The sequence below is a fragment of the Myotis myotis genome, unplaced genomic scaffold, assembly GCF_014108235.1.
Source record: "Myotis myotis isolate mMyoMyo1 unplaced genomic scaffold, mMyoMyo1.p scaffold_m19_p_1, whole genome shotgun sequence".
In the NCBI taxonomy this organism is placed as follows: Eukaryota; Metazoa; Chordata; class Mammalia; order Chiroptera; family Vespertilionidae; genus Myotis; species Myotis myotis.
The window spans coordinates 718,966-841,682 of record NW_023416313.1 but is presented as its reverse complement, the minus strand read 5'-3'; the positions used below and the strand labels follow the sequence as shown (position 1 = coordinate 841,682).

At 62.8% G+C, this 122,717-nt stretch overlaps 5 protein-coding genes, 1 long non-coding RNA gene, 1 other non-coding gene and 1 pseudogene across 24 annotated transcripts in view; 3 read left to right on the top strand and 5 right to left on the bottom strand.

Moving 5' to 3' along the window:
- Window positions 1–1,814: 1,814 nt before the first annotated feature.
- CUNH4orf48 (chromosome unknown C4orf48 homolog) lies at window positions 1,815–4,553 on the bottom strand. 3 transcript variants are annotated; one of them, XM_036326933.1, is made up of 4 exons: window positions 4,047–4,553; window positions 3,523–3,665; window positions 2,796–2,884; window positions 1,815–1,922 (listed from the first exon to the last, which is right to left on the bottom strand). In XM_036326933.1, exons 1-4 carry the CDS (start codon window positions 4,136–4,138, stop codon window positions 1,857–1,859), a joined length of 390 nt encoding a protein of 129 aa, XP_036182826.1. In that variant the 5' UTR covers window positions 4,139–4,553; the 3' UTR covers window positions 1,815–1,856. The 3 variants fall into 3 exon arrangements, with proteins under 3 accessions (XP_036182826.1, XP_036182832.1, XP_036182838.1); XM_036326939.1 differs by lacking the exon at window positions 4,047–4,553 and adding an exon at window positions 3,863–4,021; XM_036326945.1 differs by lacking the exon at window positions 4,047–4,553 and adding an exon at window positions 3,782–3,827.
- Window positions 4,554–13,898: 9,345 nt separating this feature from the next.
- On the bottom strand, window positions 13,899–17,267 carry LOC118665507. The gene is made up of 2 exons (XR_004970636.1): window positions 17,177–17,267; window positions 13,899–14,748 (listed from the first exon to the last, which is right to left on the bottom strand). It is a non-coding gene; the product is annotated as an uncharacterized LOC118665507 (long non-coding RNA).
- NELFA (negative elongation factor complex member A) lies at window positions 15,830–25,734 on the top strand. 4 transcript variants are annotated; one of them, XM_036326897.1, is made up of 11 exons: window positions 15,830–16,585; window positions 19,998–20,169; window positions 20,843–21,004; window positions 21,840–21,929; window positions 22,493–22,623; window positions 22,708–22,777; window positions 23,023–23,111; window positions 23,706–23,817; window positions 24,458–24,750; window positions 24,862–24,961; window positions 25,066–25,734. In XM_036326897.1, exons 1-11 carry the CDS (start codon window positions 16,376–16,378, stop codon window positions 25,248–25,250), a joined length of 1,614 nt encoding a protein of 537 aa, XP_036182790.1. In that variant the 5' UTR covers window positions 15,830–16,375; the 3' UTR covers window positions 25,251–25,734. The 4 variants fall into 4 exon arrangements, with proteins under 4 accessions (XP_036182790.1, XP_036182793.1, XP_036182806.1 ...); XM_036326900.1 differs by having other exon boundaries at window positions 16,376–16,585; window positions 24,479–24,750; window positions 25,066–25,250; XM_036326913.1 differs by lacking the exon at window positions 15,830–16,585 and adding an exon at window positions 17,307–17,436.
- A 2,142-nt stretch (window positions 25,735–27,876) lies between these two features.
- NSD2 (nuclear receptor binding SET domain protein 2) lies at window positions 27,877–60,208 on the bottom strand. Of its 2 annotated transcripts, none has more exons than XM_036326792.1 (21): window positions 59,599–60,208; window positions 58,029–58,224; window positions 54,956–55,122; window positions 53,995–54,477; window positions 50,808–50,952; window positions 49,161–49,279; window positions 47,571–47,652; window positions 46,529–46,653; window positions 37,887–38,018; window positions 37,368–37,491; window positions 36,440–36,640; window positions 35,692–35,871; window positions 34,765–34,921; window positions 34,445–34,650; window positions 33,946–34,049; window positions 32,867–33,136; window positions 32,523–32,639; window positions 30,505–30,646; window positions 30,216–30,322; window positions 29,174–29,378; window positions 27,877–28,832 (listed from the first exon to the last, which is right to left on the bottom strand). In XM_036326792.1, the coding sequence occupies exons 1-21, from the start codon at window positions 60,175–60,177 to the stop codon at window positions 28,582–28,584; spliced, it is 4,092 nt and encodes a 1,363-aa protein (XP_036182685.1). In that variant the 5' UTR covers window positions 60,178–60,208; the 3' UTR covers window positions 27,877–28,581. The 2 variants fall into 2 exon arrangements, with proteins under 2 accessions (XP_036182685.1, XP_036182694.1); XM_036326801.1 differs by having other exon boundaries at window positions 58,029–58,203.
- LOC118661982 lies at window positions 30,733–30,854 on the bottom strand. The gene has a single exon (XR_004969558.1).
- A 17,853-nt stretch (window positions 60,209–78,061) lies between the features above and the next one.
- LOC118665472 lies at window positions 78,062–79,582 on the top strand (annotated as a pseudogene).
- Window positions 79,583–90,907: 11,325 nt separating this feature from the next.
- On the top strand, window positions 90,908–116,128 carry LETM1 (leucine zipper and EF-hand containing transmembrane protein 1). Of its 2 annotated transcripts, none has more exons than XM_036326891.1 (14): window positions 90,908–91,325; window positions 95,289–95,349; window positions 100,470–100,911; window positions 102,717–102,860; window positions 103,209–103,346; window positions 104,061–104,264; window positions 108,858–108,977; window positions 110,152–110,283; window positions 110,584–110,724; window positions 111,185–111,313; window positions 111,429–111,563; window positions 112,384–112,574; window positions 113,065–113,203; window positions 113,766–116,128. In XM_036326891.1, the coding sequence occupies exons 1-14, from the start codon at window positions 91,247–91,249 to the stop codon at window positions 113,913–113,915; spliced, it is 2,205 nt and encodes a 734-aa protein (XP_036182784.1). In that variant the 5' UTR covers window positions 90,908–91,246; the 3' UTR covers window positions 113,916–116,128. The 2 variants fall into 2 exon arrangements, with proteins under 2 accessions (XP_036182784.1, XP_036182779.1); XM_036326886.1 differs by having other exon boundaries at window positions 90,960–91,325; window positions 111,182–111,313.
- A 2,215-nt stretch (window positions 116,129–118,343) lies between these two features.
- The window catches only part of FGFR3 (fibroblast growth factor receptor 3), a 16,041-nt gene continuing 11,667 nt past the window's right edge, over window positions 118,344–122,717 (bottom strand). For 4 of the 11 annotated variants that reach the window (XM_036326859.1, XM_036326875.1, XM_036326868.1 and 1 more), the window contains exons 9-18: window positions 122,433–122,620; window positions 122,115–122,260; window positions 121,688–121,809; window positions 121,505–121,615; window positions 121,045–121,235; window positions 120,831–120,953; window positions 120,671–120,741; window positions 120,318–120,455; window positions 120,097–120,202; window positions 118,344–120,001 (exon numbers count right to left, since the gene is read on the bottom strand). In XM_036326859.1, the coding sequence (XP_036182752.1) occupies window positions 119,855–120,001; window positions 120,097–120,202; window positions 120,318–120,455; window positions 120,671–120,741; window positions 120,831–120,953; window positions 121,045–121,235; window positions 121,505–121,615; window positions 121,688–121,809; window positions 122,115–122,260; window positions 122,433–122,620 (1,343 nt within the window). In that variant the 3' untranslated portion in view covers window positions 118,344–119,854. Of the gene's footprint in view, window positions 120,002–120,096; window positions 120,203–120,317; window positions 120,456–120,670; window positions 120,742–120,830; window positions 120,954–121,044; window positions 121,236–121,504; window positions 121,616–121,687; window positions 121,810–121,994; window positions 122,264–122,432; window positions 122,621–122,717 lie in introns of all 11 variants that reach the window. The other 7 variants (XM_036326842.1, XM_036326834.1, XM_036326814.1 and 4 more) reach the window with 3 other exon arrangements.

Genomic DNA, 122,717 nt, shown 5'->3' with positions numbered 1-122,717 from the left:
CGCCACTCCCAGCTCTGCCCGGAGCTGAGGGACAGCCCAGGAGATCCCGGCTCAGGGCAGACCCGGGCGCCCTGGCCTTGGCCACATGGCGGGCCAAGCTCCTTGCTGACGCTGCACTTCTCCTACAACACCTCCACCCCACCCCCATCAGGGCTGGTGGTGACCCGTGGCCCAGTGTGGGCCCTGCCAGGCCTCGCCCCGCCTCCTGGCTGCCTGGCTCTCTGGGGTCCCTTCTCCTCTGTCCACTCAGGGCTCTCGGCCAGTGCCGTCCACCCGTCTCCCTCCTGCCCCTTCCCAGCTCAGCCGCATACCCATCCCCCTCCCCTCCTCCTCCCAAACCCACCGCGTGGCCAAGCCCCATGGCTCCTTTTTTAAAAAATATGTTTTTATTGATTTTAGAGAGAAAGGAGGGGGGAGGGGAGAGATAGAAACATCAGTGATGAGAACCATGGACCAGCTGCCTCCTGCACACCCCACACTGGGGATGGAGCCCGCAACCCGGGCCTGTGCCCTGACCGGAATCGAACTGTGACCTCCGGGTTCATAAGTCAACGCTCAACCCCTGAGGCCAGCCGGGCCGATGACTCCGTTCCAGCGCAACTGCTTCTCCTGCGAACACCCAGGGCGGCCTGCTCTTCGGCATCACCTCGCGGCGAGTCCATCCTGGCCACCCCAGGTCCATCCTCCCCCTGAGTCCTGTTCAGATGTCCCATCACAGGGCGCCCCTGCCGGCTCCAACCCCCCAAGGCTCCCCCCACCCCCTCCTGCCCTGCAGCTGTGGCGGAACAGACCGCCCAGCAGCCTCCTGGGGCCACTGCTGCTCCCCACGCCTGACTGCAGCCCCTACCGCCTCCCAAAGGCCACCTGCCGGCTCCGTGACTCACTCCCATCTCCCGTCGACAGCAGCCCCATCACGCGCGAGGGCTCGTGGCTGCACCAGCACAGGATGCCCAGCTCAATTCAACTGTCGGATAAAAACAGTTTTGTAAGGGACACCCTCCTGCTAAACGCACTGTCCTAGAAGCACTGGGTCCTGGCTGGCCTTTGCCAAACCTGCCGCCGAGCCCAGATCACAGGCCGCGTCCCTCGCCCCTGCCCAGGAACGGCCCGTGATGACGCCAGCCAGTCGGACGTGAGCACCTGCACCCTGCCCCTCGGCTCCTCTCAGGGGCCCAAGACAGTGGCACCCGGTCCCTACACCACCCCACTCGTGCCCAGGCCTGAGGGCCGGCCGCGCAGGGTCACCCCCATCAGCACCCTACTGTGCACCCGGGTGTCCTAAAGCATCGCTTTCATAATAAAAACTTTAAAATAAAGGGGGCGGGGTCACTGGCTGCCCCTGGAGACCTCCTGCCTGGCACTAAGTACACGTGTGGGGGCATGGTGCCCGCCTCAGGCCCTGGTGCCCGGGGGAGGCTGTGGGGAAGGTCCCAGGGCTCCTTGGCCACAGGCTCTGCCACGCAGGGGCCACGGTCTGGGCCTCCAGGAAGCCTCGGGCGGGGGACGCTGTGAGGGGCAGCTGCTCCCAGGGCCACGCCCGCTCCTGCGCTCCCAGGAACACAAGGGCAGGCGGGCAGGCGGGCAGGAAGCAGGAGCCGGAGGCGGACTTGCTGAGCGGGTGCAGGTCCACCCCAGTGGCCGGACTGCGTGTCCCTGCTCAGCGCTGGCACTGTCGTGGGGCAGTGCCCAGGGGGCCTCAACCCACGTGGACAGCTGGGAAACCGAAGCCCAGAGAGGGGCCCACGCAGGGCGGCTGGGGACGCGCGGGCGGGCTCGGGGCCAGAGCAGGGAGACAGCACACAGCAAGCACAGGGCAGCTGGGTTGGGTGTTTATTGACGAGGGCAGACTGGCGGTCCTAGCGCCCCGCGGGCCAGCAGGCACACAGGGCCCGGCGCTCCGCCTGCAGCAGGAGGGTCTCTGTCTGCAAAGGAACAGGGACCATCAGGGTGAGAGTCACCCGCCCCCAGCCCAGGGGTGCTCCACCTCCTGGCTTCTTCCAAGCCCAGTGACCGTTCCTCTGGGGGGGGGGGCTGACGGTCTGCACCCCACTTCCTGCAGGGACCCTCTGCTGCTGCCCCACTCCCTCGAGTCCCTCCCGCCCCTCCTCGCTCCCCCTGCACCGTCTGCCTGGGGGCTCTTCACACCCACACCCCTCCAGGGAGGGAGAGAGAAACATCGATGGTGAGAGAATCCCTGATGGGCTGCCTGCTGTGCCCCACGGGGGTGGGGGGGTGGGGGGGGTGCTGCCTGAACCCCAGCATATCCTGACCTCGCGGTTCATAGGTCGACCCTCAACCCCTGAGCCACACTGGCTGGCTGGGACGGAGGGCACTTCTTCCTGCTTCTCCAACTCTTCCAGCCCCTGCCGGGCCCTCCCCATCCTCTAAAGGCCCCTCAGGCCCCTCACCTGGGGGCTGGGCCTCCCCTCCTTCCTGCTTCTGGGAACCCCTCTGCCCCAGGACGGGTGGGTCCGTCACACGGGCTCTCTGGGGCGGGAAGGCTGGGGGCTCCCTGCTCATTCCACACTTGGGGGTCGCCCTGCCTCCTGGACCCAGGCAGCCTGTGCACCACCCTCCCTCCCAGGCCACCCACCCTCCCGGCACTCCGCCCCCAAGGGGCCCCTCCACACACACACACACACACACACACACACACACACACACACCCCGCCGCAGTCTCCTCTCCACCGCCAGGGGAAGGCTGGGCTGGGAGGGGTGGGGAGGGGTGGGGTGGGGTGGGGTGGGGGTGCTGGACCGGTGCGCCCCGGTGGCTGGAGCTGAACGGGGACCCTCACCCGCGCGTCTAGGCTGTAGGCCGTCTTCCGCAGGTCCTGCAGGGCGCGCTGCATGAACTCGAACGCGTGGCAGTCCACGCACGGGCGGCCTGCGGGGCGCGGGTGAGCTGGGGGCCCTGCTCCATCCCCGCGGCCTCCCACCCCCACCCCCTACCCCCCACCCCCACCGAGGGGCGGCCAGGGAGGCGGGGCGCGGGGACGCCGGGAACAAAGAGAGGCGGCCTCCCGCACGCAGGACCGGGACAGGGATGGGGACAGGGACCCGGGCGGGGACGGGGACCGGGGCGGGGACCGGGACCGGGGCGGGGACGGGGACTGGGACGGGGACCGGGACGGGGACGGGGACCGGGGCGGGGACGGGGACCGGGGCGGGGACCGGGACTGGGGCGGGGACCGGGACGGGGACGGGGACCGGGGCGGGGACGGGGACTGGGACGGGGACCGGGACGGGGACGGGGACCGGGGCGGGGACGGGGACTGGGACCAGGACGGGGACGGGGACCGGGGCGGGTCGGGGACCGGGGCGGGGACGGGGACCGGGACAGGGACCGGGACGGGGACGGGGGCGGGGACCGGGACCGGGACAGGGACCGGGGCGGGGACGGGGACTGGGACGGGGACCGGGACCGGGGCGGGGACCGGGACGGGGACGGGGACCGGGGCGGGGGCGGGGACCGGGGCGGGGACCGGGGCGGGTCGGGGACCGGGGCGGGCCCGCGGCACGTACTCTGCGCGGGGACGGCGCTCCCGGCGGGCTCGGCGCGGGCCTGGGCGCCCAGCAGCGCCGCGCCCAGCAGCAGCAGCAGCAGCAGCGGCCTCGGGGGGCTGCACGGCGACGGGGGCGCCATGGCCGAGCGGAGGGAGCGGGGCCTGCAGCGCAGGAGGGTCCTCGCGCCCGCCTCGCCCCTCCCCCCGCCCCGCCGCGCCCCCCACTCCTCCCGGGACCCTCGAGCCCCCGCCCCGCGCCCCCCGCCGCGCCCCCTCACCCCGACCTCAGCCTGCGCACACCAGCCCGAACCCCCTCCCTCGGACACCCCGCCCCGCGGCCCCCGAGCCACCGCCCTCACCGCGGTCGGGACCCGCGAACGCAGCGCCGGCGACAGGGGGAGACGCAGTGCGTTCGGCGCATGCGCTCCCCGACCTCGCCCGGGGTCCCCCCCCCAGTCCCAACCCGTCGTCATGGAAACCGGAGGCCTCGGAACCCGCAGATTTAAAGGGACCAGAGAGGCTCAGGGATTCTGGGAGCCCCACCCCGGGCTGAGCCTGGAGCACCGTCTGGTCCAGGGTGAAGTCAGGAGGGCTGCCTGGAGGAGGCGGCGTCTGAGAGGGACCAGCAGAGCCATCGCCCGAGGGAGCGAAGCGGAGGAGCCGGGCCGTCCGGGGGCCTGGTGTCCCTGGGCCGATCCCCGGCTGGTGGCGGCCAATCGGGGGCTGTCCCGGGAGACCCGGTCCAGAAACGACCCGGGCCCGCGCAGCCACCTCTCGGCCCCGACTCCGCCGGCCCGGCCCGACCCGTCTGGCCCGCCTTCCCCCCTCCCGGTGCCGACACCTCTTGGCCGCCCCCCAACAGTGTGCCCTCGGAGGGCGGGGTCCGGGGGTCTCTGTTCCCCTCGCTCCCCTTGAACACGAAGTCGTTGCCTTAAAGAGAAAGCCGATGAGCGTGTCTGGCCTGGGAGTTCGGGGGACCCACTGGGCGTCCACGGGTCGCCACTGAGCCCAGCAGGGCGCCCAGGCCGCCACCGAAGCCGCTACCCCGGGAGGCGCCCCAGCCCCGTCCTGCTGCGCCGGGGAGTGGGGGGGCGCCGGGTGGGGGGGCAGCGCCGGGTGGGGGGGGCGCCGGGTGGGGGGGCAGCGCCCGGCCCCGCCGCCGCCCTGGCTCTCGGATCAGCGGTCCCGCGGGCACGGGGGGAGGGGGAGGGTGCGGACTCGCGGCCCGTGACCTCCACGCCGCTCCTGCTGCAGCCGGGCCGGGCGGGGGCGCCCAGAACGCGGGAGCAGGGCGGTGGCTGGGGTCCCTGACGCGCTTCTAGGTCCCGAGCCCGCACCGGGCGGCGGGGGATGTGCGCCGGGACCCCAGCTGGCGGCCGCTCCGGTCGCCCCCGCCCCCCACACGCGCCCCCGCCCCGTGAGCGCGGGGACAGCCTCCCCCACCCCATCCCCTCCCAGGCCTGGCCTGACCCTCCCGCCGCCGCGCACAACCTCGGACCCCCCAACCTGCGCTCCCCGCAACCGCGCGCCCCTGCGGAGGGGACCAGGCCGCCAGTCGGCGAATCTCGGGGCCCTGAGAACGGGGTCCCCTCTCCCCGCCCGCATCCCCTCCAAACAACACAGACCTGTGAGCCCCTCTCCCCTCCCTCTGCTGTCCCTTTCCCTCATCTCCCCAGCCCCCAGGGGCCAGCCCTCCCCACGGGGTGGCAGCAGCGGCCTCCAGCCGCGGGCTCCAGGCCCCCAGGTCCCGCCATCGCCATCGAGCTCCGCTTGGGGAAGGGACTTCCCACTCAGCGAGTCCAAACCTGACGTCAACCTCCGTCTGCCGCCCCCCCAAACCTCAGTGGCTCTGTCTGCAGCTGTCCCATCGGGGGCGGCCAGACCCACCAGCCCTAGAGATCCTCTCCATCCCAGAGCCAAGGGGGCCACAGAACCCACCACTCCCGCCCACCGTCCCATGTCCCACGCTGCCCACGGCCCTAGTCCACACTGCCCACGGCCCTAGCCCACACTGCCCACAGCCCTAGTCCACACTGCCCACGGCCCTAGCCCACACAGCCCGCTAGTCCACACTGCCCACGGCCCTAGCCCACACAGCCCGCTAGTCCACACTGCCCACGGCCCTAGCCCACACAGCCCGCTAGTCTACACTGCCCACGGCCCTAGTCCACACAGCCCGCTAGTCCACTCTGCCCACGGCCCTAGTCCACACAGCCCGCTAGTCCACACTGCCCACGGACCTAGTCCACACTGCCCGCTAGTCCACACTGCCCACTAGTCCACACTGCCCACGGCCCTAGTCCACACAGCCCACTAGTCCACACTGCCCAGAGCCCTAGTCCACACTGCCCGCTAGTCCACACTGCCCACGGCCCTAGTCCACACAGCCCGCTAGTCCACACTGCCCAGAGCCCTAGTCCACACTGCCCGCTAGTCCACACTGCCCACTGCCCTAGTCCACACTGCCCGCTAGTCCACACTGCCCGCTAGTCCACACTGCCCACGGCCCTAGTCCACACAGCCCACTAGTCCACACTGCCCACAGCCCTAGTCCACACTGCCCACTAGTCCACGCTGCCCACGGCCCTAGTCCACACTGCCCACGGCCCTAGTCCACACTGCCCACGGCCCTAGTCCACACTGCCCGCTAGTCCACACTGCCCACGGCCCTAGTCCACACTGCCCGCTAGTCCACACTGCCCACGGCCCTAGTCCACACAGCCCGCTAGTCCACACTGCCCACGGCCCTAGTCCACACTGCCCACTAGTCCACACTGCCCGCTAGTCCACACTGCCCACTAGTCCACACTGCCCGCTAGTCCACACTGCCCACTAGTCCACACAGCCCGCTAGTCCACACTGCCCACGGCCCTAGTCCACACTGCCCGCTAGTCCACACTGCCCGCTAGTCCACACTGCCCGCTAGTCCACACTGCCCACGGCCCTAGCCCACACTGCCCACTAGTCCACACTGCCCACTAGTCCACACTGCCCAGAGCCCTAGTCCACACTGCCCGCTAGTCCACACTGCCCACGGCCCTAGTCCACACAGCCCGCTAGTCCACACTGCCCAGAGCCCTAGTCCACACTGCCCGCTAGTCCACACTGCCCACGGCCCTAGTCCACACTGCCCGCTAGTCCACACTGCCCGCTAGTCCACACTGCCCGCTAGTCCACACTGCCCACGGCCCTAGCCCACACTGCCCACTAGTCCACACAGCCCACTAGTCCACACTGCCCAGAGCCCTAGTCCACACTGCCCGCTAGTCCACACTGCCCACGGCCCTAGTCCACACAGCCCGCTAGTCCACACTGCCCAGAGCCCTAGTCCACACTGCCCGCTAGTCCACACTGCCCACGGCCCTAGTCCACACTGCCCGCTAGTCCACACTGCCCGCTAGTCCACACTGCCCACGGCCCTAGTCCACACAGCCCACTAGTCCACACTGCCCACAGCCCTAGTCCACACTGCCCACTAGTCCACGCTGCCCACGGCCCTAGTCCACACTGCCCACGGCCCTAGTCCACACTGCCCACGGCCCTAGTCCACACTGCCCGCTAGTCCACACTGCCCACGGCCCTAGTCCACACTGCCCACTAGTCCAAACTGCCCACGGCCCTAGTCCACACAGCCCGCTAGTCCACTCTGCCCACGGCCCTAGTCCACACTGCCCACTAGTCCACACTGCCCGCTAGTCCACACTGCCCACTAGTCCACACTGCCCGCTAGTCCACACTGCCCACTAGTCCACACAGCCCGCTAGTCCACACTGCCCACGGCCCTAGTCCACACTGCCCGCTAGTCCACACTGCCCGCTAGTCCACACTGCCCGCTAGTCCACACTGCCCACGGCCCTAGCCCACACTGCCCACTAGTCCACACTGCCCACGGCCCTAGTCCACACTGCCAACTAGTCCATGCTGCCCACGGCCCTAGTCCATGCTGCCCACTAGTCCACGCTGCCCACCGCTCCTGGTCCACAGTCCCACCGCCCCTGGCCCATGCTGCCCAGGCCTTGGCTCTCAGTTACCTCACTGCCCTCCACTTGCTGCCCCCCAGGGTCCAGGCTCCATGACCCATTAAACCCCCTGCCCCCTCCGCCTCCCCCAGCCCTGCACCCACCAGCTGCTTCCTGTCTCTGGATCTGACTCTTTTTTTTTTTTTTTTAATATATTTTATTGATTTTTTTACAGAGAGGAAGGGAGAGAGATAGAGAGCCAGAAACATTGATGAGAGAGAAACATCGATCAGCTGCCTCCTACACATCTCCCACAGGGGATGTGCCCGCAACCCAGGTACATGCCCTTGACCGGAATCGAACCCGGGACCCTTCAGTCCGCAGGCCGACGCTCTATCCACTGAGCCAAACCGGTTTTGGCTGGATCTGACTCTTATGCTACTTCGTGGGAGTGGGGCTGCACAGTGTTCGTCTCTGCGTCTGACTTATTTCACTTCACAGGGTCCTCACGGTTCATCCACGGCCAAGCATGTCAAACTCGTGGCCCGCGGGCCAAGTGTGGCCCACAATGAGTATTATTGCAGCCCAGCCAATATAATGGTATGGAAGAAACACTTTAATAAAAATTTCAGCCAAAACCGGTTTGGCTCAGTGGATAGAGCATCGGCCTGCGGACTGAAGGGTCCCGGGTTCGATTCCGGTCAAGGGCATGTACCTGGGTTGCGGCCACATCCCCAGTAGGAGATGTGCAGGAGGCAGCTAACCGATGTTTCTCTCTCATCAGTATTTCTAACTCTCTCTCTCTCTCCCTTCCTCTCTGTAAAAAATCAATAAAATATATTTTTAAAAATTTCATAATTTTTACAATATCCTGTTACACATAATCCTGTAACATTAAAGCCTAATATGCAAATCATCCCCTTGCTATGACGTGTGCTGACCACCAGGGGCCAACGCAGAACACGGCAGGTGTCAGTGACACGTGCTGGCAGCAGGCGGCAGTGGAAGTGCTGCCGCCCTGATGGGCTGGAGGAGAGTGGGATCACGGCCCCCCCGACCACCCCCCCAGTCCTCCCCGCAACCGCGCACCCCTGCGGAGGGGACCATGCCTCCAGTCGGCCCAATCTCAGAGCCCAAGTACGTATGTGGAGCAGGTGAGCTGGCGGCTCAAAGTGGGTGTGACGTGGGGGTGGAGGGGCGATTGCCCCGCCAATCGCCTGCAGACAGTGACCAGCGGAGGAGGTGGGGGGCGGGGCTGCTGTCAGGCTCTCAGGCACTGAGTGGGGGGTGCCCGATAGATCCTCAGGGAGGAACAGGTGAGGGGGCGGTGCCAGACCCAGGCAGGGTGCCAGGCGGGGCTAGGAGGCTGGGGACAGGCCACTCTGAGGGACCCAACCTGTGCATGAATTTGTGCACCAGGCCTCTAGTTATTAACAAACTACACCAGCGGTTCTCAACCTGTGGGTCGCGACCCTTTGGAGGTCCAACGACCCTTTCACAGGGGTCGCCTAAGACCATCGGAAAACACACATATAATTACATATTGTTTTGTGATTAATCACTATTATTTAATGATGTTCAATTTGTAACAATGAAAATACATCCTGCATATCCGATATTTACATTATGATTCATAGCAGTAGCAACATGACAGTGATGAAGTAGCAACGAAAATAATTTTATGGTTGGGGGTCACCACAGCATGAGGAACTGTATTAAAGGGTCGCAGCGTGAGGAAGGTTGAGAACCACTGAACTGCACCATTCGCTAATGACTGGTTACTATGATCGTGTTGCATTCATTTCCCTTACGCGCCTTACACGCAGGCGCACCATTTCTCTCCACTAATACCAGCAGCAAATATTCTAGCAGCGATGGCCACGTCATTAGTCTTGGACGGACTTGTTTGGTGTGCGCAACAGGAAATATTTCGCTTTCAGAGAACAAGGAAAATAGGTTTATTTGCATGACACTTATTAATTTGTGCAGTTATACAATGTCTGCTAAGTTCATCTTCAAGAAAAAGTAATAATTTTATCAAGGTGTTCTATTAATGTATGCGAACGATGACTCCTTTATCTCAGCCCTTTGCATTCAGCACGTCTCTATCGAAATAAACCCGTTTCTATGAAAATTGCAGCTTTGTTTTTTTGTGGCCACATCCATGTACACCTTATTTGGCCCGCGTTAGCCTTTGAGTTTGACATGCTTGGAGCCTATGGCAGGATTTCCTTCCTTTTTCTCCCCCTTAAATATATTTTTATCGATTTCAGAGAGGACACAGAAACATTGATGATGGGAGAGGATCACTGATCTGCAGCCTCCTGCACGCCCCCCACTGGGGATCGAGCCCGAAAACCTGATAGGGAGTCGAACCATGACCTCCCAGTTCATAGGTCGACGCTCAACCCCTGAGCCACACCGGCCGGGCGCATCCCCTTCCCTTTTAAGGCTGAGTAACACTGGGCTGCGTGGATGGACCGCGTCTGCTTATCCATCCGCCTGTAGACGGACACCTGGGCTGTGTCCGCGGTCAGTGCCGGGGGCCAGGGCTTCATATGTGGCCATGGGGGGCGTGTTTGGTCCCGGCACCGCGCCCCCAGCGCCTCCCTGACTGCGTTTTCACTCTCACTTCCCACCTGACTGCTGTTGCACCCAGAGCTCTTGGGGGGGTGGGGGGTGCCCTCAGGGACATTTGACAAAGTCTGGAGACATTTCCTGTGGTCATGATGGGGGGGGGGCGGTGTCACCGAACCCACTGGCAACCTGCCCGATTGTGGCTTGCCGCTGGTGGTGCAGTGAGAGCCTTGGTCTGCGTTGTGTCCCTGGGATGCCGCCCCGGAGGCGGGAGCCAGTATCTGCTCGGTCAGATGCCAGGACGCTGCGTGCAGGGACCCAGGGGAGCGGGGTGCTGGGGTCCAACCCCAGCAGGTCCAGGGGTCCCCAAAGGTGGGGACGGAGTCGGTGAAGAAGGAATGACACGGAGACAGCGTTCAGTTGATCAGCAGCCTAGCCAGGATCTCTAGCCAGGATCTCCAGCCAAGTTCTGGTCTGGATCTCCAGCGAAGTTCTGGTGTTTATTGTCTTGTTACATCCGTATTTATACCAGTTGATTTTAATCCTGTCAATTTCTATTGCAAAGGTTAGGGCGTTTCTTATCTCCATTCCAGGGAGTAAAGATTATGTAGCTTAAGCATGATTGTTTGTAGTGATTAACTACCCGCCTGGCACTTAATTAAGGAGTTTTATCCCCTCCCTGACTTCAGGGAAAAATCCCTACCTGGGGAAACAACCTTTCTCAGAGAGGTGACCTTGGTTAAAACACAGCGCTAAGGGGAGCAAACATATTAAGAACAGTATGCTATATACGCCAGGTCCCTTGAAACATATGCTGTGCAGATGTTTCTTTCCTGCAGCGACTGTGTCAAGCAGCAAGGATGGACCGGCTTCCGGCAGCGGGGAACCAGCCTGCATGGGCAGAGGTGCCAGCCTCAGGGGCTGCCAGGCCGGGATAAGATGGCACAAAGGGCAAGAAAAGGAGAGCCGCTGGTGGGGCAGGGCCTCCAGGGAGGAGGGGTGAGCGTGGCGCAGGGTGGGTCTGGGGGGGCGGGGGGGGGGGGAATTCGGTCAGAAACGGTGCATTGGCGGTGCGGGCCCTGCAGGCTCAGTTCAGAGCCGTGGGGCCCGGAGGTTGGAGTGGGGGAGCTGGCGGGGCCACTCAGTGGCTCCAGGAAGCGCAGGTCATGAACCCCCCTGGCGCCCCCACCCCAGCACCTAGAGCCCTCCACCCCTCCACATGCTCAAGCCCTCAGGGACCAGGTGGGTCGGGGCACCTGACCCCTGAAGAGGCTGGTTGGCGGCTGCCCGCTGGCTTGGGCTTTGCCCAGACCCCTTCCCAGAGCAGGTGCGCCCCAGGCCCACCGCCCCGCACTCAGCGTCAGGGCCCCCACTACCCCTCTGCTCCCCCTGCATCCGCCTCCGGGAAGGGGGGCTGGGATGGGCGGGTGGAGCCCACGTGACGCCGATGGACCCGGGATGGGGGAGAGGAGCAGTGAAGGTGACCTCGGGCCGGGGAGACGGGGTGTGGGTCCCAGACGCCAAGCGCAGGGAGAAGTGGCAGCAGCTCTGTGGCCCCGAAGGTGAAGGTCAGGGGCGCAGCCTGAGGGCCACCAGCCGGGAGCAGGGAGGCCAGTGGGTGCCGGCCAGAGCTGGACGAACCACCCCCCACTGCGGTCCTACCTGCTGCTGCTCTGCATTGCCGTCACTTTTTTCTAATTCTCACCCGAGGATGTTTTCCCATTGATTTTAGAGAGAGTGGGAGGGAGGGAAAGAGAGCGAAACATCCACCTGAGAGAAACACATCCATGGGTTGCCTCCTGCAGGTGCCCGACCAGGGCCCAGGCCGGGGAGGAGCCTGCAACGGAGGTCCGTGCCCTTGGCCGGAGTCGAGCCCGGGACCCTTCCGTCTGCAGGCCGATGCTCTAACCTCTGAGCCACACGGCCAGGCTGCATTTGTGGCACCTTTTATTGGACGTCAGCGTCTGGGGGATTTTCACTCCACTGTGAATTGTGAGCTGTGCCCTGGAGTGCAGTGCGCTCCTGGGTCTTTAGGTTCTGCTCTGTGAGCTCTGAGTCTTCAGGCCACAGACCCCACGGCCGAGGCAAGAGCCTTCGAGGCCTCCTCTCGGTGCCCCGCGCTGGCGTGGCGCCCGCCCAGCCCTGTGCCCCAGGGGTGCCTGCCTGGCCCTGTGCCTTTCCCAGCCTCAGGCAGTCTGCACACGCAGGTGCTGACCAGGGCTCCACTGAAAATGTCAGGGGACATGCTGAGCCCCCACCTACTGCTTTTTTTATGCATCTCTCCTCTGGTACTCGGCCCTGAAATGCCAGTCACCATGGTCGCCCCAAGTTCTACGCTCTGTCTCTTCTCGTCGGGGTGCTGCCCACGGCGTCCCCCCTTGCCAGAAGCCGGTCCATCCTTGCTGCTTGACACAGTCGCTGCAGGGAAGAAACATCTGCACAGCATATGTTTCAAGGGACCTGGCGTATATGGCATACTGTTCTTAATGTTTGCTCCCCTTCTTAGCGCTGTGTGTTTTAACCAAGGTCACCTCTCCGAGAAAGGTTGTCTCTCCAGGTGGAGATATTTCCCTGGAGTTAAGGATTAACAGGACTAAGGAAGGGAATAAATTAGTAAAACCCCTTAACTAAGTACCAGGTGGGTAGTTAATCACTTTAACTAGGAACAATCACGATTAAGCTACATAATCTTTACTTAGGATAATCTCCTTCAGTTACTTCCTTGTAGCTTAACAGAACAGCAGAGTAGTGACCTTGGAATGGAAATAACTAGCCCTAACCTTTGGAATAGAATGGATAGGATTAAAATCTACAGAACTAGATGGAAACAGGATTTTTGGCAAAGGTTAGATAAGAAACTATGGACATGAAACAAGGAACTGTAGAAGTTTAAGGGAGGACCCAAAACATACCATGATGTAACTACAGAGGCATGCTTATAGGATCAGATGGTATAAATACAGATGTAACAGGAGAATAAAGAGAACCTGGCTATGCTGATCATCTGAACACTGTCTCCGTGTCCTTCATTCTTCGACCATGCCGTCCTCACCTTTGGGGACCCCTGGACCGCAGGGGCTGGACCCCGGCACCCACCCCAGTCTTCCCAGGGTGGCCTGGGCTCACGGAACTCACCTGTCGCCTTCCATTCAGGGACCCCGCTGGGCACGGCGTGGCCTGCGGCCTGGGAAGCACCACGTGTCGTGCGTTCGGTCCAGTGTTTCGATGCTGAGTGGTCGCCCACGGCCACAGTGGAGGCTGCTGCTCCTCACTGTCCCCGGCAAGAAGCTCCACAGACCCCGAGGGAGCGCCTGGCTGCTCCCCACCTCGGCCGGCCGGCGGGGCCCAACGCTCACATGGGGCCACTCCGGGCGGCTTCATGCGGGGACAGCAGCCAACAACTGCTGTCCAGTTCCAGTCCGAGGGCCTGTCGGGTGGGGAAGGAGGGACCAGAGCCCGGTGTGCGGTCGGGGTGGGCGGCAGGGCTGTGAGTGGAGAAGTGGGACTTGATGGGAGAACAGGTCTGACTGATGGCGGAGTGTGAAGGGCTGGATGGAGGGGGTCTCTGACCCTTCGCATCGCGGTGACAGACATGTCCACGCCCTGGAGAACGTTAAGTCTGAACGGACCGTCATCGGCCGGTGTGAGGCACGGTCGGGTTCACACTGTGGGTGGGGCGCTTTGGCCGGACGCTGAGGAAGGAGACACCCAGAGGAGTGCTTTTGGGGAGACAGGAAGAGTCTTGGGGTGTAAATGAGGAGGAGGAGGTCAGCGACAAAGGGAGACCTGGGAGCAAGACTAGAGGGAGGGAGGACAGTTTGATCTGCGGGGCGAGTGGTGGGCACCCCACAACTGGGCCTGGTCCTGGCCGGCCTGGAGAGGGTTTCTGGCCCAGCGCTAGGTCTTTGTCTACCCTAAGCACTGCCTCCTGGGGCCAGGTGTGTGTGTGTGCGCAGAGCAGATGGAAAACGGGGCCCCACAGGTGGAGGGCTTGGGGGAGACTGTCTGGTACAGGGACACGGGCCCAGCCGGGGCAGGAACCGAGGCCACTCTGCCCCCCGCTCCCCATGCCCCCGTGCGCAGCCCTGTCCTCCCCTCACCCCGTGGCATCCCAGGCCCCCTCCTGGGCCCTCCTGCTCCACTGCCGCACAGGAGGTGCTTTTTGGTTTTTCATTTTTTATTGATTTCAGAGAGGGAGAGGGAGAGAGAGACACTTCAGTGATGAGAGAACCATTGATCGGCTGCCTCCTGCACGCCCCCTACTGGGGATCGAGCCCGCAACCCAGGCTTGTGTCCTGACCGGGATTGAACCCGGGACCCTTCAGTCCTCAGGCCGATGCTCTATCCACTGAGCCCAACCAGCTAGGGCCAGACGAGATTTTTAACAAAGGTTCGAAGGCAATTCATTTCAAAAAATGGTGCTGGGGCATGAGCTATCCATATTTAAAGCCAGAAACGTTGACTTTCTCGTATTGCCGTCTGATGGGTGTACGGGGAACCAGGTGATTTTGATGCTCAGGTGGCTGATCCGTTCAAGCATCTATTTGCTTCTCAGGTTGGGGTTCCCTTCCGTTCGCCCTCTTCCCTCCTGCCCGCTGGTTTACCGGCCGTCTCTCTCTCTGACGTACAGGCATTCCCTCTCACTCCCGCTGTTGATTCTCGGCTGCTTTTACTCCTGGCTGGTGTGGCTCAGTGGAGAGAGCGTCGGCCTGCAGACAGAAGGGTCCTGGGTTCGAGTCCAGCCAAGGGCATGTGCCTGGGTTGCAGGCTCTTCCCTGGCCCAGGCCCTGGCAGCAGCGAATGCATGTCTCTCACATCCATGTTTCTCTCGCTCTGTCTGACCCTCTCTCTTCCACTCTAAGAACCAATGGAACATATCCCCAGGGGAGGATCAAAAAAACAAAAAATCCTCCGTCGCTTTGAAATCTGGCAACACCTCGTCCTCGTGGTCCGCCTCCTCTTCCGGCGCGGAGCCCGAGGCGCGTTTCCCTGATGACCCGGAACCGCGCCCCAGGACTCAAAGAGCCGCGCCCCGCGCAGGCCGGCGGCCCACATCACCGGGCCCTTCCTGGCCCGCACCCCGTGGGCTCGCCGGGCGGCTCCTGCCCGGCCCTGGAGCCGCAGCCCCGCGCGGCCCGCGCCCTCAGGAAGCCTGCTCCGCAGCCGCGTGTAAAGCTGCTTCTCACGCTCACGATCCGTTATTTCTCTTCTTTTCTATGGAACTTACTGGGGTGACGTCGGGTGACCAAACGGAGCCGCTCCCAGGGGTGCAGCCGCGGCACCGCCCGGCCGGTCTCCTTCCGCCCCCCCCCCCCCCGCCCCGGTCGTCACCACACTGCGGTCTGTCTGTGAACAATTCCAGTTATTATTAAATACACTTTTACTGGTTTCAGAGAGGGAGAGAGAGAGGGAGAGACCCACGAGTCGGCTGCCTCCTGCGCGCCCCCCACCGGGGACCGGGGACGAGCCCACAACCAGGCGCGCGCCCCGACCCGGAATGGAACCGGGACCCTCCGGCCCGCAGGTGGACGCTGTCCGGAGCCACACCGGCCGGGCCGGGGCGCGTCTCCCAGTAACAAACCCATCACGCCGTCCGCCGCCGGGAGGAGCGTCTCACCGGCCTGCTGCCCGCCTCCGGCGGCGGGGCTCCGCTGCGGCCCACGCCGCGGGTGGGGTGGGGGCAGGGCTGCCAGGAGAACCCGCCTCCGGAACGTGGGCGTCCCCCCGGTCCGCGCGCCTCTCCCACCCCCACGACTCCCCGCGGCCGTCGTCCTCTCCCCGGACTCCGAGTGCAGCTGCCCCTCCCGGGGGCGTCTCCACCGCCGAGGCGCGCCCGCAGGTTCGGCTCAACTCAAGTATGACATGCCCCGCGGGCTGGGCTTTCGCGGGCGCGGCCTGGCGCGGGCACACGCGGCGGGCGAACGAGAGCCGGACCGGGCCGGCCTTCCTCCCTCCCTGCGGCCCCCGGGCCTCGGCGCCCCACAGGCGCAGTGTAAGGCCTCGGCCGGCGGCGCGCGCTCTCTCTCGGGGACCCGCGGCGCACCAGCTTCCAATCGCCGCCGCCCGCGCGCAGGCGCACTCGCCGACGGCGCCACGCCCCTCCTCTGACGTCACGCTGCCCCCGGAACGGACAGTGGGCGGCGCCCTGTCACGTGACGGCGGACGGCGCGCCTCAGCCGGCGTCGCCACGCAGCGTCTCGCCGAGGCCCCGCCCCGACGACACGTCACCGCAGACGCCAGGCGGGCGCCGCCATGTCGGGGGGCCTCGCCGCGGGCGCGCAGGTGTCTTCATAAGATGCCGGCTCGGCGGCGGCGCCCGGCGTCCCCCCCCCCAAGATGGCGTCCATGCGGGAGAGCGACACGGGCCTGTGGCTGCACAACAAGCTGGGCGCCACGGACGAGCTGTGGGCGCCGCCCAGCATCGCGTCGCTGCTCACGGCCGCGGTCATCGACAACATCCGCCTCTGTTTCCACGGCCTCTCGTCGGCCGTGAAGCTCAAGCTGCTGCTCGGGACGCTGCACCTCCCGCGCCGCGCGGTGGACGAGGTGAGGCGGCGCGCGCGGCGGCCTCCGGAGCCGGACCCCCGCTCCCGGCGCGGACACGCGGGGCCCTGTGCGCGGCGGCGGAGGAGCGCGGCCCCGGGCCCGGGCGGGGAGCCTCTCGGAGGGCGGCCTGGAGGCTGCGCCCCACGAAGCGGCCGCCGCGCGGGGCCGCGCACGCCGGGGCCCGTCCCCGCCCGTGTCTGCGTCACGCGAGTTGGGGGCTCGGGTTGGTTTCCCCGGGACGCGCGTCGGGTGGTTCCGCGCGGAGGGGCCGAGCGCCAACCGCCGTCCCGCCCCCGCGGGCGTGTCCGCGGCGCTGCCTCCTCGGGGCGGCGCGCGTGGGCCGGTCCGCCCGCCGGGCCCGGGGCCGTGGGGGCCTCGGCCGCGCTCTCCCCTGAAATGTCCTCTCCATCGCCTCGAGCGAGGAAGGCGGAGGGGGACCCCGCGGGGATGGAGCCGGTCCCCCCGCGTTTCCCTCCGGGAGGCGCCGCCGACAGCCCCGCTCGGTCGGGGGGCGCGGCCGTGACGGCGGGTGTTGGTCTCGTCGTTCGGGACAGTGTTCCCGAGGCTGCTTCCCTCTCTTTATTTACTTACTTGTTCACGGTCTGAAGTTTCCCGTGTCTCCTCCCCCACTGGGCCCCCGGCGCGCCCACCGCGAGCCCCGCCCTCCCCGCCGTGGCGGCGCCGTCCCTGCATCCCGGTGCGTGACGCTGAGCCCCGCACCCGGACCACGGCTCTCCCACGGGCTCGGGGCTCGGGCCGCTCCGCGGGGGGAGCGCCGGGCGGCAGCGGGAGGCGGGGCGCCCGTCCACCGAGGAGACAGAAGGGAGCGCCGGGCAGCGGTTGGTGATCATGTGAGTGACGTGGGGACCGGCCGAGCTTACAGCGCCACCCAGACCGAGCGGGCATGTGCCCGTGTTCACCAGCGCCGGCCGGTGGGTGCGGGGCGGGCCGGTGGGTGCGGGGCGGGCGGGGGGCGGGGCCTGGAGAGACCCGCTGAGCTGGCGCTGAGCATGGGCCCCAGGCTTCCCAGGGAGCGCGGCCTCGGCAGGAAACAGGAACCACCGGAAGCCTCTGCGGCGCCCCACCCCCCTCGGGCCAGGCGGACCCACAGCTGGTGTCGCCGCGCGCACATGAGACACGGCCGGCACGCGCCTGGTCTGTCGGTCAAACCGTGGGACACTGGTTCCCCTTCTTCTCTCTGGGCCATTGGGAGACGCGGGCCCCAGCAGCAGCCGGAATGGAGGCCTCAGACAACTGGGCCGCCGCCTCCACGGACCAGAACACACGGCTGTAGAGTCTTAATTCTCCCCTAAAACATGCCCAGCTGCTCCTCTTCAGCCGGATGGACTGAACTAAGGAACCAAAGACAAGTTTCCTCTGGGGCGGGATCCACGGGGAGCCGGCTGGTGGCGAGGCCCCCCACAGGCGGCTGCTGCCCCCCACGCTCGGGGAGCTCTGGGCTGGGGGTGCCGGGTCCCGGGCGGCTGGTCCACAGGGTTTCTCTCCGCCGCCTTCCTGGCCTCCCGAGCCGTCCCCTCTGCCCCACGCACCAGGCTCTGTCGCTAGAGCCGGGACTCGGAGCGAAGGAGCCGCACCCCCACCCGCTTCTCATGCCGCGGTGTGAGGTCGATTTCTAGACATCCCGTGTTTTTTCATGTCATAAGCATGTTACAGACGTGTTTTAGGTGAGTTTGTGATGGCGGCTCTGCTGAAGCCTTCCTGGCTGCCGTACCCTCCCTGTACAGCCTTACCTTGCTGTGTCCTTTCTGTGATGGTCGCTGCCCAGTTACTTCTTTTTCTCCCCGTCCCCCTGCCAGTCACCAGGACCCTCCGGTATATTGTCTCCTGATCACAGGGAGGCTCTCTCTTGCCACTAGCGAGACAGTGTTTCCTGTTGCTGTTTGTAGGTACCTTTTATCTGGTTATGAAAATTCCATCCCTAGAATTTAAAAACTTTATTTTAATCATGAATGAGTTTTAACAACTCTGTTGAGATATAGCTCAGGTACCATACCACGCACCCCTGTGGTAGGGACAGTTGAGTTGGTGGTTGGTGTGTATCATCCTAATCAACTTCAGAACATTTCCGTCAGCCCCAGATCAGCCCGGTGCCAACCAGCAGGCCCCCCCCCCCAGCCCTCGGCGCCCGCTCATCTGTTCTCTGTGCCTGTGGATTCCCCGGGTCTGGACGTTTGCTGCGTGGACTCGTGATCTGTGGCCTGGATGACTGGCTTCTGCCTCGGCGCGGTGTTCCCACGGCTTACCCTGTGGTCCTGCCTCATCCTCTATGACGGGGGATGTCCCGCTGGTTGACCCACCGCTGTCGTCACCAGCCACTCGTCAGCTGGGGAGCACGGGGTGTCTCCACCTTGTGTCTGTTGTGAGAGATGCTGTGTGGAGACTCATGGCAAGTCCTGGTGGACGCGGCTCTTGGTTTGCACTGAGGACGGATGTTTTCAGTCCTCAGGTTGCCCGGGGGGGACTGTGGGTCATAACGTCACTGCTCACCCTGCGAGGCCCTGTGGCCCACGTGCTGACGCTTTGGTGGGGAGGGGCGCCGGGTGGGCAGAGAGGCGCTGGGGGGAGAACTCGGCCTCCGGGCATGGAGGGGCCAGGGCCCAGCCCGTGTTACCCTGGGGCTCTGGCGTGCTGGCCTCCAGGGTCTCCTGTGCTGTCCCAGGGGAGTGCCGGGCCTGGCTGCTCCTGAGGCTCCTGCTAGCGTGGGCGCCTTCTGTCCCGAATCCCAGCACCTGCTGACTCCAGGCCCAGTGACCTCTGTGCCCTGGGGAGGCCTCCCCAGATGCGGGGCGTGTGGGTCACAGAACCAGTGAGCACGCCACACGCCTTCCCTGCCCTCCCAGGAGTCACCCGGGCCTGGGGAGTGTGCCAGGGCCGCCCGCCCGGCCGCCGCTCCCGTCCTCACCACCTGGGCCCAGCTCTCCGCACCCAGCAGCCTCATCAGCAGGCTCCCTACACGGGGTGGCGCCTGGTGTGATTCTCAGCAACACGCACTCACAGGCCGCAGACAGACGTGCGCGCTCCTTGCAGATGCCGTCAGCTTGCAGGGGCCTGGTGCTGCTGTGGGAGGCTGGGCGCTGGGGCTGCCCCGCAGGAGAGCGGCCACCAGCCGGTGGGAGCACTAGATCTGAGGGCACTGCAGCCTGGTGGAGGCTGGGGGGCAGGAGGAAGGGGCTGTGGTTCCTGTGAGGGTGGGCCTGGCAGGGGGCAGGTGCGGAGAGGCTGGGCGCTGCCCTGTGGCCCCCAGAAGCTACAGGGAGTTTGAGGGGCCCTCTGTGTTTAGAAACAAAGGATGGTGGCTGTGCCTGGTGCTCTGCGCCTCCTGCCGCACTGCTCCAGGCAGCGGGGCGGCTCCCCGAGGGCGGGGCCCCTGAGGACGCCCTCCCCCCCGCAGATGAAAGGCGCCCTGGCGGAGATCATCCAGCTGGCCGCCCTGGACTCGGACCCCTGGGTGCTCATGGTCGCCGACATTCTCAAGTCCTTTCCCGACTCGGGCTCGCTTAACCTTGATCTTGAAGAGCAGAACCCCAACGTTCAGGATATTCTGGGAGAACTTCGAGAGAAGGGTATGTCGCCTGTTTGGTTTGTGCTGGGAGGAGGGCAGCAGGCTTCCCGAGGGGAAACGTCTTTGTAAAAACGCATCTGGGCTCTGAGGGCTTCGTGGGCCGTGCCCTGTGCAGGAGGGCGCTGTGTGCACGCACCGCCCTCACGCTGCCTCCGGTCCTCACGACCACGAGACGGGCCTCTAACCCGTAGCCTCCCCGCCCGCGCTTGCTTGTGCTGAAACTTATTCTCTTCCTGTTCACACGCCCCCCCCCCCCCCCCCCCCCCCCCGCCTCGCAGCCCATGAGGCGCGTGCACTGCCTGTGCAGGGGTGTCGCCAGTGCCTAGAACAGTGCCTGGCACAGAGCAGATGCGCAGAAGTGGTGTTGGGAGCAGCAGCAGTTCAGTTGTTCAGATCATGAGCCAGGAACTGTTAGAAATGACCGTGTCTGAAAGGACACGTGAAGGAGAGCTGGCGGCCCCTTAACGAGGGAGCCGTGTCTGCTCCGTGGGCCACGGCCTGACTGCGGCGGCTCCCAGCCCCTGCGCACTAACTCGGGGACAGACAGGCCTCGGAGTCAGGCGGAGGCCAGGTGGCCGCGCTGAGGCCCGCGCTGGCCTGGCGGGTACCTGCTCCAGGACTCCAGGAGGCGGGTGGGGAGCCCCCTCCTCACTGTGCTGCTTCTGGACGGACAGTGACCGAGTGCGAGGCGTCCGCCATGCTGCCTCTCGAGTGCCGGTACTTGAATAAAAGCGCCCTGACGACCCTCGCCGGCCCCCTCACCCCCCCGGTGAAGCACTTCCAGCTCAAGAGGAAACCGAAGAGCGCCACGCTCCGCGCCGAGCTCCTGCAGAAATGTGAGTGCCGCCCCCGGGCCGCGCTGGGTGGGGAGCGGCCGCGCTGGTCTGTCTGTGGCTTTATTCTTAGCTTCCTTTTAGATTTCACGCTCTAAACGGTCTTTTCGGAGTCCTGCATGTTGCTACACTGAACTATGTTCTAAAATCTATTTTGGAAACTTCAGGATTTTCAGGTTTAAGTATTTGTACTCTTAGTTGCAAAAATGAAATTTGTCCCGAGTCCCACGGGCGACGAGACAGGCGGCTTCGCACAGGATGTTCCTGCTCCCGTGACTCCGCCTCGTTCTCGGTGCAGGTCTGGGTTTGGCTGGAAAGGTGTTCCCCAGCTCGCGGCTGAGGGCGTGTGTGTGGCAGGTCCCGGCCGGGAAGCAGGGAGTTCCATTCCTTCAGCCAAATAGCAAAACACGGACTTCAGGGGTTTTGAGTGGCTGTGGGATGGATAGTAACACGCTAAGCGCCACGTCAGTCACCGGTGCAGCCAGCATATCAGTGAAATCGGGTGTCGCAGGCTAAACGGGAAGGAAGATAAAGCAGGCTTGGCGCTTAACGTGTCAATAACATACATACGTGCCCTGTCCCAGAGAAGCCAAATAAACCCAGCAGCTGCTGTGACCCTTGGTTCAGATGGACAGTGCCCCAGGCGAGCACAGCCCCACGGCACTGCTGTCCACGTGTGGACCCCCGTGTGTGGGCGCGCTGCTCAGAGTTGCAGGCTGCGTGTCTACGGGAGAACTCGCCGTGCACCTCCTGGTGCGGCAGGTGGTAGGGGCACAGTTCCCAGCAGGGGCGGGGCACTCCCTGTGGGGCCCGCTGACATGCACCCTTCCCCTCGCAGCCACAGAGACCGCCCAGCAGCTGAAGAGGAGCGCGGGGGTGCCCTTCCACGCCAAGGGCCGGGGGCTGCTCCGGAAGATGGACACCACCAGTAAGGCCGCCCCCGGACTGCCCTGGGCTGCCTCTTGCTCAGGCCCTGTTCAGAGGGAACTGTCCCTGGTGTGTGCAGTGACAACCCTTTGACAGATGCCGGCCAGCGTGGGGGAGGGAGCCATGGAGCCGGTGCCAGCCGCTCACCAGGCAGGCAGGAAGGCGGGAGAGGTGCTGCCTGCAGGGAAGGCCATTGCTGGTGCAGGCTGCCCACGTGGCATTCTTGTTCGGTGTTTTTGGCAGAAATGTCATAGGTTGGCTGTGATGTGGTTGTTGGCTGAGGCCCTCTCTGCTGAGCAGGTGACCTGGCACCGAGTGCTTGTTCACTGGCGAGAGCAGGCCCCCCCCATCCCCACCCCACCCCCGTCTCGGACGCAGCAGGGCCGTGCGCTCAGGGCTATGGGTCAGGCTCCTGCTGCCCAGCACCAGCAGGCTCCTAGGACCAGGGCCTCGCGGGTGAGCGTTGTCCTCTCGGGCACGGCAGCGGCCTCTGGTCCAGAGAGCGCGGCTTGCACGGGCGGCAGAGACGGGCCACGGCCACTGACGGCCCTGTCCTCCCCACAGCCCCGCTCAAAGGTATCCCGAAGCAGGCGCCCTTCCGCAGCCCCACGGCCCCCAGTGTCTTCAGCCCGGCTGGGAACCGGACCCCCATGCCCCCCTCGAGGACGCCTCTGCGGAAGGAGAGGGGCGTGAAGGTGGGCGCGCCCCGTCGGTGTCTGCCCTCGTGGCTGGCCTTGGCGCGCTCCACACCGTAGCTAAGGCGGCCTCTATCTTGGCAGCTGCTGCACATTTCTGAGCTGGATACGGTCGGTGCCGGCCGAGAGGCAAAGAGGAGAAGGAAGACGCTGGGTGCGTACCTGGGCCCCCGGGGTCGGCGGAGGGAGCGCTGCCACCGGCAGGGGCTCGGCCCGGGCTCACCCCTGGTGCTTGGTCCCAGTGGGGCTGCCTCTCGGAGAAGGTGGCCGCAGGGGCAGCCCTTTCCTGAGAGCGCGTTTCCTTCTCTGCTTGGAGACGGGCTTGGGCAGCGTTTCGGGGCTACTTGCTGAGCTGCTTGAGGGGGGCTACTGGGGGCACTGATGAGGCTCTGTCCGCAGACACGGAAGTGGTGGAAAAGCCGGCCAAGGAGGAGACGGTCATCGAGAACGCCACCCCCGACTACGCAGCCGGCCTGGTGTCCACACAGGTAGGCTTCCAGCCAGTGCCTCACGTGGCCACTGTGCTCCCTCGTCCCGATCCTTAGCCACTAAAGTGTGTTGTCGGAGAATATATATATATGTATATACATGTGTGCATACATACGTGTGCGGTGTGTATGCATATGGACATGCATATGAGAGGCAGCGCTGGCCAGGGGGCCCCCCGGCCTGTGCATGTCACGTGACACATGCTGGCGAACTGAGATCACCAGATGTGGCGCCTTGCCAGGCCCCTTTCTTGCGCGGGAGACCGGTGCCCGCCTCTCCGAGTCCCCTGCGCAGACTGTGTGAGCAGCTGTGGCCTGGAGAAGCTTCCCATTGCGCAGCTGTCCTCGCCTTTTCCTACTGTGTGCACGTCTTCCTTCTGTCGTGTTTTCATAAGAAAACCGTTGTTGGACTTTTTTCTTTCCTCAAAGAGGGCTGGCTTGGGGCTCCTTAACCAAACAGGAGCCCAGCCCTCCCTGCTGGGGCCCAGAGCAGCCCTTCCAGCCGGGGCGGCACGTGCCCTGCTCCAGGGCGAGGCTCCTGGGGGGCACGGAGACCCAGGCCTCTCCTGGGGGGGACCATGCACTGTCTTCCAGAAACTCGGGGCTCTGAACAGCGAGCCGTCGCTGCCCTCCACCAGCTACCTGCCTGCCACCCCCAGCGTGGTCCCCGCCTCCTCCTACATCCCCAGCTCCGAGACGCCGCCAGGTAGGCTGTGGCAGCAGCGGGGGCCGCCCTCACGAGGCCCCAGGCGCCCACCTGCCAGGGCCCCCCGCCCGCTGTGCTGCTGGCACGTGCCTGGCCCTCCTGGGGTGACAGGCGGTGCCTCAGCTGCAGCTTGACCGGGAAGTGGCCAAGGGGGCAGAGCGCAGGGCCCGCGGGTCCCCTCCCTGTCCTGGAACTTGCATCTCAGAGGCCTGTGGTCTTACCTGGTCGGGCTCCCCTTTGCTGCCAGGAACAAGGTCCCAGGGAGAGGGCGGCCAGAGACGCCTTGGGGTCTGCCAGCCAGGCGGGCTCCAGAGCTGCCTTCCTGCCTCGCCAGTGACCAGGACGAGAACTGGCCCAGGCCAGGCACTGAGCAGAGCCCGGGTGTTGTCTGAAAAGGCCTGAGGCCTCTGGTCCAGGGCAGGGCTCTCTGCAGCCTGTTCCCACCCCAGGCGGGGGTGCTGCTTGTGGCGCTTGCCCTGCTGCGGCCAGAGGCCACCTGAGGGCCCGGGAGCCTGGGGACCCCAGGTCTCAGGGCCGAGCATTGCCCGGGCCAGGCAGGGTGGGCAGGATAGTCACCACCAGGAGGGGCTGGGCCGGCACAGGGCTTGGGGGAGGGGTCCCCAACCTCCTGGCCCCTCAGCAGGCCTCACTGTGCTTACAGCCCCACCTTCCCGGGAAGCCAGCCGGCCCCCCGAGGAGCCCAGCACCCCGAGCCCTGCCCTGCCAGCACAGTTCAAGCAGAGGGCACCCATGTACAACAGCGGCCTGAGCCCAGCCACACCCACACCCACGCCTGCGGCGCCTGCCTCACCTCTGACGCCCACCACACCCCCAGCTGTCACCACTGCTGCCCAGGCACCTCCAGTGGCCATGGTGGCCCCACAGACTCAGCCCCCTGCCCAGCAGCAGCCCAAGAAGAATCTGTCCCTCACGGTAGGTGTGCCGGGCAGTGGGGGTGCCAGTGGTGCCTGGCAGGGCCTGCGGGTGGAGGGTAGCAGGACCTGGGCCGCGGCCCAGACACTTACCCCCCCGCCTGCACTGCAGAGAGAGCAGATGTTTGCCGCGCAGGAGATGTTCAAGACGGCCAACAAGGTCACGCGGCCTGAGAAGGCCCTCATCCTGGGCTTCATGGCCGGCTCCCGAGGTGGGTTCGTGTGGCCGGCCCAGGCGTGGGGGGGCCCTGGGCCCTGCAGGGGGGGGGTGGGCTCCTTGGCCCTAGGACCCGCCCAGCAGCCTGCGCCTCCACAGAGAACCCGTGCCAGGAGCAGGGGGACGTGATCCAGATCAAGCTCAGCGAGCACACGGAGGACCTGCCCAAGTCGGACGGCCAGGGCAGCACCACCATGCTGGTGGACACCGTCTTCGAGATGAACTACGCCACAGGCCAGTGGACGCGCTTCAAGAAGTACAAGCCCATGGCCAACGTGTCCTAGGGCCGCCCGCCCTGCCCCCGCGGCACAGGCCCCGAGGGCGAGGCCCTGGCTTCCGAGGGGCAGGCCTCCGCCGTGCTGCCGAGCCCCGCCTCGCTCTCGGGGTGTTTTAGACTGATTTTTTAAGTTTTAAGATGGGTTACTTTTTGTGTGATCTAAGTCACTTTTTTGGATTCAATATTACATTTTTGAATGTTAAAGTTAACCAAAAAAGTTCTAACTTCCTAATTTTAGTGACAGCTCTGCCTGTTATAGACTTTTACTTTTTTATTTTTCTTAAATTCCATTGCCCTCGAGGTTGAGGGGACCAAAGGGGGGCCAGGCGGGCTGAGAACAGGGTGGGGACAGGCTGCTGAGGCCGAGCCACACTCCCGCCCAAGGTTTTCTAGTCTTTTGTACAGTCGTGAGCATTTGAGACCAGCCTCCGGGCACCTGTGTTCATTGTACAAACTACCTGAGTGATTAAAGTTTAGCTTTTCTACAGGAAGCCCAGGGCCATGTTTTGGGGGCAGCGCCCCCTCGGGGTGGGGTGGGGCCGTGGGAGGCTCTTTAGAGGCGGGAAGAGCCAGCAGCTCGTCCCCACTGACCACATCACCTTTAATGGGGACATGCAACAACTTATTTTTAAAATTAAAACACACACAGTCGTTTTAGTCAGCTCTGCACTTGCTGTTCTGATGTCTGTTAGACTCCCTGAGACCAGCCTCTCGCCCTCGTCTGAGGCTGGGGCGTTGGAGGGCGTGCTGGGCGCCTTGCAGTGACAATTCAGACCAGAACTTCATGTTGCCTCCCATATAAAACACGTTTAAGAAAAAAGCCTTTCAAACTTTTTAATACAAAAATATTCATACACAATTTGCCGAATACAAGTTTCCATTTTAAATGCTATTGGCAGTTCCCACGTCTACATTTCAGTATATCCCCCCTAGAGGTGAACTTCAAGTTTCGGAGTCTGTCAGAACCGATAGCACCCATGTTCCTAAGAGAAGCCGGCCTCGTCAGTCAAGTCCAGACGCCGGGAGGCAGAGGCTGAGGTTTAAGTTCTGATAGTTTCACATCCCGACGGCACGTGGGCACCGCCCCCCTAGGACTGAGGACGTGGCACTGACTCCATGGGACAGGCTTGCCTTCCGCTTCTGACAAGATCGTCCTGGAAGACGTGACGGTTCTCCGCCAAGATCAATACTTCAAAGGCGTCAGAGCACAGACCTGAGTGTGGGGCCCGGGAGGGAGGACCAGCGGACAGACCTCTCCAGGTGCTGGGGGCCAGACTGGCCTCCCCAGTGGTCACTGCTGAGGCGGACACGCTCCTGGGCCTTGCGGCTGGTGAGGTGCCCACCTTCCCGGGCCAGTGCCAGCCGGGCAGCCATGACCACGCTGGGCATAGGCTCCTGACACCGAGGAATCCTGAGGTTGAGCCGTTTTCATTTTGTTTCTGCTTCACATTAATGACAAAAGGGCTGGACCGTGTTTGGAAAAAAAAACCACACCTTTGAGGCGAGCGCCCCCGTGGAGACAGCCCGCGGCCCCAGTGGGAAGGTCCTCCAACGGCTGCAGCCCTGACCCCGCAATGGTTTTCTCGCGTTCAAAGGTAGTGTTATCTGCTCACTTGCTTAACAGTTTTGGGGAAAAGGGCAGCCGTATTGAAAATGTTTCTAGTATTTCCTTCAAGATAGTTTAAAACTTGGAAATATCAGTGACTCAATCACAAGATTTTACTGTCAAATGTGGAAATAAGTTAATCTCCCCAAAGTGCACTGCAAACCCAAGTCTGGGCCCTGACGTAGACGCCCAGCAGGAGGCAAGGATGGCGGCCTCTGCCTGCGCCGGCCCTGGCTAAGAGCGCGCCACGCCCACGGCAGCTGCAGCCACTGCCCAGACCCGAACACTGCCAGGACGTAGGAGGGAAATCTGAATCAAGCCAGGGTTTTCTCAAGACAATTGAAAAGTTAAGCATAAAAACGCTCCGCAGCCCCACGTCAGGCAGGTGGTTTCCGTAACGAAACCCCACGTGCAGACGTGTTCGGGGGCAGAGCTCTCGGCTTCCCGTTTGGTTCTGTGTGGTGACTGCCCGGGGTCACGAGAGAAGGCTGGGCGACCAGCCAGGAAAACCACCGCCAGCCTGGACCCCACAGCCCCCAGGAGCCACATGGTCTCAGCCTGACAGACCCACCCCAGCTCTAGTCACAAACCCGGGGGGTGGAGAGGGTCCCCCCGCCACGTGGGACCAGCTGCGAACCCTGCAGAGCACGGACCTTCATCAGAAACGTGCCCGCTGCGTGTTCCTGCCCCGCCACGCCTGGGGCAGCAGGCTCCAGCGCACACGTGTGCCTGGCGGATGCTCCCTCTTCTTGGGGGGTTCTGAGCCCCAGGGTGGAGAGGGACTCCAGGAAGAATCGCATCTTGCACAGACTGCAGTACTTTCCAGAAGTTTCTCCGGGGTCGGCAGGTGGTGCCCTGGCCGAGCACATCTGACCAGCAACAGCTCAGTTCTGCGAACAGACCCACAGAGCGAGTAAGCGGCCACGACCACACGTGGCCAGCTCCAGCCTTGCCTCTCCTCGGGCCCCGGAGCGCGGCCGCACCCGCCAAAGCCACACCTTGGCGGGAGGACTCAGGGTCGCGTCAGTAAATACACGATTCAGTCGGTGTTTAGCAAAAATATATTGAGAATAAAATCAGGAACGTAAAGAAACGCCAAATGAAAAGAATGTACAAAGTCTCCCCAGGTGTTGGTAAGAGCCAGGGCGGTGGAGACGCCAGCGAGCTGGGCTCGGAGGAGGGAGCTGCTCTCTGAAGGCTGACAGGGCAGGGACCCCTCAGTTCAAGTCCGCAGAGAGCAGACGGCCGGGAAGCTAGCGCAGTCCCATTGCCACCCTGGGCCAGCCGTGTGCTCCGGTGAGAAGGGCACTTGGAGGAAAACCTCACGTCAGTACAGTACAGCTCGTCCATCCAAATCATGGGCTCCGAGGACTCCGGGGTCTGAGCCCCAGCAATTCAGAAAAAACTATGCTACAGGTTTTGGGGGAGATAAAAACATTTCATGTCACGTCAATCACAACTTTCACCTAAAACCAGGGGGAGGGAAGTCGACATTCTTGGCGATTCAAGTAGCTGTAATGCTGTCATCCTGGGCGTTTGTCCCAGGCGCTCCGAGCCCCGCGGCTCAGGCGGTCAGTGCAGATGCAGCGGGGCTGCCGATGGCTCAGTGGTGGAGGCGCTCCCTCCCGAGAGGCCTGCGCTCCTGTTGCGGCTTTGCCCCGGCCCCGAGCCCACCAGCTCGGCCCACCCTGGGCAGGCCGGCCTGGCAGCCCTGGCCTGGCCACACCAGGTGCTATTTGCCCTCCGTGACCCTCCGCCAGCACCTCCGCCGCCTCCTGCCCTGGGGCCTTCTGGGCTCGGGGAAGGGGCTCTTCGCCTCGGCCCCCGAGTCGTGCTCGCAGCAGTAGGAGCGCCCGTCTGCGGTGGAGCGCCAGGCGGTCCCGTCTTGGTGCTCCTTGCAGAACGAATTGGGGCACAAGTGGCAAAAGGAGGCTGAAGGTTTGCCACACACGTCACAGTGATGCCAAGGGCACACCCACTTCCCTGTAAGGAGATGGCATGTTACCAGCCGGGCAGCCAGTGGCAAGTCCCACACCCATCAGCTGCTTCCCTCCCTTCCTCCTACCTGAGAGCGCAAAGGCCAGCTGCCCAGGGCCTGCCCCCGCCTGCCTGTGCCTACTGCTGCCCCGCTCTCCCTCTCTTAAGGGCCTGGCGCCAGGCCTCTCTCCTGACACCTGTCTGCCAACTTGCTTTGTCATTTCCCATCTAAACATTTGTTTTTTACAGACGTCTGACTTTCACAGCGCTGGGGGCTCCTGATTTCCTGCCGGGGTCACAGCTCTGCTCCCCCTACTGCGGGCCCTGAGCTACAGGGTGGGACGCACCGAAGGGCCGCTTGCCCAGGCCCAGGCAGGACAGGTGGTAGGCCTTGGTGCAGGACTTGCGGTCACACAGCACCAGCTGCCCGCCGTCGCCACAGCGGAAGCACTCGTCCTCCGACTCCTTCTTCCCTTCGCCTTTGGTCCGGCGCCTCCGGCTTTTCTTCTTGGTCTTTTTGCCCTTTTCCTCTGAAGACAGCACAGTGGAGGTCTAGGGGGAGAGTGAGCACGGTCCATGGAAAGGAGCAGCAGGCTGAAGCTGCTGCTTCAGGGGCTTAGAAAACCCTGGGGCTACCCCAGCATCGAAAGAACGGGGTTCAACACGGCAAGTGGCTCCCCACGCCTGTGCTGACGCCCGTGCGGAGCGAGAAAGTTGCACACGAAGCAGCACAGGCACGAGCCCTTAGCGGCTGAGGCCCAGGTGGCCAGACCTGCTGACGGGCAGAACCAAAGACACGGGGCTCTGCCCGACCCGGTGTTGTGGTGAACATGAGAAAACTAGAGGCCCGGTGCATGAAAGTTGTGCACAGGTAAGGTCCCTAGGCCTGGCTGGCAATCAGGGCCCATCTGTGGGGCGACTGGCGGGGCCCCCACTGGCACCCGCCTTGGTTGGCCTGGGGCCTGTGGGCAATTCCTGTATTGAGTGTCTGCCCCCCTGGTGGTCAGTGTGCATCATAGCAACCAGTAGTTCCACCCACCATTCTGTAGTTCAGTCAATTTGCATATTAGGCTTTTGTTATATAGAATGAGGACAGCAGGGATCCCCGCAGCAGGCGCCTGTGTCGCCCCAGGTCGTGTCCTTCGGCCACCTCAGGGGGGAGATGGGGGGGCTGTGTGTGCAGAGGGTCGTAGCGGATGTGCGAGGGGAGGGAGGGGAGGTCACATGGGGCAGGGGCCCTATTCCAGCCTGACCCGTGTCCTTAGCAGAGGAGGGACACCGACATGGAGGCCATGTGACGAGGGGCTGGGACTGGGAGAGGCCGCCCCCCGCCCAGGACGGCCAGTGGCTCTGCCGTGGAGTCCCAGGCTGGGCGCACGCGGCCTTTACCTTCGGTCTGTCCCCGAGGAACCCGCTGCAGTTGGGGGCGCCACATCGGCACACGGTCTTCTCGTTGCCCAGACAGTCGAGGTTGTAGTTAAACGTCAGCTCTGTCCCTGGTGACGGCAGATGAGCCACATGGAAACACCGTCTGTTTACCATCTGAGCCTCCGGCCACCGGTATCCCCACCCCCACGCTACTCGTCCCCACAGCTGCGAACACCGCCTCGCACCAGACACCACCTCCAAGCGACCAGCGCCCCCCAGGGCCCTCCGACGCGCGGGGCTCAGGCCGTACCTGCAGGAATGTCACACACGGCAAACAGGCCCACACGCGTGTCCCCGTTCACCGTCCACTTGAGGGTCTCGCAGTTGGGCTGGCAGCTGTGGTTCATAAACCTGGAGTAGTTGCCTTTGGGGCCGGCGTCGATGATGCGGTCCTGGAGGCACAACGTAGGGTTCAAGTGCGGCCAAGGGCACCCGCCGGCCGTCTCACAGGCCCCGCACGAGACTCGCGGACAGCCGGTGTTGTACTGGCAACCGTGGTCTCCTGCGTCCACTCGGGCAGGAGCCCCCAATCCAGTCCCGTTGCTGTCGCTCCCGGAGGGCGGGTCAGGACCACGTGGATGGGACCAGCCCTGGGAGCCGAGGCCTGGTGCCCCTTCGCTGGCGGGCACCGAAGGTTGGCACCGACAGCCCCAGACGCACAGAGCGCAGCCAACAACTACGAACGGGCCCAGGACGCAAACGGCTCCCAGCAGGAGGGAGGACGCCCGCACTCTGAGCAGCCGACAGTGCCGTGGTCAGAGCCCAGCTGGCGGCCAGCAGCTGGGGCAGCCCTGCTGCCCCAGGCCTGGGCTCCAGACTCCGTATCCCTGAGGCAGAGCCCAGAGGTGAGGGAAGGGCGGGCAGGCCCGCTGTGTCGGGCCACATCCAGGACCAGGCCCAGCGAGGGACACGGACACGCCAGCCCCTCTGTCACGCTCTGTCCGCACGCACCCCCTTCTCCACGCCCGCACGGCAGACGTGCCTCACACCACGTGCCTCACTCGCGGGGTCGTGATGGACGTCCCTGACACGGTGCAGGGTGCACACCGTCCTGGACACCACGTGCCCCGCAGGCCTGGCCTGTCCCCACCGCCCTCTCGTGTTCAGGTGGTCTCTCTGTGCCTGAGTAAGTGCCCGGCTTCCTCACAGACCGCTGCTCTCAGAGCGTCCTGGTCTTGCGCAGCGACCACCCCTCCCGGCTGCAGCGCGTGCCCGCATCTGCCCAGGTCTCCACCGCCAGCCCGGCCCGGCCCCTGCAGGGGCCTCACTGCTGAGACAGCCACGGGTGCGGTCCTGCAGGCAGCCTGGGGGCAGGGACTGCCGCAGGTCGCGGGACCCTGGTCAGGTGGTAACAAACTCCCGTGGCCTGATTTGGGGGAAATGTGCACTTTTCCAGGCTCCATCTCTCGCGTGCCTGCACCTCCGACCCCTGACCTCTCCCCCGCGCTTGCCCTCACCCAGCTAACAGCTGTCTGACGCCCTTAACCCGCTGGGCGCGTCCCAGCCGGTCCCCAGGATGGCTGCTCGGGGGCCTGGTCCCCGGTCCTGTCTGGGTCTCCCCATTTCTAACATGTGCTCTGTTTCCCTCAGCGTGGTCGCCTTGTCTCGGGCTCTCACCCACCTTAGCCTTCTACTGAGGGTCTGCTCATGTCCCCCGTCCCCCCAAACGCTGGGGCAGGGCTGGTCTGTTTCTATAAGAAACACTGAGGAGTGACTGTTTATTCTGCCCCCGTGTTGGGCAGAGCCTGCACCCCAGCCGCTGCCCGGGCGGCACCAGGCAGGAACCAGTCTGTGTTACAGGAGTGACTGGCACTTATACATCACAAGATTAAGTTTAGGCTCTAAAAACGGGCCAGGCCCCGGCCCCGCTTCCCCCCGACCCAGGAGGAGGGCCTGGCCCCGGAATATGTAAGCTCGCTTGCTGCCTTTGGAGCGGCTGTGGTCACCAAAGAAGTCACCCCAGAAAGGGCCGCGACTGCACCCCAGACACACCTGCCTCCCCTCCCCCTCCCCCCGCACTGACCACCGCAGGCCTTCCTTCCAAACCAACCAAGGCAGCTCCCTATGACGGGGTGTCACCCCCACCCGGGCCTCCCGCTTCTCTCTGACGCCCAGGAAGAGGTCAGCGCCCCTCACACCAGTGAGCACACGAGGCCCCAGACACCTCGCACTGAGGGATAGTGCCGGGGCAGTCGCCCCTACAGCTGCACAGGTTGAACCCGGCCGCCGCCAGGCAACGTGTCCCCCCCTCCCCCCGCCGGCGGCTACCTTGTCGATGGTGAGCATGTAGAAATGTGTGATGTCGTTCTCCTGCGCGTGCTTGATGCGGGCCATGCACTCCTCCTCGTCGATCAGCTCACCCACGTACTCGTTCACGAACTCCCCCTGTGGGCGGAGCACAGGCTGGAGGCCGCCTGGGGTCTGGCAGCCCTGTCCATGGCCCCGCCCACGGCCCCGCCCGCACAGCCCCACCTTCCCAGCACGCCGCCGCTGACGGGAATTTCTGGGCTGCACTTGGACAGGTAACTGTGGTGACAACCCCCCACCTGGACGCCCCCTATGCGTGCCCCGTGCAGCTCGGAGCCGCGGCCCAGGCGGAGGGGAGGGCAGACCTTGCGGATGTCCCGCGTGGCGACCAGGCCCCAGCCCTTGCCGTCGGTGCGCACGATCTTGGTCTCCGGGTACTGGCGCTTGCTGAAGCTCTGGTTCTGGCAGGCCTCCCCGGCGGGGCACACCTGCGGGTGGCACTCGAACATGAGCATCCGGTTCAGACACTCCGAGTCCAGGCCGCAGGGGCTGTCGTCCGTGGGCTTACAGTTGCACTTGGGGATCTCGGAAATGTCGGCCGTGTAGATCTGCACTTTCCCGTACGGCTTATTCACCTGCAGGGACAGGTACACTGCCTCAGCCCGGTGCCCTGACGCGACGGCACCATGACCCGGCACCCCTGCCCCACCCACCAGCCTCCTGCAGGCCGTCAGTTGCGAGGCCCAGGGAGGAGCCTGGCCAGAGGTGCACAGCCCCCACCGGTCACAGGGCCCTCGCCAGGCGCAGGGAGCGGCCGACCTGCCCTGGAGCTTCAGAAGATGCCCGCCCCCGTGTGCTCTGTGGTAGTGCGAGTCCCCGTCTACTGGACAGCTGGCACACAGGCTGCCCGGGACAAGGAGGTGCCCGCACCCCTCACGGCCCACGTCCGTGGGCACTTCCCTCTGCAAGGAGCACCCACGGCGCCACCTGGACGGGCGGGCTCACTGTTCATGGAGAAGAGCCCCACCAGGGAAGCAGCACGAGTGGGAAGGAAAGTGCAGCGAGGAGCGGCCGGGGAGGGAGCCTGCGCCTGGCACAGCGGCCTCCAGCCCCGGGCAGGCCCTCCGACAGGCGCCCCCGGGACTGGCCAGGGAAGACTCGGCACCTGCTGAGGACTACGGGGCTGCCTTCGCCAGGACTCGCTGCGACTGGACGCAGAGAGGAGCCTGGACCCGGGGCCCGATGACCGCTGCCGGGCTCCGGCACCCGGAGCAGATGCAGGGCCACATTCAGCTCCGGCCCTGCTGGCCACGCCCTCGGAGCGGGCACAGTCTTTGGTCCCCGGGATGCTGGCTCAGCCCTGCCCGCCCCTCCGTCCTGGGCACAAGGACCGGCCGAGGCCTCACGTCTGCTCTCCCTGCTGTGACTGTGCGCCCGCGCTCACCTTGATGTGCTTGTAGGGCGGGGGCTTCCGCTCGCTCTCCTGCGTCTCTCTGGCTTCCCGCTGCAGTTTGATTTCACGGAAACGAGCTTCCGCTTCTTGCAGTGCTGAAAGGTCAATGTGGTGGGAGGACAGCGCTTGGTCAGCGAGCCCACCTGCCCTTCAAGCTCACGGTCCCCTCCCACGGCCCCGGACCGGCGACACCCCACACTCCGCGTGGAAGCGGGTGGGCGTCAGTCCCCTGTGCTCGAGGCCACAGCAGGCAAGCTCCCCCCACACCTCCCTCTTAGTAACAGCGGCGAGAAACTCCTGCAAACCAGCACGTGCACTTTCCCGAAGACAGCGCAACGCGTGCGAGTGAAACGAACCGCACCCCCAGGCCACAGGAGTCCAACCCACTCTGGGCCCCCACGGGCCCGGGTCTCCACGGAAACCACTTTCACAAGCAGAAACCAGGGCTGGCCCCGCGCCCCCGGCCTCACGGCCCCGGCAACGTCCGTACCGTTTTTGAAGACTCTGCCGATCCCGCTGACCCCCTGGTAGCGGCTGCCCCGGTCCCCCTCCATGTACGGGAACACTCGAGCCTGATGCGTCCAGTAATAATCTTTAGACCCAAAGAAAAACACAGGGAATTCTCCAATCTCGTGCTTCATTTTCTGAATATTTGGGGGGACATTTTTGGGATGGCAAACTTCTGCCGGCCACCATCTATTATAAATATTAAAAAGAGGGTTCACAGACTCTTCAGAGAGCGCGGCGACCGCTCCGCACTGCAGCTCTGCAAAGCAAACACACGTGAGGGCGGGGGGCTCCGGTCCCAACCTGTAGTTCCCGAGTTTGACCCACACGATGTCCTGGTGGTGCAGCCTCTTCCCCGCCCGGCAGTCGTTGCAGAACCAGCTGCCGTCGGGCATGTCGATGCTGAGGCAGTCGGGGTGGAAGGCCGCCGGGCAGGACTCGCAGCACAGCAGGCTCCCTCCTGCAAAGGGGGGCGGCTCAGCCTGGCGCGGCCGCGGCCCCCGCTCGCACCCCCTCCCGGACAGCGCACCCCCTCCCGGACAGCGCACCCCTCTCCCGGACAGCACGCCCCCTCCCGGACAGCGCACCCCTCTCCCAGACAGCGCACCCCCTCCCGGACAGCACACCCCCCACTCGCACCCCCTCCCGGACAGCACACCCCCCACTCGCACCCCCTCCCGGACAGCACGCCCCCCTCCCGGACAGCGCGCCCCCGCTCGCCCCCCTCCCGGACAGCGCGCCCCCCACTCGCACCCCCTCCTGGACAGCGTGCCCCCCACTCGCACCCCCCTCCCGGACAGCGCGCCCCCCTCTCGCTCCCCCTCCTGGACAGCGCGCCCCCCACTCGCACCCCCCTCCCCGACAGCGCGCCCCCCACTCGCACCCCCTCCTGGACAGCGCGCCCCCCACTCGCACACCCCTCCCGGACAGCACGCCCCCCACTCGCACCCTCTCCCGGACAGCGCGCCCCCCACTCGCACCCCCTCCCGGACAGCACGGCCCCACTCGCACCCCACTCCCGGACAGCACGCCTCCCCCCCCCCCCCCCCACCCCCCGCATCCCCTCCCGGACAGCGCGTAGCACCGGCAGCTGCACCGGGCATGAGCACGGGGGCCCTCACCACAGCCAGCACTCGCGACTGTGAGATGCTCCCGCTAACTCAGGTCACGGTGCCCGCCATGCAGAGCGTGGGAAACCCCGTGGTGCCCTCCCGCGGCCGCCAGCCTCACCTTTGGAGCACACGAAGCACCAGCTCACGTTGACGTGGGCGTGGTGCCGCTTGCCCTTCCGGGCGGTGAAGTGGGCCGTGCAGACGATGCTGTGGGACGAGACAACCAGGCAGCCGGCCGCCAGGCAGGCGTCCCCGCCATGGTAGGCGACGGGGCAGCGCAGGCACCGCATCATTTTCCCTGGGGGCAGACGGGAGGGCCTGCGTGAGCAGCCGTGAGACCGCCCTGCCTCCACCCACGGACACACACGGCCACGACGGACGAGACACAACCAGCACGGGAGGGGGACTACGTAACAGAAAAACGTCCTGAAAGACGCCCGAGGAAAGGGCCCGGCATTTAAAACGCTGCACTCTAGCCCTGGCCGGTGGGTCAGTGGTTAGAACGTTGGCCCAGGGACTGAAGGGTCACAAGTTCGATTCCCGGCCAAGGGCATCTACCTGCCCCACGTGTGGAAGGCAACCACTCGATGTGTCTCTCACACTGACGCTCTCTCCTCTCTCTTCGGAAACCACCCGAGTGAGAATTAACACACCTATCAGCACGGTTCCAAGGGCCCCTCTAGAACGAAGGGTCTGTAAGGTGACAGCTGGGGCGAGAAGGGGGAGCGAAGGGGGCTGGGCAGCAAGTCCTTTGCTAAGAAAAACCCTAACCCAACCTGTGTTGGTCAGTAACAGGGAAAGCGACTCCAAGCAACGCGGCCACCAGCCCACCCTCCACGTGCCCGCGGGGCTGACGCAGAGCCCACCTTTCGTGGCACGGGAGCTGGAGGGGTGGGAGGCGTGGCAGCTCACGCAGCCGTGCAGGGGGCACCGGAAGCCGCGGCCCTCGAACACCGTCAGGGGGAACCTCCGCACGCAGGCCTCGTGGTAGAACTTCCCGCACTGCGGCACGGAGCAGCGCTTGGCGTCCGCTGTGCTCTCCTTGCACACGAAGCACGAGTGGATCCCTAACGCGAGAAAGGGGCGGGCGGGACAAGCACAGGGATGAGCGGGAGTCCCTGAGCCGCTGCAGCCACAGCGCTGGGAGCCGCCAGGCTGCTTCCCGCCACGGGGGCGGTCACACCAGCTTCAGCAAGTCCCGCCTCACCTGCAGGACCGGGATGTGCAGCAGCCAGGTGGGCGCCACTCAAGTGAGCGAGAGGGGAAGGCGTCCCTCCCCCGCGGAGAGGGGCTGAGCAACCACGTGAAGAGCCACGCAAAGGGAGCCCAAAGGGAGGCGCCCAGGGGAGGCCACAGCCTGAGGGTCTCCCCAGGAGACTCAGGTTCCCAGGAGTCGGGCCGACGAGGACAGGAGGGGAACAGCGACCCCTGTGCTGCCCCGTCCCACCCGCCTCAGACTGTGCTGGTGAAGCCCAGTGAGAGCAGGAGCCGTGCGGGGGGAGCCGCACTGCGGCCGGCAGGACTCCAGGCTCCTGTGTCCTTGAGGGGCTGTCGCCTGCACCCGCCGTGGCAGCCACCACGGCCACCTCCACAGAGCCGGGCCCATACCGCCCACGGGACGCCACTGCCAGTCCCCAGACCAGACGAGTGACACCGTCTTGATAGCAGTCACACCGAGCTCCAAGGGAGGCGCCAAGGGAGCGACAGGCCCTCTGGGTGCAGGGCGGGGGCTGGGGGCATCGCAGGACCGCGGCCTGGGCACTGCCCGGGGTTTGGGGCCGGGACGGCACTTGCCTGAGACACACTCGCTGCAGACGAAGCCCCCTTCGGGCGGCCGGGGCAGCCCGAGGCAGGAGAGGTGGAAGGCCCCGCAGCAGGCGCCCTCGCAGAGCAGGAGGCGGCCGGGCTTCTCGCACAGCTGGGGGCGGAGAGCGGGTGAGCCCTGCAGCCCAGCTCCTCCCAGGAGCACCCGCCCCCGAGCACCAGCCCCCGTGTCCGCTGACCCACAGGAGCACGAGCCTGCGGGACGTCCCGGGAGACGCCCACACCCTCCCCAGAAGTCAAGCTCGCCCCCAGGCAGCTGCGAGGGCCGAGCTGACCACACGGTGGCCAACGCGCTCAGGGTGCTGGGCACACAGCCCTTGGTGACCCGCTGCCCGTGTGTACCAAGGGGGCGTCCCGGCAGCTCCCGCCTCCTCCCACGTTCCCCACCCCCAAAGCACTCGTGTCCGCGTGCGCCTCACTCCCACCCTGGCCCAGGGCCGGCAGGCGGCTGGCGCCCGGCGGGTCGTGAGAAGGCGGCAGCGCCCTCACCTGGCACACATGCTCCTTCCTGGCAGTCAGGCCTCGCTCCGACTTTTTTGAGGAGACGGACACTTCGGTCTGAGTCTCGTCGGCACTCTCGTCCGGGGACTCCGAGGGCTCGTCGCCCACGCCGTCCGAGACCTGCAGGTGGAGGAGGTGACGACAGCTCACTAGTCGCAGGAGCTCCAGGGACAGGCCCGCCGGGCTCGGTCCACGTGCACACACGTGGGACACACGTGGGACACGCATGGCGCGCACGCGCACTGGCCTCTCCGCTCGCCTGCGCGGCCAGCTCTTCTCAGCAGACGTGGTCACCAGCGGGGTCTCTGATAACAACGTGGAGAGAAGCTGGACAGAAAGTCAGAAACGGGCCTCCTCCCAGCGGACGTGCAGGGCGTGTGCACGCATGTGCGCGAGGGAGACGGACACGCCCTGACAGCCTCAGACAGGCAATGTGCTGGCACAGGTGGCCGCGGGCGGGCTCTGGGACGGAGGGTCCTGTCCTGTCGTACCCGGTGGGTAACGGTCCGGCTATTTTAAGTAAAAGGAACATCAGTGCCAGTGAGTTTCTGAAAGAGCCAACGTGCCGGCAGAATGCGAGCCTTCCCTCCGCAAGCCGCTTGGCTACACCGAGCGAGGCTCCGTGTCAGTCCCTGCGTGTCCTCCTCCCTCGCGAGGCCGGGAGCTGCCTGTCAGCCGTGGGGCCGGGTGACGGCCTGGAGGCGGGGCAGCTCCAGCCGTCTCCTCCTCGGGGCTTCCCTCCCCTGCCTCTGACTCAGCATCCCCTCCCTGACCAGCAAGACTGTGTCTTTAAATAGAAACAGTAAAACTCTCATTAGGAAACTCTCCCATTAGCAACTGGAGACTTTCTTAAATTCAGTTCTCAACTGAACATCAGATAAATACATCTCACGTCCAATAAATGTTGAGAAGTGAATTTTCAACTGAGCAAACCTATGAACTGCACTTCCTGCCCCCAGGAGCCACGGGCACGGATGTGTCCCCGGTTGCTGTCCACCTGTGGACAGAGTGAGGAAGGGGAAGAGGCCACATTGAAAAACTCGCAGAAACGAGTGCACAGCCCACAGACAACGCCCTGCTCTGCAGCCTCATCGACGACCTTTGTCTAGAGCAGCCGTGGGCAAACTACGGCCCGTTTGAAATGAATAAAACTAAAAAAAAAAAAGACCGTACCCTTTTATGTAATGATGTTTACTTTGAATTTATATTAGTTCACACAAACACTCCATCCATGCTTTTGTTCCGGCCCTCCGGTCCAGGTTAAGAACCCATTGTGGCCCTCGAGTCAAAAAGTTTGCCCACCCCTGGGCTAGAGTCTAGGGCAGTGATGGCGAACCTTTTGAGCTCGGCGTGTCAGCATCTTGAAAAACCCTAACTTAACTCTGGTGCCATGTCACACACAGACATTTTTCGGTATTTGCAACCATAGTAAAACAAAGACTTATATTTTTGATATTTATTTTATATATTTAAATGCCATGTAACAAAGAAAAATCAACCAAAAGAATGAGTTCGCGGGTCACCTCTGACAGCGTGTCACAGGTTCGCCATCGCTGTCTAGACGGACGTTCCTGTGAGCACACCCATTTGGCGTGAGGGCCGGCTCTCAGGGGGACCCAGCAGGTGGCGTGGGCGGGTGAAGGGTGTGTGGCCACTGTCCAGCCTCAACACGCTCGTGTCTGACACCCCATCACTCGGTCCTAAGAGGAAGGGACCTTTTAACCGGTTTCCTCGTGTTTTCCAGGAGGACGGAAGCAGCAGCAGGCGAATGACACGTAATTCCGGTCGGTCCTATGGCTGCCTGGAGGGAGGCGGGGCTCGCAGCCCTCCTGACCGCGCCCTCCTTCTCTAGCACCGACACCCCAAGAAGGCAGCCTGCGGGGTGCTCTGAGCCACGCTCCACGCCACACGCCCTTCAGATACCGGTCCCCGCCGGGCTGGGCGCTGGAGACCGAAGCGCAGGGCTGGCGGCCGGGGCAGCGCCACACGGGAGGGGGCTGCCCGACAGCCACTAGGCCCAGCGGGGCCTTCGGGGGCCTCCCCGCCCCCCGCGTCCCCCTCAGCGTGGCTGGAAGGAAAAGGCAAGGAGAGAAAGACAGAAGACACAGACCAGTCCTGGCAGAAGAAGAGCAGCACCGTTTATTTCTGGTTACAGAGAAGGGAGCCGTTTCCACGTGGAGGCTCCCAGGGACAGCGTGTGGAGGAGGAACACGGGATGCACATTCAGGGGGGAGTGTCGGACACACAGAGGCTGTGTCCGGGGGGGCTAAGGTGCACACAGAACACAGGCCCGGCATCACAGTCCATGCAGCCCACCGCCCGCCCCTCCGGCACGCAGCCCGGCACAGCTCCGTCGGGGCCCAGCCCAGCGGCCCCTCACTCCAGCCGGGGCAGGGGCCATGTTTGTGACAGCGACATGCCCTGTCTGGGCCCAACAGTCCTAGCCCCAGCCCGCACACCTGCCTCTACCCCACACCCAGGAGGACGCATGCGGAACGGACCTGGCGGGGCTGACCAGACGGCCAGCCCGACCCCCGCACTCGCCGGAGCAGCCCCTCTGCTCGCCTGCGGGCCTGAGAAATGCGCTCCTGCACGTGGACGCAGCCTCCACGCAGACAGGTCTCAGGTGACACCTCGCCCACGCTGTGACCTGGCGACCGTGTGCGAACCCGCTCCCGGGAGCCGTGCAGTGTGTGGGGGACGCTCAGACCAGGCAGGTCCCCCGCCGGTCCGGCCTGGAGAGCAGCTCCCGGCCCCGCACAGGGCGTCACGCAGGGTGAGCCGTGACTGACAGCAAACGCCTTCACGGCTGGTACCACGGCGCTTCGGAAGCACCAGTGCCGGCTCCACACGGACTTTTCGTGAGCCTGTTCCGCTGTCACTCGGCGCGGGGCCGACAGGTGACAGGACCTGGCTCAGCAGGTTTGGTCCATGTCAAGGCAGAGACCGGTCTCACGGCCACAGCGAGGCCAGTGAACACAGCGACCTTCAGCAAACCCTTCGTCACCCTGGGCCACCGTGCCCGCCGTTCCCATCCGAGCAGCCTTGAGGCCTCGCAGACGGGAACCCTCTCGGCTGCTGGCCGCCAGGGCGGGGTCGAGTCACACCCTGTGCCGTGGTCCCGGCAGAGGCTATGTGGCCCCAGCCCCGGGGCGTGGCGAGAGCCACGGGGAGGCCTGGCCACAGAGCCAGGGCCAGCCCTTGTCACAGACAACACAAGTCTCTAGAGTTTCCTACCAGCCCCACGTGCCCTCAGCAGGCGTGGGCCAGCGAGGGGCCCGGAGAACAGGAACAGAGCCCGCCTCCGGCCCGTCAGCACGTGCAGGGAGCCAGCCCCGCGGCAGGGCAGGGCGGGCCACCCCCATCTCAGCCTCGATAGTCAGCTCGCCTCACAACACATGCTGGCAACGGACACGCAGTCACCCAACAACTAGACACGGGCCAGAGAGCCCACGTGTGCGGGCCCAACACGGCACCACCGAGGGGCAAGGTGCCCCAGAGGCCGGCCGCCAGCTCTCAGCCTGCCCCCGAGCTCCCAGGAGGCCGGACCCTGCGCACCAGGGACAAGCCCACGTCCCACCCAGGCGAGCGCTAGGGTTCTAGCTACAGCAGCAACACTGCGCATCAGAACCAGCTTCACTGGCCCAAACCCCACACGGAGCGGACCTGGCACTTTAAAAACACAACTGAGAGCCGGCGGCGGGGTCCGGAGCCGGGGAGAAACCTCCCGGTCAGAGTGACGTCTCCACCCCGGCTGCTTTTCCCGGCACCGCGTGCTGACTGCACGGCCAGAGGCGCCCGGTGCCGGTGGGAAGGCTCACCTGCCAGAACCACCTGGAGAACGAGGGGCCGTGCCTCAGACGCGCGTGAAGTCAGGAACCACACGAGTAAGAAGGCCGCCAACTTGCCAGAGCTCCCGCCTTCCCGTTTCCCACTGCCCTGTCAGACGGGCGATCGAGGGACGTCACCCAGGACGCGGCTCCACCTTCACCCGACGGGGCCGTGAGTGGGGCCGTCCCTCACGTACACACGCTGACGCTACCACTGACCACCGCAGCACAGCCGAGCGCCGGCCACGGGGCCCAGCACCTGCCTCACACAGGCCGTCTTGGGTTGGAGCTATGCGCTAACCTGGTCTTCTCTTCTCAGGCCGTTTCCACGACAGACGCAGTAGGTGTGAGCTGCCCCATGAGGACCTGTTGGCTCTGCCTTGCCCTCAAGCCTGGCCGTTCTCACTGCTTTTGGTCACCGATCTTGGGGAGCGGGCCAGGGCCAGAGGCCGAGGTGCATCCCGCCTGGTCCTGCTGCCTGCAGGGCTTTCTCCCCCTTCTCTGCGCTCAGCTGCTGCTTCAGCCTCTGGAACCCGACACCTGAGCACCCTTGGCTTCTGGAAGCATCCTCTCAACCCTGGCTCTTTCCCGTTGGGAGGAGTGGCCGTGACAGACAGGACGCCCCCCACAGAGCACAGAGCACCCGGCGCCTGCACCTCAATCCAGCTGCAGACTGGCCGCCCGCTGTCACCTCGGAGCAAGGCCCTCGGGACACAGGCACGTGGGCACCACCACCACCAACCGCTGCCCCCGCACTCGGTGCCGTCAGAGCCGACCTCCGTGCCAGGACGGGGTGCTGCCCGCAGGGGCGGGGCGATGCGAGGGGCGGGGCACTGCATGCAGGGGTGGGGATGGTGCGCCCAGGGGCAGGGCCTGTGCCCTCAGAGCGGCTGCCTCAGACCCTGGCTGAGGCCTCCGGCCTGAATCCACCCACTCAGCACACAGGTGGCATAGCTAGATGACCCTGTGCGGACGCTGTGGTGCATCCTGACAGCAGGCAGCTCAGCCGCTGGGGTGATGGCCACCAGGGGAGCCCGTGCCCCTAAGCTCAGGGCAGAGCCCCGCTCCCCCCACTGGAGCCACCAGGCCTCACAGGGCGTCCCTCAGCGAGGCCACCCTCGCGCTGGCTGGGACAGCTCTGCCCGGGGAGGTGACTCCGCCTGCCCACTCACCTCCCAGGTCCCAGGGGACACCCCATCCGCGTCCCCACGCGCCCACGTCCTCGGCTGAGGCTGGCAGTGCTGGTCCCTTCTCCAGGACACGCAGAGAGCACGGTCACTGGCTGGCCGCTGGCTCGCCCATCGGAATCCACCAGGCCACGATTCGAGTCTTGTATCTCCGTGATGGTTTCCGAACTAGGGCCATCTGAACACCACCAGTTTCTGACACTGTGAACTCAGTGGCTAACTTCCTGGGGAGCACACGTAACTGCTGGGCTCTTCATGGCCTTGAGGAGGCACAGCTCAGGTCACCTGGAGGCCGTGGCCCTGCGTCCAAGCAGAGCCGCCGCCGCCCTTGCTGCCGCCGCCCCGGACTCTGACGTGGCCCCAGGAGCCCGGCTCGCCGGGTCTCGGTTCAGTCTGTCCCGCGTGCAGGATGCAGCCCAGAGAGCGCTCTCCACGCCCACACAGCGTTTACACGCGGGGCGGGGTAAGGACGGGATGGTGGGAACTGTGTCATTTTATTGTTATAACCACATTGTCACAGCGAACCACTGCGTCCTTGCGAGGAGCCAGGCACCCAAGGGCTCTGCATGCATGACAATAAATCATGGCTCAGTGCATATAAGCACAACCAATGGACACAAGCCACTGGGGGGTAGGGGAGGCCAGGGGAATGTCAAGGGGGAGGGGAAGGAGACATATGTAATACTCTCTGTAATACTTTCAGCAATAAAATAAAATAAAAGAAGATTTTGAAGCTATGCCCCCCCCCCCCCCCCACCAAAAATAACAATGGCTCAGGACACACACGTGGTCAGAAAACTCCACGAGGCCTAACAGGCTACGGAGGCGTCTACGGCAAACAGCGCGTGCTGCTGGACCGTGAGAACACGGAGGTCCTGCCCTCGCCATGTGGGCATGTGACCCTGGGGAGAGCTGTTCAATGCTGCAAACTTCCTTCCTGTAAACTTACTCTGTGTAGTGTCATCGTAAAGCTATTCAGTAAAAAGAATCAAAACCTTCCCGCCGTGTACGCTGGAAACGCTGTGTCCACAGCAGCGACTGCACGTGGCTGGCGAGGGTGCGGCTGGCGAGGGCGCCGCTCAGCGTGCTGTCTGCGGTTCCCGGAGGCTCCGGTGTCAGTGTTGGTCAGTAAAAACCCAGGAAGTATGAGCTGCAGGACATGACCGAACCTGTGTGTCCCTGTCACAGGCCCCGGACACCTGGCTGAGGGCAGCCTTCCAGCCTGGCCCTGCAGTGACCGCTGGGCTGCAGATGTGCTTGTCGTGGGGTAAATGTGACTGGGTCAATGCCTCGAACAGTATCTTCCTCGGTCTTAAAACGTGCTGTCTCCTTCCTTGTATGTGTTTATTAACATCAGCATAAGCAGCCTGCCTTCACCCTCCACCCCGCCCCGCCGGCGCCCTGGACACGGCGCCGGGTCAGGGGCAGCACAGGGCAGCGGAGTCAGTCCAACTTGACGGGTGTGGGCTCCCACAGAAGCTGTCACCAGTGAAGGCGGAAACAGTAAGAATTTGCTCTACTGAGGGAACAAGAAACGCAGTTACAGCACGGGACTCCCACCCACTCTGAGGCTGCCATGCAAGGGTCCCCTCCGTCCGGTCTCGCTGGGCGTCGGGGGCTGTGTGGGAACCACGCTTGTGTACACTTTTGTGGCCGCACACGCCCTTCTGAGGGACTGAAATGTAACATGACCTGGAACGTCTCGAAACACCAACCCTCTTTGGTCCCTTACTTGGTCGAGGGTGAGGGAAAGGGCCGGGGGCCCGAAGAGGGCCGGCCTGCAGCCCAGCACGGGGCCCGGTTCGGCTCCCACCAGGGCGCCCGGCGGTCTGCGGGGGACGCCGCTGCCTCACATGCTGCAGGCACTCAGCGTGGCACATGCTGGGGTGGGGCTGTGTGAGCTTCAGTGACAGGACGAACAGCCAGGCTCCTGTCCGCCTGCAGCGGTTCGGGGACACTATTGTTCTGTGACAGGAACTCTGAGGGAAGATCGGTGTCAGTCACACTGACCGATGGGAGGCCTATGATTTCCTTGTTCTACATGCGGAACAGAGGCAGACCTGGACCTCACCTCCAAAAGGCAGGGCGGGTGGGCGTCCCGCGACACAGGTGTATCTGACAGTCTATCCATTTCCGAAGTAAAAGAACTGATAGTCAACTACGTCCAACGATGAGAACGTGCTTCCCCAGTTCCTACGGACATCTAAGCCACCGGGCTGCAGCCCAGCCTGGGAGAATGAGCCTCGGACCGCCGGCTGGTCTAACGGCGCGTCCTCTGCACCCACCACGCCAGCCCCCCTCGTCCAGGCCAGGCCCAGGGCAGGGACACAGGCAAGGAAAGAGCCTCCGTGTCTGCCTCGCCTGTGCCCGACAGGAGCGCGAGGATGAGGTGCCAGGGAGAGCCCTGAAGCCCTTACCCAGGAGAGGCAAGCACAGGCCTGGGCCCTGGGCCTTGTTCGACTTCAGGCCCCTCTCCGTAACTCTAGGGCACAGAGTCGAACGTGGACAGGAAAGGGGAAAACTCTTGTACAGGACGAGCCTTCTCTCATCTCAACAGGCTCCTGGGGTTCGTGAGGAACTCTGCTGCCTCTTGGGGGTGCCAGGTGTAAGAAGGCCCAGCTTCCTGCACACAGCGCTGGCGACGAAGCCTGGTCCCGCCCACGGGGCAGCCAGTCACCACTCCGAGCAGTGGGAGCCAGAGGACCGGGCAGCGAGCTCAGGCCCCCTGCACCTCGGCAGCTGGAGGACGCCCCACACGTGGAAGGCCTGGCCTCGTCTATGGGAGGAAGCAACTGAGGCTGGCGGAGAGCCGAATGCCCGCCCGCCGGGGCCATGCCAGAGACAGCGCCGCCTTCCAACACAACAGGCTGAGGGTCTGCCCGCCCGGCCGCACTGCCCTGTCCGAAGGCTCGGGGCTCTCTCCTCACAACTCTGGGAACGGGCTCCTGTCTACCCCGAGAAAAGGAGAGCGACGGGGAACGAACGACGACGTGAAACCTGAACTGAGCTCCTTGGGCTTCTGTGAGTCCTGAATCCCAAACGTGCCCTGGACGAGCGCGTGGCGTTATCTGCCTGAGGCTGGCTCTGTTTTCCTCACGATGGCAAGACCAGTCTGCGATGCCGTCTACGCGCCACACGACAGCGATGGTCACGCCTCACATACTCTGCAAGCCCAGAGAACAGGCGCCACTCCACCTCGATGCTCAACTATTGACGAATATGCCACCATCGAAAGGACCAGAGAGCCACAGACACTGAGCCACGGCCCCGAGCCTGGGTCCAGAAGCCACGGGAGTCGGAAGAGGTGTCCCAGCCTTGTCGGGACGCGTGCCCAGTGACCACATCAGCTCAGCTGACGTCATGTCAGGACAAAGCAGCCTCCTTTCACACAAGCACAGAGATTTCGGGAATTCAATGCATCGGCCCTACCGCACGACCACATGCGTTCATACAGACGCCGCGTGCGCTCAAGCAGGCAAAGAGCGGCTTCTTCCCACTCCGTGGCTCCGACGCGTCCAGAGCGCCTCCGCCTCACCCACAGCGTGGAGGCACCACCGGAGCCGATCGAGCCTGGCCCGGCTCAGGAAAGGGCCTTCGTGGGAATGTGTTTTACCTCGTTCTCAGTTAAGGAGGCAGAGGGAGATGAGCTCTTGCTAAAGGCGAGTGCAGAGGGCGTGGCTGCCGATGTCCGGTTCCGCTTCTTCAGCGGTTTGCACGCATCAGACAGGTGTTTTGTTGCTGCAAAGTAATTTGAGCCCATGAAGTAAAGCCTGAACGTTAACCCCAGTCCTTCCGACTGAGAATTGGAGCTGGAAGCTGCCTGTTGTAAATGGCCAGACAAGCTCTGGCCGGTGTGGCTCAAAGGTTAGAGCGTCGGCCTGTGGACTAACGGGTCTCGGGCTCAATTCTGGTCAAGGGCGCGTACCGGGGTGGCAGGCTCCTCCCCAGTGCCAGGCCAGGGCGTGTACCAGAGGCAACCAATCTATGTCTCTCTCTCCCCACCTCCCTGCCACTCTCTCTAAAAACCAATGGAAAAATATCCAAATAAAAAATAAACGAACAGACAAGCCTGGCCGTGTAGCTCAGTTGGCTGCAGACTCCATCCCGTCAGGGCACGGGCAAGAATCACCCAGTGAACGCATGAACAGGTGGAACAACAAATCGCTCTCTTTCTTCCTCAAATCAATCAATCAATCAAAAATTTATTTAAATAAACAAACCACCAGACAGACCACCCAGAGAAGCCGTCAGGAGGCCTAATGTGTCTGCCCGGCACTGTCCTGACAGTTACTTTTCACAAACGTTTCAGTTCGTTTCGAGGCCCGATGCCGGGCACACGCTGGAGTGGGGAGCTGACAGCGGCCAGCACGGAGGGAGCCCGCTGGCCTGGTGGGGCCCCTTCTCCAGCAGCTTTATTCTGAGAACAACACAGCCGCGCAGAGGCCACAGGAGTGGCTTCCAGAGACCTGAGTCGCTGAACACTGACCACTAAGAGGGTCTGCTCTTCGCGTGCATGAGCCGTCCTGGCACCGGTCCAGCCTGACTGTGGCTCTGACCCCTGAAGGCTCCGGTCCCTCCCCAGCCCAGCCCCACGCCACCCACCAGGACAGAGGCAGGCCTGTCTCCACCCACCCCCGTCTCCCAGGCCCACTTACCTGCCTGGCTCTTCAGGGAGGACAGGGCCTCTGCGGCCTTGCAGGATGCTGTGCGGGGTGTTTTGTCTGCAATGGTCTCTCTCTGTTATTAAAAACAAAAACAAAAAGGAATAAAGGAAAAGAAGGAAAAGGAAAGAATCTCCTACGTGAACCAGCGGAGGTTGCTGCAAGATGGTGAGACCCAACTTCCTCCTGGGAAGCGCCCGGCAGGTCACCAGCAGCCCAGCTCCACGTTCGCACACACGGGGGGCTCCGCCGGGCGCCAGGGCGTGGGGAGTGGACAGGACCCTCTCCAGGCTGCCCAGCCCCTCAAGTGGCACCAGGCTGTCAGTGCCAAGCTCCCCCCAGCTCGTCCTCTGGAGGATGTCACTCGCAGACAAACCTCACGCTCACATACAAGCACATCTCATAGCGGAGCATGTGGCGCAAACCCAGCAGGCACCGCGAGCCTTCTGTCCAGCCCTCAGGAGGAGGCACGGCACTGAACCACCGTGCGGGGCGCTGTGGCCGAGGCCTCCGGGCCACCCGCACTGCACCGCGCCCCCCGCCCAGCAGGGCAGACGCGCCCCGCCCGTCACACGCGGTTTCCTGGGCGGCGCGCTCTAAGACGAGTCTACCCAGCCACTCAGTGCGAGTTCTGGGACTTCCATGTCAGGGCCGCTTCCTGGCAAGTCACGTATACGAATAGCTCAAAGCACCGTGTCAGGCTGCTGGCAGTGCCAGGGCACGGAGCGAGCCTCTGCCTCTCGCTGCAGGAACCGCCCGGGGGCCCGAGCACGGCAGGGCCACCCCCCAGAGCTGCCAAGACGGCTTCATAGAAACGACGTGCAGCGGTGCCAACTGTGCACACGTCAGCCACGTGTGTGACCGTGACTTTCTGTCTGTGGACAGAGCAGAAGGAACAGAGCGACTTCCTGATGCCACCCACGGGCTGCTGCTCGCCGTCCCGCAATGAGCACCGCAGGCGGCACTGGCCACGCTTCCTGGGCCACGCGGACAGGCCGGCGCCCCCCTCCACAGGCAGCTGGCCTGGGCGGGAGCGTGAGGTGCGGGCCTGCCCCCCTCCACAGGCAGCTGGCCTGGGCGGGAGCGTGAGGTGCGGGCCTGCCCCCCTCCACAGGCAGCTGGCCTGGGCGGGAGCGTGAGGTGCGGGCCTCGGCCTCTGCACCCGGCGGCGCAGCACCGCGGGGCCCGCACAGACACCCCAGCTCTTGACGCTCAGTGAGCTCACCAGCCGCTCAGGGACTGTGCGGCCGCCCACCTGTCGCTGAAGCAGACCCCGCGTCTCCGGAGGCTGAGCTGTGACATCGCCGTCAGCTAGCCCCAGAGACGGGGTCACGTTTCCGTGGACCCATGGGCGCCACACCAAGTGCCGCTCAGAGGGTCGCGGGCTTTTCTCTGGCAGCTGGTATCGGGCTGGTGCTCCGGCCCCTGGCAGGTCAGAGCTGCTCTAGGCAGCGGCCTCCGCCCAGGTGCCAGGAGAGAAGCTCGCCGACTCCCCCACAGCAGCCCACGGGGTGGGGAGGACAAGGTGCCAGGGGTCGGGGGCACACAGCACGGGGTCCAGTGCCAGGCAAACCTGGAAATTACCTTCCGAAGACCCTGCTTGTCCGTCCTGAGTCTTTTCCTGGGCGCCTCTTCAAGCTCAGCATCCCCTGTAGGGTCCCGAGTCCTCTTCGGGGGGGTTCTTTTTCTCCCATAGAGGTTACCTAGGAATGGGGACGGGAACTTACATGAAAAAGGCGGCACAGCCTGGCCAGCGTGGCTCAGTAATTGAGCACTGACCTATGAACCGGGAGGTCATAGTTCAATTCCCGGTCAGGGCACAGGCCCGGGTTACGGGCTTGATCCCCAGCAGGGGGCGTGCAGGAGGTGGCCAATCCACGATTCTCTCTCCCTCTCCCTTCCTCTCTGAAATCAGTAAAAAGGTACCGAAACCCAAATAAAAGAAAAAACCGCTGCACAGCGGCACTGAGCTCCACCGGGCACGGGGGTGCAAACCCAGCCGTCCTGCCCCAGGGCCGCAGGTCCAGATCCAACCTCTGCGCTTGGTGGCCTGCCAGGGACTGTTTCCGGTAACACCAACTTCTGAAGACCCTCATCTAACCCAGGATTATTAGATTGGCATTCGCTACAATTACATTTTAACGAACGACAGCATTAAATTGAAGTGTACGTGTGCGTGCACAGAAGCCTAACCACTGGGCACAGACGCCAGGGGGTGAGGGCACGAGGGGGGTGAGGGGGGGCAATGGGAGCATAAGGACACATGTAACACCTTAATCAATAAGGAACTAAATGAAAACTTAAACATAATCCAGTATTCTTAACCCTTCACTTACTAACAGTGAGACAGTGGAATTTAAGTTGAACTTTAAAACCCTACAACTTGCTACGTTTTATCTATTTCCGTAAAGAGGCAGCTCCGTGTGCACCTGCAAGTTCAGGGCTGCCTGCGCTCCACACCGAGGTCCACAGGGGCTCCCAGGGCTCCCTCCCACCCAGACCTCGGGGCCCAGAGGAGAGGCCGGCTCTGGAGGGACACTAGTGTGGACCACAAACCCGGCCTTCCCCTTCGCACGGCCACTTCAGACGTTCAGGGTTCATGCCTGGACTCGTCTGACGCCCCCTGGGAGCACAGTGTCACCCTCGAACCTGACTCCCGGTGGCACAGAGCACTGTGCCAGGGCCGAGACGAGCCCGGCCTCACGCCGGTCAGGCCCAGCCTGCCGAGCCGCCTCGTGGAGCCCACTCCAGGCCACAGCCCCCAGCTGCTCACGGCCACCCCAGGAAGAGCCTGCGGAGCAGTGGGCGGGGCATCTGCTCAGCCCCGCAGGCGAGACCAGCTCCGTTCAAGCTGCCCGTCAGCAGGTGTTCGCGAGGCCACAGACACCTGCCTTGGCAGCCAACTGGACACCTCTCCTCTCCTCTCCTGCTGCCGAAAGCAAAGGAGCAGCTGTCTGTTTTCTAGCCTGAGGCTGAGGAGGAACCAGGACCCCCCAGGCCAGGTCAGCCACGTCACCGTCCTGGCCTGTGAGCTCTCCACTCGGGCAGAAGCACGAGGGCCCGCAGGCTGCTCTCAGGACACGGAGGGAGGCCACACGGACGGCAGCGGTGCCTGAGTGACCACACACCCTGGTGGCCAGGCCAGCACAGCACGTGGGTCAGAGCTGAGGAGGGGGCCGCCCTGCAGTCCCCAGAGTGGCCACACTGCACACACCACATCTAAGCGCTTACCAGAGTCTTCCTCGGAGGGGGACGCTGCCCGGACGGCAAACTTGGTGTTGTAGCGGGCCTTCTGCTTCTCGCTCAGCATGTTCCACTGTGACCCCAGCAGCTCTTCGATCTCCTCCCTGGAGGCGTCGGGGTGCTCAGCCCTCACCTGTGAGCAGAGGGAGGGTGTGGTGAGGAGGCCGTGCCCCGAACACCCACTGGGCTGTGCTCTGGGCCCCAGAGAAGGAGCAGGCGCCTGCATGCCCTGCGGAAGCCTGCTCACCGCGGCCGCCGCTGGCACTCACACCTGAAAGCGAGGCTGGAGCAGAGGTTCGACTGTGAGGCAAACAGGGCGATACATGGTAAGAGAAAATGTACTTTTCCAGTGTCATTAAGTTGTTAGGAAGCTACAGTTTTCTAGGTACGTTCAAAGATCAGTTATAGGAAAAGCTCCATGGATACGCGACCCTGGAGCAGGGAGTGAGGTCTGGGCCCGGAGCACCCAGGGCACCTTCAGGGACCCGCTCTGGACAGACGGCGTGAGGGTGGGTGCTGAGGGCGCCCCTCAGCCCCGTCCACCCCAGCGCAGGCAGCACCGATGTCCCGCCCGGCCGGCACCCCACCACTCGGGCGGCACCCAGACGCAGCCCTCAGCCCCAGGCCTGCCAGCCAGGCCCTGGTTTCTCGAGGTCCCGAGGACTCCCGGCGACCTCCACCCAGCACCCGGGGGCTGGCCTTGGCTGCTCGCTGATAACCGAGTCTCACCATCTAGAAGGCGCAAGTCCCCTCAAGACCAGTTCAGCCTGGGGCCTGCACCAGCTGGTAGAAGGTTCCCCTGGGTTTCTCGTGGGCATTGAGCTTGAGAGCCAGCGACAGCAGGGGAGCAGAGGTCAACAAATTCTGACCCTCAGGCCAAACTGGCCAACAGCTGTTGCCGGTGCCTATGGACTAAGAACGCGTTTCACTGCCTTGGATGGTACAGGAAACACTGCAGGGAATTCGAGGGCACAGCTGGCGACCGCCTCAGAGACGGCGCTGCCCGAGGCCCTTTCGACCAGCGCAGAGCACGGGCGACTCCCAGGAACCAGCCTGGCTGGAGGGGCTGCTCGGGCAGTTCTGTGAACAGGCAAGTGGAGGGGTGTCCCCACCCCCGTGACAGGGGGCAGTGACCAGGCACCACCGTTAATGCCGGCCGCTCACTAGCACTGCCGAGACCTATCACCCCCCACACCTCACACCTGCCAGCCCACACTGGGAGCTCCGCCCCGATGCAAACCCCTCCTCCGCACACGGTCACCTCAGACAGCGTGTCCCCGCCCTGTGTGTCCTTCCTGGCCCTGGGGCACCCTGTGTGCTGGCGTCACGGGCCTCCTTCTGCAGCGTGGAGTGCACCCGCCTCCAGCGTCCTCATGTCCCTCTCGGCGGCGTCACCCTCACCCTGTGCTCCCAGCAGCCCTCAGCCAGCAGCACTGTGCCCTGCCTGCCGCCCACCCTGCGTGAGGGGTGAGTCAGCCGCCCTCCACACGTCAGCCTCCAGGGTCTCAGACCCTCACCAGCCAGAGTCCTCACGTGTGGTGCGCTCACCCACGGACCTGCAGCCCAAAATGGTCACCAAGCCTGACGGCAATGCCCTCGAATGAAATGACCAGAGCAGGGTTCCCAGCTGCTGAGCCAGACAAGACGCCCCAACCCCAGCCCTGCTCCCGAGTCAGCCAGGCGGGCCAGCTCCATGCGAGCACCCTCGTGTCCACCCGCTGCCTCTGCCAGGGGTCAGCAACCGGTCTCCTGGCTCCTCCTGGCCCTCAGCTGGGGACACGCCAGGGAAAGATCCTGCCTCAGCTCCGCCGCCCACGGTCCCTGACCTGGCAACACCTGCCTCCCCGTCCGTCCCTCCCAGCCCTCTGCACCCGCTACACGACGGTCCCGGCAGGCAGGGGCATAGCGCTGCCTCCCTCCTCCACCAGCGCCTGCACTCCCTTCTGGGGCTCACCTGTCACCTGCCCACGTCTCACTCCTCAGAGTCCGCGGGGGACAGAGCACTCGCCTCCTCCTCACCTGGCCGAGGCCACGCCTCCCACTGGAGTCTACATTCCACAATAGGGCGGTGCCACGGTGACCTTTCTGCCCACACACAGTGAGGGTCGGGTCCCAGCTCTACTCCCTGTCTGTGCCGTGTGTCCGGCGCAGGAGCGACCTCACGCAGGCCCCTGGCCTGCGGCCGCGGCTGCAGGACGGAGGACTCACGCAACCTCCAGGCCGCTGTGAGAATGCGCACCGCCATGCACCGGCCACCCCGCAGCCTCGTTAGTGGCTGCCTCTATCTTCGTCATAAAGCACCTCAGGCACACGGGCAGCACGGAACCCACACTCGCCATCCCGGCTGAGGACGCCGGGACCAGCAGGGACACGGCAGAGGCACCCGCCTGACCCCAGAGCCGTGCCTCCCACGGAGCAGCCCGAGGTGCAGGGAGAAGTCGCCAGCTGCAGGGCACAGGCCTCCCTCAGGCCCTGCGGGCAGCACCTGGTCAGGCCCAAGGGGACACAGCCCCGGCCAGCAGCCTGACTGTGACCTCACGGAAGCCTGACGCGCGGCACCGAGAGACACGCAGGGTGTGCAGCTGCTGCTGCTACGTGACAACAGGCAGAGGGCACAGCCCCGCCACTCAGGCCGGGAGCACCAGGGCCAGGAGGAGAAAGGACCTTCCAAGTGCAAGCACTGAGTGAGCACTCCCCCTGACCCTGCAGCTCCGGGCACCTCCCTCCCAGGCCCGTCCCATGGTCCCTGCGACCAGCCCTGCACCGGCCCCGGCCCCGCCGCTGGGCTCCAGGGACACCACCAGGCCCTGAGCCCGGCGGTGGCTCCGGCGGTGGGTGCGTCCCACACACCGAGAGGTTGCGGGTTTGATTCTCTCACAGAAACAGGAGCTCAGCAGACGCGGAGGTCGGGAGCACACGGGGTCTGTGACGCAGACCCCACCGGCGCAGCACAGCCCTGGAGATATGCCCCAGGGCCACGCTGAGCGTGAGGCCAAGTTCTAGCACAGGGCAGCCCACGAGAGCCACAGCCACTGCCCTGCACCTGCTCGCCCGCAGGACACGTTCCTATCAAGGGGTTGCCTGTCAGTCTGAACCTGCACAGGGCTGGGGGCCCTGGAAACGCTGAGAAGCAGGTGCTCCCGCACACGCACACGCACATGCACACGGCACCCACCTCGTCCCGGTGCCTCTGGCAGAAAACCAGGAACTGGGATGCGGCGTCACCCTTCCTGCTGCGCAGCGCGGAGGCCGCGGCCTTCCTCCTCCTGGGCGGAGACCCCGGGCCTCTCGGGGAGCCGGGCTCAGCCACCTTCGGAGGAGCCACCGTCCCCGTCCCAGGGCCACCGTCCTGGCTCTCGGGAGCGCGCCCCAGCCGGGCTCTCCGCCCTCTCTTGCCAGGGCCGCCCTCTTCTCTCCGGGACCCGGGGTCCCCAGCGGCTCCTCCGGGGACCCCTGCGGGCGCCAGCGCAGCCCCGGGCACCTCCACAGCCAGGCCTGCCTCCCGGGCCGCGTGCGGGTTCAGGTGCAGCTGGCCGTCCACGTACAGGAAGGTGAACTTGGCTCTCCGCTCCTCGACCGGCATGGCGGCTGCGGCGGCTGCTTGCAGGAGGCCCGTCTCCCACTGTGCCCTCAATTTCCCTGAAATGGGTTTCAGCAGCTGAAAAGAAAAACACAAGACACTCTAAGTTTCACTATAAAAACATAAAAATAGCCCACTTTAGAGGATGCTTTCACAATTTCAGATAAATTTAGAAATAAAAATTATAAAAACCAATTAACTTGAAGGGTTTACAGAGTTCAGCTCCATATAACAACTGCTTCTTTACGTTAGAAATGAATTTTAATCACATTTCACTAATGTGAACACACACAGATGCACACGTTATATATGATATTACGTATTTACAGATCCATAAAGGAAAATACAAATTACAGAAGAAATGATCTCTGGGAGTCACCAATGAGTAAAAGGAACATGTGATGCTTGGAAACATCCAAGCATTCTCGGGCAACAGTGAGCAGCGACAGACACAGGAGCCGTCACACCCTCTCAAGCCACTGCAAGTGCAACACCAGACCCAGGCGAAGTGCGGGCACCCAGCTCGGGTCTGCGCCGGCCCTGGGGGCACCGTCACCTTGACTTTCTCCGCCTTCGTGGGCGCCTGCCTGGCACTCTCCTGGCACAGCTCCTCAAACTGCCCTTCTCCTTCGAAAGCCGCCAGGCTCTTCTCGAATATCCACGCCCTCTCGGGGGCATCGCCGAAGAACTGGACGTGATACTGGCGCGCGCTCTTTCTCTGACCTGGGTTTTAAATGAAAGGTTGGGGCCCGAGGGCCGACAGTGGGACGTTAGGAAACCAGCCTGTTCCTGGCACTGGCCCAGAGCTGGCGTTGCCTGCAGGGCCCCTCACCCCCACTCCGCCAGGGAGGGACCCCGGGGAGGGTCCGAGGGGCCTGGTGAAAGAGCTGACTGTGACATCACCTTCACCTCCTCCCTTCTCAGATCCACTTTAAAAGATACCAAACGAACAAGAGAGCACATCCCAAAGGCCCTTCGACAGAGGGGACCAGACAGCCGGGAAGGGGAGCGGCTGGTGTCAGGCGGCCTGGGCACAAGGCCCAGCCCCACCACCTCCTACCAGCTGGCAGCCTTGCCAGCCACTCAGTCCAGAGCTCAGAGTGGGGAAAGGGCAGCCAGGAGGCCAGAGTGACCCCACGATATCCCAGGGGTGGCTCTCGGCAGACAGGAATGAGCCACATCCGACAGCACAGCCAGAGGGACCTGGGTGAGGAAGAGGCACCTGGTCCCACAACCCGAGAGAGGGGATGCCAGGCCTGTGCCCTGACTGGGAATTGAACTGTGACCTCCTGGCTCAGAATGGACCCTCAGCCACTGGCCACAGCAGCCCAGCCACGTGGACATGTGTATGCGTGTGCTTTCACTTTAAATCGGCTCAGACTCAAAACAGGCCAGTGACGTGTGTCTTCCTCCGTCACACTGTTTTGCTTTGTCAATCCTCACCCAGGATATTTTTCCATTGATGAGAGACACATCGATTGGTTACCCCCACGTGCACCCTCTCAGGGCCAGGGATTGAGCCGGCAACTGAGGTGCCCAGGATGCTTCAGTCCTCGGGCTGGTGCTCTACCCACTGAGCCAAACCGGCGCGGGCACACTTTGTTTTTGTAAATACTCACCGAGGACATGTTTTTATTGATTTGAGAGAAAGATCGGCATGAGAAACATCCATCAGTTGCCTCCCCACGCACCCTGACCAGGGATTGAACCCTCAACCTTTGGGTGCACGGACGCCACTCCTACCAACCGAGCCACCTGGCCAGGCTCCTCCCTGACCCTTCAGCGTTTGGAAGAACTTCCCGTGGCCGTGACGATGGGCACAGGTGTATGTCGGCACCGGCACAACGAGGAAACGCTGCTGCAATGTGTGCGAGGAAGTCGCATGAACTGACACGTTTTTAATCAACAGCTCCCGACACAGACTACGCTCCCCACGCCAGGCAGGAAAGCGGAGAGAAGTCCGTATGGGATCTTAAATTTGTAAAATAAATGTAACATTTTTTAAGTCCTTGTCTGCCTAGAAATTTGGTAACAATGTCACCCAATTATCTCCTATTTAAACGGGTCTCTCTCACCCACATGAAACCTACTTGAGCCCAAGCTGAGAGGTCAAGTCTGGTTTCATTTCACCACATGATTCACCAGGTGTCCTGCCACTGATCATGAGGCACCTTCCTTTCTGGGCCAGTTTCTGAAAGTCACCAACCATGGCTGTTGGTCAACACCTGTCACTGCCTCCCCAACCCACACCTGCGAAGAGAGCCGGGACCCCCTGGGCCCAGGTACCTACTGGCACTTGGTGCCTTTCCTCCATCACGGCCTGACCCCCTGGGCTGGCCTGAGCCCATCTTCCTCCAGCACCGGGAGCCTCCAAATTGACAGCAGCCATTCACGTGCACAAGCCGCCTCGAGCGGAGGGGCGGGGAGGGAGGGAAGCCCCCGCAGGCAGACAGCCAGGCGCCCGCAGAAGCAAGGCCAGCGCCCAGGACGGGCAGCCAGACGCCCATGGAGAACCCGGGTCTCCCAGCCAGGCTCCGAGGGCACCAGCCCGGGCAGGTCAGGCAGAAACTGACCAAACTGCGGGTAGAAAAGCACCCCACTGTCCGTGTCAGTGACAGCGCCACACATCTCAGCAGCTGGTAACAGGCAAAGATAAAGCCAGGACGGAAAGCTCGCACCAAACAGCCCAAGACTGCTGAGCTCAGGAGTCAGACAGCGAAGGTCTCACTCCATAAAGCAGAAAAAGTGGTGACAGAATCTCCACCACAGGAAACACCCGATTCCAGACGCTTTCTAAGAGAAGATGGTGAGGACGCGGCCGTGCCAGGGAGACGTGACCCACCGACGTGGCAGAACCCTCCGGCCGCAGCGCACGGCCTAGAGCACGCTGGGCTGCTCTCTTTCCAACGCAGAAGCGCGGTCCATCGGACGCCCGCCCCGGGAGGCCGCGGCCAGGACAGGGCTGCCGCTCCACATCACAGAAACGCTAGACTTCCCCTGCCTGATCCCCAAAGGAAATGCACTCATGGCTAAAAGCACATGAAAAAATTTTCAACATCACTGATCACCAGGAAAATGCAAGTCAAAACCATGGGCAGCAGCCCTGGCTGGTGTGGCTCAGTGGAGAGAGTGCTGCCCTGCGGACTGACGGGTCCGGGTTCAATTCCGGTCAGAGGCTCATACCTCGGTTGCAGGCTCCTCGCCAGCCTGGACCCTGGTCGGGGGTCATGCAGGAGGCAACCAATCAATGTGTTTCTCTGACATCGATGTTTCTGTCTGTCTTTCCTCTCTCTAAAATCAATGGAAAAATATCCTCAGGCGAGGATTAAAAAAAAATAAGTATGTGATTCCAGAATGAAAGAAATTATTAAAAACAAAAGCCATAGGAAGCAGAGCAGAGGCTGGTGCCCGGGACTGGGGCAGGAGGATTTCCTGAGACAGTGGTGCCAGCTGCATAGCACGAATGGGCCTAATATCGCCCACTGTGCACATGACAGCAGTTAAGATGGCACATGTCACGTCATGTGCACCTGAACACAGGAAGCAGCAGCAGCAAAGTGAGATTTAAAGGGCTCTTCATGGAAGAGGGAGAGGTTACGGGCAGGAGAGAGAACCCCGCGAAGGCGCACCTTTGAGCTTGGTGTAGCTGTGCAGGAGCGGGTCGGCGGACACCATGCAGGGCCACCAGGGGTAGCCCGACACCTTGGCCCACACCAGGTCGCCCACGCTGTATCTCAGCAGCTGGTCCCGGTCTCTGCCGGGGCCGGGGCCGGGGCTGGGGCCGGGCTCTTTCTTAGCTGGAATCTGAAAATGAACAAAAGACATCTACCCCTCAGTCCAGCCTTCCGGCCACAGAACACGGAGGGTAACCAGCTGGAGGCTCCACACCGCCCCCCTCCTCCCCCTCAACACCATCTTCAAATCACAGCTCTGGCATCACCCTCGGAATCGTGCATCTCGTGTCCTCAGCTGAGGGGCTGCCCGCACTGCGCGGCCACGGGGGGCGGCCGACTCCTTCCCGCCTGACGGTGCTTCTTCTCACAGAACCCACCCCCGGCACATGTGGCAGCACCATGGCAGCAAGCCTCACCTCCACCCTCGTGGCCTGTTTCCGTCATGGAGCCCAGGGTTCAGGGGGCCACCTCCTCCCAGCACCCTCACTCTGGCCTCCAGGGGACCAGCAGCCGGCGGCCTGACCTCCTTCTGAGTGTGGGCTCCTGGGCCCCGGAGGCCATGGCCTTGGGCAGAGGGCTGGGCGTGCTCAGAGCGGGTGCGGGTGCTGGGGGCTGGCACAGGGCTGCCATGTCACACTTTGAGGAAGGGGCTCTACTAGTCCTCAGCACCCAGCCTTACAACAGCCACGAGGACGACGTCGGAGGTCAGCAATCAGGGCTCTACTCGTCCTAACAAAACCCAGAGATGGGCCGGGAGGCACCACCAGAACCACGCACGCCCAGCCTCTGAGAATCCCGCCGCTACCATCACATTAGCGAGACCCGGACAGCCCCTGAGCACTCAAACATGTTTCAACCCTCAAACTTCATTATTTTAATAATTTCAAGGAATTTGGCCACTTCCTCCTCTTTCTGTGGAAACTGTAAACAGAATTCCTTGAGTATAAACTAAATATTCCTGGTCTCCCTCCCCGCCTTCACTCCTGCAAGGGGGCCCCCTCAAGACCACCAGCTCCTGTGACGGAGCGGGGGGCTGCGGCACCCTCCCCATTCCTCCGGCCTCAGAGAGGCTCCTGGCTGCTGTATGGGCTTACCCTCATTTAAGTGGGGGCGACCTGGAGAGTCACTTTAAGACGCGGTGACATGAGTCCCGCGCTCTCGTGGCACGTCAGGGCTCTGCGCCCGCCTCTGCGCCGAGACGCAGCCTGGGCCCTGGCGGAGGAGCCAGGTGAGGGAGGGAACCGGAGGGCTCCGACGGGAGCCCCGAGCAGAGCCAGGCCGAGGCCTCTGCGGAGGCCCAGGAAACGGGACAGCGGAGCCCGAACGGCCTCGCTGGCTCGGAAACTGGCTGCCTCTGGGCCACTGTAACCTAGAGTCCGTAGCTGACCTCTCCAGGCCGCACCGGCTCCGCAGGGCTGTGCGACTGAAGGAGGCAGCTCCGGGGCACCCGTGGCCAGGCCTGCGCCACGACCCGGCTCCCTGCGGCCCCTGCACGTGGCGGCTGCCCTGACCCAGCCGTGAATACCTTCCTGTCGGAGGGGCTGGGGGCCTCGGCCAGGCCCGGCTCCAGCGCCGAGTCGTACTTGATGCTCCTCTTCCTGCTCCTCCTCGCCTTACTCTCCGGCTCCTGCCCGTTTCCTTCCGGCTGGGCCGCCGCGGCGGCGCCGTCTCCACAAATGGACGACTCGAAGAGCGGCTTCCCGTTCATGTAGGTCTTGGTGATCTTCAGTTTGATCTCCGGGGAGCCGCTTTTGATGGGGGTCGTGTGAGGCGGCGTCTCAGCCCCTTTCGTTTCCTGGGGCTCAAAACGCAGTTTGGCATCGTGGGCACCGGGTTCTCCGTTGAACACGCGGGAGGTCAGGTCCTTCAGCCTCTCGGCCGGGAGGAAGGGGAGGGCGTCGTGGCCGTTGAACTTCTGCGTGACGCCCTCCTGCAGGCTGGCGGAGAGCGGGGCCTTGCCCAGGAGCACGGAGCACTCGCGGTTCACGTCGCAGCCCGGGGGCTTCCCCGCGGAGCCGCCGAGGATCTCTGGCGCCTGCTTCATCCTGATGCACGTGACAACCTTCTGCGCGGCAACAGGGCCCTTTTTGATGCTAAATTCCATGCAGTGCAGGTGCTCCGTTAGGAATACTACCCTGTTAGGAAAACAGAAAGGAGAGACCTGTTACCTTTAAAACCTCGGTGAGCAGGCCACGTCTCTACAGCGTGTGGGCTGGTTCGGTGTGTGACGGACTGTACAATGACAAGTCACAGGAGGCAGTCCCAATATCACAAAAATGACGACGTCACAAAAGAATAAAACTGAAAGAAAAAGAAAGAGTGGCCTTCAAGGGAGAGAACACAGAAGCCCGGCCCGCCTCGCACAGGCAGTGTGGCCGCACACACCACCCTGCCCAGGACAGGGCCACGCGGCCGACAGCCGGCCCGGCACAGCGGGGCCCTCCGGGCAGAGCGTCAGTGATGTGCACACGGTCACTTGGTCAGTAAAGTTTAGAACCAGACTCTCCACCACCTGACACACCATTAGTGCCAGACCGACGAGGAAATGCCGAGATTCAGAAAGTGAGCCCGCGGCCTGGTCAGTCCTGGTGTGGGCCTGGCCGACACCCCCTCCCCACCCCCACCAGCCCTGCCCAGGCCCAGACCAAAGGCCATGACGAGAGCGGCCAGGGATACACCAGAGTACGAACGTCCGGGGGCGACCGCCGAGCCCGAGCTTGCATCCGGCGCAGAGACCCCTCCGCCTGTGCCGCCTAATGCAGGTCTTCACCGCACAGCACCCACCCCCAGAGGGCAGCCAGACCAGGTGCAGGCAGGCACCCGTCCCAGCGGAGGCCATCCACCCGGAGTGCCCTGACGGCCACTGTGAGGGCCCACCCGACGCTGAGAGGTGCGCGGGAGGCCAGGGGACACCACGGGGCACCCGGCCGTTCTCCAGGGACGACTGGACCCTCGTGCGCCTGTCTGACTGTCACCACCTGGGGGCTGCTACTGGCAAATGCTGGCAAGGGTCAGGACGCTGAATACCGGCACCCACGGGCAACCCTTCCGATGAAGGACAGTCCGGCCGGAAAGGACAGCGTGTGGAGGTGGAGACACCCGTGGACAGCCTGCAGCCTCCACAGCAGCCACGGGGAGGGCGTGGACGGCTGAGGGCTATTAACAATAGCCAAGACACGGGAGCCACCCGAGTGTCCACCAATAGGTGAGTGGATAAAGGGGTGGTACACGGCCCTGCCAAGTAGCTCAGTCAGAGCTCAATTAGAAGAGCAGCCGCAGCCCGTCAGGTCGGGCGAGCTCCACGTGCAGACACCTTGCGCCTCGGGACATCCAGAAGATGCTGTGTGACTCGCACCCACTTTTAAAGGTAGATCAGGGCCGGTTCCTACTCCAGCTCACATCAGACTAACCGGACAAGAATGGAACACAACTACCCAAGCACAGGGGAGGGACCACGAGCAGGGAAAGATGAGTGAGGCTCGGCTCCAGACAGACAGGAGCAGTGCCAGGCAAGTGCCCTGCCACAGTTCTGTGCCTAAGGAAGTTTGAGTCCGCTTCAACCGCTCTATGAGAAACAGAACTCCCAACAGGAAAGAACTGGGGGGCGGGGGGAGCCACGGGTGGGGAGCCCCAAAAAGACAAACCACCCGATTAAAAGATGGGCAGAGCCCTGGCTGGGGGGCTCAGTGGCTGGAGGTCAGCCCAGTCCCATTCCCGCTCAGGTTTCCCGGCCCCAGGAGGGGCACATGTGTGTGTGTGTGGGGGGGGGGGGGGGCAGCCAATCCATGTGTCTCTCTCACATCAATGTTTCTCTCCCCCCCCGCCCTCCCCTCCCTGTCATCTCTCTCCTCTTCCCTTCAACTCTCACTAGCAATCAGTGGGAAGTATAGCTCAGGTGACACACGTTTCTCTGCAGAGGTCAGAGGTCACAGAGGCGGCCAACAGACAAATGAATGATGCTCCACGCCAGAGATGCAAATTAAAAGCACCACGAGGTGCCACCTCACACCTGTCAGAGGGCCACCGCCAATAACCAGCAAACACGTGCCGGCAAGGACGTGGAGAAAGGGACCCTCGTGCGCTGCTGGTGGGAATGCAGACGGGAGCAGCCGCTGCGGAGAACAGTGGAGGTTCCTCAAAAAATGTAAAATGGAACTTCCTTATGGCCCAGTGGTGCCACTTCTGGATAGTTATCCAAAGAAACCAGAAACACTAATGATAAGAATGTATGCACCCCTTTGTTCACTGCAGTGTTATTAACAATAGCCAAGGCACAGGAGTCACCTGAGTGTCCACCAACAGGTGAGTGGATAAAGGGGTGGTACAAGGCCCTGCCCAGCAGCTCAGTGAGTCAGAGCACAGTCCCAATAGGCCAAGGTTGCAGGTTCAATCCCCGTCAGGGCACATACAAGGATCAACCAATGAGCGCATAAATAAGTAGAACAATAAATACGTGTTTCTCTCTCTCTCAAATCAATCAATAAAAGTTTTTTAAGAATACTCTGCCATCCTAGGTAATGCAATAAGAAAGAAAAAGAAGTGAAAGGTATACGAAATGGACAGGAATAAATAAATCTTTTGTTGTTGTTGTTAACCTTCACCTGAGGATATTTTTTCCATTGCTTTATAACGAGTGGAAGGGAGAGAGAAGGGGAGGGGGCAGAGAAACATTGATGTGAGAGACACACATCACTGGTTGCCTCCCACGTGTCCCAACCAGGGCCAGGGATCGAACCTGCAACCCAGGTACGTGCCCTTGACCTGGAATCGAACCCATGACCCTTCATTCAGTTCGTGAGCCGATGACACTCCAACCACTGAGTCACAATGGTCAGGGAAAAATAAAACTATCTTTTGTTCATAGATAACATGATCACTCACATATGCAGAAAATCTGAAAGAATCAAAAAATTCCACCAGGCCAGCGTGGCTCATCGACCTACGAACCAGGAGGTCACAGTTTCATTCCCGGTCAGGGCACCTGCCCGGGTTGCAGGCTTGATCCCCAGTGTGGGGGGTGTGGGAGGCAGCCGATCCATGATCCTCTCTCATCATTGACATTTTTATCTCTCTCCCTCTTCCTTCCGCTCTGAAATCAATAAAACCATTTATTTTTTTAAATATATATTTTATTGATTTTTTACAGAGAGGAAGGGAGAGGGACAGAGCGTTAGAAACATCGATGAGAGAGAAACATCGACCAGCTGCCTCCTGCACACACCCTACTGGGGATGTGCCCGCAACCAAGGTACATGCCCTTGACCAGAATCGAACCTGGGACCCTTGAGTCCGCAGGCCGACGCTCTATACATTGAGCCAAACCGGTTAGGGCAGCATTTATTATTTTTTTTAATGTAAAATAGCCCTGGCCGGTTTGACTCAGGGGTTGGGGCGCTGGCACAGTCAGGGGCACATGCCTCGTGCCTCGGTTGCAGGCTTGATCCCCAGGTTGGGGCGAGTGGGGGGGCGGTGTGCCAACTAATCAATGTGTCTCTCTCACATGGATGTTTCCCTCTCTCTCTCTTCCCGTCCCTTCTACTCTCTCTAAAAATTAACGGAGAAAATATCCTGAGGTGAGGATTAACAGCAACAACAAAAAAGTAAAATAGGAACTGCTTATGACCCAACAATTTCACTTCTGGATATTTAGCCGAAGAAACCCAAAACACTAATAAAAAAGTATATGTAGCCCTAGCCGGTTCGCTCAGTGGATAGAGCATCAGCCTGCCGACTGAAGGGTCCAGGGTTTGATTCCAGTCAAGGACACATGCCCTGGTTACCGGCTCGATCCCAGCGTGAGATATGCAGGAGTCAGCCAATCATTGGTTCTCTCTCATCATTGATGTTTCTCTCTCTCTCCCTCTCCCTTCCTCTCTGACATCGATTAAATATATATATGTATACATGTATATACGTGTGTGTGCGTGTATATGTATTTTACACACACACACACACACACACACACACACACACACACACACACATATCCCAGGCCAAACAGCTCAGTTGGTGAAAGCATCGTCCCAAGGTTTGGGGTTCAGTCCCGTCGGGCACATACAAGGATCACTAATGAATGCATGTGGAAGTGGGGCAACCAACATGTTTCTTTCTCTCTCTCTCTCCCCCACCTTCCTCTCTCCCTAAAAAAGTCCGTTTTTAAAAAGACACATGCACCCCTACGCTCGCGGCAGCATTATTTACGATAACCGAGACGTGGACACAACCTAAGTGCCCTTCACCGGATGAGTGGGTGAAAAGCTGGGCGCCCATACAATGTACTCAGCAATGAAAGCATGAAATCCCGCCATCTGCAAAAACATGAATGGCCGGAAGGGTGCTATGCTAAGTCAGTCAGTCAGACACAGAAAGACAAATACCGCGTGATCTCACTTACAAGTGGGATTTGAAAAACACAACTGTGAACAAACAAAACAAAACAGACCCTTAGATACAGAGAATAAGCAAATGGTTGACAGAGGGGCGGGGGTGGAGAGGTGGGGGGAAAGAAAAGAAAAAGCCTTGGGGGCCCTCATGACACCTCTCCCCCATCTCTCATATCCCAAACAACAGGCTTCCGGTGAGTCCAGAACCCTCCTGCCCAAGCCTGTCTACTCCCCCCGCCCGCGGTCCCACCACCACCTTCTCCAGGGCTCACACCAGCCCCTGGCAGCAGCCGTCCTGTGCTGAGGCACAGAGCCAGGTGAAGGGCTCCCCCAGAGCACCGGCTCCAGGCTGAGGGCGGCCTGTGGACCTGCACTTCCCACCCGTTCCCAGGCGCCCGGTCTTGGGCCACTCACTGGGTATGGCAGCCCCAAAGCAATCGCGTGTTACTTGGCTCCACCCAAGGTGTCCGCCAGCTCAGTCCGTGTGCTTCCACAATTAGAGGCACAGAGTGAGAAAGTGCGTCTCTTCCAGCCTCCAGGCAGACGCGACGTCGTCCCTGTTCACTGCCCCCCGCAGATCACGTGGCCACACCACACATCAAAGCAGGGACGGGGAGAGATGCCAACTGGAAGAGAGTGCCCCAGACCGGTTCCTGGGCCCACTCCTCACCAGCCCACCACCAGCTCTACCGAGGACTGACAAGTACAGAACAGACAGATCCACCCCTCTCTCTCTCTCTCTCTCTCTCTCTCTCTCTCTCTCTCTCACACACACACACACACACACACACACACACACACACACCCGGCAGGACCTCCCACCGCTCTGGGAGCAAAGCCCTAATCCAGCCTGGAGGAGCCGCCCAGCCCTGCAGCCTGTCTGCACACAGTGCTGGCCCTCGCTCCCGCCCAGGGACTGCACAGCCGCTCCCTCGGAGGAGCGCTCACCAGGGCCGCCAGGACTCTCCTGCTCCATCAGTCTCCGGTGCGTGGCACCGCCCAGCAGACCTACTAGGGGCCCCATCTTCCCTCCGGGCTTCCTTCTGTTCTGCAGAGTTCTGAGTGCACAGGACGGTCAGCAGCCTTGGCAGAGCCCCGAGGACAGTGCACCAGCGGCCGGGCCAGCCGGGACCCAGCCACACACTCACCGCTCTCCTCGCGGACCCAGACGCAAACCCAGGTGGCGTCCCGTGTCACCGGTAAAGATCTATGTGCTTCTCTAAAAGGGACAGGTGCTTTTCTTAAACACACGAACCACTATGGCAGCCCCTCAACAGCAAGCCTAGTGAGTGTTCCCGTTTTAACGCGGCAGCCGCAGCGCATGCAGCCGGGTCTCCGCTGCCTGGACCTCTCCCCCACAACCCCTTTCCCGCAGGTGAGACCGAGCTGGTCTCGGGTCCCGTGTCTGCTCTGACAGCGACAATTCTGCAGCGAGTGGTGAGCGTGCCCCTCTCTCCCGTACATCCTGTGAATGGGTTGTTGGCAATAAGATTCAGGTTCAATTATTTGGCACGACTGTCAACAGGTTTTTCAAAAAGGTGTCTTCTGTCCACTGGCTCTTCCCTGTGTTATCCCCTCCAGCTGGTCCCGTAAATCCCCTGGGACCAGGGCACAGGCCTGCTCAGCCTGGCACACCGCTGACGGCCAGCGAGGTAGGCCGCTGGACAGCACTGCCCTGCACACACACCAGGGCCCACCTCCTATTCCAGGACAGTCTCCCGTTAACATGTCCCCTGAGTGCAGAGTCCGGGGGAGGCTCAGCCCCGGGCGGGGGTCTCACGGGCCACCTCGGGGATCCCGTCTCCTGCTGAGAGGAGGGCGAGGAGGGGAGGAAGGTGCAGCTCAAAGCCGCCGAAGGAGAGAAGCGCCCTGACTGCACATCTTTGGGGAGAAGCAACAGAGAAGCCGCTTTCTTCTAACGTATCTTTTAACTTAGTAATTCTAGGAATTAACGTTATTTATGAAACAAAACTCTTTAGGGAAACAGAAGACTCGAAAGCTACCTCCACTGTTAACGTAGTGCCCCTGGCACTGCCTGAGCCCAGGAGGCAGGCAGCAGGTCCTCGCTACAAACACTCGCGACCTAGTGAGTCCACAGCACAGCCTGACAGGCCCAGCATCACACAGAGAGACCAGTGCAGCCCACACGCACGGACCCAGCATCACACAGAGAGACCAGTGCAGCCCACACGCACGGGCCCAGCATCACACAGAGACCAGTGCAGCCCACACGCACGGACCCAGCATCACAGAGAGAGACCAGTGCAGCCCACACGCACGGGCCCAGCATCACACAGAGACCAGTGCAGCCCACACGCACGGGCCCAGCATCACACAGACCAGTGCAGCCCACACGCACGGGCCCAGCATCACAAAGACCAGTGCAGCCCACACGCACGGGCCCGGCATCACACAGAGACCAGTGCAGCCCACACGCACGGACCCAGCATCACAGAGAGAGACCAGTGCAGCCCACACGCACGGGCCCAGCATCACACAGAGAGACCAGTGCAGCCCACACGCACGGGCCCAGCATCACACAGAGACCAGTGCAGCCCACACGCACGGGCCCAGCATCACACAGACCAGTGCAGCCCACACGCACGGGCCCAGCATCACAAAGACCAGTGCAGCCCACACGCACGGGCCCAGCATCACACAGACCAGTGCAGCCCACACGCACGGGCCCAGCATCACACACAGAGAGACCAGTGCAGCCCACATGCACGGGCCCAGCATCACACAGACCAGTGCAGCCCACACGCACGGGCCCAGCATCACACAGACCAGTGCAGCCCACACGCACGGACCCAGCATCACACAGACCAGTGCAGCCCACACGCACGGACCTAGCATCACAGAGAGACCAGCGCAGCCCACACGCACGGACCCAGCATCACACAGAGAGAGACCAGTGCAGCCCACACGCACGGGCCCAGCATCACAGAGCCCTGGTTGGGTTGGGCCGGGTGCCGGGAGCCAGTCCATCCTTGCTGTTTCAAGGGACCTGGCATATATGGCATACTGTTCTTAATATGTTTGCTCACCTTCTTGGCACTATGTGTTTTAACCAAGGTCTCTGAGAAAGGTTGTTTCCCCAGGTAGGGATTTTCCCCTGAAGTTAGGGAGGGAATAAAACCTCTTAACTAAGTGCCAGGCGGGTAATTAATCACTTTAACTACGAACAATCATGCTTAAGCTACATAATCTTTACTCCCTGGAATGGAGATAAGAAACGCCCTAACCTTTGTAATAGAGATTGATAGGATTGAATCAACTGGTATAAATACAGATGTAACAAGACAGCAAGACACAGAACTTAGAACACAGAACTTAGAAGACAGAACCTACACAGAACCTAGAGACAGAAGAACTTCACTGGAGAGAACATGGCAAAAGATCCTGGACTGAACCTGACTACAGAAATTGGCAAGAGAACCTGACTAGAACCTGGTGACTGAACCTGGCTGGAGAACCTAGCGAGGGAACATGGCTACAGAACCTGGCTGGAGAACCTAGCAAGAGAACATGGACACAGAACCTGGCTGGAGAGCCTAGGCAGAACCTCTCTGGAGATCCAGACCAGAACTTGGCTGGAGATCCTGGCTGGGCTGCTGATCAGCTGAACGCTGTCTCTGTGTCGTTCCTTCTTCGCCAACTCCGTCCACACCTTTGGGGACCCCTGGACCTTCTGGTGCTGGACCCCAGCAGCCGGGGACACAGCAGAGCCCGCCACACAGGCACAGCCGGGGACAGAGCACGCTCCCCACCAGCTGCAGCAGCCCGACAATGAATCTCAGGGAAGCAGCTAGACCTGCACCCGGGACCACACAGAGCCCCGGCCTAGGCTTCTGCTCCTGGGTGCACAGCACAGCACGGCTCGGCCCACAGGAGAGAGCACAGCTTTTTTTGGAAAGAACGTAAGTGGACGAGAAGCTGGACCCACCTTCCCTTTCCATGGTCCACAGTGAGACGAGAGCAGCACCCTGCACTCCCACCCCGCAGACTGTGAACCCCAGAATCCCTGGGGCCCTCTCCCCATGGGGAACCGTACGCTGACCCAGCCCATCAATGCCACCCTCTCTTGCAGCTGCCACTCCTCCGACCCCAGCCCTGTGCTTGGGAAGGCCACAGTCCCGGAGCCACCCCTCGGGCCTCCGTGGCCAGCCCCTGGGGAGGTGACACCTTTCCAACCTCACGCCAGGGCCAGCATGCTCACTCCTGGCCCCCACCCCACACCCCTTCTGGGAGATGTTACACTCGAAGCATGCACGAGGGCCGAGGGCCCCTTCATTCAGCGTCACTATGGATGACAGTCCCTCGGGCACCCTCTATCATGGGGTAAGACAGTCCTCGAAGCCCTTACGGACCCCAGTGCCATCAGGAAGACGGACAGGTAAGCAGCGTACGGCACATCAGAGGACAGTGTCGGACGGGCTGGCGCAGGGCTGAGTGCCAGAGGCAGCAGGGTGGGCGAGGAAGCCGCCTGGGCAAGGAGCAAGCCGTACAGTGTCCACAGGAGCCTCCAGCAGCCTGAGGCCACGTGTGGCTGTGGGCAGCAGCAGGCCAGGGGCAGCGGCTGGAGCAGAGTGAGCATGGACAGTGCTGACAGTGGCTGGGACACCCAGAGAGCCGCCCGCAGCAGGCAGGGACTCGGTGCTCTCTAGGAGTGTGTCCAAGCTGAGAACCAAGGAGGAGGAATTAACAGGAAGGGCCAGCCACGCCCACACTTGCAAGGGGTTGGGAGGGGCGTGGGGGGAGGGGCAAGCTGACCATGCCAAGGCCCCAGAGGAAGCAGGGGAGCCAGAGGTCAGCTGGGAGGCCAGGAGAGGGCGAAGTAAGACATGCAGTGACCACCTCGTCTTGAACGCCAACGGGCAATGGACTCCCTGAGGAGTGGCCTCAGAGGGTCGCACGTGCCTTTTAGAAAGAGCAGGGAGGGTACAGCACTTGCTGGGGAGAGGAAACCGGGAGTCAGAAACACACTTTCTCCAACACGAGTGCAGACATGTGTGAAAAACTGGTCAGCATGAGAGAACAGACATAAATTACCATTTAACCAACTTTCCATGACAACCCGGTCAACACAGAACAGGGTCCTAGCTCCTGCAGGACAAACACTCCACGCACCCCCTAGCGAAGGCCCGCCCTTGTGTGTTTGCTGAAACCGTTACGTGTCGCAGACGTTAAGATGCCCGAAAACTCGTCGCGGCCGTTTGCTTTGTGGAAGGCAGAGTCAAGAACGACACTGCTCTGAGGTGTGTCTTGATGTTTTAAAACCAGCAAACCAAGTCCATCGGATCCGTCAGCTGCAACCACAGACGACGGCAAGATGTGGGCGAGTCCCTGGGCGGCCAGGGGCAGCCTTTCCCTCCCCATGGCGCTCGCTGTAAAGAACCCGTCCAGAACAGGAAGCTCACAAGGGGTGCGGACAGTTCGGGAAGCATGAGCGAGTCCTCGGGCGCGGCCTCGACCCCCTGTGCTTGTGTCTGGCAGACGCGACCCTCTGCCTGCCCGGGACCCTAGACGGGCAGGGAGCCATCACTGCTCGCTTCAGCTTAGGCAGGCTCAGGTCTGTCTGCGGCTGTACTTGCATGTTTCATAACTAACTTTTACTTCACATTTGAGTTAGCTACGATGAGAAAAGGAGAAGAAAAGAGGCAAACACGACCCTGGCTTCCCCATTAAAGGAGGGAGGCCTTCGGCCAGCCCCCGACTGTCCATACTCAGCTTCTTCCAGAGGGTCCCCTCCTGCTCCAACATGACTGACGAACAAGAGAGGCAAACAGGCCAGGTGATCGCACTGCCACGGGTGGTGGGTTTACCCTGCGCTCCATGCCCACTGACGCAGCCTTGACTGAGTGCCTGCGTGAGGGCACAGCAGGGCTCTGCATCTGCCTCCTGCCAAGAGCTCAGCCCGGGGGAGAGGTCACGACGGCCACTAAAAGGCTGGGTGTCCGGCCCTCGCCGGTGTGGCTCAATGGCTAGAGCATCGGCCTCTGGACTGAAGGGTCCCGGGTTCAATTCCGGTCAAGGGCACATGCCTGGGTTGCGGGCTCGATCCCAGTAGGGGGTGTGCAGGAGGCAGCCGATCCATGATATTCTCTCATCATTGATGTGTCTCTCTCTTCCTCTCCCTCCCTCTCTGAAATCAATAAAAACATATTCAAAGAAGAAAAGGGCTGGGTATCTGTCCTCAGAAAGGGAGGACCAGCAGCAGTCCACAACCAACACGAAGGCCTGGAGTCCAGCCAGAGAAGAGTGAGGCTCAGACAACTAAGATGCTCATTCAAAACAGCATACATTTGCCCTGGCCAGTGTGGCTCCCTGGATAGAGCATCAGCCCATGGACTGACGGGTCCCGGGTTCGATTCCAGTCAAGGGCACCTACCTCGACTGCAGGCTCCATTCCTGGCCCTGGTTTGGGCGCATGCGGAGGCGACCAATCGATGTCTCTCTCTCTGTCTCTAAAAGCCAATGGGAAAATGCCCTCGGGTGAGGATAACAAACACCTGCATAGATGCTACCGTCAGGCCGTCCACCACACACAGGCCCACAGCCCATGGGCCGAGCCCGAGTCCGAAGCCTGTAGCTTCAGTTCCTGCCACCAAGGCAGCTCCTGGGCAGGTTGCGAGTCCAGGTGACAAGGGCAGGGACCTAAGTGTGGTGACCAGCTCCAGCATCACGTCAGCACCCCCTTTCTCCACGCCCGGCACGCGAGCCCTGCGTCTCACCTCCCGCGCGTCTCCTTAGTGGTTCCTGTCTTCCCACCAGAAGCCCCATTCCACCCACCGGCACATGCTTTCCTCAGCCACCCAACCGGGAAGAGGAAGCAGCCGACGGGCTTTGGCTCACGCTCCGCGATACGAGCAAACCTTTGGAGGCTGAGCTACTGGTGAGAGGGGAGGAGGTCGCCAGGCCGCAGGGCCTCGGACCGGACATGCCGACCCCGCTTCGTTTGCTTCAGCCAATCAGATGCCCGAGAAAACAGGGCCCGTGGCCGCACCGGGCAGCCGTGGACCTTGCCTGCCTGTGTGGCTCCACGAGCGTCTGCTGGGTCAGCCTACACATCGCAGCCTGCCCCTCGCCGCCCACAGCATCCCGCCCGTGGCTCTTTGGAACTGGTGACCTTCCTTATGCTGCCCTCCCACGGGACCGGGACGGACCGGACCCGGACCGGAGGCGGCCTCGCAGGAGCGGCCGGAGGGGAGGGCAGCCCCTCACACGCTCGCGACCATGTGGCGGGAGCCCTCCCGTTAGCAGCCACAGGCCCACACCCGGGGCTGCAGGGCGTCTGAGAAAATGGAAGGAGAGGAAAGGAAGTGACTCAAAGGCATCGTGCTTGCGGCGTGAGTCCTCGCTCCAGCCGGCGGTTGAGATTTGGGCGGCGGGGCGGGGGCGGGGGCGGGGAGGGAAGGCCCCCACGGGCTCGGGGCAGCGGCTTCCTACCGCTCCAAGGCGCGCCCGGCCGCGTAAACCGTCTGCGGAAAGAAAGGGGTTCCCGTCCCAGCCGCGGCCGGGCGGCGCGCCCTCCGGCGGGGTCACCTCGCGTCCACACACCGGCCGGGGCGCCGCACAGCCGCTCCGAACGCGAGGTCTGTAACGCGGTTAGAGACCGCGGGGCGGGCGGACGCCGAGGCGCGGAACGCGCTCCGAAGCCCAGGCCTCCGCAGGCGGCGCGCGGCTGTCAGCGCGGGGCTCCCCCAACCGGCGCGCCGGTCCCGCGGGGCGCGGGCTCGGTTAACCGCCGGGCGCCAACGACCTGCTCGAGACACCGAGTGTCCGCTTACATGTCAAACCCGCGGCTGTCGGCGTCCCGGGCCCGGGGAGAGGAGACGCCGGCGGCCGCGGGTCCGCCTCCTGCCCTCCCGCCGCCCGCACCGGCGCGTTTTAAATGCCGGCGCTCACCGGCCCCCGCGAGCGTCTCCGCGCGTCCCGAGGCCTCAGGGCCCCTCGTCCGCCCGAGGACCGGAGGGAAACCGGCAGCGCCGGGCGGGGCCGGGAGCGACGGGCGCCCCCAAGCCCAGCGGGTCCCCACGCCGGCCCCCGCCGCCACCTGCCGGGCCCGGTCCGGTTCCGGCGCCCGCGCGCACCAACGGCCGGCAGCCGCCAGCGTCCCCGGGACCCACCGCAGACAAAAAGCGCCTCCCGCCGCCCGGCGCGCCCCTCCCACTGCCCGGCCCCGGCCCGGCCCGCGCCTCACAAAGACCGGCCGGCCGCCCGGCGCCGCCGCGAACAAAGGCCGCTCGGCCCGCTGGCGGCACAGGTGCAGCCGCCCGAGGCCCAACATGGCCGCGCCCGCCGCCCCGTTACCGCCGCCCGCGCCCCCGGCCCGGCCCCCGCCCCGCCCTCGGCCCGCGGCCGCCCCAGTGACCTGCGGTGCGTCGCATCCTCCGGCGGCGAAGGCTCTCGGGCGCGGCGCTCGGCGCGGCGGCGGCTCTCGGGAAGGGGGCCGGGCCGGGGGCGCGGGGGGCGGCGGCGGGCGCGGCCGGCCAGGCCCAGGCTTTCCGCGCGCGGCGCCGACCCCGCCCCCGCGCCTCCCGCCCGCCGCCGCCGCCGCCGGGCCGCCGCCGCCGCAGAAGCCGCGGGAAAGTGCGCGCCGCTGATTGGCTGCCGCGCTCGCGGGCCGCGGCCGGGCGGTTCAAATCCGCGCCGGGCGAGCGGGGCGGGGCGGCGGCCGCGGACGGGGCCGGGGGGCCGGGGCCGGGGTCGCGGGACCCCGCGAGCCGCCTGAGACCAGCGCCGAGCGCGCCCCGCTCCCGCTTCTCGGCCGGGCGCGCGCCAGGCGGCGGCGGAACGGAGAGCTCGGCGCCCGAGGCGGCGGCGGAGCGAGCGCGCGTGCTGACGTCACGGCCGCGCGTCCAATCGCCGCCCGCGGCGCTCGCCCCCCGCCCGCCCCCCGCCCGGCGCTCGCACCGCCCCGCGCGGGGGGCGCCCGGGCCGCGGGGCGGGAAGAAGGCGCGGGCCCCGGCGGTGCCACCGGGGCCGGGAAGACGGCGGAGACTCCTCTACCCCCGCCCGCGGGCACCTCGCCGGGCAGCCGGGCGCTCCCGGGGCGGCAGAGGAGGTGCAGCGTCCCCCACGCCTGCGCCCCCGAACCCCGCAGGGCAGCCTGGGGGTGAGGGTCACCGCAGTCACAGGAATGGGGGGCGGGCCGGCCCCGCGGGGTGCGTCCTCCGGCGGGATCTGCGGGGCGCGGGGCCGGCCGTGCCCTCCGTCCCGCCTCCGGGCTCCCGGCTCCGGGCCGGCCTGGAGCTGGTGCCGCGGGGGCCGGGTTCGGGGTCAGGGGCCACAGCCCCCGCGTTGCTGGGGGAGGCGCCACCCTGGAGGGTCAGCCCCTGGTCAGAGTCCGGCCGGGGAAAGGCGCTTGGACTGTGGTGAGGACGTAACTGATGGTGGACACGGAGGTCCGCCCCGGGCCTCCTTTCCCGGGTCTTCCTCCCCGGCCTCCAGCCGCCGGCTCTCCCGGGTCGGCCTCCGCGGCAGAGCGCCATCTCCCCGCCAGGCTCGGACCGGGGTACAAAGGCCTGGCCAGCTCTGCCGGTGCAGGGCTCTGTAGGCAGCACTCGCCAAAGGGAAGTTGGCACTCGGACTACCCCCTTGGCCAGCTGCCAGCTGCTTCCCCCACCCCACCCCCAGCAGAGACGGGCCAGGCCCCTCCCCAGGCTCCCGGCTGACGGGGATGATGGGCTTGCTCACCTTCTGCCTGGAAACTATATGGCGAGGCCCTGCTGTGTGCTGCAACCGTGCAGGGTGTGGGGTCCTGAGCCCCCAGAAGAGACACCCTGGCCACTGGGCGCCCCTGGAAGGCGGCCAGCTGGGCTGCGGCCCCTTCGCCTTTGCATCTTGTCATAGCCCTCCAGCTGTGGGAGGCTGGGTGCCCTCTAGCACAAGAAAATGTATGCCCCCCCCCCCCCAGAGCACCTTCGAAGTCCCTGCAGTACAAGATAAACACCAACGTATCTCATTTTATTTCACGGATTATGAATGAAGGCTCCTTTCCCAGGGGGGGAAAAATCTTAGAATAATGCAATCAGCATGTAAATTTTTAAATATATTTTTATTGATTGCAGAGAGGGAGAGAGAGAGAAATGTCAATGACGGGAATCATTGATCGGCTGCCTCCTGCACGCTCCACACAGGATTGAGCCCCCAACCCAGACATGTGCCCTTGACCAGGAATCAAACCATGACCTCCTGGCTCATAGGTCAACACTCAACCACTGAGCCACGCTGGCCGGGCTCGACATGTACATTTATTTGAAACGCGAGTGTGTGTGTGTGTGTGTGTGTGTATTTTCTTGAAGAAGGGTATTTGGGGTGGGCCTCCCTGGACCCAGCTGGCTGTCTCTCAGAGGTTCTGAGGTCTTTTCAGCAAGTGTGGCAGGCAGGACAGCCCCCAGCCCTGCACAGCCCGGGGGCCTTGCCGGATGGACTGCAGGAGCTGAAGGTAGCTTCCTCGACAAGGAGGTCCCATGCAGGTGCACGTCCTCGGATGCGCTCAACTGTGAGGCTCCTGCAGGTGGGCACACAGCTCGGGAGCTCCGAGAGCCGGGGTAGCCTCCGCGGCAGGGTGGGCGGCGAGGCCGGTGGTTAGGAGAGCAGGCCTCAGGCAGGTGGGCGAGGGCCAGGAAAGGCGGAGCCTCGAGCCCGGCCGGCCCAGAGGTGTGTAGGCCACTCGAGGGTGGCGGCAGCCGGGCCTGAACCTGGTTTTGGCCTCTTTGAGACTCATCACTTCCCTAAACGAAAACTCTGTACTTGGATGGGGGCAACCGCAGCCATTGGAGGGACTGAGTCCAGTCTCGACGTGAAACAGCAACCACAGACACACAGGAGGCCTTTCAGAGGGCGAGGGCTGCCCTGCTCCGGCTGTTGGGGTTCAGGGGCCCTCCATCATGGCTCCCACCAGCTGCCCCCACCCCCACCCCCTACAACCAGCCTCTCAGACTGAGCGGAGCTGAGCAAGGCATTGAGGACCCAGGTACCCCAGACCTGCCCGCTGGCTCTGGAGCCAGCCCCGCAGCCTCCCGTCTCCAGCTGCCCACTGTCCGCTGACCGCCCACGCGGGGCCTCCAGCTCTTGGAGGCACATCTACTCTCCCTCAGAGTCCCCGCTTCTTTCTGCGGTGCTGCTGGAGCAGGGACAGAACCGGCCACGGTTCTGCAGTTCAGGGCCCAGACCCCCCTGTAAGAGCTGCGACCAAAGGCCAGTGTCAGGCCCCTTCACTGAAGGAGCCCCCCAAGCTCCAGCTTGGCCTCCCCATCCCCCACCTGGGCCCGGATCCCCCAGGGGCCAGGCTCATTGCTGTTTCCATGGGAATGCGTGCACTCTGACCTCAGCCTTTCTCCATCCCTGGCCAAATAAAGAGGGCTTCCAAGTGGAAACCAGCGTCTCACGCTGCCCCTCCTCCCCTCCTCCCATGCCCCCCCCCCCCCGCCCCCGCGGCCCCTGCCTCCGACGAGAGAAGGGAAAGGAGGCCCTCCCTTCAGCCCAGGGCAAGCCCAGACCCAGCAGTGGAGAGTCCTGACCACTCTCCAGACTTGAAGCCGGCCTTTCCCAACGCCAGGCCCTACCTCAGCCCCCGGGGCAGCCCCCAGGAGCCAGCAGACAGCATTGCAAGGCCCTCGGGTCACATGGGCCACCCCTCTTGTCTCTAGGGAGATGGATGTGCAGACTGAAACCCTGTCAGCCCCTCCCCAAGTGCTGGCGGAGAGGCCTGAGCAGGAGGGAGGGCTCCCACTCTCCCTGCCCACCTAGCCTTTCTCCGCCTGCCTTGGGGCTGGCCCTTAGGTGCTTGTCATCAGTCTCCGTGGTCACCTCCAGGAGCAAAGCACAGCCCAGGACCAGGGTCCAGTCCTGGAGCAACTACAGACCCATCTTCCCCACAAATTCTGCTTCCTGGCGATTCCACCCCAGCCAGCCTAACGCTCCTCTCTTTGTCTCTCCTGCTGCCCTGCCCCCTCCACCTCCCCACCTCCGCCCCCGCATGGCCTTAGTTCAACTTCCTCCTTGGAATTTGGGGAGCTTTCTCCTCACTGTTCTCCTGCCCCACTTACTTCCTCTACAGTCCATTCTCTGCACCCAGCCAGGGGGATTTTCTTAAATGAAATTCATACATATATGTATCCCCTATACAATGAAAGCCTAATATGCTAAGTGTCCAACCCTTCGTTCCACGGTTCAACCAGTCACTATGACGTGCACTGACCACCAGGGGGCAGACGCTCTGACCGGTAGGTTAGCTTGCTGCTGGGGTCTGGCTGCTGGGGACTGGGCGAGACAGGCCGGACATGCCCTGGAGCCCTCCCACAGTCCCTCCCCGGTCCCAATCATGCACCGGTGGGGTCCCTTGGTCTGGCCTGCACCCTCTCGCAATCCAGGACCCCTCGGATGTCAGAGAGCTGGTTTCGGCCCGATCCCCATACGCCAGGGGATGGTGCACATATGTATATATAATGATTATTATCATTACTGATTTCAGAGAGGAAAAGAGAGGGAGAGAGAAATAGAAACATGGATAATGAGAGAGAATCATTGACCGGCTGCCTCTTGCACACCCTCCACTGGGGATCAAGCCTGCAACCCAGGCATGTGCCCGGACCTCCTGGTTCCTAGGTGGACACTCAACCACTGAGCCATGCTGGCTGGGCCAGGGGATTTGTTTAAAGCACGAATTGACCACGTTACCCACCTGCTAGGTCTCCCAGTGCCCTTCACAAAGACCCCACTCCTCCGTCAGCCTCATGTTGGGCTTTCGGGAGTGGGGCTCCCACTGCCTCTCCAGCCCGGCTGGGCCCCCCAGAGCTGCCTCCCCACTGGACCTCACCCTTCCGACAGCCACGCACACCCACCTGGGCAGGTGCTGAATTGCATGACTCCCCTCCCCCATGCCAGGCCTTAGCTGTGAAGTTACTTTCTCCCTCGACCCCCTCCCAGGCTGGCTGAGTTCCCTGGGTGGTACTCACAGCCCGTGTTTCTCTAGAATGCTGCCCGGAGCTGGCCTGCCAGGCTTCCAGCTCTGGTCCCCCCGTGCTGATTCTTGGGGCCATTGTTAAAGTGCCACAAAACAACACCAAGTCGTCCCCTCACAGGCGGGAGGCCAGGTGCCTGAAGGTGGGGTGTATGTAGGGCCCCCTCCCAGCCTCTGGCGTGGCCGGCAGGCCCTGGTGTCACCTGGCCTTGGTCTCTCCCGAGGACACCAGCTACGGGACGAGAGGCCACCGAACGACCCCGACCTCACTTCCCTGGGTCACCCGCGAAGACGCTTTCCAGATGAGGTCACCTTCACAAGCAGGAAGCTGGGACTTGAACCTGTCTCCCGGGAGGCGCGACCGACCCACACCTCTCTTCCTAGCGGATGACCTGGCCTGTGTCTATAAAATCAATGCTGTCACCGGCTGCGGGGAAGGAAGAGCGGCGCGGGGTCGGGGCCGCCTCCCCAGGGCGCGGGCGCACCTGCCCAGCTGCGCTCCCTCCAGACAAGCCCGGGGAGGGAGGTGCGGGCCGAGCAGCCCGGCGCGGCGGGGGCAGCTGAGCTCGCGTGCTCGGGCGGATGTGGAGGCTCCGCCCGCCCCTGGGGCCGCGGGGTTAGAGACCTCCCGGAGCCCCGCCCTGGCCCCGCCCCACAGCCCTGGCCCCGCCCCACAGCCAGCCCAGTCCGCTCTTGGCCCCGCCCCTGTCGTAGCTCCGCCCACGGCCCCGCCCGCCCCGCCTCCCAGGTCGGCCGCTCTTTCCCCTGCATCCCGACTCCACCCGCGGCCGGGGCTCAGGGAGCTCCCGGTTCCCTCGGAAGAAAGGAAGCGATGCCCGAGGGCCCAGGGCAGAGAAGACAGGCGCCATCCGGCCCCCACCCTTCCCCGGGGACGGCCCAGGTCGGGGACCACCCAGGCTGGGCTCCCGGCCATCGCTGCCCAGGCGCTCAGGCTTTGGCTAAAGAAACGTTGTTTTGCGCTAAAGTAACACTTCTTTTTCTGATTATGAGAATTGCAGGAAATTAAAATCCAGAAAGAAAAAATGCTCCACCAGCTCGCACCCCGCCGCCGGCTCGCACCCACTGGGGACCTAAGTGAGCAGGTGTTCAGGAGGGGCGAGAAGCCCACGCAGCCTTGAACCCCATCATACTCGCCCCTCCGAATCCTTCCAGCAGCCTTGGTGTTGGGCTCACAGCTGAGGACACTTCCCCATAGGGCGGGCCGCAAGGCCTGGGTGCTGCCGAGCCCATGGGTATGCCCAGAAGTTGAGGTTGTGGATACAGACACTGAGGTATGCCCCCTGGAAGTCTACCGCAGGCCCCCCCAGGTCAAGAAGACAGAGGCCCTGGCCAGACACCAAGCTACTGGCTCCAGTGTCCGAGCTTTCTGCCCTCTCCCTCCCAGCGGTCCTTTCCCTCCTTTACGCCCCGGCTTCCATCTTCCCCCTTTAAGCTTAGGCCCATCATCACCAGGCTCCCAGTCAAAGGGGCTCTTACCGGGCCCAGAGAGCCGCTTTCCTGAAAGGCACCTGAAGGCCTCCCAAATGGCCCGCAGCCGCAGCCCCAGCCCCTGCACATGGCCAGGTGCGAAGTGGCCGAGGGGCTGGGAGAGGGAGGCGGAGTTGCTGGAAGAGCTGTGGGCCACCCGCAGCCACGTACCTCCACAGGGCCCCCGGGACCAGGAGGGCCAGGATCCTCACAGGTGGTCTTATCTTGAACCCCAAATCCTCAAGGCCACGTCCCAGGTGATGTGGCAGCCAGTGTTGCTGCCGGAAGCCTTGAAGCTGGCTCCTGGTGTGAGCATGTGGAACCCAACCACACAGGTGCTGCTCAGGTCTGGCGCACCCCAGCAGGAGGACAAAAAAGGCTGCACCTCTCCTCCCATGGAGTTGCACCCCATCCAGACAGAAGCCCAGGTGACCAGGGCACAGCTAATGAAGAACTCAACCTCCAAAGTGTGGTTGCTCTCCTCCAAGATCCTGCCCCATTCTGAGCCCTGAACCTCAGCCAGGGGGAATCCTATCTTCCTTCCGTCTGCTTGCCAAAAATAAACACCTGAGGCCCTGACCGGTTTGGCTCAGTGGATAGAGCGTCGGCCTGCGGACTGAAGGGTCCCAGGTTCGATTCCGGTCAAGGGCATGTACCTTGGTTGCGGGCACATCCCCAGTAGGAGGTGTGCAGGAGGCAGCTGATCGATGTTTCTCTCTCATCAATGTTTCTGACTCTATCCCTCTCCCTTCCTCTGTAAAAAATCAATAAAAAATATTTAAAAACAAACACCTGAGTTGCCTTAAGAAAAAAAAAAAGAAGATGGCGCAAAGGCCGAGAGGTTTGTTTTTTTGTGTGGTTTTTTTTTTTGCACCCCACCAGCTCGCACCCTTCCACTAGCTTGCAGGCTCACTGGCGTGGGTGTGTTTAAATACTCCTGGTGTGTGGTTACGTAATTACGCTCAGGAGGCTCTGGGAGCCGCTAGGTGCCCGCCCTCAGGGTGTTCGCAGAACCTGCAGGCCACAGCCTGTGCTCCTGCCCAGGGAGGAAGCTGGCAGCCTGGGCTCCTCGCAGGCCCCCCACGGCCAGGCCGCCCCCCTGCCTCCCGGCTGCTGTGGCTGCCATGACACGGGCACCGCGCCCGCCCTGCCTCACCTGAGCTCCATCCCGGATGGCCGTGACGCCGTTGCCCCATTTTGCTTGCATTAAAAATGTCTGTGTGTTTCCAACCCTCAGCCATGGCTTCCGCCAGGGGAGGCAGCCTGCGCCGCCCTGGGCGAGGTCACCCCGAGGTGACCAGGGGCCTGTGGCTGCGACAGAGGTGGTGGTGAGCACAGGGGCGGAGGTGGGGGCCACACGAAGGCTCCAGGGTCTTCACGGCCTGGCAGGCCGCCCACGGACCCGCTCAGAGGAGAGGGACGCCGGCCTGGGCGGGGAGGGGCCCGGGTGCTGAGACATAGGATCGCCCTGGCTCAGCCTGACTGGCTCACGCTGGCACCGGCCAAGCCCCCTGGGCCACCAAACAGGAGCAGGAAGCCGGCCTCTGCGGGTCTCCCCGTGCTGTGCGCTCCCTCCTCACCCAGAGGCAGCCACCGAGGCGGAGGGGATGGGAGGGGAGGGCGGGGCGCGATGCGGTCTCACTAGGTGCCTCCCAAAGCCGGTGCTGGGCGTTTGGTGGATGTTGGACGAGAGGTCCGGCTCGTTCTTCCAAGAACACACAGTCCAGTGGCTCTTCGTCGTTCCCAACAACAGGAAGGCAACTGAAACTATCACTCCATTTCTCCCCCCACAGATGGGCACACCGTCCGCAGGCCGGAGGCACTGGGCTGGGCCTGGGAGCAGGTGCTGCACCCGAGGTGGGTGTGGAAGCGGCATCCGGGAGGGATCTGTGTTGTCCCCACAGGTCGGGAGACACAGGGACCTGGCCCGCAGCCCCAGCTCGGCAACTCGGTCACACCGGCCACCGGCACAGCGACCTGCATATACCATGGCGCCCGGGACAGAGCCCGCAGGGCAGAGGGTGGGAGGGCCTGGGTTATGGCGCACGGGCTGCTGGGACACCAGGCAGCTCTGAGCGAGAGTGAGAGCGAGGGCGAGCTGCTTGCTGCTGTCAAGGTCTTCAGAGCATGAGGCCAAGTGAGAAGCAAAACACAGACCTGCAGGGGTGGGGGAGGAGTGTGTCAGCATGCGCTTTTATTTACATAAAGAAACAAAAAATGATACAGCTGATGAGGGAACTGGGTGTGGCAGACATCTCTAAGATCATGCTGAGCCTTGAACTTCAAGCTAACACCCGGCCAGCTGGTGTGGCTCAGTGGATTGAGCATCGATCTGTGAACCACGAGGTCCCGGGTTTGATTCCCAGTCAGGGCACATGCCTGGGTTGTGGGCTCGATCTCCAGTAGGGGGCGTGCAGGAGGCAGCCAATCAATGAGTCTCTCTCATCATTGCTCTTTCTATCTCTCTCCCTCTCCCTTCCTCTCTGAAATCAACTATATATATATATATATATATATAAGAAATATATATATATTTTTAAAATAGTCCTTTCTGAGCCCTGGGCCGGCCACGCACTGGAAGTGCTGGTGAGCATGGGGAGCACTGGGACCTCGCCCGCCCTGGGCTGGTAACCAGCTTTGCCACCCCAGCCAGGGCCTAACCAGAGACAGCCACCTGGCAGCAGGCACACACCACAGGTGGTTGGCCCTCCCCTGCCCGCCCCCCTCACTCCCCAAGCCAGTGGGGTCGTTTTCATTCTTTTTATTGGAATCATTTCACGTTCACAGGAAAGCTTTACAGCTCACAGAGGTCCCTCTCCCTGTCTCCCCTCGTGTCAGCTCCTTACACGTCGAGCAGCTGTGTCAAAAAGAAGACACTAACCCTGTCCATTGCCACGGACTCCATCCCCAGCATGGCCAGAGCTCACCGTTCCCCACAGATACACGAGGGTCCCGTTTAACAAGCAAACCTGGCCGGGCGGCATGGCTCAGTGGTTGGTCACGGTTCCGTTCCCGGCCAGGGCACAGGCCTGGGTTGCGGGCTCACTTCCCTGTGTGGGGTGTGCAGGAGGCAGCCGATCTCTCATAATTGATGTTTCTATCTCTCTCTCCTTCTGCCTTCCTCTCTGAAAAATCAAGAATATATATGTATATTTTTAAAAATCCTTACTGAAGGATATTTTTCCATTGATTTTTAGAGAGAGTGGGAGAGAGGGGGAGAGACAGAGAGAAACACCGATGTGAGAGACACACATCAATAGGTGGCCTCCTGCACGAGCCCCCACCAGGGCGGGGAGGAGCCTGCAGCCAAGGTACTTGACCTTGACCAGAATCGAACCTGGGACCCTTCAGTCCCCAGGCCGACGCTCTATCCGCTGAGCCAAACTGGCTAGGGCAATAAAAAAAATATATATATATATATATTTTTTTTTAAAAAGAATAAAATAAAAATTCTAGAAATGAAAAGTACACACATGACAAAATCAGGGGAAGGGCTTGGAAGAAGATGGAAGGTGCCGGGAGAGAGAGTCGATGAACTTACCCACAGGGATCATCCAGTCCGAAGAACAGGGAGGAAACTGTGGAAGTGATAGTCTCAGGCACCTGACAGACAAGATTTAACGGGTGAACATGTGTGTTGAAGCCTGAGAAAGACAGGGAGAAACCAGATAGAAAAACAGTATTTGCCAAAATAATGGCCAGAGTTTACCCCAAGCTGGCAAAAATGCTGACTTGGACACCCGGACGTTCCGGGAGCCCCGGCAGGATCCGGCCTGGTGGGCTGCCAACCAGAGGGGCCGGCAGTGAGGAAGGAGACAGTGGTCCTCGCCAATCACAGCCAGAACATCCCACTTCTGCAAACTTCACCCAAAAGAGGGCCATGTGGACCCACTGACTGGCCAGGGCCTTAGCAGGGACTTCTAGCTTCAGGGAGCCTGTGCCTCGGTCAGAGGGGCCGGGAGTGGGGTCCTGGTACAGGGAACGGCTAAGAAAGAGCAGCCAGGGTCCAGGCCGGACTCACACATGATGACAGAGAGGCACAGACTGGGGAAGGAGAGCTCCTGAATGTGGAGGCCCGGGGAAGTGCTGGGCTTTGTCTAGGGTAAAAACTGAAGCTGGGCCCTAACCGGTGTGGCTCAGTGGATAGAGCGTCGGCCTGCGGACTGAAGGGTCCCAGGTTCAATTCCAATCAGGGGCACATGCCTGGGTTGCAGGCTCGATCCCCAGTAAGGGGTGCAGGGGGCAGCCAATCAATGATTCTCTCTCATCATTGCTGTTTCTACCTCTCTCCCTCTCCCTTTCTCTCTGAAATCAATAAAATATATATATATTTTAAAAAATTGAAGTTGGGCTGTACCTCCCATAGCATGCCAGTCTCCTGGGAACTGTAGATGGAACAGGTCTTAGTAAAAGAAAATCTTTTACTCTTTTTGCAGAAGATATGAGTGAATACCTTTCTCTTTTTTATTGATTTCAGAGAGGAAGGGAGAGGAAGAGAGAGAGAGAAACATCAATGAAGTGAGAGAATCATTGATTGGCTGCCTCCTGCACGCCCCACATGAGGGACTGAGCCTGCAACCTGGCCATGTGCCCTGACCGGGAATCTAACTGTGACCTCCTGGTTCATAGGTCAACACTCAACTACTGAGCCATGCCGGCCGGGCAGGAATACCCTTCTGGCCTTTGGCCAGGGAAGATTTCTCTAAAACAGTGGTTCTCAACCTTGGCTGCACATTAGATCACCTGGGAATCCTTTTAAAATCCTGATTCCCGGGCCGCATCCTCTGGAAGTTCTATTTCTTTGTTATGGGGTGGGGCCACAACATGAGTAACAAAGAAACAGAACTTCCGGAGGATGAGGCCCAGAAGTCAGGATTTTAAAAAGATGCCCAGGTGATTCTAATGTACAGCCAAGGTTGAGAACCACTGCTCTAAAAGGACAGTAGAAAAACAACAACACATCAGCTGTCAGAGGAAAGATTGACAAATTGTACTAGAATTAAGAACATCTGTTCATCAAAGGCCATCAGAAACTCCCCCAACAAACTTGAAGCAGCAGCAGCAGCAGCAGCAGCAGCAGCACCTGGAGGTCAGCCAGCACCGTATGTCAAGACAATCAGAAAGCTACGGGCCTGGGGAGCCTGGGGATGGGCTCCAGTATAAACAAAAAGGCCAAGGGGCAGGGTAGTGGCCCACAGGGCGCCAGGGCCACGGCAGCTCCGTGGGGCCTGTGAGTTATTTGCTTCTGTAACAGTCTCACACGCGGAGAGGCGGAAAACCCCGCCGACTTGTCGTCCCACAGCGCTGCGGGTCACAAGTGGGACACAGGTCCGCTGGCTGACACTGAGGTGTCCCCAGCTGCCTTCTCTTCTGGAAGCTCTAGGGCAGAGTTCGTGCTCTTGCCTTGTCCCGCTCCCAAAGGCAGCTGCGGCCTGGCTGGCGTGGCTCAGTATCCTCGCTTCTGCCTCCCTCTTGTATTTTTTTAAAATATATTTTACTGATTTTTTACAGAGAGGAAGGGAGAGAGATAGAGAGTTAGAAACATCGGTCAGCTGCCTCCTGCACACTCCCCACTGGGGATGTGCCCGCAACCAAGGTACATGCCTTTGGCCGGAATCGAACCCGGGACCCGAGTCCACAGGCCGACGCTCTATCCACTGAGCCACACCGGTCAGGGCTTGTATTTTTTTTTTTTTAAATATTTGTATTGATCTCAGAGAAGGAGGCAGAGGGAGAGAGAGACATAGAAATATCAACGATGAGAGAGAATCATTGATCGGCTGCCTCCTGCATGGCCCCACCATGGACCCAGCCCACGACCCAGGCATGTGCCCCCACTGACCAGCCTTGAACTGCGACCTGGGGGTGGACATAATGGAAAACGGCTCCCGACTCCACGGAGTGGCCTTTGACACCTGCCCCACAACATATAAAACACACAAATGGCAGCTCAAAACGATCATAAAGCCACGTGCAAACGACAGGACAATTACTTCTCCAGAATAAAACGTAAGAAAAGGCCTTCAGCCCGGCGGGCGTGGCTCAGTGATTGAGCATCGACCTATGACCCAGGAGGTCACGGTTTGATCCCCAGGTTTCGGACTCACGCCTCAGTGTGGGGCATGCAGGAGGCAGCCGATCAACAATTCTCATCATGGATGTTTCTATCTCGCTCTCCTTCTCCCTTCCTCTCTGAAATCAATAGAAATATATTTAAAAAGTAAATAAATAAAAAGAAAATGCCTTAATGCTCTGGCCCAAATCAATAAAAAAATTTTTTTTCAAAAAGAAAAATGTAAGAGAAAACAATACCCAGAAAACAGCAAAGTTCTCTTACTGCTGTGGGGCCTTTTTCCTTTTCTTTTTTTTGGTTAATCCTCACCCAAGGACATTCTCCCACTGACTTTCAGAGAGTGGAAGGGAGGGGGAGAGACAGAGAGAGAGAGAAACATTGATTAGTTGCCTCTGCACACGACCTGAATGGGCCGGGGATCGAGCCAGCGATGAGGTAGGTGCCCTTGACTGGAGTCGAACCTGGGACCTTTCAGTCCACGGGCTGATGCTCTGTCCATTGAGCAACACTGGCCAGGGCCTGGCACCATTTATTATATTTTTGCAAATGCTAAGAGAAAGTTTATTTCGAAAGTCACAGAAGGCCCTTGGGGCCTATCGTGGTTGGCAAACTGCGGCTTGCAAGCCACATGCGGCTCTTTGGCCCCTTGAGTGTGGCTCTTCCACAAAATACCACGTGTGATTGAAACTTCATGGCCCATGCGCAGAAGTCGGTATTTTGTGGAAGAGCCACACTCAAGAGGCCAAAGAGCCGCATGTGGCTCTCGAGCCGCGGTTTGCCGAGCCGGTTTGCCGACCACTGGAGGAGAAAGGCAGAGGTAATGCATCTGTGGGGGGGTCTGGGGGGGAGGGGGGAGAGAAAGGCCTGGCCTGCTCCCTAGAGGGCAAGCACCGATGGGCCAGGCACCAGTTTTTAACAATTAGCTTCTCGCCCTGGCCAGTTTGGCTAATTGGTTAGAGCATCTGCCTGCGGACTGAAGGGTCCCAGGTTTGACTCCAGTCAAGGGCATGAACCTTGGTTGCAGGCTCAATCCCTGGCCCTGGTCAGGGCGTGCGGGTGGCCACCAATCGATGTGTCTCTCTCACATCGATGTTTCTCTCTTTCTCGACTCTCCCCCTCCCTCCCACTCGCTCAAAAAATAAAATCAATAGAAAAGTATCCCAGGGTGATGATTTACTAAAATAAAAATAAAAAAGACTAAAACAAAAAAAAAATAGGAAAGAAAACCCCAAAAGACAAAAAAAAATGTAACAACTACCACATCCCTTGAGTTCATACAAAGATGACGGACGGGAGCAGGCGTGCCTCCCCAGGTCACCGCATCTGCTGTGTGCGTGGCCCTAGCGCCCGGAGAGAAGCCACACCCAAACGCAGCATCGTTGCAAACAGGAGCAGAGTCAAGCGCTGCCCACTGGGCCCGTCCGGGGTGCTGACAGCACCGTTTCACCCCATCTCCTCCAGGGAGAGGGAGATCAGTTGCTATACTTTGTGTTCAACTCAATTACCGTGTTTTAAAAATAGCCCGCTGCCGCCCGACCACAGCCCGCGAAGCCCCTTCGCCAGCTCCTCCCCGGAGGCCCACCGGGGCCATCCCCGCATGCCCAGGGCGAAGGGAGCCGGTCACAGCTGCAGCCCTGGCTGGGGCCACCCCGCCTTTGCCTTCGGCAGAGCTGCTCCTCTTAACACCATTAAGTGAAATGGAAAGTTTTCACTTGAAAAGGAAAGCCTTAGAGGTTGACAAAAGCACACTTCTGGCCCTGGCTGGTTTTGCTCAGTGGATAGAGCAGCGGTTCTCAACGTGTGGGTCGCGACCCCTTTGGGGGTTAAACGACCCTTTCACAGGGGTCGCCTAAGACCATCGGAAAACACATATAATTACATATTGTTTTTGAGGTTAATCACTGTGCTTTAATTATGTTCAATGTGTAACAATGAAAATACATCCTGCATATCAGATATTTACGTTACGATTCATAACAGCAACATTACAGTTATGAAGTAGCAACGAAAGTAACTTTATGGTTGGGGGTCACCACAACATGAGGAGCTGTGTTAAAGGGTCACAGCATCAGGAAGGTTGAGAACCACTGGGATAGAGCATCGGCCTTCGGACTGAAGGGTCCCGGGTTCGACCCCGGTCAAGGGCACATGCCTGTTGCAGGTTTGCTTGATCCCTGGCCCGGGTCTGGGCGCATGTGGGAGGCAACCAACCCATGTGCCTCTCTCACATCGATGTTTCTCTCTCTGTGTCTCTCCCTCTACCTCCCACTGTCTCTAAAAATCAATGGGAAGCCCTGGCCAGTTTGGCTCAGTGGATAGAGCATCAGCCTGCGGACTGAAGGGTCCCGGGTTTGATTCTGGTCAAGGGCACAGGCCCGGGTTGTGGGCTCCATCCCCAGTAGGGGCCCTGCAGGAGGCAGCCGATCCATGATTCTCTCATCATTGATGTTTCTCTCTCCTTTCCCTTCAATAAAAATACTTTTTAAATAAATAAAAATCAATGGGAAAAATATCCTCGGGTGAGGATTAACAACAACAAAAAACAAAAATATGCCTCTGCAACCGCACTGCCCGACGAACCCACCTCTCAGGCCTGTCTTGAAGCCAGGTGCTCAGTTCAGGTTTTTGGCACAGAAACCCCTTCAAACAACAGGGCGGAGACAGCCATCTCCTCAGCCTCACGGACAGGCTGCGGCCGGAAGTCCAGACCCCTTTCCTTCTGTCCCAACTGCCATGGCGCTTGCCAGCAGAGGGAAGCAGAGGGTGAAGGGGCCACCTTCGCTTTAAAGACCTGTCCTGTCCCGGGAAGTCCCGGTTGGAGCTTCCAGCGCCCCTCCCTGGCAGCTCACTCACTCTGGGACCCGACTCCAAGCCTCCTGCAGGCCCCCAGGCCCCACGGCCGGCCGGCGACCCTGTCACCTTCCACCCCCTCCTGCCTCCCTCGCCTCCCCAGTTAGACTTCCCACCCAGCCTCCTAGGCACCCTCGCACACTCCCGGGCTCCACGGTCCCTCCCTTCTTCCTACATCATACTTTCGGGCAAAACTCCAACTTGCTCAAATCCAGCTGCACCTGCTCTGCATCCGAGTGTGGCTGACGTACAGCCCAAAGCCTGGCGGGAGTCTTCCGCTGGCACCCGGACCCCTAACCTGCCTCCTGACCTCACCCAGCACAGCCCGATCTGGCCCCTAACCTGGCCCTAACCCAGTGGTCGGCAAACTCATTAGTCAGCAGAGCCAAATATCAACAGTACAACGACTGAAATTTCCTTTGAGAGCCAAGTTTTTTAACCTTAAACTATATAGGTAGGTACATTGTTATTAACTTCATTAGGGTCCCCCTAAGCTGGCCTTTGCTAAAAACGTCCTCAATCTGATGGAGGTACGTTCGCTGAGGTCGGCCCCTTCCACTCTCCCATCCACACGCGTCTTGTACACTTGTTCCGTCCATCTCCTTTTGTTCTTCCCCTCTATATGTCCACCCCCCACTTCGAACGCCACTTCTTCAAAACAGACTCGCCCAGGCCGAACACCGACTTCTGCGCACGGGCCACGAGGTTTCAATCGCACTGTACGTGCGCCCGCACATGGTGTTTTCTGGAAGAGCCACACTCACGGGGCCAAAGAGCCGCATGTGGTTCGAGAGCCGCGGTTTGCCGACCACTGCCCTAACTCATTGCCAACCTCCCTAACTGGGACGGTCCTGCTACCGGGACCACCCCCCGCCCCGCCCTGTTTCTCTCCACTCTTGTCCCTTGGGGAAACGCACAGCAATTACGGAAGGTTATTAGGAGTTGTGGGGAGCACAGGGGAGAGGAAAAGGGAGCCCCCACAAAAAGAGAAAAAGGCAACAAGAATCCCTGACATTAAAACAAAGGGGCTGTGCCCTGATTCTGCGCACTTGGACGGCGGGCGGAGATGCGGGCATTAGGTTACGTAGGGCAAATGGCCCTTCCTGGTTTAGGCTTGTTTGCAAACGCGAACTAGCCACTGTGTGCACAGGGTCTCTAGCTAAGCAGCAAACCCAGTAAACACATTGTTGGAAAGTGGGTTCCTCACCCAGCTGGCGTGGCTCCGCGCCTGAGCACTGATCAATGAACCAGGAGGTCAGGGCTGGAGTCGGCCAGGGCACGAGCCTGGGCTGGGGGCTGGAGGCCCAGGAGGGGGCGTGCAGGAGGCAGCTGGGCAATGCTTCTCTCTCATCATTGCTGTTTCTCTCTCTCCCCCGCTCTCTGAAATGAATAAAAACATTAAAAAAAGAAATTAGTTTCTCTGACACCCCAACCAGCCTGGGCTGCAGAGAACTCAGACACAGTGCCCCTGTGGGGACCCTGTTCTTCACTTCTCCCCCGCACCTCACTTGGCAGGGCTGGGGGGTCATCTCAAGGGCAGATGAGCAGTGTTGCTGCATTAAAAAAAAATTTTTTTAACAGCTGGAGCCTCGGGCAATACGGGGTGGGGGCTTTCTCCTCCGCTCCCCAACCCATGTCTCTCCAAGTCCTGCAGACACCCTGTCCCGCCCTCCACCGCCGCCTCCTGCTGTCTGGGGTCCGCCGGGACCCCTCAGCATCAGCCCCTTCTCCGGGGCCTCCCTCCCTGCCCCTGCCAGGCTTGGGGACAGAGCCCTGGCAGCTGCCAGCTGTGGCGCTCGGGCACACATAGTCCTACACACCGTGGGCACTGAAGTGCCAGCCCTGTCCGACCCGAGGGCCGGTCCATCCTGGTTCCGGCCTGGCCTTGGGCGCAGGAGCAAGGATCGTCCTTCCTCATACCCCTTGGCGTCCTGGGTGGACGGGCGGGCGAAGGGCCTGGCTTTACCGTCTGTGGGCAGCGGAGTCTGGGTTTCTGGCCCCTGTGCTCAGATTAACTGGCATTTGCCATCTATGGCGCTCACCGCCCAGGGCCACGTCATGTCATTTCAAAGCCCCTGCACTGACTGGCACCTTCTCCTGCCGGGATGAGACGGCAGGCCAACCTGGCCCAGCACCTGGCAGGTTTTTTTAAAAATTATTAAATATATTTCTTTACTGATTTCAGAGAGAGAAACATCAATGAGAATCATTGACTGGCTGCCTTCTGCACACCCCCCACTGGGGATCGAGCCCGCAACCCAGCCATGTGCCCTTGACCAGGAATCGAACCTGGGACCCTTCGGTCCGCAGGCCGACGCGCTATCCATGAGCCAAACCGGCTAGGGCAGCGCTTGGCAGTTCTGCTTCGGGAAAACTATGGCCGGCGGGCTACGCTCCTTCCGGACGGTGACAGCGGGAGCCGGGGAAGCTCCGGGAAGACGAGCAGGTCACCCAGCCTCTCCAGACAAGGGAGCCGGCAGGGCCAGGGGCCCGCGCTCGTGCATCCAGAGAACAGGTGCCCAGGCGGACGGACGGGGCGAAGGCCGCGGGGGGAGGGGGGGGCGGGCAGTGCGGCGAGGCCCCGCAGAGCCGGGTGCGGGGGGCCGGGTGCAGGCCCACGGGCGCGGCCTGCAGGGGGAGCGGGCTCCACGCCCCCAGCCCGCTGTCCCCGGTGTTCGCGCCAACCCCGCGGGCGTGACCTCCTCTAAGGGCGGGGAGGGCGGGGCTCCAAGGTCACGCCGCCCGGCGTCGCTGGGGAGCCGGCGCTGGAGCCGGCGGGGCGGCTGCGGGTGGGGCCGGCGCTGGCGGGAAGTCCCGAGGCCCCATCCCGGGCGGGGGGTGGGCAGGCGGGGCGGGACCCGAGGCCGACGGCGGACACGGCGTGTGGGCTGTGCGCCCGCCGCCGCTCCGACACCGGGGGCCCCGCGGCGCCGAGGCCGACCACAGAGCGGCGGGGCCGGGCTCCCCAGTCCCGGTGGCCCCCAGCTGCCAGCCGCCTCCGGACGCGGAAGGACCAGCACCACAGCTCCCTCCGCGAGTGCGCGGCGGCGCGGCGAGGACCAGAATGCAGCGCGCGGGGCCGGCCGCGGGGCACGCCGGGACCGGTAGTCGGCCGCGGGGCACGCTGGGACCCGTAGTCGGCCGCGGGGCACGCCGGGACCGCCCTCACCTGGCCGGCGGCGGGCGCCCGAGGGGCCCAATGGGAGCGGCGCCCGTCGCCCCGCCCCGCGCCGCCGGACGTCTGTGCCGGGACATGGTCGCCGCCGGTGCCGGGTCCTTGAGCTGAGCGCCCGCCGCCGGCAGCCAACCGCCGCCTCAACCGTCCGCGCGGGCGGGCCGAGCCGCCGCCAGGCCGGCGAGGAGGAGGAGGAGAAGGAGGCCGCCTCAGGAGGCGGGAGCCGCCGGACACATGGCGTCCATCTTGCTGAGGAGCTGCCGCAGCCGGGGGCCCGCCCGCTTCCCGGCGCCCCGCGCCGCCGCCCGGGGGGGTAAGTAATCCGCCGTCGGCGCGGGCCGGGGGCCGGAGGACCGAGCTGGGGAGGGGGCTCCGGGCGGCGGGACGCGGCGGGGCTGGGTCACGCCGGCTGGGCCCGGCCGCCTGCCCCGCGCCACGCCCCGGCGGGCGGGCCGGTTGCCGGGCACGGAGGCCGTGCGTCCCGGAGGCCGGCGGGCGGCGGCCTGTGACTCGCTCGCGCCGTGACCTCAGCCGCCCGCCGGCCGCGGCGAGCAGAGCGGGGCCGGGAGAGCTTTGCAGGGAACGCGCTGCCGTCCGCCCGGCGCTGTTCGCGGGGAAGCTCCGTGGAACGCGGCGCCCATCACGAGAGCAGCCGCGTCCTTGGGCCGCTGCCCGGGCTCCGAGACGAGGCGGCCGGGGGAAGGCGGGGGAGGGGGGGCGGGCAGGACCTGCGGGGGGACCTGCGCCTGCACCCGGGGCGCCCGCGACCCCAGCTGGGACCCGGGAATCACACCCAGCGCGGGCTCCTCGGGGTCCCCCCTCTCTCCACGAACCCCAGGTTGCGGGAAAGAGGACGCTTGTCCTGTGAGACCGAGACCCGAGTGAAAGGAGCCTCCCGGGGCGCGATTCTGGAAACTTTTCAGCCGCGATGGCTGCCGGGCCTTTGGAGCGCTGGCAGCGGGAAGGGCCTGCGTGCCGGTGCCGGTGCCGCCCGGCCGGCCGCTCCCCGCCGCGGCTCCTGATGACGGCGCCCTGGCCCCCGCCTTCATAGCGCTGGGGTGGGCGGGGCCAGCCTGGGTGGCGGTATCGTTTCGGGGTCACGCGTGTTCCCTGTGGTCATGTCCCCCGCGGGGTGGCCGCCAGGCCGCGGGTTTGCTGTGGGCGGCGGGCTCCGGCTGCTGCGGCCGGTCCGGTCCGGTCCGGTCCAGGCCCGGTGCTGGCATCTGACACCTGACATCTGACATCAGGGCGCCTCTTCGTTGCAGTCGCGGAGCCGGTGCGGAGACTGTTAGCTGCGGCCGCGCGGGTCACTGCCCTTGTTCTGACACCGTTTCCCTGTGACATCCTCTCCCGTCCCGCGCGCTTCTTTCTCACGGACCCTTCTCATCCCGGGACCCCAGGAGCCGCGGCGCCTTCAGCCAGTTTCTCTCCAGCTTCCCGGGTTTCGGGAGGACTGGTGGATACATTGTGGCCGCTCCTCTGTGGGGATGTACCCGTGTTGCTCAGGCTCAGAGCGGCTGTGGGTCTTGGGGAGCGTCCTCATCCCTCTGGTCCAGGGGCCAGCTGCCAGCGTGAGGCTGGGGGGGGGGTCTGCCAGGCCCCCTGCTCTGCGGTCACTCCCCGCCCCCATTGGCACGCCGCCCTTTGGAGGAAGTGCTGTGTGCAGGGCATCTTGGGGCGGGCCTGGGGCTGCCTAGAGGTGGGTGGGCCAGGCTCACCTTCACCTTCACCAGGGACTGGGTGTGAGGGCAGAGGGCAGGTGCCCTCAGGGAGGCTCCCAGCCGTAATGGAAACGGCCTCAGAGGAGCTGCCTGGGGGAGCCGGGGGTCTTAGGGCTGTGGAATGGCAGGTGCCCATGGACGCTGGGTCAGGTGCACCCACAGGTATTCAGGTACAGTGCCTGTGGGGGAGCTGGAGGTGGGGCAGCTGGCGAGGGAGAATCCGGGGTCCCATGAAGAGAGGTGTGGGGTGTGAAGAAATACGCTTGGTCTCTGCCCCTCCCCCAGTTCTTGCCAGAGCTCCAAAAGCCCTTGGGATTTCTTGTTCATATTTTTAAATATATACATAGGCCCTGGCTGGTGTGGCTCAGTGGATAGAGCATTGGCCTGTGGACTGAAGAGTCCCGGGTTCGATTCTCGCCAAGGGCACATGTCCGGGTTGTGGGTTCGGTCTCCAGTGTGGGGCGTGCAGGTGGCAGCCAATCAATGGTTCTCTCTCATCATTGATGTCTCTCTCTCTCTCCCATATATTTTATTGATTTCGGAGAGGAAGGGAGAGAGGGAAACATCAATGATGAGAGACAGTCATCCATTGGCTGCCTCCTGCACGCCCCACACAGGGGGTAAAGCCCGCCACCCAGGCATGTGCCCTGATGGGGAATTGAACCTCCTGGTTCATAAATCGACCCTCAGCCACTGAGCCACGCTGGTGGGTGGAGTTCCTGGAGTGATCAGGGTGTCTTGGGTGATACATAATGAGCCACTCTTCCTCTAACCTGAGTGTATGCTAATGAAGTCCCTGTGATTAGCGGTTTGGACCTTCTACCCCACCCCCAACCTCGGGGAGAAGTGGGGGCCTGGAGATTGAGCTCAATCGCCAGTGGTCAAACAGGTAACCAGTCATACCAGGTACTGAAGATAAAGGTCTTGGACAGGGAGGCGTGGGGAGCTTCTGGGTTGGCGGCACTTGCTGACCCCACAAGGAGGAAGCTTCTGCATTCAGGGCGGCTGGACCTTGAGCTGTGTGCCTCCTCCTCTGGGCGGCACCGTGTCCTCTGTAGTGAACTGCAGCAGCAAGGAGAGCACCTTCCCGGGTCCGGTGTCATCCCAGCACGTTGTCAGGCGAGGCGTTCAGGGACCTGCATCTGTAGTTGGTAGAACGCGGGCAGCCTGGGCACCCTCCTTGCAGCTGACACGTGGGCGGGGCGGGCGGGGAGTCTCGTGTAACTTGGGGTCTGTACTAACCCGGGTAGTGTCAGCATTGAATGGTAGGACACACACCTGGTGTGGGAGAGTTGTTGTGGGAAAAAAAAACAACACAGCAGGGCTTCCAGGAGGAGGGGGTGTCCACGGACCACCTTGTTGGCTTCTGGGAGGCATGTGCAGGTGGGGAGCCATTTCTGAGCCAACCTGAGGGGGGGTGCTGGCCTGGGCAGGCAGAGGGGACAGGCCAGGGGTGAGGGGCAGACTTCTTTTTGGGAGACAACTGGGGACTCCCCGGCTGGAGTGGTGTGTTGGCCATGTGTTTTGTAATGTTAACAGGAAATGTCACGTGTGAAATAGGAAAGGTACTTTATGAACCATGGTGACCGAGCTAGTGAGCCCAGCCCCCAGCTGACAGCCAGGCTGACATCCACGAGCAAGACTCTAAATTTAATGTTTGATGGGAGCAGCTTTCTGCACAGGAAAGTGAGACTAGTCTGTGTTGACAGCAGCCTCCTATCGAATTTCACAAGTGACAGCTGGAGTCCCTGTCCTCAGAGGGTCCACCTCGCCTGGCCGCACCGCAGGGCCTAGAGTGGGGCCGGCCCCGGTCCCGTCCGTCTTCTGTTCTGCTGGCCCCAGCGTTGGCTCTCGGCAAGCCCGGCCTGTTCCAGGCACTCCTGCTCCTGCCGGCCTTGCTGCCAGCGCCCTCCAGGCTCCCCGCCTGCGCCCAGCGGCTCAGGACTGTCCTGTCCCCTCAGGGCCTGACCGCAGGAGGCCCGCAGGCCGGTCATGTGGGTGACCCTGCACTTATGCTGAGGGGGACTAGTGAGGTAGGGCAAGGGTCACAAATACAACCAGATCCTCACATTGCGCTGTGTGCTCATCAAGGTTTAGCCAAAAAATGGCTTACTCTTGGCGTTTGTTTTCCCAGGAATTCTCAGCCCTCGCCCCTCGTGTGGGCAGGGGAAGCGGTGGGTCACCTGGGTGTGGCCTTGCTGGCACGCGGGGCTGCCTGTGCGTTGGGGTCCTGTTCCTTCTGGCTCTGCCCACCAGAGCCAAGCTGGAGCCAGCAGGGAGCTGCCCCTGGGGCCCTGAAGCTGGAGTCCCTGGGCCTTTGGCTGGCGCTCCGCTTGGGAGATGCGGAGCCAGGGGCTGACTCGGGCTCCCCTTCTCCCCTAGAGCCACCCCAAGACCCCGGGCCGTCCCGGGGCAAACCCTTCCCCTGGCAGCACCCTGAACTGTTCAGCAGCCACTCGGGGTTCCAGCTCACCTTAAAGGGGCTCCTCAGACTCGCCGCGGTGTCAGCATAGAGCGCCTGGTGTGAACTGACCGTTTCCTCTGCTTTGCTGCAGGTAGCCCGGGGGACCATGCCTGTCTCAGCTGTGCCAACACCGTGGGGTGGATCAGCCGCCTGTAAGTAAGCGTGTCTGCCTCGAGGGCTGCTGGAACGATGGGAACCCTCCGTCTGGGGAGCCAGTGTCTCCTACTCTCCTGTTTCTTATGTTTCTGCTTCTTTGAAAAAACACAAACGTGTGTATATATAGTTTAATATGTTTGTATTGACTTCAGAGAGGAAGAGAGAGGAGAGAGAAACGTCAATGCTGAGAGAGAATCATGGATCAGCTGCCTCCTGCACGCCCCAAACAACCAAAACTTGGTGGTTGTGAAAGCAAAGTTGTGCTCAAGCGTATTTCCCATTTTAGGACTGTATGAAGTGCTCCCATGAGCCTGCCCACAGCCTTACACGCGTGTGCGCGTATCTGATGGCAGACCGGCAGAAGCATAGCCTTCGAGGGGACACGACAGAGTCTGTGTAGGAGCCCCTCCCAGCAGCAGCCCCACTGGCCCTCTGCAGCCAGAGTGCTCCCGGCTCTTGATTTTCGTTAGATTTCTGTGGCCACAGGGCTGTGGAACCCTTCTGGTTACGACGGGAGCCTTTGATGTACGAGCAGAGGACATCTTGACTCTTGGTCTTCGTAGATTTCATTCTGAAGTGGACTAGGGGCATTCAAGGGCCTGGGCCTGTGGGTGGTAGGAAACAAGGGGCCCTGCGGCCCCAGGGGTCTGGTCCTGGTGCGTGAACGAGGTGGCCCCCGGCTGGCAGTCAGTGCTGGGTGTGTGGTCGCTGGTTTAGAGTCCTGACGGCCAAGCCAGGTTGGGGGCGGCTGTGCGGTCGGGTTCACCTGCAGGAGCAGCCCAGGTGCCGCTGACCGGGCCCTGGAGCCTGCAGGACCAGGGCCTGTCCCGTGGGCGCGGCTGTTCCTGGGCCGCGCCTGTCACTCGTGCGAGTTCTCCAGCCGGCCCTCGTCTCTGGGCTGTCCCTCAGTGAGATTATTTCAATTCTAAGATGGTCTTTTTGGGATTGTAACTGAAATGCCATTAAATCCATAAAATCATTGGGGAACACTACCTTTTTTAAATCCTCACCTGAGGATGTGTTTTTATTGATTTTTAGAGGAGAGGAGGGAGGAGAGAGAGAAACATCAATAAGTTGCCTCCTGTATGCGCTCTGACCAGGCATCGAATCCACAGCCTTTTTGGTTCATGAGATGCTCCAACCAACTGAGCCACCCAGCCACGGAGAGGAATGTTAACTTAAAAAAATATATATATATACACACACACACACACACACACACACACACACACACACATTATTGATTTCAGAAAGGAAGGGAGAGGGAGAGAGAGAAACATCAATGATGAGAGAGAATCATTGATTAGCTGCCTCCTGCACGCCCCCACTGGGGATCGAGACCGTAACCCGTGTATATGCCCCGACTGGGAATAGAACTCAATCACTGAGCAACACCAGCTGGGCCACCTTCTCATTCACATACCGTGTCCCTGGTGTAAGTAGTTTTATTAAGACCTTTTCTCTCTTCCAGAAGAAGGTATGTCAGTTTCTTTATATGGGCCACACTTACTTTCTTTAGAAAGTTAAACAGTCGCCTTTACGACAGTTCCCAGAGGTGACCTGTGTGGTGGTGGGATGCGCCTCCTTCCGTGTCTTTACGCAGGAATCTGTCTTCCTGGGCCAGCACTTCACACAGCCCACTGAGCACTGTAGCTGCTGTGGTAGCCTCTGTAGTCAGCGCTGGGGCCGTCCCCCACACAGTGCCTTGGCTGTGTGGTTGCAGTTCGGACCTCAGTGGCCAGGCCTGTTGTCTCCGGGGCCAGGCCTGACAGCTGTGGCCATGCGCGCGTCCTCACAATAGCAAGCCGTGTCTGGTGTGCATTGCTGTGTGTAACCGTAGCTTGTTTTCTCACTTCAAAGTTTTTATTAGCAATGGGTGCTGACTTTGTCGAGAACCTCTAAGATTCAAATATACCTGCACTCATGGTTCATATCTGTATATACACCTAAGCGACCATTTGAGCGGTAGCTGTGACCCGCACTGGCCACCAGGGGGCAGACGCTCAACACACAGGCATGGAAACATGGAACTGATGAATCTCAGAGGGAATGGGTGGAGAGGGTGGGAAGAGATTAACCAAAGATCATATATGCATACTAGAGGCCTGGTGCACAGATTCGTGCACCAGTGGGGTCTCTGAGCCTGGCCTGCGGGGATCGGGCCGAAACTGTCAGTCCAATATCCCCCGAGGGGTCCTGGATTGCGAGAGGGTGCAGGCCAGGCTGAGGGCCCCACCGGTGCATAGGCACCGGGCCTCTAGTGAAATCAAAAGCTGTGCTTTATTGATATTTTTTATAAGTTCACAACTTTTAGAAAGTTAAACAATAGGCTCAAACTAGGAATTATAGAGGAGAGGCAGAATCTCGTGTCATTTTCAGCATCCACAGATTTTACTCCTCATTGTGATCGCACAGTATGAGAAATGCTGAGTCGCACAGGGACGTGTCTGCCAGTGGCAGCCACTTGTATTAGTTGCTTTGCAATCTCAGTCTTTGGTTGAAATGGGTCAGGCCCGGATGAGTGAGCAGGTGGACAGTTTCTGGTCCTAGACCTCGTTGTGGACGGTCACCCCGCTGCTCCTGACCTCTCCCCAGCGGTGAGAGGGAGGCACCCCGCTCTGAGGACCAGACTGTAACCTCGTTCAGTGGGAAAACCTGGCAGCGGGAGGCTATATCCTTAGGCTTCACGGGTGTGACTGTTCACAAGCTTGGCTGTGTTGGCGCCCGGTGCTCCCCGCACACGCGAGGGGTTGCTAGGTGGGTGGTGCGGGGCCTGGGGCCTCCAGCAGGCGTTGAGGTGCTGTGGGTGGTGGCCTCTGGCTCCCCAGCTGGGGGCCTGTGGTTTCTCTCGTCTCTGGGCAGAGGTGCCCTGCCCCTCTAGTGTCGTGTCCCTGAAGGACAGTGGTGTCCCGGTCAGGCCATTGTCTTGGTGGGCTGTCCCTTCCAGGGGACATGTACCAGGAGCTTAGTGGCCGTGAGCCACCGCCGTGCGCCCTGCTCCTCTGCCAGGCCCTGCCTCGCCTTGCTCTTCTGGGCTGGGCGGCAGGCGGCTGGTGGAGAAGGACGCAGCCTGCGTCCTGCAGGGAAACGCGCAGCGAGGGGAGCCCCGACGCGGGCCTGTGCTCCAAGGGGCCCTCCTCGGTGACCACGTGCTCCCTGCGGACATGTTGCCTCCCCCGGGGGTTCCCTGAGTGGGAAGGTGACCTATGAAAAGGGGGAAGAAGGAGAAACAGGTGTGGCTGGTGCAGGGGGTGCGCTGCTGCCCGCGCAGGTGAGGGGCGGTGCTTCTCAGGGTGCTGGGCGCGCTGGCGGGCGTGGGCAGAGCAGGGGCGGCCTTGACGATGCCATCTGTCCCGGCTGCCCCGGAGCGGTGGCCGTGCCCAGATTGGTTTAGTTCAGGATTTTTAAATAGTAAATGATACCGTATGCTTTTGAAAATAGCTCACCCTTTCTGGCTAGAGTGTTAGTAACAGTCTCTCTAACGTGCTTAAAGGCAGCAGGCCCTCGCTGCACACCAGGTGCTCCTCAGCTCAGTCTGGCTTCACACATCTGTCCGAGCCTGTTGGCTGCCCCTGGAGACTGTGATGTCACGCCTTCTCCTGGAAGCCATTGGCTTCCTGGCTCATGGAGGGTGGAAATTGGATACTCAGCTTGATGAGGCCAGGAGGAAGGCTGATCTGTGTGTGTGGCCACTGTCCCCCAGGACAGGCGTGACAGTCACTGCTGCAATGGTCAGGGGACTGCCGAGCCCGAGCAGCCCTCCTGTGCCCTGGCAGCCTGTCCCCCGGGGCCTGAGACTCAGGACAGGGAGGGTGTGAGGGACAGAAGTGGGGCGCAGAAGTGGGGGGATGGCGGTGCCCTGTGCTAGCTGTACCGGCCCACGATAAGCTACGAGCTTCTTCCCGCCCCGATTGGCAGCCTCTCACCCACTTTGTGGGCAGTTGCAATAGCTGCCACTCCTGTGCTGTGCGCCAGATGCTGTCACACAGTGTGGCAGCACACACACTTCCAGAGGACATTCTGAGGCACAGAGAGGTGATTGGCAGGAGACGCTGGGTGTGCCCTGAAGTAAGTCGGAGCCTGTGCCACCTGGAGGCAGGTGTGTGCCTGACCAAGGAGAGGCTTCAGTGACAGACGAGTGGGAGATGGAAACGGAAGGGACTGTGGGGCAGCTGTCCCAGTTGGCCCTGTAGACATCTTTGTCTCTGCTGCAGCCGGAAGAGGGTCTCCTCATCGAGTGCAGACCCTGGGTGGTGCCAGGCTCTGGCCGGGCACCATAAGCTGCGGGTGGCACGGTCCCTGCGCCAGGCACTCAGGCTGCTGCCGCCCTCCTCCCAGGGCCGTTTTGTGGGTGGACCCGAGGATGCAGCTGTAGGGGCCCGGGGAGCAGCTTGGCCTACGTTGGCGGCCACAGCCTGGGCGCCCTGGGGCCTGAGTGTGGATGGAGAGGGCTCAGGTGCGCAGATACAGAAGCCCCTGTGGTCTCCCACGGGGCTTCACGGAGCCGGTGCAGGGGAACGGAGCATGCGTGATGGATTTGAGTGTCACGGGCCAGGAGGACAGGCTGTGGGTCAGGCGGCCTGAGGGAGCAGCGCCTGCCCGTTGCTGGGGCGAGGGGAGCAGTGAGGGGCTGAGTGGGAGGCAGTGGGCTTGGCAAAGGCTTCTTGGTGTTTGCTATTTTGTGCCGACACCTGTGGGCGCCGGGTGGTAGGTCCAGGCCATCGTTGACGTGGCACGTCCTCGCTGATCTTCAGGACGTGCTCAGGAACGGCAGGTCTTTGTAGAAGGCCACCTTCTACAGGGGAGAGGGCCTCCCTGCTCCACACCCCACCCCCAGATTCTCAGAGCCTGTGGGAATGGGCCTGGGAGACCCGCCCAGAGCTGGGGTGTCTGTTCCGGGTCCAGCTTTTGCTGCCTGTGCTTGTGTCTTGCCTATGAGGCCCCAGCCCCTGTGGCTCCGGGGGTGCAGCTCCTCCACCCACCCTGCTCTGGAGGGAAGGGCTGGGTGGGCTGCAGGCATCGGGAAGGGAAGTGGAGGGTGTGTTTTGTGCGCAGGGAAGACGGTGTGTGGGGGAGGGGGAGGTCAGACATGGCTGTTTGCTCTCTCCCTTCCCAGGCGTGTCCTGCCGGGCGGCTGTGCTCCCGTGCACCTTTCCTTCGGAGGCGACCCCCTGGGCTGCTGGACTCGGAGGCCCCAGCGCGCGTGTGCGGTGGCCCGAGCGCCGTGGGCCCCGGCCTCCGCGGGCCGGCTGGTCGCCCAGCCGCAGCTCCCGCCCGCGCGCTGCTGGCACTCCTCCCCCGCGCTGCGCGACGACTCGGTGGTGGAGAAGTCGCTCAAGTCCCTCAAGGACAAGAACAAGAAGCTGGAGGAGGGCGGGCCGGTGTACAGCCCCCCCGCGGAGGTGGTGGTGAAGAAGTCCCTGGGGCAGCGGGTGCTGGACGAGCTGAAGCACTACTACCACGGCTTCCGCCTGCTCTGGATCGACACCAAGATCGCGGCGCGCATGCTCTGGCGCATCCTCAACGGGCACAGCCTGACCCGCCGCGAGCGCAGGCAGGTAATGCGCACGCCCGCCCCGGGTGCCCGGTGCCGCGGGTCTGTCCTCTGGGCGCTGGTGCCGGGGTCCTCTGACTGCTTCTCCCGCCGACGGGGCCCTGTCTGCTGAGCTGCTGGTGGCCTGCCTTCCCGTCCCGTTGCTTCCCCGTGGTTGGGCTGCGCACCTCCTTCCAGGTGTTTGCATGGCTTGTGGGGTCTGTGCTCCCGGACCCTGTGTCTTTTATTTTGTGCTGATCCCAGGGGACAGGGGCAGCTCCAGCCCTCAGGGCCTAGGAGCCCGAGGACAGGCCCTGGCTGTCCTTCCCTGAAGGCTGACACCGAGGCTCCTCCGTGGGAAGAGGGGCCTTGGTCATGGCCGGGGGTTGCTTGTGGCCTGTGAGCACTGGCTTCTGGCTTTATGCGGCGCTCAGGGTTCCATGGACCACGTAGGAGTGTTTACTGGCTGGAGTCCAAGGGATGCTGGGAGAAGGGCACAGATGGGTACTTTGAAGAACAGTTGGATTAGAATTTCCCAGTTAGTGTTTACTGGACATGGGTTACACGCGCACTGCCTTTCGGGGACTCGCAAGATAAGGCTGTATGGTTCAGGTTCTCTTCTGCCCCTCCCTGCCCTGTTCTGCTGTGAAAGTTACAGGGTTTTTGCTACTTCGTTGAAGACAATATGTGCTGTTATGAAAAAAACAAAGCACACAGTTGACCCTAGCCGGGTTCAGCGGTTAGAGCATCGGCCCAAGGACTGGAGGGTTGCAGGTTTGATTCTGGTCAAGACACGTCCTCAGTTGCACCTGTAGGAGGAACCAATCAATGTCTCTCTCACATTGATGTTTCTAAAAATCACTGGAAAAATATCCGTGGGTGAGGATTAACACAACAAAATAAACAAAACGCAGCACCCACTTGACGGGCCTTTCCATGGCCAAATCTGGGACCATTTGAGCATAAAATAAAAACAAGAATGCATTGTAAACAAATGAAAAACGAATGTGCGGACAAGGCAGCAAAGCTGGTGAGCGGGAGGTGGGGTGAGTGAGGAAGTTGCTGCTTTGGGAGCATCAGTAGAGACGGGAAGCACCGTGGCTGCGTGACCTGGGAGAGAGGTGGGTGTCGGCCTGGCCTCCAGTGCCTCCACACAGCTCCCCCGGCCCTGCCCAGCAAGGGCAGCCCTCCCTCGGGAGCTGGTTCTTGGCGGGAGCACAGCACCCACACCCAGCAGCCGGGGTGTTTCTAGACGTGACCTCTCTCCCCAGAGGCCTGCTGGCCAGTCCATCGGGCGTGGGGCGAGGACATGGAGAGGCAGCCTTGGCCTCTCCGCCCACAGCCCTGTGAGTGGCAGCCGCGCTCGCCTGGCGGGGTTCTGACGACCCCCAGTGGCCTCGGGGGCGGGGGCGGGGGCAGTGTGTTTATGTTGGGGAAGCACTGGGTTTTCTGTAACGATCGCTGTGCAGTTCAGTGCTAAATCCAGCCCTTTCAGGAAGAGCCAGAGAAATGCACGGCCTTGGGGGTGGGGGGGGTGGCCACAGCCTCCCAGCAGCGACCCGTCCTCGTGGTTGCTCTCAACCGGCCAGGCCCGCCTGTGGGCAGCACTGTGTTTGCCGCAGCTGTTTCCCCAGAGCAGGACCCCAGGGTCCCGGCTTAGTGCCTCTGGGGCGGGTCCCGGAGGCCCCAGCGCTGGGTGCTGCTCCCAGCCAGCTCTCCTGCAGGCCCGGCCGAGAGGGACGGCCCGGGAGTTCCTGTGGGTCCCGGTGGCCTGGAGCTCCCGGCCTGTAGGACGTGCGCCGTGACCTCTGACCCCGCCACTCCTTGCAGTTCCTCCGCATCTGCGCAGACCTCTTCCGCCTGGTGCCCTTCCTGGTGTTCATCGTGGTGCCCTTTATGGAGTTCCTGCTGCCCGTCGTGGTGAAGCTGTTCCCCAACATGCTGCCGTCCACCTTCGAGACCCAGTCCATCAAGGTGAAGGCACCGCCCTGCTCGGGCTTCGGGGCGTCTTCCTTCACGGTGCCCCCCCCCCCTGGGGGGGGTCACCTTCTCTTAGACGTGTGTGCAACATGGTTGCTCCGGACCCGTGTCTTCAAGCTGGGCTGAGACCATTCGTGGGGTGGGATGCAGGCCAGCCCCCAGCTGTGCGGCCCTGCCTGCTTCGGTCAGTGAGGTCTTGTGGGGACATGTGCCCAGCCGGGTGTGGACTCTGCCAGCCCTGCTCTGGGTGGCACAGTGGGAGGCAGGAGCTGGAGGGGACGCTCCAGCCCCGCTCGTCGGGGAGGGTCTGGGCAGAGGATAGCGCCCGTCTCTGCCCCGCAGGAGGAGAGGCTGAAGAAGGAGCTGCGGGTCAAGCTGGAGCTGGCCAAGTTCCTCCAGGACACCATTGAGGAGATGGCCCTGAAGAACAAGGCGGCCACGGGCAGCGCCACCAAAGACTTCTCCTTGTTTTTCCAGAAGGTGCCCTGATGCTTCGGAGCCCCTGTGGCCTCAGCCCACTGTCCTTAGTGCTGGTTAGAGCCTCGGGCCACCTGTCTTCTCTGGGGAGTGGTCCTCATTGCCATCCTCCCTTTTTCTACTGTAGCAGCAGGGGGCGCTCCTGACCCCCCTTCCCAGGCAGGCGGGCGGACGGCAGCTGCTGCCCAGGGTCTATGGAGGTTCCCTCTGCACTCAGGTTGAACCTCAGTCCGAGAACTTGAACCCGCTGACATTCAGTTACTTGCCTCTGCCTCCAACTTTGCAGCAGCCCCAGGAGAGGGAGAGTTTGGCAAATGAGGAACCTAAGACCCTGCAGTGTGACGAGCGGGGGGTGGGCAGGGGAGAGGATGGACCACAGGCTGCTCCACAGCCTGCTCCACAGCCATGGCTGAGGTGGGGAGAGTGGCAGGGCCTCCTTGTCAGCAGGGGGAGGCCGGGCCTCTTCCAGTCGCCAGCCTACCCTCCGGGCTGGGCTGCCCTCGGGGTTGAGTCTTAGAGGCAATTCTGAGGTTGTGCCTGATAGGCCAGGCAGTCCACCTCCCCCAGCTCCCGGTCCTCCTCATTTCCTCACTTGGGGCTGGTGGCCCCTGGGCCTGGGAGGGGTGCTGTGCGCAGGTGTGTGTGTGTGCACACATGCCTGTGCATGCTCAGGGAACAGGCCCCCACCGTGAGTAACACTCAGCATTGCTCCTGCAGATCCGAGAGACCGGGGAGAGACCCAGCAATGAGGAAATCATTCGTTTCTCCAAACTGTTTGAGGACGAGCTGACCCTGGACAACCTCACGCGGCCGCAGCTGGTGGCGCTGTGCAAGCTGCTGGAGCTGCAGTCCATGGGCACCAACAACTTCCTGCGCTTCCAGCTCACCATGCGGCTCCGCTCCATCAAGGCGGACGACAAGGTGAGTGACGGCCTCGAGGTCGGGCCATCCTCGCAGCAGGGGTGGCATCGCTAGTGGTCTGTCAGCCTCGCGTCGCGGCTGTGCCCACCTGGTGGGCGCGTGGGTGCTGTCTGCTGGGATAAAGGGTCCTGGGATCGTGCCGTCCAAGTGACTTCCCACCTGGCGTGGCATCGGATCCTCCCGTGTTGCCTGGGCTCATTGGGAAGGTGCGTTCTGACGCCTGGCTGACGCTTCCTCTGATGAGCGCACTATAGCTTGTCCATTCCTGCAGCCAGTCTTCTGCTACCCAAACAGCACTCCAGTAAGTTTCTTTTTTTTAAGTACATATATTCTTACTGATTTGAGAGAGAGGAAGGGGGAGGGATAGAGAGATAGAAACATCTATTGGCTGCCTCCTGCACACCCCACACTGGGGATTGAGCCCGCACCCTGGGCCTGTGCCCTGACGAGACCAGACCTGAGCCTTGGTGTATCGGGGTGATGCTCTACCAACTGAGCTGCCCGGCCAGGGCATGGGTTGAATTGCTCTTAGACCCACTTCTGAGTTCCTCATTTCAATGCCAGGGTTTTTGTTTTTTTTTAAGATTTCATTTCTCACCTAAAGCTGTCCATCTTGCTGTCTGTTTTCTTGAACATGTTAGTCTTAGTTCACGTCTAATTCCAATAACAGTGTGAAACAGGTGTTCATTGTTTTCTCTCTGGGCTTGGCTTGTTGGTCGTATTTAGCTTTTTCAAATAGAGACCTTGTCTGAAGTGAGGTTCTGGGTGGTGTGGTCCTCCTCCAGGAGCCCCCACAAGGTCACCACCCCAGGGCTGGCCTGGCTTCTGGGGTGCCCTCTGCCTGGAGCTCCTATGGCACAGCCCGGGTGCCCGCCTGCTGCACAAGGCTCTGCCAGCTCCTCCCCGGTGCCCGCTTAGCGTGAGGCCCGACGCCAGGGGGTTCCTGCACTTTCTGCTCTCTGGACTGAGCCCCCGGACCCCCGCTGCTCCTTCTTAGCCTGGCAAGATGGCTGCCTCTTAGCAGTGGTCTCTGCCTGGACTCCGCCTGCTCCAAGTTGGCGTATGCCGCTGGGCCGGCGGCTCCCGGATGGCTAGCTCACTCCCTGGCAGCCTGGTCCAGCCCGGCCCACAGACTCTCACTGCCCTGAAGCCTGGTGGTCGCTCTCCCGTCTCCAGACGCGCCTGTGTCCTGTGGTCCCTGGCTTCTCCGGCTCCCGGGGCAGCTACCCTTCCCTGTCGTCCTGAGTGTGTGGGGGCGAGAGGAGCTCGGCTGCGGCCGCTGTGCGTCTCTCCCGGGAGGGTGTGCTCAGGGCACCGCTCTGCTGGAGAGCAGCGGGCGGGCCGTCCTGAGGCGCCATCTTCTCGGGAGGCGGCTCCAGGCAGGGAGCCGGGTGGAGTCCCTGCCACTCACCCGTCCTGTGACCTTGGACAAGTCATCCCACCGTGAAGTGCCTCAGATTCCCGCGACCTCCGCTGTCGATAGGGGGTGGGCCCTTTCCCTGGACAGGAAGCAGGAAGCATACCTGAGAGGGCTGTGGTGTGGGGGGGCCCTGGGACCCCAGGAACCACCGCGTGTCTTCATGCCTCATACCCCAGCCTTGGGCGACAGAAACACTGGCAAGTCCAGAGCCTGCTCTCGGCCAAGAACAGGACAGGCTTGCCCTGGGAGAGAAGACTCCATCCAGACACCCCAGGACACACTGGCCCCGCCCCGCGTCCATGGGTGGGTGTGAGACCTGCACCCACCTGACAGTCCTAGGACACTTCCTCCCCCTGCGGGAGGTGCGGTGGTGGAGGCCAGGCGGGGCATAACGCGGTCTCCTGCCTCCCAGCCGGGGAGCCGGGAAGCGTGCAGGACGGAAGCAGCACCGTGCCTGTCCCAGAATGCACCTGGGTGCAGCTTATGGGCTGGCTGATGCACAGAGAGATCGGTGCCCGTGAAGGGAGCCTGCTGTTCCAGGTTCCCTGGAAACGGCCACGGCGCCCCCGAACGGGAAGCAGCAGCAGGGGAGGCTGGAGGAAAGGGGCTGGGCCGTTGTCACTGGTGGGGTGGCCAGCTGGAGACGTTGGTTGGGCAGGAAGTGAAGCAGAGGTCGGGGTTTGTGGTTAAAGGGTTGAAAGGTGACTTTGTGCACCCACGAAAGCTGGGCTGCCAAGGACATGCAAATAGCTTGGGCCATCAACAGATGCCAGATAACCAATTGCAAAATCTATAAAGATGGTTAGAACAGCGCCCCTTACTCTCCCAGAGCCCTGTCAGGGGCAGCTAAGAGGACTGAAACGGGACCCAGTCTCATAACGTCATACTCCACACACCCGGGCTCCAATAGGAAGCTGCTCCTCATGCCCAGGTACAGTCCAGCATGGAAAACTCAGTGGTGGGCCCTCCAGTAGGATGGACAGGACAAAATACAGGCTCCGTGAACAAGGGAAGTTGTAGAATTTAACATGTGAACTACAAAGAGGACAGTGAGAAAGGGCCAGAGCCTCTGGGACCTGTGGGCTGTTGCAGAACTAAGATACGTCGTGGGGGCTCTGGGAAGAGAAGGGACAGGGTAGAGCTGGAAAAGTGCTCGAAGAAGTCATGGCTAGACACTTCCCCGAGTCCTTCAATTCTACGAATGTAAGCAACCGAGGGAACCGCGGACAGGACAGACCCAAAGCAACCCACAGCCTGCAGGACACGTCGCAGTCAAACTAATGAGCCTTCAAGGACGAAAGTAATGAGGGCGAACAGCATCTTGCCTGCAGGACAAAGACTACAGAATGTCAGCCCACAGTTCTGTGTCCAGCAGCATTCCCTGTTGGGCGAAGAGGAAGTCAGACCTCAGAAGAGGGAAAGCGACCGTGTGTTCCCAGCAGGCATGTCCTCGAAGACCCTGACGGGGGTTTTTGAAGCAGGAAGTGATGGGAGGGCCCTGGAAACCAGGAAGGAAACGTCAGATCAGTCCAGCAGGCTCTCCGCGCGTCTCCCGGATGACGTTTGACGGTCAAAGCACAAGTGATGGCGCCGTGGCGTGGGGCTCTCCGTGTGCGATTGGAAGAGGGCGCTTCCTCCGGTTCACCTGGACGGGGAGAGGACACGCGGCCGGACCGGTCACGCAGGTGTGGTGCCCGCGTGGCCACGGTGGGGGCTGGCTCAGGCAGCAAGGACACGCCTCGGTGGCCGGGCAGTGCGGCTCCTTAAAGTGCCGCTAGTGAAGGGCCTGTGCAGAAACAGCTGCCAGGCTCTGGGATTTTGTTTGTTTGAATATATTTTTTTAATGATTTCAGGGAGGAAGGGAGAGGGAGAAAGAGAAACATCAATGATGAGAGAATCATGGATCGGCTGCCTCCTGCACGCCCCCCACTAAGGATCAAGCCCACACCCAGTCCTGAGCCCTGACTGGGAATCGAACCGGGACCTCCTGGTTCATCTGGTTCATAGGTTGGCGCTCAACCACTGGCCCACACCAGCCGTGCTAGGCTGTTTTTGGAAATTCGAGCCCAGGTAGCCTCCAGGAGCCCTTGTTTAGTAGGTGTCTTATTTTCAGGGTCCACACACAGGAGGGCCACCCAGAAACACTAGAGAGGTCGCAGTGGGATCACGGAACCCCCAGGAGGATGGGGGCCGGAAGCAGGCACGCAGTTTCTTCCTGAGCACTGCATGCTGGGCAGGGCCAGGCGCCCTCAGTGGGCGAGTGTAACCAGGGCCGTGCTGGGCTGTGCTCCTTGGCACGGAAAGGCGAGTTGTTGATACTCTGGCAGCCTGTGTGAATGGTCTTCATGGAATCCCCGCAAGTTACATGGATCCTGTGTGCGCTTGTGCGTCGGATGCAGCGAAATGAAGGGCTGGCTGGGCGGGAGGTGGTGGGAGGGACGTGCTGTCACCTGGCTGTGATCTCGTTCTGCACTTGGGGTGATGTCACCATGGGGCCCGGATTTGGCAGGTTACCACCACCTGTCTCATCTCAGGATGAATGTTTAAGAAGATGGGGTGGGGGCGCCCCTGTCCCCCTCAGGATACTGCGAGTCGAGGTGGGGGGTGGGGACAGATCGGGAGCGCCTGTCGTTCTGTCTCTCCCCTCCCTCTCTCTCTCCCTCCCTCCCCGCTCTCCTCCCTCCCTCCTCTCCTCCCTCCCTCCTCCCTTGCACGGTGTCTTTGGCGCTGCATCCCATGTCCTTGTCTAGGGGACTCCTGCGTGCCCCTCTTCTCCCTCTGGCTGGGAGCGGTGGCTGAGGCTGTGAGACATCTTGGGAGCCTGTGGTCGCTCTGCTCTCTGCCCTTTCTCTTCTGTCCAGCAAACAGCAAGGCTCGGGTTGGGCTGGGTGGGCTGTGGGCAGGGACAGGTGCTGGGACCCTCCCCACGGGCCTGGGTGGAGGCGCCCTTCTTCCAGACTCCGGCCTTGGGGCTGGTCCTGGCTGTGTGCGCTCCCCAGGCCCTTCTTGGTCAGTTCCTGTCCCTGCAAACCCAGGCGGGGCCTTGGTAGGGCGTGTGTTACTTAGCAGAGCCTCTGAGGCCGTGGCTGACAAGGGGCACGTGGTTCCCAAGCAAGTGGCCATTAAGCCGGGAGCCTCTGGTGCCCTTTCAGAATGTTGACTTTCTTTTCCAGCTGATTGCAGAGGAGGGTGTGGACAGCCTCAACGTCAAAGAGTTGCAGGCGGCGTGTCGGGCACGAGGCATGCGGGCCCTGGGAGTCACAGAAGACCGCCTGCGGAACCAGCTGAAGCAGGTGCGTGCTCACGGCGGCTGGGCCAGGGGCATGGCCGCGGGCGTCAGTCCCGCTCAGGCTCCTGTGGGAAGTGTGGAGGAGACCTGCAAGTCCCGCGGGCTCATGGGCAGCGGCCGGGCCTCATGCGCGGGGCCTGCACAGGTGCCTGACTCGGTCTGTGGTGCCCGGCGCTCCCCATGTGCGGAGGCCGCGGTGGCTCCCAGGGCTGCAGTGCGGTCCTGTCCTGTCTGTCTGCTCCCGTCCTCTGGGCAGGTGAGCGCCGCGTTAGCTCTTGGAGACACGGGCATGTCTCACCGAGGCCAGGTTTTAGCGCACCGCCCTCCAGAGGCTCAGGGCGGCTCTGCCCTCCCCGGTGGGATCGGCCCTGGGAAAGGCGGCGCTCAGAGCGATTCGCCTGCCACATCGGAAGGTGGAGGGTGGAGAGCGTGAGGGCGCCCAGCGGCCCGCCTCCTGACCGCCATGCTGCGGCCCCTCCTAGGGGGTCAGTGCGTCCTCCAGATGGAGGCCAATGCGCAGCCACCGGTCCCGTCGCGCGATGTGCTCCGCGGCGGGCCCTGCCCTGTCCCTGCCGGGGGCCAGCGTGCACGCGGCGTTCCCGCCTCACGGAGCTCGCTTGGGCGTGCGGTCCAAGTGTTCTCGCCCCTCCCTCCTCTGGTTACTTACTCTCCTTCGCATTTCTCCCCGACCTTTGAGTTCCTTCTCATCTCATTTCTGTCTTGTGTCCAGTTTTGTCCAGAGATTGTCAGGGTCTCTTGTCGGTTTGATGTTGTCTTTTTGTCACTAGAATAGCTTCATGTGGTGCTGGCCACAGCAGGTGGGAACCCCCAGGCCACGGGCATTCACAAACACCACCGTCAGGGCCTGGTGCCATTTTGAAGCGAAGACTTGGCTGGCAGCGAATCTGTCCATCAGTGTTTGGCGCCTGGAGGCCTGTCTGCCGGACGCTAACTCAGGGTCCTCAGGCGTCTCGTGCCGCTGACCGGTGGGCATCGAGTCAGGAACCGAGGCAGTGAATCAGCCCCATCCACCCAAGTCCTGTGTGGCTGTTTCCCCGCCCCCTCTCTCCTCCTCCCCCACCAGATAGGGCAGCGGAGGGCCAGGTCTCATGTGTGGGTGGGCCGAGGCCGGCAGGTGAGGCCGGCAGGTGAGGCCAGGCCTTGACCTTCGATTGCAGTGGCTGGAGCTCCACCTGCAGCAGGAGATCCCCACATCGCTGCTCATCCTGTCCCGAGCCATGTACCTCCCAGACACCCTGTCGCCCGCCGACCAGCTCAAGTCCACGCTGCAGACCCTCCCCGAGATCGTGGTACGTGTGGCCGGGAGGACCTCCTGCCCTGTGCTCCAGGGGCCCCCTGGCTTCTGAGGGCAGGACCACAGGACACCATGCACAGCCGTGGGACCCTCGCGCCCACCACTCACCCCCTTCTGTCGGTCTGCAGTGAGGGCCTGTGAGACTCATGGGTGGCCTCGGGCCTCGTGACCCTGCAGCTGGGGCCCCGCAGTACGTCCTGTGCCCCCCAGGCCCGGGGGCTGACAGTCAGGGACAGGGGTGTGGGCCTCTGGGGGTGGCAGCCTACGGCTCACCCCAGGTGCGCCCTCTCTGCAGGCCAAGGAAGCGCAGGTGAAGGCGGCGGAGGTGGAGGGTGAGCAGGTGGACAACAAGGCGAAGCTGGAGGCCACGCTGCAGGAGGAGGCGGCCATCCGGCAGGAGCACCGGGAGGAGCGGCAGAGGCGCTCGGAGGCCGCGGTGAGTGCCGGGCGCTGGTGCCGCACGGCTCCTGCTGCACCTCTGCAGGCCCTGCCTTGGGGACGGGCCTGGGCTTGGGCCCTCCTTGCCTCCTGGGTGGCCGGCACGGTCGGGCAGGTGTGCTCGGGCCGCCCCGGGGCCAGCTTCGCCCGCCCAGGCTGTGCTCAGGACCCCGGCCCCGGGTGGGCTCCAGCTCCCACACGCGTCCCCACGCAGCTCCATGCCGGGGTCAGGAAAGGGCCGGAGGGTGGGAGAGGCTGGGCTGTGCCTGCCCCTGGTCACCAGGTCGCCTGCACTGAGACCGACGGAGGCAGGTCACGCTGCTGGGCGACCCGAGTCCACCGTCACGTCGCTGGCTGTTGAGTGTGCCCTCCGGCCGGCGGCATATCAGCGCGGCGTGGGCGCCTGGGGAAGGCCGTGGGTGGGTGGCACTGAGCAGCCCCGGCCTGTGTTTCAGAAGGAAGTGGCGCCCGAAGCGGTGGAAGCTGCCCCAGGGAGGCCCGTGGCCGAGCTGCAGCCGGAAGTGGTGGATGCGACCCTGCCGTCAGAGGCCCTGAAGGACACGGCCCCCGTCCTGGAGGGCGTGAAGGTGACCAGCGCCACGTCCACGACGGAGGGGAGCGGAGGGCGGCCTGTGCACCGCCTGAGACTCGCCCCACTGAGGGACCCCCTTCATCGGGGTCTTTGCTTTGCTTCCTTCCCAGGAAGAGGAGATCACCAAGGAGGAAATCGACATCCTCAGCGACGCCTGCTTGAAGCTGAAGGAGCAGAAGACGTCCCTGACCAAGGAGAAGGAGGAGCTGGAGCTGCTCAAGGAAGACGTGCAGGACTACAGCGAGGTGCGGGCCAGGGCTGAGGGTGCGGGCCTGAGGGTGCGGGGCTGAGGGTGCGGGCCTGAGGGTGCGGGGCTGAGGGTGCGGGCCTGAGGGTGCGGGGCTGAGGGTGCCGAGCTACAACGAGGTGCGGGGCTGAGGGTGTGGGCCTGAGGGTGCGGGGCTGAGGGTGCAGGGCGGGGGGCCTGTGGGATTTGCTCCTAAGACTATGGTTTCTTCCAGTTTCCAAAAACACCTCCATTGAATATCTGATAGGCCAAAGGGCCGTGTTATTACTACAGGCCCTTGGAGAGGAAGGGGGTCTGACCAAGTCCTCTTGAGGGACCCGGTGCAGCCCACCAGCTGCCTCTCCTGGCAGCGGCCGCCCTTGGTGTCTCCGCACCTGCAGGCGCCAGGTGGAGTCGGGGTGGTTCTGAGTGAAGTCTTATTCATTCCTGACTTTCTTTCATAGTCACTGATTTTGTTACTTATCAGTGTCACTTCCTAATGGGACTTAAAGGAGCCACGCTTTCACAGCTCTGCTGGGAAAATATGGCTGATTGGAGAGAGCAGGTTCCTCCTACACTCAGGCCCCCGCCACGCCCCTCCCCGAAGCTGGTGGGGGACATAAGGCGATGCTGATGCTCTGACTCTGATCTGTCACTCGCCACACACGCAGGGTGAGGTGCCAGACAGACTGCATCTCCTTTCTAGACAAGGGTGTCCAAGTCCACGGAGCCCAGAGCACGTGTGTGCTGGGCACGGCATGCGGTGCCGGTGTGAGTTAGTCACCGTGTAACCGCACGTAAGTGGTTAGGACAGTCCTTACACGGTGTGATCCCATCAGGACCTGCAAGAGATTAAGAAGGAGCTTTCGAAGACGGGCAAGGAGATGGAGGTGGAGGAGTCCAAAGCCAGCAAGAGGCTGACCAAGCGGGTGCAGCAGATGATTGGGCAGATCGACGAGCTGCTCACGCAGCTGGAGGCGGACCAGCAGGCTGGCAAGCTGGGCCCCACCGCCCCGGGCCTGCCCGCGGGGTGAGTGCAGCCGGACGCCGAGGACGGAGGGCTCGGGCTGCTGACCAGTGCGTGCACAGCCTGGTGCCCAGCTGCCCTGCCTTGACCCAGTGTTTTCGGCCAGAACCCCGCCTCCCGTCAGCCTCTTTTCTCCACGAGGCTGCCGTCAGCGCGCCATCCTCTGTCCCTGTGCGCCGCTGTCCGCCCTCCCCACCGCGGCCACCTCGCTCCAAGCACTCAGTAGTCACCCACGTGGGGTCCCAGCATGACTGCCCCCAGGTGGTGGCTGACCTCGCGCCCCGGGCCGGGCTCTGTGCTGTCCTGTCCTCGGGTGGAGACCCTTCCCCAGATGAGGGCAGCGTCCGCTCCTGGTTGACCTGCTGGGCTGTGTGGGCCCATCTGCCCTCACTGGTCCAAAGAGATCTCCCCACGTTTACGGGGCGGGGCTGTCCTGGGCGCCTTGTGACGGGTGCAGGCTGTCACATGCAGCTCTCCCTGTCCCCCTCCCCAGGGACACTGTCATCAGCGTCACCGAGCTCATCAGTGCCATGAAGCAAATCAAGCACATTCCAGAACACAAGCTCGTCAGCCTGGCCTCGGCCCTGGACGACAACAAGGACGGCAAGGTCAACATTAATGACCTGGTCAAGGTGGGTCTGAGGCCCTGGCAGGGCTGCTGCTGCGGTGGCTGGATGGGCAGACCCCGGGGAGGGGGGTGCGGGCAGTCCTAGGGGCCTGTATGGGGGACTTCTGAGGCCTGGGGGTGACCCTGAGGGACCACGGGGGTCCCTGGCACATGGAGCTTGGGCAGCCCGAGGCTGGAGCAGCCCTGCCGTCCCAAGGAAGCCCGCCAGTGCTACTTCTGCAGGAGCTTTCACGGGCTCTCCTGGTTCCCAGTCCAGCCAGTGCAGGGCTGGGGCTGACTTGGTCTCGTTGGGAATCGAGGGTTGCAGGAGCACGTTCGGAGCCCTCGCCTTGCCGGCTGCAGGGGCTGGAGGGCAAGTTCAGGCCCCCTGCCCCTTCCCTGGGGCCCTCGGGATGGACAGCAGCTCGGTGTCCGCACCCTGCACCCTGCCGGAGCCTCTGTCCAGGGCAGGCCTGGCCCGATGGACGCTCCCCGCAGCCTGGGCCCCGGGGAAGCACCGGGGCGGCGTGGGGCCGAGTGCTGGTTGAGGAAGCCGGCCCCGAGCCCTGTCCTTCCTGTGTGTGCAGGTGATCGAGCTGGTGGACAAGGCGGACATTCACATCTCCACCAGCCAGGTGGCCGAGATCGTGGCGACACTGGGGAAGGAGGAGAAGGTGGAGGAGAAGGAGAAGGCCAAGGAGAAGGCCGAGAAGGAGGCGGCCGAGGTGAAGGGGTAGCTGCCGCCGGCCCCTTCCTGCTGAGGCGATTCTATTAGTGACACGTCTAATATTTTGTCTGGAATAAATCAGGAACTTCCATCATCAAGCAATTTTTAATTTTCACCATTCCACGAAGAGCCAGTCAGCCTGGAATCCCCTGCCCCAGGGAGTCGTGTCTGCGTCCCTGCGTGGCCACGGGCCGGCTCACGTGGCTCGGGCCTGCGCCCGTGTGTGTCCTGGGAGGAGGCCCGGCCCGTGGGCCCTCGGCTCAGGACACTGGTCTGTGGACTTGGACGCCCGACTGTCGGGGCCACGCCAAGCGCTCTGTGGCCTGCGAACCACGCCTGAGGACCGCCACGCTCCTGGGGCCTCCGTCTGCCAGCTCTTCTCGATGCACCTTGGTTCTCACCTGACCCCTTACCAATTCGCCGTCTGCCTGACTCGGGCGTGACCCTAATGTAAATACGGCGTGGCCCACTGACGAAGCCTGGCTGTTTGCGTATTCATTGTGCTGGTGTGGCTTTTAGAAAGTTTACTAAGTGGGGTTGTGAGCACCACGCCCGGGGGCGATACCACTGCGCCCGCCCAGCGGCGGGCCTGGCCCTGGAGCCCCGGGCGCCACCCTGTCAGCCCTGCAGCCCCGGGGCCTCCAGGTGGCCATCATGCCAACTCCTGGCCCAGCTCCTTCCGAGACGCAGGCCGGTGGCCACTCCCAGGCTGTGGTGGGCACCCCTGGGGCTGGCGAAGGGCCCTGTGCAGCCTGGCACTCGGCAGTCTCAGTACCTGGCGCTCAGGCAGGTGTCTGCGTGGGGGTGGGCAGGGCCAGGTGGCCTGTGCCCTCAGCTCTGACCCACCCTTCAAGGCAAGACTGTCCTTTCGGGGAATCCAAGCGTAGGCGTGGCCAGACTCCCGGACGGACGGGCGGTCTCAGGAAGGAGCTGCTCAGTTAGCTGGGCCTTCCTCCCGGGTGCTGAGGAACTGACACGGCATAGGAGTAGCGTTTGTCTCCCCAGACGTCAGCCTTTGCACAGGACACGGGGCGCACGGTCTATCCCAGGGGTCCTCAAACTATGGCCCGCGGGCCACATGCAAATACAAATATTGTATTTGTTCCCGTTTCGTTTTTTTTACTTCAAAATAAGATATGTGCAGTGTGCATAGGAATTTGTTCATAGTTTTTTTTAAACAATAGTCCGGCCCTCCAGCGGTCTGAGGGACAGTGAACTGGCCCCTGTTTAGAAAGTTTGAGGACCCCTGGTCTATCCCATCGGTGTGTGCACTGCGCTCTGTGCCCCGTGGTGCTAAGGGTTGCCTCACGCATTCCCGTGGCCTGGCTTTCAGCTGTGACCTGCACTTGAATGATAGCTGGCCAGTGGCCAGGGACGGTGGCTGTCCTTCTGGTGAGCAGTCCCATGGGGCCGTCCGCCGCACCCGGCTCCTCCGTCCTCACCACCTCGCCAGGCCTGAGTGCCCTCCGCTGCCATCACCCTCCTGGGTGGCCTGCAGCTTTGGAGAAAGCGTGCCCCCCCCACCCCCCGCAGGGCTCTGTGCGTGCACTGGGCGCGGGCTGCTAGCGGAGCCTCCGCTTCTGAGGTGGGGTCTGCTCTGGGCTCCCCTGGCGTTTGTGTGGCTTTCACTGTCCTGGATTTACTCGCTGCCGCTGAAACCCGTGCTCAGACGCAGGCAGAGCACGTGGTGGGCCTAGAAATGGGAGTCGCGGTGGCTAAGGGGGCTGTTGGCCCTGCCCTGGCGCTGCGCCCCCCACACTATCGGAGCGTCACAGAATTTTCACGTGTGTCCTTGGTCACTGGAGTCTCACCGTCAGGATTCGTCAGCCCCGTGGGGCCGTCCCTGAGCCGGCGTTCTCACTGCGGCCCCAGCCTGTACACTGGCTCTGCCCACGTGTCCAGGGCCCGGCTTCACACGTGTCGTCACCTTTCTTGGAATCATGTTTTTATGAAAACGTCGAGTTGATGTTCCTGTAACAGCTCAGAGGAGGATGTCACGATGTCTCGATTGTCCGCTGGCGGCAGCTGCGCGGCCGGTTGCTCTGCCTCACCCTCTGCACAGGAGGGGCACGACCTCGCCTGCCGGCGCCAGCCCAGCGCTGGGTGTCCCCTGCTGTGGCAGGCGCGCTGCCGCCCGTCACCCTGTGCCCAGACGGTCCCTGTGCTGGGACCAGGCGCCTGTCTGCTGTAAGGACGGGATTCAATAAAGCGCTGCCTTGGTGACCTGTGGCCCCTCAGTGATGGATCTGTCCAGGTCGGGAGGCTCACTGCCTGCCCAGCCCTCCCCCATCTGCCCCCAGTGGATGCCTCCAACCTGGGGTCACTCAGGACAGCACAGCTCTGTTCTGTAAGACCGAGGCCCCCTGTGCACTGGGCCCACTGCCTGGGGGGCTTCCTGGAGGAGGCGGGTGCGTCTCACCACAGCCTGCTCCCCAGGGCCGTGGGCAGGGGGCTTCCCCTGGGTGGAGAGCAGGCCTGCCGGGGAGGGCGCCCACAGAAGGCACAGGTGGTCTCCTCCACCCTCCCAGCCCCTTGGTGGATAGGACCCCCACCACCCCAAGATGTCCAGTCTATCTTGGGGGGCCTCCCCCCTGCACTGGTACCAGGCTCCTTGGGGGACCAAACGGGCTCCCTGTCTGAGGGCCACCCTCCCGAGACCCGCTGTGGCCTCAGCCCTCCCCTTCCCCCTGCCTGGCCTCTGGGCCAGAGGTGCCCCCCAGCCTCATCAGTGCTCCCAGCAGGTACCCAGACCCTTGGTGCTGTGGGTCCTTCCTCAGGCGGACCCTGGGAATCCAGACAGGCCTGTGAGCCTGGGGCAGGCAGGGCTGGACCTGTGCTGGTACAGCGGGCGCCGGGACACGAGGCCTGGGCTGGAGCCCTGGGCAGCACCGGGCTCTGTCCTTGCCCTTCTCAGGAGGACACTAGAAGCACTGGGGCGGCAGGAATGCTGGGCCCGTCCTGCCCTGCAGGCCTCGGGCGCTGGGGCAGGACCAGGGCCTGGTGCACATTGCAGCCCCCCAGCAGGAAAAAGGGGGAGCTGTTCCAGACCAGACACTGGTGGGTCCTGGGGGGATGTGCACCTAGTTCCGGGGTGCCTCCTGGAACCTGAGCAGCAGCGTCCCTGTCTGTTCCCACACCCGCCCACTCGGCCGGGGAGGAGGTGAGCCCGGCGGGTGGGGCGGCCGGAGGACGAGGGGCAGGGCCTGAGATGGAGCTGGGCTGGTGGGTTCAGTTAGGTCAGGGGAGGCACGGATGCAGGAGCCATCTGTGCCCGCCTGTCTGGCGTCTGGAGCCGGCCAGTGCCACGCTGAGGTCTCCACCGGCTTCCCAGGAGGCCCCTGGTGCCCGAGCAGGAGAGGGACGGACCGGGCGCAGCGAGGACGCTAGAGGGCGCCCCGGCCGCGCTGTCCTGGCCTCCTTCGCCTCCCGCCCTGCCGCCTCGTCCTGACCCGGGTGCTCTGGGTGCAAACACGACTGGGGGTCTGGAGGGCCGGGCGCTTCCCTGAGTGGCATCAGTGTATCAGCCACACCCGCTGCCTGGAACCCAGGACAGCAGAAGGGGCCGCGAGTTTCTGAGAAGCCAGAGTGGAAGTCCACACAGCCCTGTAGCTCTCCCCCAACTCCAAGATAGCAGGAGGGGAGACAGGAAGGACCGACATGGGTTACCAACGGGTGGGGGCAGCCCGGAGTGCTGGGCCAGGACCTGTGGAGGGCTGCATGCCACCGTCCCCGAACCCACCCGTCTCCCACGTGTGGGCACTGCTGCCTCCTCCAGGAAGCCTTCCTAAGCGTGCCCCATTGCTACCACTTGGGTGCCCTGTGGTGTCCTCTCCTGCCCAGTCAGGTGTGGGGGCGCAGGAGCGCAGGTGGAGCTGGCTGGGAGGGCAGCAGCCCTGGTGGGGGGGCAGGAAGCCAGCCAGGAGCAGGAGTGTGGCCACTAGTGCAGTCTGGGGGCTCCTTGGGGGCCCCTCCTAGAAACCTGCCCCTGCCCAGCTGACAGGGGAGGTGGATGCCAGGGGTTAGGGTGCAGAGGGGGGACCTCAGAACCGGGTGCGGGTGTCTGGACGTAACCCCCCCTTAGCCCACCTGGACTCCAGGAGCTGGGCCCGCCCACCCCCATGGTGGCCTCCCTGTCCCCTCCCACGGACACCGGGCTGTCTGCACTTCCTGCCACTGGGGACCCGAGACCCGGGCCATGGAGACCCTCAGGGATACAGAGGCTTTGCCCTGCCAGGCTCCACGCAGCTGGGCACACGGACCCCGCCCCCAGGCCTTGCCCAGGACGCCCTACCCCAGCCAGAGCCCTGTGCCGGGACCTCCAGGGATGTCCGCCTGGGCCTCCTCCCCCAGCACGCGCTGTTCCTGCAACAGTGGGCCACCCCTCCCTCCTCAGGGGCCGGCGACAGGGCGGCGAGGGCAGGAGACCGGAAGGCCTGCGGCAGAGGCTGAACGGAATCTTTGTTTATTTCTGGGAAGCGCGTTTGCCAGTTTGGGGCGACACCTTTGGCCCCCACAAGGCAGGGGGCCGAGAACAAACCACCCCAGCCCTGTGGGGCTCGCCGGCTGACACGTGGGGCGCAAGCATGACGGGAAGTGAACTCACGCGTCCCCCCCCAGCTCCGAAAGGCAGCCCAGGCTATAAAGGCTAAAGCATTGCGTCAGAAGTGTTAAATCTACAGCAAATACATCTTGTAAAAACTCAATAAATTATATATATAGATATATATAAACTTGTAACATCTAAGAACATCTGAGCCTGGTGCAGGGCTGGCCCACGGCGCACGGCCTCCCGCCCGGCACACGGCAACGGGAACGTGTATGAAAATACCAGCTTGCTTTGAAGTCCAAAAAAATAAATCTCCTACAGAAAAGTCCTAGATAATCGAATCCCCTGCGAAAGGCCAGGGGAAGCCCTATCCTCCCCAGAGGCCCCCACACCACTCGCCACCTCTGGGTGTGAGGGGCTGCTCCGGCCTGGGGTGCGGGCAGGGGGGGTGTGCCCAGAGCTGGGTACCCCCGCCCAGCGGCCCCGCTAAACAAAGCACAAACCCTCTCAGCTGTTAATAAGTTAAGACTGAAGCCGCCGCCAACGTGGGGCGGGCCGAACACTACAGCTTTGGGGGTGGGGAGAAGGGACGGGGTCGGGGGCCCATAAATAGCTTTACGAACACACGGGTCCAGGTACAATTTTTAAAACAAAACTGCTGCCGGGTCGCCTCCACTCGGCGGTTTCCGGTGTCTCGCCCACAGGGGCCTCCCACCCCAGCCCCGGGGCCCGTGCTGCCGATGTGCCCGCCTTCTTCCATGTGGATACTACATACACGCGCGTGTCACACGGCGTCTAGAGAAATGGACACTCGTCTGGAGTAACCCTTTCGGATAGAAGTTAAAGGCTCCCGCCTTCGGTACCCGTAATCTCAGTCTCGGAGGGACAGGGTGGGAGGTGGGGCCTGGGGGGCGGGCGTGTGCGAACACTCACCCCAGGCGCAAGGTGCCGCGTGGGTGGGGGGCTCGCCGCACGGGCGTCCCTGCAGGCTCAGCTCAGGCACCCGAGGACGCCGGAGCCCAGAGCCGCTCCCCTCGGGGTGACAGGGAGGGATGGGGGCAGGGAGGCCCACGGGGAGCCCTTACATTCTCACTCGGTCCCCCTGGCACCGCCAGCACAGGTGCCAGGAGGTCATGGTACAGCAGGGCGGGCACCCAGGGACCCCTGCACGGGGACCCGGAGACTCTCACACGCGTGTGCTCACGCACGCGCGCGCACGCACACACACACGCACGCACACACACACACACGCACACAGTTGTCTATCTGTCCATCCGTCCATTGGTGCCAGGTCTTGAGCCTGGGCCGCGGGGCCGTGGTGGCCGGCGGCACACCCACAGCAGCGTGGCGGGCTGGGAACCACTCTCACATTGGGGGGGGCTTGGCCGGAGGGCGGGGACCCTTCACGTCTGCAGGCCCCCGCTGCTGGGAGGGGCGGGGGGCAGGAGGTCGTGGGCGAACACGGAGTCGTCCCCTGAGGAGCCGGAGCTGGGGGTGTCCTGGCCGCCGGGCGAGTACTGCTCGAAGGGCACCGACAGGTCCAGGTACTCCTGCGGGCGGGCGGGCGGGGTCACAGGCTGCACCCTCCCCCCTCCCCCCTCCCCCCCTCCAGGGGCTGCCCGCGCGGGGGAGGAGCAGCACTCACGTCGGTGGACGTCACCGTGAGGATGCGGTCCAGGTCCTCCACCAGCTGCTTGAAGGTGGGCCTCTGGGAGGGCACAGCGTGCCAGCACTCCCGCATGACCATGTACCTGCGGGGCAGGCGGTGAGCGCCCGCCGGCCAGGGTCCCGCCGCCCCCCGGCCCCGCGGAACCGCCACCAGGGCCCGGCACAGGGCCGCGGGGGTGGGGGTGGGGGGGCACTCACAGCTCGTGGGTGCAGTTGGCCGGCTTGTCCATGCGGTGCCCCTCTTTCAGCAGCTTGAACAGCTCCTCCACGGGGATGCCGGGGTACGGCGAGCCCCCCAGGGTGAAGATCTCCCAGAGCAGGACCCCGAAGGACCAGCTGGGGGGACACAGCACACAGGCTCCCACCTGCCCCGGAGCAGGCCCACGGGACGGACGTGGCACTCGGCTGGTCGGGCCAAGGCGGAGGCACGAGGCCCGCGAGGCCGTGGGGTTCCAGCTGGGGACCCAGCTTCACCCTGGAGCTCCCGTCGCCCCACCCTGGGCCGGGCCCCTCACAGCTCCCACCCCGACCTGAGTCCTGAGGCCACGTACACATCGCTCTGGTGGGTGTAGACGCGGTCGAACAGGGCCTCGGGCGCCATCCACTTCACGGGCAGCCGGCCCTGCGGGGAGGGAGCCGCACGTTGCACGGGCGCCCCCGGCGGCAGCTTCCCCTCCCCCGCCCGCCCGCCCCCGCCCGGGCCCGGCTCACGTTGGTGGTCTTCTTGTAATAGTCCAGGTTGTGCACGTCGCGGGCCAGGCCGAAGTCCGCGATCTTCATCACGTTGTCCTCCGTCACCAGCACGTTGCGGGCGGCCAGGTCCCTGTGGATGCACTGGGGACGGGGCCGGGGCTGAGGCTGAGGCCACCGCCGGCCGCTCCCGTGGGTCCGTTCCGGACCCCGGACCCCGCCTCCCCCTCCTCACCTTCTGGGAGGCCAGGTACTCCATGCCCCGGGCCACCTGGTAGGCGCAGGACACCAGGTCCTTGCAGGTGAGCTGCTCCTCGGGCAGCTGGCAGGTGTCGAAGGAGTAGTCGGTGCCCGGGGGCCGCCGCGCCCGCAGGTACTCCCGCAGATTGCCTTTGGCCGCGTACTCCACCAGCACATACAGGGGCCCTGCGGGCACAGGGGCCTCAGGGGGGCACCGCCTGCGCACCCACTGCCCTCTGTGCACCCACCGCCCTGTGTGCGCCCACCACCCTGTGTGCACCCACCGCCCTGCATGCACCCACCGCCCTCACCGCCCTCTGTGCGTCCACCGCCCTGCATGCACCCACCGCCCTGCGCGCACCCACTGCCCTGTGCGCGCCCACCGCCCTCTGCGCGCCCACCGCCCTGCGTGCGCCCACCGCCCTCTGCGCGCCCACCGCCCTGCGTGCACCCACCGCCCTGCGTGCAGGCACCCAGCAGGTTGATGATGTTCTTGTGCTTCCCGATCATCTTCATCATCTCCATCTCGGACACCAGGTCGGAGAGGTCCTTGTCGGTGGCGTCGTCTGTGCAGACAGAGGGCACGTGGGACAGTGCAGCCGCCGCCGGCCGCTCCCCGCGCACCTCACTTCACTCACCTTTCAGCATCTTCACGGCCACCGTGACGGGCTTGGTGGTCCGGTCCTTGTCGATGCCGATGGCCTCCGCCATGACCACCTGACCGAAGCAGCCCTCGCCCAGGGGCTTGCCCAGGGTCAGCCTGGTGGCAGGGGCAGAGGTAATGAGTCCCAGTGCCAAGCCCTCCACACCTGCCCCCAAGACCTGCTCCTGAGGATGAAGTCCCTGACCCCCCCGCCCCCCCCCCGGCCGCCGCGCCCTCCAGACAGAGCTCATCCTGCCCCCACCTCACGGGCACCTCCCCGCGGCCCAGCCTCCTCCTCCAACCTCACACCCAACAGTGGCCTCAGCTCCTGCTCGACGCCCATCTGAATCCAGTCAGGTCTCTGCATGGCGGCCCCCCCCCTCGTCAGGGCCCCCGCACACGGCGTCCGTCCCAGCACTGACCGGGCCCGGGGCAGCTCCCACTTGGGGTCGGCGGGCAGCTCCAGCTCGGAGACGTTGGCCAGCGCGGGGCCCTCGCCGGACGACAGCCGGGCGATGCGCACGAGGGGCGTGTTGGAGTTCATGGACGAGTTGGACTCCAAGGACACCTGCTTGGGTCGGCAGGGCAGGTCGGTGCCGCGGGGCCGCGCTGGGTGGGGTGCAGTCCCAGGGCCTCCCACACGGCTGGGCGTCCCCGCGCCCAGGAGCCCGGGGGGTGGTCGTGGGGGGTTGGCGAGCCGGGCGGGCGGGCGGCTTGGAACCGGGTATCTCCTTTGTTACCTGTCGCTTGAGCGGGAAGCGGGAGACCTTGTGCACGGCGGGCGCCAGGCCCTTCTTGGGGGGGCTGCGCAGGCGGCAGAGCGTCACGGCGGCCACCACCAGGACGAAGAGCAGGAAGCCCACGCCGTAGCTGAGGACGCCCGCGTACACGCTGCCCGCCTCGCCGGCCTCCACCAGCTCCTCCTCGGCTGCAAAGACACGGGCGTTGGGGCCTGGCCCGGCCGCACCGCAGCCCCACGGCCCACGGCCACGGGAGCCACAGGCGCAGTGGGGGCTGGGGAGGAG

Excerpts from the sequence above, each read along its gene's own strand:
- CUNH4orf48 (XM_036326933.1), bottom strand. The coding sequence starts at position 4,138 with ATGGCTCTGCTGGTCCCTCTCAGACGCCGCCTCCTCCAGGCAGCCCTC. Across the intron at positions 3,666-4,046 it reads TGCTCCAGGCTCAGCCCGGG|GCCCCGCTCCCTCCGCTCGG; the intron begins GTGGGGCTCCCA and ends CCTGCGCTGCAG. Across the intron at positions 1,923-2,795 it reads CCTACAGCCTAGACGCGCGG|ACAGAGACCCTCCTGCTGCA; the intron begins GTGAGGGTCCCC and ends GTTCCTTTGCAG.
- NELFA (XM_036326897.1), top strand. The coding sequence starts at position 16,376 with ATGGCGTCCATGCGGGAGAGCGACACGGGCCTGTGGCTGCACAACAAG. Across the intron at positions 23,818-24,457 it reads CAGCTCCGAGACGCCGCCAG|CAGGCCTCACTGTGCTTACA; the intron begins GTAGGCTGTGGC and ends CTGGCCCCTCAG. Across the intron at positions 24,751-24,861 it reads AGAAGAATCTGTCCCTCACG|AGAGAGCAGATGTTTGCCGC; the intron begins GTAGGTGTGCCG and ends CCTGCACTGCAG.
- NSD2 (XM_036326792.1), bottom strand. The coding sequence starts at position 60,177 with ATGGAATTTAGCATCAAAAAGGGCCCTGTTGCCGCGCAGAAGGTTGTC. Across the intron at positions 54,478-54,955 it reads CGAAGGCGGAGAAAGTCAAG|CTGCTGAAACCCATTTCAGG; the intron begins GTGACGGTGCCC and ends TTTTCTTTTCAG. Across the intron at positions 32,640-32,866 it reads CCACGCGGGACATCCGCAAG|GGGGAGTTCGTGAACGAGTA; the intron begins GTCTGCCCTCCC and ends CTCCGCCCACAG.
- LETM1 (XM_036326886.1), top strand. The coding sequence starts at position 91,247 with ATGGCGTCCATCTTGCTGAGGAGCTGCCGCAGCCGGGGGCCCGCCCGC. Across the intron at positions 100,912-102,716 it reads CCCGCCGCGAGCGCAGGCAG|TTCCTCCGCATCTGCGCAGA; the intron begins GTAATGCGCACG and ends CACTCCTTGCAG. Across the intron at positions 111,564-112,383 it reads ACGTGCAGGACTACAGCGAG|GACCTGCAAGAGATTAAGAA; the intron begins GTGCGGGCCAGG and ends TGATCCCATCAG.